Raw genomic sequence first — 140,720 nt, forward strand, 5'->3', positions numbered from 1 at the left:
AGCAGTGTGGGGGGGGGGTTTCTCCAATCCCATCCAGTGGGGTCAGCCCCCTCTCCATGGGAGGTGGGAGGGAGGCGGGGACTTGGGAGGGGAGCGGGAGTGACCAGCGGCTCCTCATGGCCACAGTGAGTTGGAGGAGCCCGTGGACACCCCCCAGCTGTGGGGGGTCTGGCTCCGTGCGCCAGGCCCAGGGTGGGAGTCGAGTCACAGAGTGGGTAAAGCTGTGTGACGGGCGCATTTGCAACAGGACAAGACTGGGGCGGGCTCTTTGTCAGATTCTTGCTTACGGAGTCCAAGTTTTTTCCTTTTTCTTTTGGTCATTTTAAACCGGTTTGCACAGAAGGCCATGGCACTTTCCTGGGTGAGTCTCTTTGTGCACGTGCTTCCGACCATGGGGAGGAGCTGTGGCTCGGGCCCAGACCCACGGCACTGGAAGGGCGGTTCGTTGTCTCCATGACTCTGGCCCCATCGCCCTTCTCCTGAGTGAGGAGCCTGCTCAGGTCATTCTGGATGCTCGTCAGGCCTGCAGCCTTGGAGGCTTCAGCTGTGGAAGTGGGGAGCGTGCTGCAAGGCCACAGCTCTGCCCAAGTGTGACTGGTCACAGTAGATGCACCCTTACGAGTGCGTCCCCCCTCTCCCCTGAGGATGGGTTTGGCAGCCTTCTTGGACATGCCCAGCCAGGACAGCCTGCTGCCCTCACTTACGAGAAGGACGCGTTCAGCAGAAGCGTCTCCAACCGGTCAGCTTCGCCTGCGCCTTGCACGCTCACAGCCCTCTGTGTGTCTGCTTTATGCTGATACTGGCAGCCACTTCTCTAGGACAGCATAGAGGGGACCCACGGATGAGGTGGCACACAGTCTGTGACCAGAACGCTGGGACTCTGTCTGAATGGCACCTTTACATTAGGCTTTTCCCATGTGCTTGTTCCTGTCTTACTGACCACCTGGTAGGCCAGGAAGGAAACGACACTGACGGTTCACGGTGTGTGGACCGCTAGCATGGCTCCCTGGTTTCAGGGCGCACTGCTGACTGGGAAGGGCCCCTTGTAGCCTTGCCGGCCCCTGGCTGCAGGCTGTGCCACGCTCCGGGGACTTCGCTGCAGCTCGCCCTGCCCTGATCCGATGTCGCTCCTCGTGGTGCTGGCTGGAGTCTGTGCCAGACCCAGACTGCCTGACTGTTGCAGACGGCCTGGACCCACGTGTCACGAAGAAAGCAGAAACTAGGGCGTGCCTTTAAGCCTAGGGTCTGCCCAAACCCACACCTGCAGGCCTCCTTTCCTCCTGTCTGGAGGGAGGGCATCTTTCTTCTCATCTCCCTCCCTCCCTCATCAGATATGCCTCTGTGTATCCCCCCACCCCACCCCCGTCACACACACCCTCTCCTTCCACCCATAGACCTCGAACATCTGGTTCGGACGTCTCCACCTGCGGCCTTCCTTCCTACCTTCCCCCCCGAGACACCACGCTTCCTCAAGACCGGAAGCTACTCGCTAAGTCTCTTTCCTTACCTCCACTCACTCTTACTTTAAAAAATTATATTCTGTGTCTTTCCATCCATTAAATCATCGCAGGCTCCCAGCAATTGCTACTGAGTGAGTCCAGTTATTATCCCAATTGTACAGCTGGGGAAAATGACGGCACTCTGGATGGCGTCCTTTGATGAGCAGATCTGAAGTGTCCTCACGATCTGTCCCTTTTTTCTTTTACGGTTCGTGCTTCCACATTGTGTGGAAGCAACGTCTGCCTCCCCCAAGGCCACCACGGTATTCTCTTACACTGCTTTCTTGAAGTTTTCTTTGTTTGACCTTCCACATTCAGATCTGCAGTCCGTGTACGACGTGATGTAGGAGCCAGGTTTCACTTGCTCCCATGTGTGACCAGGGGACCCAGTGCTGTTTACTGAAAATCCTACCTGTCACGTAAGCTCTGCAGCACCACCTCTGCCTTAAATCAGGTGTCCACTTCTGGACTTTCTAGTCCGCTCCGTGGGTCAGTTTACCTGTCATCGTGCCGGGAGCACCTGTCTTCATCTCTGTGACTTCATCATCAAAGTCTTGGTGTCAGGTGGAAGAAGTCCTCCCACCTTGTCCATCGCGGTTGTCCCGGCTCTCCTTGGCCCTCTGCATGCCCAGGCGCCTTCCAGCACTGAGCCGGTAGCGGTTCATCCGTTTCCACCGGGGTTTCGATGGGAACCGCAGAGCACCTGTGAACCAGTTTGTAAAGAGTCAACATCTTTCCATTATTTTGTTTTCTCATATTTCTATTTCTAACCATTTTCTTCAATTTCTCCCTCTGCGCGTACTTGTGTGTACGCACGTAAATACAAAACCACTATGTCGTTTTTTGTCATAGACATCTTTCTTCTGTGTCTTGTTAGGCTTAGTTCTAGGTGTTTGCTCTTTTTTGCTCATGTAAATTGTATAATTGCTTGAAATTTCTATTCTAATTGTTGCTGATATAGGTAAGTCTATGGATTTTTATCTCCTGTGAGTAGCTAAGTTTCCTGATTAACAACTGCCCTGTGGGTTCTTTGGGTTTCTGCAGTGCCCTCCCCAATGGTGGTGTCTGCGGAAACGAGAGTTTCGTTTCTTCCCTTGCTGCCTCGCGTCACATTTCTAGTCGCTTCCTCCTCCCAGCTTCAGAAAACTTACATTTATGGCTTATAGTCTCCATCTCTCGTTTACTAAAGATTATTTTTAAACTTTTAGAAATAATTCACACGGAAAGTTTTAAAACCAGGACTTCTTGTGTAGCCCTTACTCAGACTCATCACTTGGGAGCCTCTGCCACGTTTGATCGCTCACGCTCGCTCTCCTTTTTTGGCACGGAGAGTGAGTTGTTGGCGTCGTGCTGCCCGCCCTCTAACCACTCATTGTGCCTGTTTCCGGGCTCAGGGACGCGCTCCAGCCGCTGGCTCGTCAGCGCGCAATGGCCACAGCGCTGTTGTCTCATGCAGAGGTTCCAATCAGACTTTCCCGGGGACCCTAACAGCCTCCTTTCTATCGGGGTTTGGTCGGTTTTTTAGCTCCAGAGGCTGGTCCGGCATCAGGGACTGCATTTAATTTTTGTGTTTCTTTAGTCTCCTGGAATCTTGTAACGGTTTCTTAGTTTTTCTTTGCTTTTCATGATATAGTGGACATTTTTGAAGAGTATAGGTTATTTTTTTTAAAGAATAAACTTACTAAGGGTTTTAAAAATCCTCAGTGAGGTCTGAATTTTACATAATGCTTCTTTCGCATCTATTGAGGTTATCAGATGGTTTTTCTTCTTCACTCTCTCTTTTCTTTAACTTTTGGTAAAATTTCTGTTGTTGTGACACATACCACCAACAGATAATTGGACAAAACACACAGGGAAAGTGTAGGAATTTTGATGAAGCGAGTTTCTGCTTAGCGATTACAGGAGCCATCCTGGAAGTGTGCCCGCATTCCTGATGACCACTTCCTCCAGCCGGCCGCACCCAACCCTTATCATCACATCCTTAATTCCTCTCACTTTTAGCACCTAAATATCCACCTTCCAATAAGACTGGAATTTTGTGATTTCTGGGCTTGCAATGCGTGGAATCCCATGGCATATGTTACTCTGTGGTTTGGCCTGTAGCTGGAGTCGGTTCTCCCACTGCTCTGATACTCACCCACCTCTGCTGTGAGAGTCTCTCCCGTTTTCTCATGGCTGTGAACAGTTGTGTGCCCGGGTGCACACGGTAGGCATTTCTGTACATCCAGGAGGGAACGACAGCGTGGTGGGCGCACTAACTTTCTGCTTTAGTGACAGTGCCAGTTTCCCAAAGCAGGGGATCCGTGCACAGGCCCGCCTTTGCCCCACACTTTCTCTGCCAATTGGTGGTGTCGGCTTTAACAATTTTAGCCAGTCTGGCAGTGTGGTCATATGTGACACGATGTCGTTTTGTGATTTAAATTCACGTTTTCCTTCCCTAGGAGTTTTAACACCTTTCCCTAGGTTTGTTGGACATCTGTATCTCTTCTTCTTTTTCTTCCTCTTCCTCTTCCTCTTCCTCCTCTTCCTCTTCCTCTTCTTCCTCTTTTGTGAAGTGGCCATTTAAGTCTTTTGTCGGGGGTCTGGGGGAGGGATTGTTTATCTTTTTCCCATTAACCTGTAGAAACTCCTTGTCGAGTGCAGACTCTGAACCCGTGTCAGTTCTGTGGGCCCTTCCCCCCTCGTCCTGTGGCTGCTGCTGTAGCTCTCCCTGTGGTCCTTCAGGGACCCCAGCTGTGTTACATCTGCCCACGTTTCCCTTATCCTCAGTGCATCGTGAAGCCTCTTCAAAATGTCTTCCTCCACTCCGAGATCACAAACATATTCTTCCACATGGTTCTAAAGGCTTTTGTTAGTTTGGTTGGTCTTTCTTTTGCATTTAGACCTATAATCTACCTGATTTTAATTTTGGTTCATTGTGTGAAAGAGAGGTCCAGCTTCATTTTTCTGTCACGGTGCCACTTGTCAAAAACACATTCCTCCTCTAGCACTGGCTGTCATGACCCCATACCTGCTTGTGATGGCCTTTGTCCAGACCGCCCCCTCTTCCAGGGGCCTGTCTCCCCCTGAGCCAGCACCACACCATCTTGATTACTTTAGATTTGTCATAAGTCTCGACGTTTGATCGAGCAAGACTTCCCACCTTGTTTTTCTTCTTTGACATGCCTCGTTATTCTTGATCCTTTGCATTTCGGTATAAATTTCAAAATCAGCACATCAGACTCAGGCCAAAACAAGACAAAACAGATTCAGAACCATAAAACAAGACAAAACAAAACACTGCTCGGATTTCGATTGGGTTTCCATAGAGCACACAGGTCAATTTGGAGAGAATTGCCCTGTTTACAGTATTTAGGCTTCGTAAACATGGTATATATTCCTTTTATTTATGTTTCTTAAGGCCCCAATAAAATGTGATTATTTTCTCTGTGGAAGTTTTGTGCTTTTATGCTGGCGTATTGTAAAGGAATTTGGGGACGTCATATCATTTTATCCAGTTAAAGACTTAAAAAGATAACACCAGTGTCATCATACTCAATCAGAGGAGCAATAGAAGGCTCCAGAAGGGAGGCTGGTCCACCCGCCCCCTGCAGCTTTCCCTGGCTGTCTCAACAATGTCCTTTCACGGTCGGTTGTTCTGAATCACGAACCAAATAAGGTCCGCACATTGCATTACAGTTGATTTATCTCTGAAGTCTTTCTTTGTTTACGGTTTTTTCCTTTTGATCTTAAATCTCCTTAACTCCTTAACTCTTCATGGTTTTGAATTGATTATCCCTCTCATCTCCCCCCTACACCAATTATTTATTGAGGGGGCCGTTAGTCTTGTAGAATTTTCCACAGTCTGGATTCGGTGGTCGTGATTCTCATGGTGTCATTTAACATCTCTTTCTTTTCTGTATTTTTTGTAAACTGAAAATTACACTTGGATGCTTGATTAGCTTCTGTTTCGGATATTGTTTTTAAACAGTGCTTCATATGTTGCTCTGTGTACTTCCTCGAGACAGGTTCTTATTGCGCAGCGGACGCAGGTGCTGGGTGCTTTCATTGCAAAGTTCCTCACCGACCTTCCTTCTATATGAAATTCCTCACCGAGCCTCCTTTGATGGTGTTAGTGGTCACAAACGTTATTGCTGAGATCTGTTATTTCGTCGTGTGTTGGAAAATGGTAATTTTCTTTTTATTGTCCATAAAATCTGTAGCATGGCCCCGTTTTCCACCCTGTTATTGGTTATTGTTGCCGTTACTCTTCCCCCCCAGATCATTCTTACCAGAAGATGATCGACTTCATCAGTTATTCCAAAGCATCAGGTTTTGGCTCTGATGTTCTCTGTTGTGTGTATTTTCTAGTTCAACAATTTCTGCTCTAATCTGCATTTCCTTCCTTGGAGATTTTTTGGGGGGAATATAATTGCTGTTCTTTTTTTCTTTTTGTGAGGGATGCTTAACTCTTTATATTGTTGGCCTTTCTTTGATAACATCTGCATTTTACATTGTAACATTGCTATGAAGTACTCTGAGTACTTTAATATTATATTATCTTCAGCCTTAAGTTCTGATATATTTCATTACCTTTCAGTATAAAATATTATTACTGCCCATAATGATTTTTCCTTTAATCAATGAGTTGTTTAGAAGTGTGTTGTTTAATTTCCAAATGTTTGAGGATTTTCCAGGTCTTGTTGTGTTATTTGATTCTTAGTTTGTCTTTTTTGTCAGAGAACATACTTCGTATTATTTCTCTTTTAAAATTTGTTGAGATTTATTTTACGGCTCCATCTGCTGTTACTTGGTGAATGTTCCATGTGCATCCCAATGTTTTGGGGTAGAGTGTCTTATAAATACCAGTTGGGTCAAGCTGGTTGAAAACACTGTTCCCATCTTCTGTGCTCTTCCTGTGCTCTGTCGCTTTCCGAGAGGGATACTGGAGTCTGCGAGGACGACTGTGGATGCATCTATTTTTCTTTCAGTTCCAACCGTTTGTATTTTGTGTCTTTTGAAGCTCTGTTCTTGGGCACAGACACATGTGGCATGGTTCTGTTCCCTCAACTAAACTGCTGTCTTCATCACTGTGTCGTGTTACCCCCGGTCAGACTCCTTTTTCTGAATGAACCTTACGGTGTCTGATAGGGATATATACACTCCAGCGTGCTTTAATGTTTACGTGGTATATTTCTGCCTGTTTATTTTTAACCTATCTGTGTCTTACATTTAAAGTGTGATTATTGTAGGTAGTCGGGTTGTGGTTTTTTAAAAAATCCAATGTAACACTCTCTGCTTTTTAGTTCGAATGTTTAGACCGTTTGTTTAGACCAGAACGTTTACACTTGACATTGCGGTTAGTGTGGTTTGGTGTACGCCTCCCTTCCTGCTACTTGTTTTCTATTTGTCTCAACTCTTCTTGCTACTTTCCTGCCTTTTTAAGAAAAACGAATTTTTACAAATAATTCCAGTTGATCTTCACCGTTGGCTTTTTAGTTATACCTCTGCTAAAAAACCATTGCTGGTTGTTTAGGGATTCTAATATATTTCTTTAACTTACCACAGCACGCGCTCAGATACAGTCACACTGCTGTGCGTACCACGGGAGACGCTGCGTCAGAACTGTGAGCCCAGCACCCGGCACCCCGCACCCGTGTCCGCGCCCCGTCGTGCCTGCTGTTGCTTTCCTGCCCCTCACAACCAGCAGTACCTCGTTCCCACGTTTGCTGTACGTAGAGAGTCAGCTATCCTTCAAAGCAACTAAAATGGGAAAAATATTTTTGATCTTTGCCATTAATGTTACCATGTTTGTGCTTTTTATTTCTTTTTGCCTCAAGAACTTCCTTTAATAGTCCTCGTTAGTGCAAGGCTGCTGTCAGTGAATTCTCACAGCTTCTGTCTGTCTGAAAAAGTATGTAGTTCACTTTCATTTTTTTCTCTATTTGATAGACTTCGCTTTTGTAAGCATTTTTAGGCTTATAGAAAAACAGAGCAGAAAGTGCTGAGTTCCCGCCTTCCTTAACTGTCTAAGCATGTCCAGCTCTGCCAACGGGCCTGCGGCATGTTAACCACACTTGTTTCAAAGCCCTTGTCTGGTCTGCCGGACTCCTGGGCCCAATGTCCTCGCCCTGTCTTGTCTCTCTGAGGCCTGACTCCTGCATCCTCAGTCTCCTCCTCCTGGCTCGCCGCCTCCTACTTCTCCTCTGTCTTAAGAACCCTGTCACTGTTCATCATCATCACCGGTTTTCTGGCCCACGCGTGGACCTCACCTGGGAGCTCCTGCAGGGCAGGGCCAGGAGCTTTCTTGCCTCTGGACCTCAGGCTTCTTGTCCTGAGTCCAGAGCTAGCTGGGCTCAGCTCAGGCGTGTGACTGTGTGAGTGCGAGGGGGGAGGAGCAGACACAGGAAGAGTTACGTTTCCAGGGATGTCACCACGTAGAGCTGAGCCACCCTCCTTCTTCATATTTTAAAAATCCCATGAAAAGAACACTTCCTTGTTGGAATATTTGGCGATTTTAGGCATTAGACAGTAAGAGCCCCCACTCCTCACTACAGTCTCAGGAAATGCCTATGAACAGTTCAGTGTCTGTCCTTCCAGGTTTTCCCTAAATGAGTGTATGAGTATACGCATGTTTGTGTGTACATGTCCTGTACACATAAAGACAGTTTGTGTCAGGTCATGGGTTCGAACTATCTGTAAAATTCTACACCTTTTTTCATTTAATGAACCATGGGCATCTCAGTCAGCGCGTATCTACAGGCACCCTTAAAAATGGTTGTATAGAATGTCAGGGTATAAATACATCTTCACTTGATTCAGCTTCCTCTTTGGGTAGACATTTTGGTCACAATTCTTTGCTTCTGTAGTGATGCCGATGGCTGACACCTGCAAGGGCTACCACGTGCTGTGTCCGTGCCCTGAGCTTCTCCACGCGACCTCACGGCTTCTTCACCACCCTTTGCTCAGGCGCGTCTGCCGAGGTCTCTGCTGTCCTCGCACTAGCGTCACTGACAATGGGAGCTCTCAAGGCTGATGCTTCTGGCCGGTCGTCCACTCCGACTTCTCGGGTCCCTGGCACATAAAGAAGCCAGGTTTTCTGCAGTGTTGGTGCCAGAGTGCCAACTGGTTTGCATCTTTAGCTCCCTCCCATCAGAATTCACCAAGTGAATTTGTCCCTGCTCCCGGGCCTCTCTCCCTCTTTCCTCGCTCTCCTTAAGAGGGCAGACCCCTGTGACCGCTTGAGGCTGGATGCAGGTCTGTGTCCCCATTCAATGGCCCTAGAAGCAGATTGGGGATCTTAGTTGCTTGATTTCCCAGGGGAGGTGACATGAGTGTGGTCCACTGAAATGTAATCAGGGACTTTATAGTGTCTATTTCGACTTTCCCAAACCTCCCGGCTGCCAGATCTCGACCTTTCATCCCAGGGCTGGTCAGAGCCTCTCTGTGGACAGCTTGAGTTGATGGATTTCTTCCTGTAGCATGCTGGGCCGAAAACCTGCCTCTTTGAATCCCACACTTCTGATCTGCTTTTTCTAAAAACCCAGGTGGTTTTTTGACTTCAGCTAATTCTCTGGATGCATGGCCAGAACTGGGATGTGCTGCTCCCGGTGGCCCTGTAGTCACAGGAGTGGGCAGAGGCAGGCAACCAGGGGTCCCTTTCCAATGGCCAGCCCCTCTTCTCGCTCTCCGAGACCCCCGGGCCACCGTAAGCCTCTGCTGAGTGCCCTGGATGACCCTCATCAGTGTCTCTGTCTGAAACAGCTTTACGGAGGCACGTTTGTCATGCAAACTTACCCACTCACAGTGAGCAGTGAGACAGGCACCGCAGACCCGTCCGAGCATTCCCACCGCCTGTGTTTCCTCGCTTGCCCCCGTGCAGCGGCAGCGAGCGCCTCCCTCCCTCAGCACCAGTGGCCAGGCAACCACTGACCTGTTCTCTTTTTTAATGGTGAGGTTTTCAGAATTTCATATATATGAAGTGATGTGGTATGTACTCTTTTCTGTCTGGCTGCCACTTTTTTTTTTTTTTTACTTAGCAAAATGCATTTGAAATTTGCCTGTGGTTCATTCCTTTCTGTTGCCGAGTCGTATTCCATGGGCCGTATTGCCTGCGTTTTCTGTGTGTGCCCCCTATTGACGACCACCGGCAGTTGCCCACTTCGTGGCTGGTAAGAACAGGCTGATGGGAGCTTGTGTGCGTGAGTCTTTGTGGGGACGCACTGTTGCACTTCCTTCGGGTGAGTACCCAAGGGAGAGTTGTTGGGTTGGATAGTAAATGTATATTCAGCCTTTTGAGAAACTGTCGTATTGTTTTCTGGGCTCACGGACAGTGTCTGTGTGTTCCTATTACTTTATATCTTTTTTTGTCTTTGTGTTTTATGTCTTTAAACTTTATTTTTTAAAAAATTTAGATTTACAGAAGACCTACAGGGTAGAACAGAGGGTTCCCTTATAGCTTTTGCCCAGCGCCTCTAGCGGCAGCGACTTTGCCTCACGGGCACTTTGGCAGTGTCTGCAGGCGCTTTGGGTTGTCTCAACGATGGGGTGGGGGCAGCCGAGGGAGGCTGCTGGCACCCAGTGGTGGAGGTCCTTTTCCTTCCGTACTTAGTGGTCACTTAATTCCCTCCCACTGTCCTAGGGCCTGTCCTCTAGGCCTGAAGAATCAGTCAGAAAAGGAGACAAGGTTTTCCCTTGTACCTGGTGGTCAGTTTCCACCACCAGTGACCTCCAGACTAGAGGACCCAGTCCCGTCCCTGTAGGATGTTGACCCCCACTGGGACGATTGTCTCTGGATACTCCCCGACACGCTGTCCTCCCTCCAGACCGAGGGGCGGGCTTTCTGTCGCTCCCTGGTTCTGTCACTGGCTCGTAGCCCGCGCCCCGGCGATCAGTGTTGCCCACGTAACTGTTGAATTGTTTCTCGTCTCTGCAGTCAGATTATTGCCAGGGGGCTGCTCGAAACCTTCCAGGACTTCAGTATTGTCAGGGAAGACTTCTTCACGGTCCTGGGCATCGTGGTCAGATTGTCAGCAGATGCAGGTTTGTGCAAGGAGTGGGTGCTTTTCCTTTTGACGTTTCCAAGATGTGGCGTATAACCACTGATAGCAAACCTAGAAAACCTGTGTATTAATCACCAAATTGTAAGCAACGTCTAACCGTGAGTGGATTTTGTCATGAAGAATGGGTGTCTTGTTTGCCATCAAATTATCCTCATTTTTAGAAAGTGAGCATGACTGATGGGCATGGATGCTCTTGCCCCGGCAGTTACGCCTCTGTATTTCATGAGTTTTGCCGGACTGTTGGTTGCTAAGAAATACCAAATCTAAAGAAGTCCTTTGAACTAAGAACCAAGATGGTGGCGTAGGTAGACACACTGCGCCTCCTCGTACAACCAGAACTGACAGAAAATCCAACGGCAAGGAAGTCCGACACCAAGGAGATAAAAAAGAAACATACATCCAGTCCAGTAGGAGGGGTGGAGAGGACTCGCGTTGCCGTGGCGGGACCGAGACTGGCGGAGTGTGGGACAAACGGGGCAGGCAGTCTGACCACTAGCAGACCCTGCAGCCCTACATTCGTGCACAGATAAACCTGGACGAACGGCAGGGAGCGAAGCAGACCACGCAACCCAGGGCTCCAGCATGGGGAAATAAAGCCTCAAACCTCTGAGTGAAAACACTCGTGAGGGTTGGGGCGGCAGCAGGAGAAACTCCCAGCCTCACAGGAGAGGTCATTGGGGAGACCCACAGGGGCCTAGGGTGTGCACAAGCCCACCCACTCGGGAACCAGCACCAGAGGGGCCCAGTTTGATTGTGGGTAGTGGAGGGAGTGACTGAAATCCAGCAGAGTGGAGCGGGCGCCATTGCTCCCTCTCGGCCCCTCCCCCACATACAGCTGTCACAGCGCAGCAATCAGCGTTACCCCGCCCCGGGGAACACCTAAAGCTCCGCCCCTTTATGTAACAGGCGTGCCAAGACCAAAAAAAAGGGCCCAAATGACAGAACACTTCAGAGCTCCAGAAATAATTCAACTAAGCATCGAACAGATAGCCAGCCTATCAGATGCACAGTTCAAAACACTAGTAATCAAGAAGCTCACAGAATTGGTTGAATTTGGTCAAAAACTAGATGAAAAAATGAAGGCTATACTAAGAGAGACAAAGGAAAATGTACAGGGAACCAATAGTGAGGTGAAGGAAACTGGGACTCAAATCAACGTGGACCAGAAGGAAGAAAGAAACATCCAACCAGAAAAGAATGAAGAAACAAGAATTCGTAAAAATGAGGAGAGGCTTAGGAACCTCCAGGACATCTTTAAACATTCCAACATCTGAATTATAGGGGTGCCAGAAGGAGAAGAGGAAGAACAAAACATTGAAAACTTACTTGAACAAATAATGAAGGAGAACTTCCCTCATCTGGCAAAGGAAATAGACTTCCAGGAAGTCCAGGAAGCTCAGAGAGTCCCAAAGAAGCTGGACCCAAGGAGGAACACACCAAGGCACATCATAATTACATTACCTAAGATTAAAGAGAAGGAGAGTATCTTAGAAGCAGCAAGAGAAAAGGACACAGTTACCTACAAAGGAGTTCCCATAAGACTGTCAGCTGATTTCTCAAAAGAGACCTTACAGGCAAGAAGGGGCTGGAAAGAAGTATTCCAAGTCATGAAAGGCAAGGACCTACATCCAAGATTACTGTATCCAGCAAAGCTATAATTTAGAATGGAAGGGAAGATAAAGTACTTCTCAGATAAGGTCAAGTTAAAGGAGTTCATCATCACCAAGCCCTTATTATGTGAAATGTTAAAGGGATTTATCTAAGAAAAAGAAGATAAAAAATATGAACAGTAAGAATGACAGCAAACTCACAGTTATTAACAACCACACCTAAAACAACAAAAAAAAGCAAAGTAAGCAAACAACTAGAACAGGAACGGAACCACAGAAATGGAGCTCACATGGAGGGTTATCAACAGGGAAGTGGGAGGGGGAGGGGGGGGAAAGGTACAGAGAATAAGTAGCGTAGATGATAGGTGGAAAATAGACAGGGGGAGGGTAAGAATAGTGTAGGAAATGTAGAAGCCAAAGAACTTGTAAGTATGACCCATGGACATGAACTATAGGGGGGAATGTGGGAGGGAGGGGGTGGGCAGGATGGAGTGGAGTGAGGGGGGGGGAATGGGACAACTGTAATAGCATAATCAATAAATATATTAAAAAAATAAAGAAGTCCTTTGTATGAGAACAATCCAGTCATTAGTGTCCCTCCCCTATGATCTTGTTGTCTAATCTTGATTTTCCTTTCTCTTTCTACCTCTGTGATTGCTGCCCTGGAAGAAAAGCCCACTGCTGTAGAGGGGACACTGGGATGCTAATGCCCCCTCCCCTGCCCCTGCTATCCTCCCCTGGAAAGATGGGGAGATGAGTGGGTAGTGGGTTTGCAGGTACTGACAACACCCCCCTCCCTGTCCCCCGCCCTACATTTATAATGAGCAGCTTCAGAAAGTTTCAGAAATATTAGGCTTGCTTAAAATTTTGATCATTTTAACTGAAAATAGAAAAATAAGCCTTCCATATAGCTCCCATATTAGTTTAAAATATTCATCCAGCTATGACACAACACTTTTAAAAAGGCCCAAGTGGATGTTCTGCGTCCTTAAGTGGATTCTGTTTATAAATGAGTCACCATTTCCAGTGCTGAGGCAATTATATATTTGTGGTAAGCTTAATGCGGTATATTGGCGCTCGGGCCGCTCTTTTGTTTAATGCTTTGCCTTAGAAATAATTGGGATGCGTGGATTGTGGGGGAGTGCATTTATGAAAGAATTATTTATAATGTATACATTCTGGCTGGAGTTTAAATAAGCACAGCCCATAGGTCTGGCATATAAGCCGTTAGTTGTAATGGCTTTTGGACGCTGGCCCAGCGTGCAGGCTCCTTGCACCCCCCTCGATTTATATACGGCTCGTTATAATAGAGTTGTCATTCTCTCTTCTTTTTATGTTGCTATATTGCCTTATAGCTTATTAGCTTTTTAAGCCTGTCTGTAGCATAAATACTTAAAATGAGAAATGATTTTTAAATGGCATTTGTCTAATTTTTTGATGAATTATTTGAGGAAGAAAAGCTAGAAACGATCAGTATGTACTCTATAAGATGCTTGGTTTATTTTTATATAATTCTTTTTTTGTTGTTTCTTTATTGCTGCAGAGCCCACAGTGTGGACTGAGCTGATGGAACAGATTCCTCCTGTTGCTGTTTCTTTTTCCAGGAAAACAGATCAGATTTTCCAGTGCTGCTCTCTGAATACCTCATACCTATTGTAGTGAGGTACTCAGTGGACCCAAACACCCAGGTGTGTAAAGCTGTCGTCTTAGGTCTCCATAGCGGATTCTCTTTAGTCTCATCTAGCCGATCGGCGCGGTTTGGAAAACAGCTGCTTGGGGTTAGGTGACCCGGGCACGGAAGGTCTGGGTGCACCTGTCCCTCGGGTCACAGAGCAGGGAGCAGACAGCGCCCGTTCACAGTTTCCTGGGACGGCTCTTTATTTTTCTCCTCACTTTTTATCGTGGAAATTTCCGAACACGTATAGCAAGCAGCACAGAGAACATTAAAATGAGCGTTCCTGTTCTTTTCACCCAGCTTCAACTGTCATTAGCATTTGACCAGTCTTTTTTCATTTCTCTTACCAAGAAATCCAACTCAGACAAAAGCATTTCCCAGACACTGTCTCATTTCAACTGTGGATGCTCTAGTATTATACTCCAAGAAATGTAGACACTTTAAAAAAACGTAATGACCGTGCCATTTTCACAAGTGTAAAAATTATCAGTAGTTTCTTAATATCCTCTACTATCTAGTCTTTGTTCAAATCTTCCCAGTTTTCTCATAAATCTGGTTTTTGCAGATAGTCTGCTCAAGTCAGAAGACACACAGGATTCACACATTGTACTTGGTTACCATGTCTTTAAATCTCTTTTAATTGATGACGTTCCCCCTCCCTCTTTTCTCCTGCTGTTTATTTGTTGAGGAAGCTAGGTCATTAGTCCTATCGGATTCCCCAATTGGAGATCTGGCGGATCCTGTCTCCCTGGTGGTGTTTGAGATGTCCTTCCATTCTCAGTGCTTCTACAAACTGATGGAAACTGAGAGGCTCTCTCAGACTCAGCGTCTTGTATTGTACAGTGAGAATGTGTTCCGGCGCTGCATCAAACCCAGGAGCAAAGCACTGGGCGGTCACCGGGTGCAGGTTTTGCCGGCTTTCTCTGTTCTTTACGAAGTTGCCCATCAAGCCGGGGCAGTCGTGGGCGATCAATGCCCCGATCTGGGGTTTCATCCGAGGCTGCAAAGTTGTGATGCTCAAATCTGGCCCTTTCCTCTTTTCAGAGCCAGGATTATTCTATAAAGAACTTCCCCCTCGGCTCCTTGGTAACCCTAAAAATCTGTTTGTCCATGGACAACAGGATAAGGGCTTTATTTTTTACCTTTTATGTACCAGTTTCTAGAATAATTAGTTGGTGTCCCAATAATGTACCAAGGTTACCAATTAGGTTTTAACAATTTGTTTATTTTGAGTATTGTTAGGAACCTGTGAATTCCAGCCCATTAGGCATTTTCGCCCATTGGGTCCTTCTTTCTGATGACCAGATGGCCCCAGCTTTGCCCAGCAGGAGGGAACCCTGTAAGTTGGCTCCGGAATCTGCTTGATGGGACCCGGTCGACTTCTGTAGCTCACCTCCACCTGCAGATGGCCCTTTCTCCAAGGAGCCTGGGTGCCGAAAAGGGAAATGGTGATCGGATGCCAGGGTATGGGGACTGGGGGTGCTCATTGCTCCGAGGTTAGTCATTGCTTCTAGTGACAGTGCAGTTGATTTTCTTAAAAAAATGAAAATTCCTCCTGGGGCTATATTGATATGTCCAGCTCAAATGTAGGATTATAGGGCTTGTACTTACTTGATTTTATATATATATATATATATGTATGTATAATATTGTAATATGCATATGTATGTGTAATATATAGTTTTTTTACATAGTGCAAGTCTTGCTTCCTAATGATATTAACGTGTGTGTGTGTGTGTGTGTGTGTGTATCCAAAAGGAAGACGCCAGTGCTGTCGCTCACTGTCACTGTGCGGTGGAATTACCGAGTGCTGTCTAAGACTGTTTTGTTGTCTGTAGGCTCTCTGCTTCCAGAGACGCCTCCTCACGTGGCCATTGCTGCGGTTTCAAGTCCCACGCATTAACCCTTCTCCTTGCAGATAAGCTAACAACTTGATGTGCATTTAGGCTCATTTGTTTTCATTTATTTTTATTTGTAGAAATTGCTTTAGCTTTTACATTTTGATTTAATTTAGACTTATAATTACTTAAAATGTTTTTACATGATTGAACAGGGAAAGCTGTTAAGCAGAGTGAGCACATGCAGAGAAAACTGACTGCAGCCTGCCCTGCCCTCTGCCTCTCCCTCCCCTGTAGATGCTGCAGGCGTGCCTGCTAAGCCATTAGTAGGTCTTGCTGTAGTCTTACCTTCAGCCAGGCACGCACACCCGCAGTTCTAAGCAGACACACACACGTCCTTGCCTTCCACCCCACCTGTTCCTCTCAGATGCAAGGTGGCTACTGTGCCCGCTGTTCTGTCCCTTGCTTTTCCCACTGTCTAGGGTGTCCTAGGAAGGTCTATAGCAGTCACGGCTGCCTAGTGCTCCACAGGCCGTCTGCACCATGGTTCATGGATAGACATTTGGGTTATCTCAATTTGCCACTTTGAAATTGTTGCAACAAATAGCCTGGCATCATTTCTATCTGGATTAGTTTATTTTGGAGGTGGATTTCCCCAAAGGTTAAACGTATTTGTAATTTTTTATTATATGCCAAGTTTTAATCATTGTTATTTTCAAGAAATTCTATAGTTTGGGCTCGTACTTCTCCCTTGGTCCAGGTATTTCTAAGAGAGTGAGCGCTCACCTCTAACTGTTGGGCAGGTGACAGGGTGCAGCACGGTTTTCGAAGGAGGAAGAGTCTTCTTACTTCTGCTCCCCTCACGTCAGCTCTTGGATTAGCTTTGCATTTGCTTCTCTAGGTGCTTATACTTTCTCTGCACAGGTCTAATCATAATCCAGTGGTGTCTTCCACGCATTCCCTTCTTCAGACAGGCCTGAGTGCCTGCTAGGAGCAGGCACAGTGCTCCATGCTGGCGACAGAGATGAGGACAGATCCTCTGCCCCAGAAAGCTCATCTCCGTGCCCTAGACATTGTACTTCATAATCTTTACCTTTTTGATTCTGTCAAAATGCGTAGATTGCTCTCAGCTTTTTTGTGCCGTGGCGGCAGCGAGCATCGTGAGGGGTGCAGCTTCATCCTTCTGTTTCCTTTCCTTTTCCTCTAAATACATTCTCGGAAGTGACATTATACAGGGTCAGGGGATTCGACACTTCCTTGAGCTTCATCACATGCCATTGCAGGCTGCTGGGCTCCAGGAGGGTGGCGAGGACCTGTAGGTTGACCCCAGGCTCTAGCCCGGGGCCTGACTCTCAGCTTGTGTTTGCTGAAGGCTGGTCTCGGGCTGGGAGCAGCCGCCCCACCACCCCACACTCCCAGCACCCCGGGATCCCGGTCGCTCTTTCTCCGTTGTCTCTGCCTTTCCTCTAAGTCCCAGAGATGGACTTCCTCTCTCCCCACAGCTCGCCCTCCTCCCTCCTCACCTGCCATCCACCCTGTGCCTCCCTGCCCCAGAGGCCTCTGGTCCCTGACTCCCCTGTCCCCTGCCTTTACTCCTCTTCGTCCTCAGCTGCTCTCTCTGTCCCCCCAGCCTCCCAGGCCCGAGCCCACTGTCACCCTCCATTGTTTGTCCTTTTCACAGCACTTCTGCCACCTGGCTGCGCCTACCCACCCCTACCCGCCAGCCTCCTCCAGCCCTGGGTGCTGAGCAAGGCGGGGCGTCCCCTCCTGCACTGATTGGTGCCATTGCAGATTTATGGGCCCCCTTCACTGCTGGACTTGCAGCGTTGCCTGGCAGTCCTTGTCCTTGTCCCTCGGCAGCTGCTTTTCACATTATCCTCGGCAGCTCTCTCAGACCTTTGCCACTTTCATCACGCCTCCGCCTCGCCCTGCCTCGCCGCGCACAGATGGCCTTGCCTTTTACCTCCCTGAGAAAACAGAGGCCTTCAGGCTTCATCCCCGACGCAGTGAGTGGGCCACCACTGGACTCCTCTGGGTCTGCAGAGCCCCAGCCCCCCAGTCCTGGGAACCTTTCCTGCTCGCCGTGCCTGCCTCCAGTGAAACCCCCACCCTGTCTCCTTTGTGCCATGATAAGGACGTGAGCCTGTGGGAGCACCCCCTCTTCTCCGTCCCTGTCATCTCTACACACCAAAGTGGGGTGAAGTCACCCAACCTTCTTCAGACTGTTCAGTGCCCTCGGGCACAGCCCACACTCCTCACAAGCTGCCTGCCCGAGGGTCCCTGATGAGTTAGCTTCTTACTTCAGCAGACACCCATTGGTTTGCACTTGGGAGTGGGCACTCCAGGTCCCGCCCAGCTTCTGATCTCAGGCCAGTTTGCCCCTCTATTTACCACCAGGTACTGTTCATGGCCATTGAACATGCAGCCACTCATGAAAGGTATGAAATCAACAAAATTGGGCATGTCATTTATATTATTACTGTGAAGGCTGCTGCTTAACAGCTGCCATTCGGAGCTCTCCCTGGGACACACCACGCATGCCCCCGGGTGAGCCAAGTTGTCTTGTTTACTCTCCCGGACCTCCCCGTGGAGCATGGCCACCCTCGTTAACTCACTGTGGTCTTAGAGGCACAGTGGAGTGTGGTTGTGCGTGCTGGGGAGCAGAGGCTGGAGAAGGGGCCCAGGAGGCCAGGGCGGCCTCAGCAGGCCCGTCTGCTGTGCGCCTTAGGCTTGCCCTGGCTCCGCTGGGCGTAGCACTGGGCACTTCCTCTCTGGCTCCAGACTCTGAGCCCGGACCGAACGGCCGCAGTCTTGCTTGTCTCAGGGACCCAGCACAGGGTCTGGTGCCTAGTCGGTATTTTCGGGAAAGATTCCTGGAACCGAATCAGCTGTCGTGACCTGCTGGCCTTGTGTCTCGGGAACGGACGTCCCGTCCTCATCTTGGGTCTGATGTCTTCATTTCCCTCTTTGCTTCCATCTTGTCTCATAATCTTGCTTATTTTTCCGGTCCCTCTCATTGGTGTTTCCCTTTCGATTATAACCATGCCTAAGTTTCCCCCTCCTTTTCTTCCCCTGGCCTTGACCCTGAACACACTGCCAGTCCTTTCTCTACTGCAAGCTCCTTGAGTGAGGAGCCACCGCAGCGCCAACCCCTGCACGGCCCCAGTGGAGGCTCAGCTTGCTGCACTGCAACCCTGGCCGGGGCTCAGCTCACGGCTCTGCAGGATGCTCCCGGAAGCCGCAGACTCAACGAATCCATTGTAATTCCAATGCTTTTGTTTTTTTCAAAAGTAGTTTCATTTTCTAAAATATCATGAAATATTTGAATCACACAAGAGGATTCTGTAATAAACACCCATATACCCACTGCTCTTTTTTGACAAGTGTTAACATTTTGCTATTTCTCTTCCTCCCTTTCCCTTTATAGGTTACAGACACGGTGAAAACTGCTCTTGCCCCCCATTCCCACTCTTCTCCCTCCAGCCCCTTTTGAGCGGGGTGCGTCCCTTCCCACCCAGGGCTTTCTAGGCACACCGCTTGTGTAAGTGGCCTTGGGTGAGACGGAGCCCTGTCTGGGGTGCTGTAGGCCTCACCTCAGTGCCGTCACGCTCTCCGTCCATCCTGCTGCTTGTTCTTACCCCTCCGTTCCGCAGCTCTGTCCACGGGGGTTCGGGAAGCTCCTGGTCATTTCTTTGAACTGCTTTATGGTATTATTGCATGTTATATTTCCCCACAATTTATCTCTCTCTCCAGGACTTCTTCCTTCCCTTGGCTTGCTCCCTTTGTACGGGTTGTCACTGCTAAGTACTTCTGAGTTTTCGAAGACTCCTTTCTGGGATGCCTGCCAGGCATTTCTCGCAGCCCTACCCCGACAGCAGGGCAGAAGGGCGACCACTTCAGAGGGCAGAGACTGTTCTCTGCTCCTCCTGGACAGGGCTGCCCTGACTCTCCCCTCCTTGGCTTCCAGCACAGTGGCCTCTGTAACGATCCCGGCCAGCACTCGGGGGCAGGAGGGGGTGCGCTGTGCCCAGCCCTGCTCTGAGCCCTCCCATCTGTTAGGTCCCTTGCGCACAGCCAACCCCGCACCGTAGATGCTGCTGCTGGCCACTCCAGCAGAGGCACAGCCCGGCGCTCTGGGGGGAAGCCTCATGCCCTGATGGCCCAGCTCATAATTGTTGAGCGCAGACTGGGGCACAGCATTTGTACCACTGTAGTGTGGGCTCTCGGGTGCCCTCCCTGCTCGACCCTTCCCTGTGCCTGCGTCTTCCCCAGTTTCCATCACTAGCCCTGGTCCTCACCCACCCTCCAGAGTGCTGCCTGGTCTTTTTCTCATAGTGCCAGGATCCCCTCGGTCTCAGCTGCTTCCACAGTCCCAGGGAGACCCACCTGCGGTGACCACCTGACTGCTGTCCCTCACCCACGTCCCTGGGGCGTGAGTCCTGACCTCCAACTCCACAGCCTCTGGACAGCTCTCCCTGGAGACCGCTGCAGCACCCAGAGCTCAGGACTCCAGCCCCCGCACCTTTCTCCTTCCCTCGGTCTTGCTTCTTCCCTCTTCTCCAATTCGGTCACTGGTGGCCTGAGGTGAGGACCTCCCGAGCCATCTTTGGTTTTCTGACATCATCTTCGGTGACGCACCCAGCTCTCTTCAGCCATGTCTCGCCCGCCCGCCCTCTCCTTCCTGGCTCCCACCCCGGAGCTGTGCCCAGGTCAGAGTTGGGTACATCTCTGCCTGGGAGCCCTTCACCTGCTCCCTCAGCTTTCAGAGCCCCTCAAGGTGTCTCAGCTGTTGCCCTCGCTAAGGCCAAGCCTGCTCTCGTCATTCCTCCGCCAGCCGTGGGGTTCCCCTAGGCACTGGAGTAATCACCACTCTGACCTCCACTGGGGCTTTAGCCTGCCCTTTCACCCGGGCGCCTCCTTGCTGTCATGGGGGGTGTCCCCTGATCTCCAGAGCTCCTCTCTGCGCTGCTGAGTGTGCTGCTCTCGCCGCTTTCTTTGCTTGGTGGGTGAGTGTCCCAGGCAGCCAGAATGCAACACCATGGGCTGGATGGCTTAAAACGATAGACATTTCTTTTGTCCGCTCTGGAGACCTGAGTCTAAAATCAAGGGGTCCTGTGGGTCGCGCTCGCTGTGGAGGCTCCGGGGAGGATCCTTCCTGTCTTGTCCATTTTCTGGTGGCTGCGTCACTCCCATCTCCACCTACATCTTCACACGGCCTTCTTCCCTCTTCTTTCTCCTCTGCTTGCCTTTCCCTCTTAGGGACCCCTGTGACTTTAGGGCCCACCCAGCTAATCCTGGAAGATCTCAAGGTCCTGAAGTTAACCACATCTGCAAAGACCCTTTCTCCAAATAAGGTCACATTCAGAGATTCCAAGGATTTGACGTGGACACATGCTTTGGGGGCCACCCTTCACCCCTGGCGGGCTTTGAACTGCCCTTGACATCTGGCTCCATGTCCACTTGGGGCTCCGCCTTGCTGTTGGGGCATCTTCCCAGCTGCCATCTGGCCTTGCCAGCTGTCACTGGGGTCCTGTTGCGCAGTGAAGTGGCCGGCAGGTCTGACACCTCTGCTCTGTGCCCCTGTCATGTCCTCTGCTCCTGGCATGGGCCAGACATGCACTGCGGGCTTGGGGGCTTTCCCCGCCTCTAGCTGGCCATGGTGGCAGCCCCGGGCACCGAGTCCAGGCGACACTGCCTTTTCTCCGCTCGCCTCCCCCGCCAGGATTGCTGCGGTTGCTGCCTCGCCAACCTGTCCGCTTCCTCCCATTGTTGCCTCCCGTTTCCTTGGAAAGCAGTGCCGGGACAGCCTCTGGAATACTGTTTCCATGCTGTCGCCTGTTCAGAAAGTTTCTCAAGAGCTGGCTGTCCTCCAGCCAGCCCTCCCCTGCTCTCCCGACTCTCCACCCCGGCTCCCAGCACCGACCTCCAGCCGCGCTGTTGGCTCTGCGGGGCATGTTTCAGGACTGGCTGTCATTGGTGATCTCCTGTGCTTTCATTTCCCCCAGGTGTCGTCTCTCCAGCATCCCAGGTTCCCTTCCAGCTCTTGCACTCGCTCACCCATGCCGACTGTGGAGAACAGTGTCCCACCTCCCTCTTTCTCCACACCAGGTCCTTGTTTCCTGTGACCCACGTGTAGGGCTGGCCTCTGGGCCCCTGCCCGTGCCTCCCGCTGCAGCTGATCTGATTCACGCCACGTGTGCTGTGCCAGGGTTTTACGACTCGATGGGAGGGTGGTCCCTTTGCCTGCGGGCAGGGCAGTACACTCCCTGTCTTCTACCTGCTGCCAGGTCCTGACGGTGCAGTGGAGGACAGAGGGCAAGCCCAACGTGGCACCCAGCCTCCAGGTCCACCTGCAGTGGGGAAGACAGATGGCAGTGTGCCATCACACAGAAAACTATCTACGTGTGTGTGCCTGTGTGCTTGCGTGTGTGCACATGTGCACGTGTGTGTGCATCTGTGTGAGTAGATACCTGGGACGTGCATAGTGAGAGAAAAGCGCAGGAGGCTGTTAGGGTGCAGGTGGGCCTGCCGATGGGTTCAGGGGGAGGGACCAGGACCGCAGGGAAGGGGAGGCGGGGTGGCTAGGCATTCTGCAGGGGGTGGGGGGTGATCTGGGTGCCGAGAGCATGGCGGCTGCTCCGTGCTTCACTGTTTGCCCTTTCGTCTTCCAGGTGAGGAAATCAAGTCAGGACGCGCTCTTGATTCTCCTGGAGCAGGGCCTGGTTTTCCAGCACAACACTGAACACCAACTGTGCCCCATCCTGCCAGCGCTGTCTGCCCTGGACAGTGATGGCGAATATAAAGCAGAAGCCATGAGCGTAAGTCTGGGGAATGACAGCCCCACGCCTTGGTGGGCTGTCCCCTGACTGGGTGTGGGTGTGACTTGAAACGTAGCGGGTGTCCGCTGCGGTCAGCACTGCTCTCGTAAATAAGGTGGCTGGTGGTCTGGCCTCGCGCAGAGAAAGTTTACAGTTCAGAGCTGAGCTTGTTTGGCAGGGTCTCTCCCGTGTCACCAATCGCTTTAAGAAGGCAAAGCATGGGGCCCAAGTGATTTGGGCTTCGTCTTCTGCTGGGCAAGATGCCGAGATGTGTAGGTGAACCCTTGAACCTGCCTGGGTCATGGACCTCGTTCCCCAAAGTAAGCCACCCAGTGTGACGTGGGGGATGACTTCAGTGGCACTAGGATGACGAAAATCTGTAGACGTGTGCGCGCTGTTGATTATGACAAGACTGAGGTGGGCCCGTCAGCAAGTAAGAAAGCAGCACTCTGAGGGAGGCGGGTGTGGCCACAGCGTTTGCCGCAGTTCGGAAACGCCGTGTTCGGGTGTCTGTGCCGGCGTCAGTTAAAGGTGCACAGTGAGAGGAATGGTCTAAATGCTAAATGTCTTCTGCTGTGAACAGCCGATTTGGTGGTGTCTTTGGGTGTGTAAGACTCTGCACACGGTGACGTCACTGTGTCACCCGGAGCTCTCTGCTTGCTTCTGGGGCCCTGCTCACACACTGGCCGTCACGGTTGCCCCGAGACCAGGACTCCCCAGCCCGTCCTTGGGCCTGCTGCTCTGTGGCCAGAGGGAAGGCCACCCAGGGCCACCTTGTTAGTGGCGCCCCCACTGCTACGCACTGACCCAGGCAGGAAGCGCTGCCCCACATGGGCTTTCCCTCGGCGCTCCAGCAGGAAGAAGCTCCAGCAGGACCCTTCCAGCAGGTGGGCGGCATCCCAGCCGATGGGTGAGTCGTGGCCTCGGCCGTGCGCACGGCGAGTGTAGAAGAGAGCTGCTCTGCTGCGGAAACCAGCGACGTCAGAGAAAGGGGCTCCTCTCTTTCTCAACGTGTAGAAACGCTACATGCCATGCTGCCAAAAAATTGCGTTACAGCATCAGAACATTTGGCACTTATTCTTCATTTGTGTGAAAGTTTTCCTCAGCTATGAGCTAGAGGTCTGGCTTTTTAAACTTAATTTAATATTTTCCATTTCCCATATGTTTATGAGATGAATCAGGCTGAAGAATAATTGATTATTAGAATTCATATTCTCCAGGGTTCTCTTATAAATTTCAAGTTTCTCTCTTAAGAAATTAAATTTATCGTGTGAAACAAACCTGGATAATATCATCTAGTTGGGGTATTTGGCAGCTGAGCAGTGAACTTTGCCAACTTGATCTTTTTTGTTTGAAAGTTGGTTAGGCGAGTTTCCAAGGTTACGACTGACAACCAAATATCTTATCCCTTAAGACTGATAAACCATGAAAAATAATGCTAAAGGCATTTTTGCATGATTTTTATTTTGTTTGGTTTCCAGCCACTCCATTCTTGTCAGCAATATTATTCTTCTTCTGGGTTTTTTTGTATGTGTGTGTGGTAAAAATATTTGGAAAATACAGCAAGCCTTCAAAAAGCTATCTCCACAAATCACTTGCAGAACAAATTAGTTCACATAAATTGTATTTTTCATTCCAACCAAGTTGCTGATACCATCATTTGAATGTGTAAGCTTTCAGGTGTGGCTGCAGAGAACAACAACGGCCTTGAACTCCCTCCTGCCCCCTGCAAGCTGGCACACTTGTGCTCTGGGGTCTGTCTGGAGGGGCCGTGCTTGGCTCTCCGTGCAGACCCGAAGAAAGCAGGCCTGGGCTCTGGCCTGGCCCACACCCGCTTTGGTCACATTCAGAAGCGGTTCTGTCTTCCTTCTCCGGAGCCTCGAGGCCCAGGGTGGGCACCCAGAGTGGTGGAGCACATTTGCACACTGCTTCTTTGTAACAGGAAAAGACTCGATTGAAAACAAAGTGTGTCCAGTCTTCGGGCATTTGGGTGAAGGGTAGACTTCGTTCTTCAAGGAAGAGATGGCCACGTGTGACTCACAGGGCCCCCCGAGGAGGGCGGGGCTCTCGTGTGTGAGGGGGAGCGCCCGGGGCTGCCCTGCCACACTGCACGCTGTGGAGGCTGCTGCACCCGTGTGTGCCTGCACACACTCTCAGGGTGGCGCCGTTCCCACAGGAGTGCTTCTCGCTCCCAGGAAGGTCAGGTCTCCTTTGCATGTGCGTGTGTCCACCCATTGGACTTTTCGAAGTCACAGCCCGCAGGTTCTGATGCCAGCACCCCTCGTGCACACGAGGCCAGGAGAATCAGAGACATCCAGAAAGCAGAGACACGCCCCGCGCATTCCTGAGTTGACTTGTGGGGTGCAAATTGCAGGTGGGTTTCTCCCACGTGCACACCTTCTCTTTGGTGAAGGCTTTCCAGCTATGCTGGCACTCGGCACTGACGCCCTCGTTCATGTGTTCGGAAGGCTGGGTCACCTCTGTCTGCTCTCATCTAGCAACTGGATTGTGCACTTCATTTGTTTCTTTATTTCTCCTTCCAAAGGGTGTGCTACTTAAACACGGTGTCTTTCTGCCATCCGCACCCAGCACAGCGCCTGGCCCAGAGTCAACTAAATAAATGTTACTTGTTGAGTGGATGGATTGGGAGAAGCTGGAAGCGCCGTAGCCTGTGATTACATCTCGACAGCAGAAACAGGCCACTGGAGACCAATTATAATTCCTTGTGCTTGCAAGAAGGCCATTAGCATTCTGAGATTATAACTAATTGTCAGAAGCCTATTTTTCTCTCCCAACACGTTTTCACATTAAGGCTCCCTCACTCTTCGTTGCCGTCCCTATTTTTGAGCTCACTTTTATTTGTGCGTTTGCTCAAGAAGAATGTGGTGGTCCGTGCTGCAGAGAGTAGTTGGCTCCCAGCAACTGAGTGGAGCTCGTCCCTCTGTGCACGTGGTTCTCAGGGCCACAGGCACATTGTTTCTTGTCCCTTGGCATGCTGACTTTTCGTGATTCGGGGTTTGTTGTATACAGGTGGTAATGAGGTCTTGCGGGCGTGGCAGGTGAGCCCGCTACCCTGGCTGCAGCAGCCCGGCGTCCACATTGACTGTGGCTGCCACTCTGTGGCATTCTGCCGCGCGTCAGGTCAGGACCCAGTCTCCACCTCGCTCGTGTCTCGAGGACAGCTTCCCCTGTGCCACTTCCCCTCCTGTCTGCGGTGTGCAGACCCCAAATCCGTTGACCAGTGGGCAGGCTGCCACCCGGGGCCTCTTCTGCTGTAAGAGGGCAGCCAGGAGAGCAGACTTCAGACACAGGAAGCCCTCCCTCCCCCTCTACTCCTTCCTTCCTTCCCCTTCTTTTTCTTTTTCTTGGGGGAGTGGGAGAGTTCTTAAAAATTGGGGGTGGACTTTTCCTTTTGTTTTGATTTCCAATTTGTAGAGAAGTTGCAGTAATGAGCTCCTGCACACTCTTCATTCGGCTTCTCCGTAGTCTCTGTGTTGGGCACCATTTGTTTATTGTGCTCTCTCTCTTTGCACACGTGCACATGTGCACCCACAGCACACACCCACGGGGATGTACACACACACGTGTCACGTTCTTCTGAGCCATTGAGAGTACGGTGGAGACGTTGTGCCCTTTTACTCCTACATACGCACTTTAGTGCACATTCCTTAAACACTGCGGATTCTCTCCTAAGTAGCCACAGTTCGTTGACCAAAACCAGGGCCATCCATGTCCAAATGTTGTCATTTGTCCAGGACCCAGTCCAGGACCCCGCAGGGCACTGAGCTGTCACATTTCTTTGTCCTCCTTTAATGTGGACCAGATCTTGGGTCTGTCTTTGAATTTCGTCACCGTAACAAGTGGGACGAGTGCAGGCCATTCCTTTGGCAGAATGGCTCCCAGGTGAGCTTGGGCAATATGCCCACTAGGCCCTTCAGGCCCGGCGTTTGTGGCAGAATGTCATGGAAGTGTCTGCACATCTCATGTAGGGGGGCCGAGACTTCAGCTGCCCTGGTATTGGTGATGTAAGTGCCCTGCTACCCCGGTCACTTAGCACACAGAGGTGGTATCCGCCACGCTTCTCCACGTGCTGCTTTCCAAACCCGCCAGAGGCAGTGAGGAGAGCGCTTCTGAAGCCACACTCGTCTCCATCAGCTTTCTGAGGATGCTGGTCGGCACTCTCCCGTGAAGGGCGCTCCCTCCCCATCGTTCGCTGGCATTTCATTGGGGGTCCTCACATCTGCATTCAAGAGGACTGTTGCCGGCAATTTTCTGTTCCTCTTCTGTTTTTGTCAGGTTTTAGAGTCAGGGTTATTGTGGCCTCAAAAATTGAGTTGGGAAGTATTCTGTATTCTTCTATTTTCTGAAAGATATTGTTTAAGATTGGTGTTATTTTTCCCCTTAAACATGTGTTAGAATTCATGGGTAAAAACCTGTGGTCCTCGGGTTTTCTTTGTTTTTGAGATGGTTTTGATAACAGACTCAGTTCGCTGATAACAGATGGGGCTCTGGAGACTCCTTATTCCCTCTGCGCTGTGGGTGAGCTGTGTGTCTTGGGGAGCGTATCGATGTTATCTGAGTTGTTAAGTGTGCTGGGATAAGTTGTTTACAATATTCCCTCACCTCTCTAATGCCTGTAAGATCTGTGGTATTATGTCTTTCATTTATGTATCGATAATTTTTTTTCTCTCTTGATCAGTCTTGCTGTCAGTTTTATTAATATCTTCAAAGAACCACTTCTTGGCTTTGTCAGTTTCTTTATTGCTCATTTACTTTTCAGTTGACTTCTACTGTTTAGTATTGCCTTCCTTCTAATTCCTTGAGTTCAGTTGAGTTACCTGCATTTTTCTAGCTTCTTGAGAAGGAAACAGTATTTTAGAGCCTACCTTTTCCACTTTAAGCACATAAGGCTACACACTTAATGTTTATATCTCTGTGCTGTACTGACCCTTTAACTGAGACGCGACTTTCTGAAGCTCTCAGATAGCGACGTGTGTGCGGTAGCTGGCTGTGATGTCGCTGTCACCGCTGGGCGCCCTCGTGTGTGTGTGTGTGTGTGTGTGTGTGTGTACTCTTTTGCTCACCACCCTGAATGATGTACATTTAAAGTGTTCCTGCTCATGTTAGCATTGGCTGGGTCTTGCTTTTATGTCCAGTCTGACAGTTTCTGCCTTTTAAATGGAGTGTGTAGTCCATTTATGTGTAATGTAACTATTGATTGTTTTGGATTTAATTCGGCCATTTTGTTATTTGTTTCCACTTGTCTTGTGTGTTTTTGTTCCTCTGTTAATTCTTTCCTGCCTTCTTTTTTTTTTTAAATATATTTATTGATTATGCTATTACAGTTGTCCCATTCCCCCCCACTCCACTCCATCCTGCCCACCCCCTCCCTCCCACATTCCCCCCTATAATTCATGTCCATGGGTCATACTTATAAGTTCTTTGGCTTCTACATTTCCTACACTATTCTTACCCTCCCCCTGTCTATTTTCTGCCTATCATCTATGCTACTTATTCTCTGTACCTTTCCCCCCACACTCCCCCTCCTGCTCCCCTATTGACAACACTCCATGTGATCTCCATCTCTATGGTTCTGTTCCTGTTCTAGTTGTTTGCCTAGTTTGCTCTTGTTTTTGTTTTAGGTATGGTCGTTAATAACTGTGAGTTTGCTGTCATTTTTACTGTTCCTATTTTTGATCTTCTTTTTCTTAGGTAACTCCCTTTAACATTTCATATAATAAGGGCTTGGTGATGATGAACTCCTTTAACTTGACCTTATCTGAGAAGCACTTTATCTTCCCTTCCATTCTAAATGATAGCTTTGCTGGATAGAGCAATCTTGGATGTAGGTCCTTGCATTTAATCTTGGGTAATGTAATTATGATGTGCCTTGGTGTGTTCCTCCTTGGGTCCAGCTTCTTTGGGACTCTCTGAGCTTCCTGGACTTCCTGGAAGTCTATTTCCTTTGCCAGATGAGGGAAGTTCTCCTTCATTATTTGTTCAAATAAGTTTTCAATGTTTTGTTCTTCCTCTTCTCCTTCTGGCACCCCTATAATTCGGATGTTGGAACGTTTCAAGATGTCCTGGAGGTTCCTAAGCCTCTCCTCATTTTTCCGAGTTCTTGTTTCTTCATTCTTTTCTGGTTGGATGTTTCTTTCTTCCTTCTGGTCCACACCATTGATTTGAGTCCCAGTTTCCTTTGCATCACTATTGGTTCCCTGTACGTTTTCCTTTGTTTCTCTTAGCATAGGCTTCATTTTTTCATCTGGTTTTCGAACAGATTCTACCAATTCTGTGAGCATCTTGATAACCAGTGTTTTGAACTGTGCATCTGATAGGTTGGCTATCTCTTCCTCGCTTAGTTGTATTTTTTCTGGAGCTTTGAAGTGTTCTGTCATTTGGGCCATTTTTTTTTTTTTTTTTGTCTCAGCGCGTCTGTTAGCCGACATTCAACACACTGCCAAAATGCACAGGAAGCAAAAGCAAGGAACCCTCCTTTTGAGTTTTGCCAGCCACAGGATCAATAAAAGGCCAGATATTTCTCAGGTTTTCCTCAGATAAGGGTTTGTCTGAAGCCCGAGGGTTGCTGATGGCCAGGCACTCGCTTGATGTAGCATCCCCAAACCCTGTAACGAGGGAATTACCGATCCCCGTTTCTCCAGAGGAGCACTCGGAGAGGTTAAGGGATGTGGCCAAACTCGAACAGCGGGGAGGTGGGGCGCACAGTGGGGGCTGGGCCCAGCATGAAACGTGACCGGTAGGTACTGGGGAGTGGAACCTCGAGGAGAACAGACGCCTGCCGGAGGGAACTACACTGGGTAAAGCATTCATTGCTGTGGCTCTTTTGCCTGGGACACCCCCACTCTGTGTGCCTATGCAGAGTACCTGGACTGCAAGCAAGAGCTACAGCATCACTGGTTTAAGAAGTCAAGAGAACAGGGACTGAGGTTGCCAAAGCAGCTGGCAAGGGAGGGTAGAAGCCTGGGGAGAGAGGAAGGAGGGAGCTGAGATAGGGAGAGCCCCCAGTCCGTGATTAAACCTGACCCTTTCCTGTGTGTGCACAGGGGAGATGGCGAGGTTCACGGAGAAAAGCAGCAGCCTGAAGGCCAAGGGGCTGCCTGGCGGCAGCTGCAGAGCAGGCAGAGTCCAAGCTGTGTGCTAGGACCCCGGCAATATGCTCCAGAGGAAAGTGACAGAATCCAGAGTGTCCACAACGTTTCATCAAGAAGATACTACAGACAACAACGGGAAAATGGGATCCACATTCAGGGTCAGTATCAGTCAGTAGAAACAAACCCAAGGAAGACCCAGCTGTGAGAATCGGCCAACTGGACAAGGACTTTGAAACAGCTACTGTAAATATGCACAAGCTCTGGAGTGAGAATAGGGCCACAACAAGTGGACAGACAGAAGTATCATCAAAGAAATGAAAACTACGAAAAAGAATCAAAACTTCTGGTAATAACACAGTAGCTGAGTCAGACTTACCCCTCCTGCAGATGACGACTATGGAATCCTGAAAAAATATTTTAAAAAAACCCAGTCCCCGGAGAGCAACCAAAGGACAGAAGGAGGAGGGGAGGCCATCTTTTAGAAGGCGAACTGCAGCAGGACAGACCTGCGAGGAAGCTGCAAGGAGGGCTGACCGCTCCCTGCACACGCATGGCAGCTCCCAGAGGACCCGGCGGGGCAGCAGCCCCGAGAACCCCGGTGGCGGAGAGGTGGCACGCCAGCTGTGGCGCCTCCAGTGCCCCCACTTCCTTCCTCTTTACAGGCCACCTGCAAAGTGGCTCCCGCACTGAGCAAGAGCGCCTCCAAACGCCTGCTGCCCCCGATTCTGGAAACCGTGTGGTGACAGGAAGCTCTGTCAAGTCCGCAAGGTGGGCACATATAGTTTCAAAACCCCACAAATTCAAAACATTAACAAATTCGAACTCGATGCCTGCAGAGTTTCTGGGTTCCCTGGGGAGCCGCAGTCCGCAGGAGGCACGGGCCAGTGCGGATGGCAGGGGGAGAGAACGTGAACTGTGCTGCCGGTGAACGTGTTCCCGACCACTGGGGGCCACAGAGCGCCCTGCTGCTGTGCTTGTGTGGGGGGCGAGCCTGCTGTCCCGGGCACAGGGGCCTCGCAGTCGTGATGGGGTGCTGGTGCCCCTGCGAGCAAAGCCTTTCATTTTCTGGGGTGACTGGTGTCCCTTCCAACTGCCACCCCGACCTCTTCCCTGTCAGTCACTTGTCCCTTGTCTGTCAAGCCCCCCCCTTGGAAGGCCGCTGCTGCCCCTCCCCGAAGAGCCTCCTCTCCCCTCTGGCCTCTCCTCGTGATGCATCAGCGAGAAGATGGATCTCGCTCACCTTGTGGAGACTGTTAAGGGTCTCTTCTGCTCCATCACTAACCAGATGCATTATGTATTGAGATCAGTTAGGAGGCAGAAAGTCCCAGAATCTGGTACTCCATTGTAAATTTTCCACTTCCAGGGCTCTGCAGGCCCTGGGGCGGTGCTGTGTGGGCGCTGGGCTTAGCAAGTGCTTGTTAGCTGCCTGCTGGGAGGAGCGATTGCTCTCCAGGCTCCTGCTTGTTAGTCTCCGTGATTTGTTAAAACCAAAAGAAAAATGAGAACAATAGCTATACCTTTTGCCTTTTTTAGGTATGTGCAACAAATTTTGGTGATATTTGTCATGCTGTTGGTCAAGAAGCCACTGAGAAATGTTTGGTGTGTGAAGTTTTGCCTATTGTAATTGCTGATGTACTAGTTAGGGCACTTTTAAAATCAGCTGTACGGTTTTGTGTCTGTGAGTCTGCTCCTTTGAAACAGCAGCTCCATTTTGCATTCATCTCTTTCAAGTTGCTTGACTTCTGAAGTGAATGTTTTTTCATGAGTGTGAGGCAGCTGGGATGTGCAGCAGAGCAGGAGCAACCCAGGCCTTCCTGGGGCCTCGCAGGTCGCCTCCCTGCTGGCCACTGTCCCACCCCGCCCCTTCTGTTCCTCCTCCCCTGTGCTTTGCAGAACACTGCTCTCCCACCCCACTCGTGGGCTTCAAAACCTGGGCATCAGGGCTTGGTTTCCAGGGTAACAACCAGACCTTTCTATGCCTTTCAGGTCCCCGCACCGGGAGCTCTCCTGCCTCACCTCCAGGCAGCTGCTTAGGCCTCACACCGCCCGGGCCTGGGGGCAGCTCCCCTTGGGCCACACATCTGAGTCCTGGGGAGGGCGGAAGGTGGTCAGGCCCAGGGTCTGCATTTTTGATACATTCCCTGACAATTCTGAGACAGAGCAGGGTAGAGTGCCACTTTGTGAGCCAGCCACTGACCCTTCTGCTTGTTGCTGCCCCCCTTCCAGTGTTGTCCCTGCCTGGTGGGACCCTCCTCCCACTTCAGACCCAGCTCGGGAGTGCACGCGTCTCATTGGGCCCTTTCTGGTTTAGGACCCCCCTCCTCCGCCAGTGTGTCAGAGAAGACTCATCTCTGCCTACTCGGCTCCCCCACGACAGTGACAGCGTGGTCAGAGGACTCAGTGCCTCTCACCACACCCACTCGAGCTGGGCTGATGTAGGCCCTGCACCCCATCCCGTTCCCCTTTTCCCAGGGCCCACTGGGCCCTGGAGCCTGGAGAGCGAGGCTCAGTATGGGCTGGCTGCTTCGCGGGGCAGGTTCTGCTACCTGAGTGGTTGGAGCCCAACCTCCGAAAGTGTCATCTTTGAAGTGATTTTTAAATTTACGTTCGGAAGCTCATTTTACTTTATTTGAAGTATGAGCCATGTCCACATAGTCCTATCCCCAAGATAATTTTCCGCGGGCTGCTGCTCCGGTGGGTGTGAGTGTGGCCTTGTGCTGCGAGTGCCCGCATGAAGGCCAGCAGTGACCAGCTCACTCTCCTTTCCTGGCGCTGGCGCACCTGTGCTCGCCCATTCCCGTTTGCAGGGCTTCTCGGCTGGTTATGCCACGTTAGAATATGTAAAACACTACAATAGTATGTAAAACTACATAGTACTTACATAATATGTAAAACACCACAGAATATGTAAAACACTACGAAATTCCACGCTCGAATTTTTAAAGGACACGTTTTGAAAGACCTTCACACAGATGTAAAATGAGGACGTATCGGCAGTTTCATTTAAGTCATTTATTGGTGGGCGGCCCAGTAAGATACAAGACCTGGTTTAACGGAGGCACCAAAGTCCTGCTTGGGGTCAGGCCAGCGAGTCCGGCGGTGACTCTGCCGGCGGTTCAGAGCTAGTCACCTGCGGGGTGGTGATGTTTGCATTCCTGTGCACAGGAATTACCTGTGTTCCTGGCAGTTTTTAACAGTTCACCTCCTATCGCTGAAATCCCCTAAAGACCGTGGTCCCTGAGTGGACGAGCTCGGTGGGGTAGCCGCTCGATTTTGAAGTTGTTCCCAGTACTTCTCTGTGATCACATAACGAGTACCAGTCGTTCTGCCTTTTGGGGGTTATTTTCCCTGCTGCCTTATTAAATGTAACTGGGTCGTTTACTGGAATTATGAAGTGAAGGAAAAATTACTTTATTACACGTGTCACAATGTCTATTGGCTTCAAATGATTCCTCTTAGGCTATTATATGCTTCCCTTTTTTGCCATTAATTGATGGCTGTGCCTTCACTGCATCACTAAGACAGGTTCTGCCCTTCCCCAGGGTGCCCAGGTCTGAGCAGCAGTCCTTTTTGCTCTTCTAGAGCCCCAAGTTTTCTGAGCTTTGCTCGGATGAGGTGCGGGGGTGTGGAAGGCCTGTGCGGGGTGCTTCCTGGCAGTGTCCCACAACACGCCCCCGAGGTCCGCAGAGCCCAGCTGTCCCCTCTCATTGTCTGGCTGGTCAGCGACTCCTGCTGATGGGCGAGCACGGGCCTCGTCTTGGTGTCTGCACTTGTGACCGTGTTTTGTCTTTTTCGTCACTGATGGCCACCTTCAGCTCTTGTGAGGGTTAGGGCACTAAACCCCCAGCATCTCCGAAGCTCTGGCGATTCTAAGTGGCGCCCACCGTGACGTTATTGGGAGCGAATCTCGTGGGAATGAGAAGGAAGAGCCCGGAACGGGGGCTTGTCACCTTTTCTGCTCTGACCTTCAGTATGCTGCAGTGATGAAGACGGTCTGTTCAGACGCTTCATAAAGTCTGGGGTTGTTTGGTGTGGAATTAATATTCTGGAAGACTAAGAACCGCAGGATAGTGCTAAATTTCTCCTTATTTTCTGTTAAAAAATAGTTTACTTGGGATTTAGGGAATGCCTTAGAAGGCAGTAAATCTGCTTAGACATACTTTGGGGGGTTAGTGAACTGCCTGGTGATCCGCCCCGTTCAGCGTGGGGTCAGCCCTGGCCAAGGCCACGTTTAAGTGCTGTTCTCGCTGGTCTCAGGTGCGCCGGGCTGCCATCTAGTCCCTGGGCCCCTTCATTTCTACCTTTGCCCCCAAGGCTGGCCCCCGTGTTCGCGAGGACAGCGACCTGAGCAGCGCCCGGCCGCCAGCTCTGAGTGCAGAGCCCGGTGCCTCCTGCGGGTCGGCTGGTGCAGGCAGCTGGGCCACGTGGCCTCTGCCTGGTGAGCTGCGCCCGGATGATCACCGGGGTCCTGCCTCACCTCCAGCGTCCACCCAAAATTCTAGCAATTATCTTGTCTGGAACTTCAGTGACAGTGACCTTCTGGGCAAGATGGAATATTAGAGCTTTAATTATGTAAAGAAGCAAAAAGTAATTGCAATAATGATTTTGAAACATGACTACTGGGTTATAAATAATGAAGCTACTGTGTCTCCTAAATTTAGATAAAATATTCATTAAGAGTAGTGATTAAATAGCCTATAAAGAAAAATTTCTCTTACTTTTTGATTAATGAAGGTCTTTGGATAATGTACATAGGGAAAATGTGAAGTCTCCCAGAAGTACTTTAGTGCCCTAGGGTATCACGAGCGCCTAATGGTGACATTCCCGGGCCACCATCAGTAGACCATACACTGTTATTCTAGTAAATTCTATGATTGACCTTGGATTTTTTAAATATCTTGTCTCTGAGGATGTTGGGTGCATAGCAACCAGACCATTTGAGGTAGTTCACAGGTGTCTCTCCAGGGGTAATAATTATACTGGAGCATGAGGGTAGGTAGTTCACACCCCAGCATCCATCCTCCAGGAGATTGGTGCGTCCCTCCGTCCTTCCACCCGCCCCACCCAGGCTCACGGAGCCCTCAAGGCAGGGCACCGCATGCCTCGGCCACACCTTCCCCAGTGGTTCACAGCCAGCCAGCACTTGCCCGATTCAGCCCTTTTGTTTTCTCAGGCCTGCCCCCTGGTGGAGGCCCTAAGGGCAGGAAGCACAGGAAGTCTTGCTACTTGTGCCAGGAGCCGGCCGTTCACCACCTGCGTGCAGTGGGGGGCTTGGCTGAACTCCCATGTGGCACTTTCAGCGTACATGGTACGCCCCATGGGGCAGAGAGGGCTAGGTGGACCGCTCATCTTCTTGCAAGAGTCTGTGATCTTCTGGGAGACACAGTACGTCAGGTGGTCAGTTCAGGAGGAGGATGGAGCTCGCGGGCAGGTGGGTCCCGTGCTTTCGCAATGTACTTCCAGTCCACTACACGGTACTAATGTTTGCCTCCCTTGATGGAACCCAGCTGCACACAGCCGGGGCAGGCAGAGCCAGACCCACCCGTGGGAGGCAGTTTCCTGCGTGTCCGGTGCTCCTGTGATGGCCGAATGGAAAGCCCAGCGGAGGACCTGGGCTTGGCGGGAGCCGAGGTGACCAGGCTTCCCCCAGAGGCCAGTGCCTCCCCATCCACAGCCACCCTGGACCCGACTCCCGGCCCGCCCAGGGAGTCCTGAGGATACATCGTCCAGTAATTTCCTTTATTGGTGAAGTCCTCTCCCTGACATAAGCCAGGACCTGGAGCTGCTTCTGAGTGAGGCTGGGCCCCAGGGAGAGGGCCACCTCACACTCGAGACGGCGCACGGCAGCTGGAGGGCCAGGAGCAGGATCCAGGGAGCCCTTGATGGTTTGCAGGAGCACGTACGGTGAACGATCTGGGTGTTCACGGTAAGTGTTGCTGGCTGATGAAAGGGCAGACGGTGTTTCTGGGGCTGGTGGCGTGGGCCCGTGTCTTGCTGCATCTGTGCGTGGACTTACCATTGGTGACTCTATACACATGTTTCCCTACAGATGGCTGCAGGGGACCGGCCTCCTTGCCCGCAGCCATACAGGTCTATTCTAACTCAGAAGCAGAGGTTCCTGGGCGTGGCCGCAGCAGTGGCAATTTCAGGAGCTCCGTGGCCGCTGCTCCACCCTTGGCCGCACGCCTTTCTTGTTGTGAACAGCTAAGGAGGCTGCTCCCTTTGGAGCCTGCTAACCCAGCCCTTAGCTAAACTTCTGGGTGTTGTCCTTGCGCAGCAAGGAAAAGCGCCCCTTCTCCTTTGGGCTACTTTTCATCTTGTGACCAGTGCTCCCCTGAGCGTTGGGCCAGGTGCCACCTGCGGATGTGCAGCCGTCGCCGCGCCTCTGCCCTCTGGAAACAGTGCTGCGTTTGTGTTCTTCAGGGGTGGGGAGCCTGGGAACGGCAACACCGTGCTGTTGCCGGGCAAGGATCTGTGGTGCTTTCAGGAAAGGAAATGTGAAAATCCAGTTAGCCCTGTGATTATTGTCTTTAAATTGATACAGGAAATTAAGTCAGGGTTTGCCGAAGGAATGAGCACCTGTTACATATCACTTCTAATAGCCGTGGACAAAGGCCTGCTTTTGGAAATGTATTTCTAGAGCTGCGTTAATCTCCATGCCGGGACCTGGGCTGGGGGCTGGGGCAGCGGTGACCTACGTGCGAGGCCCTCGTGGTCAGGTGGAGGAGAGGGGACTGTGTAAGCAAGCCCCCGGCACGGGTGAGACAGGCTGGGACAGGCGTGGGCATGGCGCGCTGTGGAAGCTCAGGGCAGGTAGCCAGTCGTTCTGGGGACTGGGGACATGCCTGGGACAAGACCTTGCCGAGCAGGGGACATTTTACATGGGCTTTGAAGGACGGCTGGGCATCTACCACGTGGAGAAGCTGAGGGTTGCGTCTCAGAGGTTCTTTCAGGTCCCTGATGTCGTGTAGAGTCCGGTGTGTACATGTACGCTTAAATTTTTTGCAAGGGAGGACCCACAGCTTTCACTAGTATTCAGAGGGGCCTGTGCCCCCCAAGATTCAGAAATAGGTGATACCTTAGGCACTTGTGAACGAAGATGTCACTCAGGCCACTGGGAAGGGCCCTGTGGGCTGTGCTGAGGAGGTGGGTCCTCGCTCTGGGCCCAGTGGGGAGCCAGCTGCAAGCTCTGAGCATTCTAATGAGTCTTGGGGTCTGCTGGATTGAAGCAACAGAAAACGATGCAGGCAGTGCGGTGTGTGCATTTGGGGGTTTGGGACATGGAAACAGCTGTCTGTTGTCACAGAAGGGTCTGTGGGATGTGTCATCTTGGCTGTCAGGAGGGGCTCCAGCAGTCACGCTCTGGGCAGGAAGCATGAGCAGTCCTGGGCAGGACTGTCACTCGTCTGCGTGTGTGGCGGAGAAGGCAGCGCCCTGCGTGGTCGGCGGGGGAGCAGTACCCCCGCCCCCGCCCCATGTCGGCTCTGTCCTGGACACCAGCATTCAGTGGCACTGTGCTGTCTTCCTGTGGACGATGGAGGCGTTGAGCTCTGGTTGCCCAGCTGAGGCATTTGGGGTTCAGGGTGATGCTGTGGGCGTGGCTGGCGTTTGGTTGGAATCAAGTTCGTGACCGTAAACCTCACAGCTTCCTGAGCGCCCGTGCTGGGACCCAGAGTATGACTGTAGGGACGGACATGGGGAAGGCGGGCCAGTGTCTGGTTGTGAGGGTTCCTCAGAAGTGAATCCCTACAAACCATATAAAGCCATTCAAAATCTCGAAACTTCTCTCCCTGCAGCTCAAGTTCAGGTGTTAACAGTTGCAGTGAGCACTGCCACGCCTCGGGACTGTGTGAGTGAGCCAGAGCTCCAGCCGGCAGCCGTCTGCATGGAGGGCCCCGTGCAGGCCCTGGCCTTGCGTCCACCCATCCACCAGCTCGGCAGCCTCGCCCCCACCTAGTGAGCTCTCCAGGGCCAGGGGTCCCACGGCACAGTGAGTCCCTCCCTCTCCCTCAGCCACCACGGATGGGACCGAAATCACAAAGCCGCTTCTCTCTTACTAATATATCCTGGCAGAGATGATAAATGGCGAATTTGATTTTATTCTTAAGGTCATGTTTTGGATAACTAGACAACCAATCAATTAGGTGATTGATAACCCTGACTCTCCTCCACAAAAACAAGGTGGGGAGACCAAAAAGGACCTTTCCTCTTCTCCAAAGATGACGTGAGCTGCTTCTGGGCGGGGCGGGGAGTGGAGCTAAGCAGATAAATGCTCTGTTTCCCTGCTAACCGATGCTTAGATCTTTGGGCCACAGTGGGAGGTGAGTTCGTGCAGCCCCTCCAGTTGGAAGCTGACAGAGGCCTTCGACAGAGTTTGCTCAAGGCCTGCAGCCTCAGCCTCGAGGTGCTCTTCCAGCCCAGGGTGGCTGGGGCCTCTCTGGAAGGGCCAAGAGAACAGGGTTCGCATCCTGGGCGAGTGGGACCCTGTGGCTTGTTGCTTAGTTCGACTCTTTCCAGAAGCTTTCTAGGTGGCTTGTGGTGGCAGGCTCCGATGCTGCCCTAGTTTCTACTAAACTCACACTTGGACCACCTTGAGCTGGGGTCCTTCCCAGGTTGGAATGAGACTAAAGAACAAAAATTAGGGAGGAGTCCGTGATCAAAGCCACGGGCATGGCGGCACCTTCTCTTTCTCACGTGCCTTGGTGGGCACTCTCTTCCCGCCCGTGGTCTCCAGGGGCCAGAATGCCAGAGTTTTTCCGTTCTCACTGTTTATAACTGGATTTTAGCAGCTCAACTAACTTGTCACCTCTCCTCCCCCCTAGGCCCTCTCCAATGAAGCAAAACAAGAGACAAATTTAAATAGCCTGAATATAAATGTTTAAGAGTTTGTTAGAGTTACCTTTCAGACGAGATTGGGTGCATTCAGGGTGGTATGGCCGTAGACTTACCTTTCATTAGTAAGAAATGAAGTGATACTCGATTTTGCTGGTTTGTTTCAAAAAATAGGCAAGAAAACTCATGTTGTTCTCCTTGTTAAAATCTGGTGTGTCAGGGAGAAGGGTGTGGCTGCATTCCCCCAGGGGGACTTCCCTACCTTCATTGGAGTGGAAAAAAAGAACTGATTCGTCCCAGTTGGCCCTTTTGAGGGGTGGGTCTGAAGGGCTCGTGCCCTCCAGCCCTGGTCTGTGGTGTGGGAAGTCTGGGTCTTGAATTTGCAGCTTGATTCTTAGGTTCCAGTGGGACCTTCCCGTTGCAAAAGAAGGAAAAGGCAGCACAAAACTCAAAAAGCTTCAACAGTGAGGGCAGTAGTTCTCTCCACTGGAGAGGAGCCGAGGGGGGGGCTGGCCCCTTCAACTCCTCCATGTCGCCCCCATTCCTCACGTCCACCGTGCCACCTTGGCTCACCAGCTGAGTCCTAGGTGCCCAGCGGGAGGAGGGGCCTCTCACCCCTGGCGTGTCTCTGACTGCCAGGCGGTTTTCTGGGGCGGAGGCTGCCCGACCAGGGACCAGTTACCGACACCTGCGCTGCTGGGCTCCTGTGGTGGGCACTCTCCACAGTTCCTGACAGAGCCTTGGGAGCAACGTGAGTTCCTGAAATGAGAAAAATGACTTATTATTTATTAACCTGTGTGAGTTTACTAAGTTGGAGAAATTGAGGCCTTAGGTTATCACACCAAGATGTTTGTTTTATCACGCCCTCTATCCAAGTAAGCAGTGTGTCCTGGTGGGGCCCCGGGGACCAAGGGTTCTGGGGGCAGGCCTCCGGGCCAGCGAAGCCGCTATTGGCGTGTTAGTCCACTCTCTCGGACCACGTACTGAGCTGCTTTGTCAGAGCGCATGAAGCTGGCAGATTGGGTGACGTCTCACGTGCAGGGGGCGGGGACCTGAGTCCTGCTGGAGGCAGGAGGTCCGGGCCACCTCGGTCAGTTTACTCAGTGGTCAGAGAGCAGCGTGTCACCATTGGACGTTCTTGCACGTTCTGACGGTTAACCTGGTGCACGGGCCCACTGGCTGGCATCACAAGTGTCTGCACCGCTGAGAATCCAGAGCGGGTGTCCGGGCCCACGCCCCCCTGCCAGGCATGCCTTCCCACTCTGGGGAAGTGGGGCATCCGGGCCTCTCCGCCTCCTCTCAGGCCCAGCACGGTCGCAGTCCCCAGACCCCAGGCCGAGCTGGATACGTTTGCTCTCCCGTTTCTCGCAAACTTCTTCTGCCTTCGGAGTGGCTCACGCCTAAATGTGTGGCTGCTCCTTAAGGGCTGAGGCTGACCACACTGGGCACTCGGGGGCTGGAAGAGTGGTCAGCACAGGCTCGGCTTGTTGGGGCTTGCCAGCGCTAGCCCGCCTTTGGTGAGGGCCTCGAGCAGTTCTGAAACAAAGCGGATGAGGTCTGTTTGCCTCGGCACTTACAGGGCCTGTCTGTACAACGTCGTATGTGACTGTGCACATGTGTGTTCTAGTACCTGGAGGGAAGCCCTGGTCTTGGTTCGCAGGAGTCGCTTCTGGCATTGAAAGAGGGTCTCCAAAGGGGGAGCAGTAGGCCAGCTTCCTCTGGGGTGACTGGTTGGTAACACGCCCTGCCCCCCCAGAGTGTAGCCTGAGCCCCAGGCGGAAGCAGTGGCTGTCTGGGCACCGAGCAGAGGCCTGACCCCATCCCCCTTGAGGAGAATAAATCTAAGGTCCAGGTTCGTTCCTTGAAAAGAAAAGCAAGTCAAAACTTCACATTTCTCCGGGAGTTAAATTTAAGAATGGCCAGTGGAAGCAAATATTTTTCTTCCATCAATATTCATGACATATCGTAGCTCACAATCTATGGTGCTAATATTTCCTCTGACTTAAACAAGTAGTAAACTCTGCAGTAGTGTTTAAAGCCTTTTGAATAATCTAGAATAGAGTTTTAATTAAAGCAAATCAAATCTAAGAAAAATTTGACAGCTACACAGTGATACTTAGGGCCTATTTATACTAGTCATTCAGCTTTTTTTTTTTCTTCTTTCATCTGAAGAGTTTTTGAGGGCTTCTTTTGGGAGCTGGGTTTGGCTTTGTTCTGTCTTGTGGACTGGCTTCTCGTGCCGTGTAAGTCCTCTTAGGTGCAGGAACCTGTGTACCCCGGCCCGCACGGAGGCACGGGCAAGCAGGCCGTCTCAGGACGGCCGCATCCCGTCAGGTGGGAAAGTCAGTGTCAGCCAGAGGCAGGCGCTCAGGCACTACGTGCTGGGGGAGCTCACGAGAAAAGATTGTTTTGGTTCTCAAGAGCCGTGTGCCCCGGATGAACCAGACGTGGACCTCTAGACTCTGCTCTGAGATGCCGGATAGTGGGTGCAGTCGGAGAAGACGAGTGTGGGCTTGCTCTGCCTTCAGTCCAAGCAGGAGACTCACGGAGCGGGAAGCTGGCCGGTCCGAAGCTTGCGGAAGGCCCCTTGGCCCTCTCACATTTCTGCCTTTCTGTTTTCACCTCCTGGTTCCAAACCCCTTGTTTTCCCTGTCTGCCCAGCAAGTGGGCCGGTGTCCCTTTCTCTCCTGTCTGCCAGGATATGGTACCTTGGCCCCTGCTGGATGAGTGCATGTCGGCGACTGACCTGGCTGGTGCCCAGGCGGTCGACACCCACAGAGCCGTGCACTGCACCCACAGCCTCCCAGGGGTGGCGCTCGCACTGGGCAGGCAGAATTGGCCCTGCCTGAAGGAGACGTATGCCACATGAGCTTCCCACGTGCAAGTGAGAGTCTCCTTCCGGAGGTGTATGCGAGCACAGGCCGTGTCTGATGAGCTAGAGGCGGGGAGCCGGAGCGGGGCTCTCGGCCAGCATTCACGTGGCTGCAATTGACGTGTTTACTGGTCTCTGAGAAAATGAAGTTTGGAGTAGCTAACACCTGGCAGCATCAGTTTTGCTCCAGAAACACCACTCACGCCCTTGATGACATCAACTGTGCTTGCTTTCTGTGGCTCGTGTGTCTGCTGGGCGCCCCAGTGGAAGGTACATCGGACCCTGGCCTTCTTCATCCACAAGCTGGCTATGATGCTCAGGGACCAGTTAGCAGCTGCTGACCTGGTCCACATCTTCCGTGGGTTTTTAAAAGACCTGGACGAAGTACGAATGGGAGTTCTTAAACACCTCTCTGATTTCCAGAAGGTAGAAAGAAGGGTTAAAACAAAAACAAACCTTCCCTCTTCAAAACAGTTTTTCAAAACCCTGGCTATATAGAGTGTCAGTGAAAACAAAAAATGCAGGTGTCTGGTTTTTTTCATTTGAAACATACCATCCAGAATCTCAAAGTGGGTGTTGTTTTGATGGTGGGTGAATGTTTTTATACCTTTCCTCCTAATCCCCTGCCCCTTAGAGGTCTAATTCTGTGGGGGGTGGTGGGCAGGTAGCCCAGCACGCTCCCTGAGTCAGGAGAAGCCAGGCCTGGGGGTGGTGGGGCGGGGGTGTGCAGCCTGCCCAGCTTTGAGCCTGGCAGAGAACAGCCTCCCTGCCGCATACAGGGCTCTTTCTGTAAGATGCTGCCGCTTCCCTGGTTGCCTGTTTTTTTTCCTCTCCTCCTAAAGGAGTGATGAGTGCAAGAATAATAGTTTACAAATGACCCAGAGAAACTAATCACTTGCTTCCACCAGCTGAACTGCCCTGGAAGGATTCTGCCCGGCTTTGTGCAGGCCGACTCCCAGGAAGCAGCTGGGGCCCTGGCCTATGGACACACAGACTAGAGTCCACCAGGCAGGGGGAGAGCTAGGGGCCCTGAGGCCACACAGCACAGGCAGGAGCCCAGGAGGAGACTGGAAGCACAGCCACTCTGGGTCAGAAAGGTGGTGGGGGGCTGCCCAGCAACAAATGTACAGTTTGAAGTATAATAAAACAGTGCATGTGGGGTCACGTGAAGGGCTTACAGATTTTTATTTATGTGTACATTAAAAAAAATAGTTGCTTCATGAAGACAAAAGGGGAGAGTATCTTTATCAGCTTCAAGAATTTGTAGTAACCCATAACAGCAGGAATTGGAGGTTTCTATATGAACTAGCAGAGTAAGTAAAACGTGTGGGGCTCTGAGAAGGCAAATTAGATGGTATAATTCTTCATTTTGCTACCTTTTAATTGATTTCTAACCAGCAGTAATAGTGCTCCTTTGGATAAAGAGATTATGTTTTTATTAAGGGGCGAACCAGGCTCCAAAGCTCTGAGTCACAGATACCTCTGTCTCCGGGCAGACATTCATTTTCCGATGGAGACAGGGCCCGAGTCACTTTGGAATTAGAGTGTTCTGCTCTTCTATAAAGCAATTTATTCGAACCAAATAAGAGATGAATCACCCACTCTTCAATATTTTCCTATTAATCGGAGCAGTGTTCTGCCCGAGCTTTCCTGAACATTCTGAGCGTAGCCCTCTCTGCAGGGCGCGGCGTGGTTCAGGCACTTCAGCCTCTAAAGGAAATTATGCTACAGTGAGAGATGTTATGAAAAGGTCTAACCCAGATGAGACGATTATTAAATAAAACTGTCCCCCAAGGTGGTTCAGACCTGTATATCACTGTGTGTGGGGGGGTTATTTAATTCCATCTGTGCCGGCAGAAGGAACTGGTAAAGGTTTGAGTGACTCTAATGGAGCGAAAGCACCGCTTTACATAATTCCCCTTCCCGAGCTGCACAATGTGATTTCCGCAGTATCGACTGGATCTGTTTGTGGTGGCTGCTGTTTGGGTTTTAGTTTTCACCTTGTCAAGATTTATTTCGGTATCTTTAGTTTTCATTTTTCTTCCTCAACTAGAAATCTCTCAAATAACTGTCTCCCCTGTAGAAATCCATCAAGCTTTTGCAGCTATTCAGGATGTGATTTGGCCTATGCCGGGGGCAAACGGAAAGATTTTCTCTTTGCTGTGATCTTTGATCATTATGCTTAATTTGAGCGATTGAGGTTTTAGTCATTATGCCTTGTTCCCAGGGAATGCTGAGGACAGAGAAAAAACAGGCCCGTTTTTTTTTATGAAAGCATTGCGCCCTCTGGCGGCAGTGTGCGGGAGCTCGACCAGGTCCACGCATGGCTGGGCTGACCTGCTTCCCAGGGATGGGGATAGGGATGGGTATGGGGACCGGGACAGGGGTGGGGATGGGTGTGGGGGTCCTAGATGGGGACGAAGCCTGGGGTGGGAACGCGGGTAGGGATGAGGATTGGGACTAGCTCATGTGCTTCCTGGAGATGGGGAAGGAGTCAGGGAACCCGGGTCCGGCTGACCCGCTTCCCCTGGGCTGGGGACCTGGATCAGGGACCGGATTGGTTTGGGGACCGAGCTGAGGTCTGGCGCTCAACTTGGCAAGCATCGCCCGACAGCGTTATCTACGAGTTCTGGCTATCTCCCATCTCTGCCTTAGTTATTGAAGCCAAAACCACTGATATGAATTCCCGTGCCCATGGTATTGGTATCATTTTTCTGAAAACAGTGCTTTTTTCTATGAAAGTATTCACCGTCACTCCTGGCTTCTGGTTCTAACTGCCTTCCCATCTCTCATTTCCTTTTGGTGCCAGTGTAGACATTATGCCATTGATTTTCATCCTCTTCTCCCCATGCCCGTGTGGAGCACAGTGAGCGCTCGGGTGTCAGGTTTTCCCCACCAGCCGCGGATGAATTCCCTCGGTAGAGGAACTGGCCGCAGCGGCCGGTTCTCCGCAAGCGGACCGGTTCTCCGCAAGCGGACCGGCCGCGTTTGACAAGCACCGCTCCAGCCGGGAGCCGGTAGCAGCCACAGAAAATTTAATTTGCAGCTTCGGGAACACTGTGGAGGCAGTGAAATCTCATTTGAGTGTTCCCTTGATCTGCTGAGCTTTGGGAACTTCAGCGTTCTGGTTATTTTTATGTTATCTGATTCTGAAAGTTTTATGTGCTTTCGAACTGATAACCTAAAATTGAAATAGTAAATCCCTATTCATAAATTTCTCAGCCTCTGTTTTACCATGTTTAATTTATTTCCTTTTTATTTGATTTGGTTGTGTGTGTGAGATGAAAAGATTTTTTTTTTTTTTTTTGCTTTTCTTTGCGTGGTCATTTCACTCAACTCTGCTTTTGGCCTTTCCCTGACCGGAAGCCTCCCTGGGTCCTCCTTGCCCTGTTCTGCAGTTTGGTTATTTTTATCTATAAGAGGAAGGGAGAATAAAGAGAAGGTAATAAGGTACTTTTTGCCCCCACAATTTTTTTCCTTTTTTTTTTTTTTTAAATTTCAGGCAGCTGATACTGGTTTTGGAACTCTATAACCCCAACGATGTTTACAGTGTTTCATGCATATGCCTTAAAGCTGTGTGCAGATAAAGTTGGGTGGATCTCCTTCAGACTTGTAAGGAATCGTGGCTTTCTGTGCTTGTGATTTTTGGAAATAGGAGTATTTATGCTTCTTCCATTTTTAACCCCCCCCTTTTTTTTTTCTGGGCTTCATATTTTTCACTTTACCTGTGAAACCAGCTTTTGCATTTTGGAATTAGGAACTGTATGATAGTTTTATCAGTATGTAAGATTACCTTTTTGTTAAGCCATGTGCTTCAGGGATGGAAATTGTGGGTAAATCATTGTATAAATGAAACCATTTAAATAGTGGCTTCGTGTTTCTTTTAAACACAGGCCAGGTTTACTCTACCACATGATTTTGTAGCAAAGCAGTTAGAAAAGCCGATCCTGTCTTATGTGGGCTTATACCAGCTGAAGAGTGAGGCAGGGTGGGGGTCTCATTTGAAAATAGTGATTTACTAGGGTACTCTGATGGTATTAAAATTATATTAAAATGACATGTTCTGAAAGGTAATGATTTTTTCAATATGCAGGGGGACATTTTCTCAAATTTAGAATCTTAAGATCAATAATGTGTTTTTCAGTGCCAGTCCCTTGTTAAATTTTACTTTAATGAGAGGTTTGATGAAATGAGAGGTGTGTTGCCATGTATTTAAACATCTTGTTTTCTCTGTGTTCTAATGATTACTGTGACATAGTTACTTTTACTCACGCTCATAAATTCATTTTCAAGGTGGAAGGGCGCATGAAGATGTCTCGTTTCCATGTAGAGTAGTATCCATAATTCAAACAGGTGGCAGCCTGTTCAATCCGTTCTGATTTTTTCCCGCAGGCTGTGGCAATCCCGCGGAAGTTCTGTTCCAACAGTGAAAGTGCTTTGGGGTTGAGTTGCGTCAATGAGCTCATCATAAGGTTCCAGCACTGTTCGAAGTGGGTTGGGAGGCAAGCATTCACTTTCATTTGCCAGGTGAGTGTGGCCTGGGGGGAACCTACTGTGTGTTGGTATCAGGTGCCCCAATGAAGAACCCAGGCAGGAACTTGGGGATCATGGGCCGAACTCCTTTGTCTCATGGGAGATTGGGTCCAGCCCAGTTAGGCGAAGCGACTTGAACAGGGTTTCCCAACCTGTACACGCATTTGCCCTTAGCTGTCAATTGAGCACCTACTGTGTGCCAGGCACACTAGATGCTGGAGGCAGAGGGTAAACAAGCCCGTCCACCCAGCACCTTCCGTCCGTGAGGGGAGGGCCAGGCCCAGAGCCCTCCCCTGTCACACCCAGTTCAGGGCTGTGTGCCTCACTCCCCGCCCCGCAGCCAGCTGCCTGGTGTGGGGGTGGTGAAGGACAGAGCGACAGGTTGGGCCAGAGACTTTTGCATCTCTTTCCAGTGGAGTTCACGCCAGCCTGTCCAGTGCCTCAGGTCACCCGTCCGTGTAGCACCTTGGAAGTGAGGGTGCGACTCACGTTTGGCTGGGGAGGCGGCCGTGACTTGACCGCCTCTGTGCACCTGGCATCTCGTTGCACGTCTCACCCTCGGTGACAAGGTCTACTGTGCACTGAGCATGTTCACCCCTTCACTCTTATACCTGTCTGTAGATGGGCAGTTGAAGCCCAGAGAGGTTAAGTAACTTCCTCAAGATCACACAGGAAGTGTAAAGCCATACTTTTTTCCCTGCTGAAGTGTTACTTTATGCACATTTTGAGCATATACAAAGGTAGAGGGAATAGCATTCTGAATCTCCGGAACCATCACCCAGCTTTGTCAGTAGTACAGGTAAGCCATGATCGGACTCCGCCTGACCCCAGGCCCCAAAGCCCCCTTTCTCTCCCTCCAAGCCAACCCCCACTGGAAGACTCACCAGGGCCCCCTGTTGGGCTGGAGGGGCATCACAGGAGTACTTTGAGAAGTGCCCAATTCACAACCCACAGGCCAATACCTCAGACTTCGGTGAAACAGTTGGTGCCCCAGATAATTTTGTGGACAAAGGGTAAATGAGATATTTTTACTTTTATTTTTAAATTCTTAATCTCAGATTTAGCAAATATATGATGAAACAAAAGGAAAAGATGCCAACCAGTTTCATTTAAGAACAATTAATTTTTCATGTGCTTTCACTAGAGAATCATTGAAGATTTAGAAAACGCACAGTAACCAACACAAGGAAAGCATTCTCAGCCTAGACCGCCTCCTATAGGTCCTGCCAACAATCGCTCAGTGCAGCTCTAGGGAGAGGTCAGTGCCTGGAGGTCACGAGGGCCAACTCCAAGCCACAGCCCCCAGTTTTGAGGCGTGGCGAGTGGCCAGGGCCAAGCAGCCTCCCAGCCCGGCCTCTCCCTCTGTAAAACAGGGGGGCAGGTGTGCGTGCCTGCCCCAGCTCGGCCACGAGGCTTCAGTGAGCTGATGGCTCTCAGTTACCAGGTACAGCACCGGGCGCCGGGGACATGGTGAGCACGTGTTAGGTTCAGCGGTCCCCCGGCAGGGGCGGCTGCAGGAGTGAGGCCTGTCGGTGCCCTGTGTCCGCCTCAGAGTCTCCCGCTGCTCCTGCTGGATGGTCATGAGACCCTGGTGTCGCCACCACTCTGGAGCAGGATCTGCTCACCTACAAGACTGGGCTGATTCTGGTCCCTGCGGCTGGCTGCAAGGGCTCCACACGAGGGTGCCTGTCAGGCTGTCCGTGTGCAGAGACACAGTGTGCGGGGGCGGGCTCCTCGCGGGAGCAGTGTGTGTGTGCCGTCCTGAGGCCGGGCATGGGTTGGGGCCAGGGGTTTGGCTGTCGGCTGGCAGGCGTGGCCTCTGCCCTCAGAGCCTGGGTCTGGTGAGGGACGGAGGGGAGGGCTCTTCACTCACCTGCGTGCACTCTGCTGCACCTGCACCTCCCCGTCGCACAGGTGAGAAAGCGGAGGCTCAGGACCAGAAAGCCAGGCTGCAGAGGCAATGAGTGGCAGCGTCGGGCTTTGACCCTGGACCCATCTGACCCGAAGCCTTTGCTTTCTCCCCCAGACACCACACCCCTTGTGAGCCGGTGCTGGGTAAGCACCTACAAGACGCTAGCTCTGGTTCCGACCAGATTTGAGGTTGAGAGTGTGCACCTCCGAGGCACAGGCCATCAGGGCAGCAGGCCCCAACTGACTTCCCCTGAGCCACAGAAGTCGGTGTGTCTTGCAGAACCGCGCTGATGGCTGCTGGAACATGCGGGTTCTTTGGCTCTGCCTCTCTTCCTGTCACAGGCAGTGGTGAGTGAGGACGGGATCCGCATGGACCAGTTTGCGGGGCGCCCCCCCACCAGCCTTCTTAGCCTGGCGTCAGGCCCCATGCTCACTGTGAGGCTGGTGCTGGCCCCGGCCCCGGCCCCGGCCCCGAGGCAGGCGCTGTCGGGGGAGGGGGTGTGGCCCCGTTTTCCGGACTAACACATTTCAACTTGCTCAGGCAACCAGGGGGCCCCCGCTGCAGGGATGTGGCAGAGTCTGTGACAGCGTACGTTTGATGCGTGATGCAAACTAACATGTCCGCTTTCATGGTATTTCATGCTATTCGGAAAAGGGCTGAGGAGATGGATGTGGTTTAACTTTTACAGTTATTAAACATGCTCAAATGTAGAATATTACACAATCTCCTAGAAATGAAGGGAACTTTGCAAATTTTGAGTTATGATGTACAGATTATAAAAGGTATCTAATTTCATCCTTAACAACTGCAAATGGTCTGGTTTTGTCATCAGTAAGAAGAAAGTCCGTAGTCCGGCCTGGCCAGTTATTTTCGACCTGAACAGAACTTAATGGAAGCTAGGGCCCTTTGGGCAGTTCACTCTGCTGGACGAAGAAAAGATGATATTAGAAGTTTCTAGTTATAATTTTTAAAATATGCCTGCCTGTTCTCAGGAGGACATTTTTGAAATTTTGGAGATACTCTTTGATTAAAGCAGTTTTATCCTTTGAAGGACTTGTGTGCGTGACGAGTCTTTGAAAAAGTGACTGGCTGTCCTATGGTGTGGGCGAAGCAGCCCTGGGGCCGGAGGCTATTCCTGGGCACCGTCCATGGCCCGCACAGCTCACACCCCATTTCCTCTTCCTGATATACTTTAGAAATGCCAGTCACCCTCATCTTGGAGTCGTTGAAGAGACCGTTTTAGTTTGGCAGTCAGACCGGGACCAAGATGTCTCCTCCTTTGCCACCCTGGAACCAAAGCGGCGGAATCTACTGTGCTGGAGAAACAGAACTGAGTGCTCGGTGATTGCTCACGGCCGGATCCTTCCATTCTCGGTGCACACGTCTTACCAGAATCAGACCTGCCAAGGGAGGAAAGGTTCTGACACTCCGACCCTATACTGGCAACGACCCCTTTCCCACCTGCACTCACAGGACTGCCCCTGGGATGGGCGCAGGTCTCAGGTGGCCAGGCCGCCTGCCCAGTCCAGAGCCTGGAAGGTCAGAGCCAGGTGGCTAACTGGGTGTGGGGTCCTCCAGAGCCTCAGGTTGCCCATGGGGAGCTCGCTTCTCCTGTTATAGACTCTGTTATTGAAAGCATCCCCCCCAAATAAAGTAGTTTATCAGAAGTCTTTCAGTCTTTAATAGGCCTGCACATTTGTCTCCCTTCTGCTTTCCTATAAAACACGGCTTATGGTATTGTATTTTATTTGTAACTGAAATACTGTACATAGTAAATAACTCTTGACAGGAAGAAATTAATGTAATGTTAGCCTCCTATCAGTGAACAGAACAAATACATCATTTGAATTTATGCTCCATCTTGAGTTGCTGCAAATATAGCCCAACTTGTTTACTTTTGAAAAGCACAGTAGTTAAAGAAATCTACTGAAGAACGATTTATGGTGGTCTTTCCAGGGTTGTGCGTTCGCTATAAACTCCGTGTGGAACTTTCCCTCATCCCTTCCCTTCCCACAGGCCTGTAGCAGTAAAGACACGGATCGGCCTTGGATAGAGGCATGAAGCAGAAAGACTTCATTCTCTTGTGATCGGAATGCTTGAAAACTCAGGAGGAAAACTGGCCGTTGGAACGCACAGATGTCGCCTTCCTACCTAATGCGTTAGAGTGGGAACCAAACAGGGCACCCCGGTTCTGCGGAGCCCGCAGACCTGTCCACAAACACCGGCGCTCTGGGCCATTGAGTAATGGTGCTCTGCAAAGTCACTCCACAGAACTTAGATTTCATGCTTTTATAAGTTAAACTAAGAAAGATGCTCTAGAATTTAAATAGGTTTTTCATTAGTAATTCAAGGTTCTATAAACGTTGGAGTAAATTCTGCACACATGTGTGCCTGTGTTCCTCCTGTTAATGCGTGTGTCTCCTCAAAGGTGGGAGTGAGGGAAGGAACGGGCCACCCCGTGGCACCAAGGGCCACCGCCAAGGGCATGTCAGCTGTATCCGTTCTTCCCTTGGACCTTTTTTTTTCTTTTTGCTTTAAATAAAATCCCTGGCGCTATCTATTGAATACCCTGCTGTCCAGGATGTTCTCCCCTCGCCCAGTCCTGAGGAGCTGCTGCTTTGAACAGAAGGGGAGGAGGCGAGCGTGCCAGAGAAAGCGAGGTGCACCAGGGTCACATCTGGACGACTTCGGCAAAGGGTGGGGTAGTAGGTGGGGGCTACATGTTAATAAAAAACACCTTAACACATTTTGTGCTTGGTTCTTGCCCACAGTGAGTGGGTGGAGGTGGTGCTTTGCTTCAGTAACAGGCGATTAAAATTACTGCCTAGCAGCTCACATTGCCGTGTTAAAGTCTGTTGGTCTCGCAGCAAGTAGAATCATTCAACTGGAATCTTGTATTCTGTGCAGAGCTTAATTTTCCGTCAAAGAAAAAAAGATTAGCTTCTGTTTGTGCTGTGATGTGTGTAGCTCGCGCACCAAGTCGGCCGTGCTTGGCGGCGGCCCAGACACTCTGGTGACTCATCCAGCCTTTAAAGTGTCAGTTTGCGCTTTAAAAGTTTTCTCTGGTAGGGATGCCTTTCCAGTGCAGAGGGTGTGTGTGTGAGAGAATGATGGTAATTTCTCTGCAAAAAAAAAAAGGCATTTAAAGCTCCCATTTTAATCTTTTTTTTTATCATTTTTTTTTTTGGTGACCCCTGAGCTTTCACTAAGATTGCTCTGGTTCTCCCTGCATCCTCTCCTGCTGTTCCCCCATCACTGAGCTCCATGCGTGCCAACCGTACGGACCCACGGGCTGAGTGTGTGGGATCCGGACAGCACACCGGGACTTCCTGTGTCCTTGACCTCGGGGCCTCCCCTCAGATGAATTAGTGGGAAAGCAAAGGTGGGCCTCTCCCAGGTTGAGCCCCCGTGCCAGGCACCTCAACGACGGACCTGTCCTTGCCATCCCCCCCATGGCCAGCACCCCTTCTTACGGGTACTTCTCCTCTGCGCCTTCCTCGCTGCCAGAATTCCCAAGCAGTTTCAAAACTGATGGGTTTTGCAAACTTCCATGAAGGTCTGTCTCCCACTTCTGGGGAGGCCAAGTGCCGGATTTGGTTTGGTTTGGTTTTTCTTACCAAAGCGGGCCCACATCTGCTGAAAGCAGTCATATCTGCGCTGTTGGTTTTCTCATTCATGCTGGAAAAACGATTTTTAAGCACTTTACAACCCTCTATATGCAGTGTGTGCAGTGGTGAACGAGTCAGAGCCTTGTTCACCCGTAATTCCTCCAGGTAGTTGGCGCTGAGTTATGCAAAGGTGGTGTTTTAGACAGACGTGGAGAAAAGGTCCCAGTTTCCTAACAGTGGCCGGAAGCTGCCTCGTGTTCCAGACTAAAGGAACATTAAGAGCAGCTTGGAAACTTGGAGCTGGAGTTGGGGGGTGGTGGGAGCTGGGGGTACGCGGCCTCTGGGCGATGCCTTTGTACTGATCTCAATAAAGCTTCTGACGGTTTCAGGGAGTACCCGTGTCCTTCGAGGTTATGTAAGGCCCGTCACCGCGTCTACGTGGAGCAGCGCCTCTGTTCATTGTGGGCGCTGTCCCATAGGTGGTGGGGTCCGCGGTGATGCGTGGCCGCCGCAGGCAGTAGGGATGACGCGGGGCAAAACCGGGCAGAGGGCCATGCAGCGTGCGGCGGCGGGCTCTGCGGGCGTGGCGCACGTTGCCGGCGGAGCGGGGGCGGGGCCACAGGGGTGCTCCTTTTGCCCCAACCCCACTGCAAGCGGGCGAGGGTCGGGCTCCGGGGGCCCGCGAAGCCTCCCCGCAAGGTCCAGGGCCCGTCCCCGCACCCTGAGTCGCGGCGGGGACCCGCAAGCCGAGAACCTGGAACTCGATGTGACCCCAGAGGTGTTTGTCATGCGGGTGTTGCTGGAGGAGACCGGGGAGATGTTCGAGGTGACAAACTGCCGCAGCGACATGACTGTGCGTGAACTCAAAGAGGAGCTGGACCTGATAGCTGGCGTCCCCTTGAACCTGCTGCAGCTCCAGTACCTGGACCAAGGTGGCCCCCGCTCAGCCCCATCCCTGCCCTTTAGTGCTCCCTCCACCCCCGGGGCGCCTAGTCCCCTTCTGAACCTGCGACCCTGAAGGGACTCCTGCCCAGTGAGCGTCCCCAGATGGCCAAACAAACCCCAGCCCACCGGAACCTCAGATGAAGGTCTGGGATTGGGAAGACCCCAAAGAGCCAGGTTCACATTAGACCCCCTGTCTTAAGGCAAACCCTGCCCACAGGAGGACCCCATTCCACAGACAGCCCTGTCTGTGTTAGGGCCCCACCCCCACAGCAAGTCCTGCCCCTGGATCCCAAAATACCCTGCCACAGCAGAACCCCCAGCTCCCCAAGACTTCCTCAGGGACCAAAGTCCCAAAGCCAACAGTGCTCGCCTAAGACTACAAGCCCCACCCCCACTAAAATGCCTGTTCTCAGTGGGACCCTGTGGCCCCAGCAGACCTGCTCACAGCAGGACCCCAAACTCAAAGCAAACTTCAAGCCCCTGTGCTGGACATGTGGATATAAGGACCCCCAATCTTCAGCCTGCTGTGTCCACACGAGGGAACCAAAGCCTGAAACAAGCCTGCCCCCTTTAGGACCCCAAAACCCAGAACAAACCTTCCCAAGACTGAACCCCAAATCTCAAGGCTAACCACACATCCTTTGGCGACTATGTTCACACAAAGATGCTAAAGCATGAACCAACCCCTGCCCACCTCAGGACCCCAAAAGGAGGAACAAACTTGCCCAAGACTGAGACCCGGATCTCCAGGGTGACCGTGACTACCTCAGAACCCCGAATCCTCTGGCAACTGTGTCCATACAAGGATGCTAACGCTCAGAACAACCCCGCCCCCTTTGGGACCCCAAATCCAAGAACAAATTTGGTCAAGACTGAACCCTAGGCCTCTAGGCTATCCACATGACCATCAGAACCCCAAATCCCCCAGCAACCTCACTCATGGAGGAACGCTGGAGCCTGAGACAGACTGCCCGCCCGGGCCCCCGCATCTGCATGCAAAGCATGCTGGCATTTGAACCTCAGATAAAATCCCTACGCTCCCCCTGCCTGCAGCAGAACCCTGAAGCCCAGAGCAGACCACACACAGATGAGGACCCTAACCCCCCTGCAGACACGCCCGGTTCTGAGCCCCCAGTCCTGAGCTAACCACGTGTGCATCTGCACCCCCACCCATCAGCCATCTCGCTGTAAGTAAGGGTGCCAGCGCCCAAAGTGGACTCTTCCCACATCTCGACACCGAAATTTAAAGCCACCTCTGACCACGTCGGCAAGCCTGACCCCAAGTTCACCATGAGCAATTACACCAGAACCCTAGCCCCGAGCAAAGTGTCCTCATAGATGGGGCTCCAAAGCATGAGACAAACTCTGCCTACAATGGATCCCCCCAATCAAGTCAAACCCACCCATGTCTGCACCCTAAATCTCCATGGAAAGCATGCCTGCGTCAGCCCCCACACCTTGAGCCAACCATACCCATGTGAGGAGGACAAAGTTCACAACAAGCCTCGCTTACTACGGGAAGGCGCCCAAACTTAGAGCAAGCTCTGCTTGTGTTTGAAACCCAAACCCCTCAGCCAACCTTTTCCACATCAGACCCCCAAGTTCTAAACCAATCCTTGTCTGTGTCAGGACCCCAAATCTCAGAGCAGACCCTGTTGCCATGAAGACCCCCAAGTCCCAGGGCAGACCTGTCTGGTTCCTCACCCCCACACCCCCCTACCCAGGGCTAATACCAGAACCCTCAAGTCTCAAAACAAGCCCTGCCCACGTGAGGAGTCCACATTCCAGAACACACCCCCTTACCAGGACCCCGAAACAGACAGTGCACCATGCCCTCGTCGGAACACCAAATGCAGAGCAGACTCTGTTCTTGTCAGCACCCTGTCCACCTTTGAGCCCCAGACACTGGCCCTGGCCCAGTTCCTATCCGAACCCTGGATCTCAAGCTGTGTCCTTGTCCGCCTCAGGAGCTCAAAGCCAGCCCAACCGGATTCAGAACCCAGCCCCCAAAGATCCCGAGGGCTAAATGGGGACCCCTGGGCCCCCTCTCCAGGCTCCTCCCACATGGGAGGCACCCAGTGGAGGGCAAACACCCTGGAGCCCACCCTGTCCTCCTCCCTCCTCCTTCCGTCAGCTTGGGGACCTGGCTGTCCCTGTCCTGCCCCTTACAAGAGTTAGGATACAGAACAGGATCAAAGGCCCCACCTCCATCATCTCCCTTCCTGGTGGAAATCAACTCAAAACCAGGTGAAGAAAAGAGGGGCAGAGCCCTGGAGCTGCAGCCCCCAGAGTGTGCTGCGGGCCGGACGTGGGGCCGGGGCGGACAGGTCCCAGCAGCCCAGCCCGCAGCCCCGCACCTACACACTGCCCCTCCGGGGCTCGGTTTCCCCATCTGCACGCTGAGCCCTCTTAGCCAGAGAAGTGCCCGTGCCAGTCCCTTCCCCAGACTGAAACAACTCAGGAAAGTCGTACGTGAAATGCCGAGGTCCCTTCCTACGTACTGGTTGTAGCAGAGGAGTATTTGGAAGATGCTTAGGGGGCACTGCTGAGGCTTTATTCGGAGGGAAATGGATCTCGAACCCAGTCAGTAGTTAGCATGTTAAAAATGAGGTGAACTCTTGCAGGACTTTGAGTTCCAAAAGCAGTAATTAGAAAATTACGAATCCCGAACCACAAATGCCGGGCACCCCTCCTGTGAATTTATTCCTGCCTAGGAGCTATGCTGAGGCAGTACATTCAAGAAAGCTAAGTCACAGGATTGTGACTTAGCTCTGATGTCATGATCCTGTTCCTCAACAAGCACTTAGCGACTGTGGTAAGAAGTCTGACCCCTCTGGTGACCCCTCTGGTGGACCCCTCTGGAGGGTCCACTGGAAGGAGAGAAGGTGGCGCTGTGCCGATGGATGAAATTTGGGCTTCTGCCTGTACGCCAGGAGCTGGTGGCTTGCCCTGGACCTCAAAGGTCACCGGGGGGGATCAAGCGAGATAATCACAGAAACCTTGAGAGACACAAATCTGAAAGAGGTGAGCAAACTCACGGACGATTCTGTAGATGAAGGACTTCTAACATCCCCGATCCAAATTACGGTGAATGTCAGCATTACAATTCTTGTTGCCATTGGTTCTCAACTGGGGCAGTTTTGTCCCCCAGGGGCCATTTGGCAATGCCTGGAGACTTTTGCTTTTTAACTGTGTATTTTTATTGAATTTATTGGGGTGACATTTGTTAATAAAGTTATATAGGCTTCCAGTGTACGATTCCATAATACATCATCGGTATATCATATTGGGTGTTCACCACCCAAGTCCCGTGTCCGGCGACATTTTTCACGGTCATAGCTGGGTTATGGCGTTCCTGGAATTCCATGGGTAGAGGCCAGGGGTGTGGCTGAACAGCCTGCAATGCACAGGACAGCCCCCCAGCAGAGGGGGACCCAGTCCGGAATCCCAAGAGCGCCCAGGCTGAGAAACGCTGTCATAGACTATAATTTGAACGATCCAACACACTTTTGTCACGGCTATTTCCGTAGCCAAGAACGTCAGCACTAACCAGAGTGTTTCAGCCTGACGTCTATAAGTCGTGTAACCACGTCGTGCTGTGCCTGGGGCATCTTGTTTAGTTCTATTTGTAGAGTTTACCTCATAAAATGACTCAGGCTTTTTTCACAATGGGATGAGTTATAATATAGAATTTTAGAAATCGTTGCCTTTTTTTTTTTTTTTTTGGTGTGGTTTGGCTTCTCTTGGTGCTGAGCCAAATTAATTTTCTAAAAGCATTAACCACCCCAAACAGACCGGTGCGGGGCCGTCCACTGAGGTCAGCGATGAAGGCCCCTGCAATTATCTCTGTGATACCCCAGGTCAGGTGATCTCTTCACTAAACCAACACAACAGTCTATCTCGAATGCCCAATTTTTTTTTCTAAAGAAAACCTGATTCTCCGTAGGAGTTTTGATGGATGACAGCACACTGAACTTCCACAATGTTATCCCCGGAGGGATTATTTCATTATCTGTCTGGCACTATGATGGATGGACGGACCTGGTTTTGGCAGCTGCGGAAGGGGATACCAGCAAGGTGTTTTCATAATTCTTTAAATGGATATTACACTTCATGAAGCAACTATAAATTGTGTGCATGTGTGTGGGCGGGGGGAACATCACCTATGCTTTCATGCGAATATTGAGTAGAAGTTTCAGAATAGGGAAAGAGGATGACAAGGGCTTCCGCACGAATTGATCAAATGCAGGATTGAGCGTCTCCGTTCACCCGTTGGGTTTGTGATCGCCTTGCGTGCGCCCACTGGTGATTTGCAACCCACTTGTGCCTCCCAAGGGAGTCAGAGCACACCGCCGCGGCTTGCGGGTGGGTTTTGTAAAGCTGGAGACCTAATCTGACCACCAGCGAGACACTCGGGATGATCCGGGGGTCCACGGCCCCGAGCATTGGAGGGAGTGGCATCCCATCCTCGGGGATCCTGCCCCCTGCCTGACACACAGCAGGCGCCTACTCTTTAGCAGGCCTTGTGCTTGGCTCTCAGCTGGGCTCTCAGGTGGGCAGTGAGGGGAAGGAGGCGAAAACCAGCTTGTCCACCCAACAGTGAAGATGAATCACTCAGACACAGGGGACAAGTGTATGTTCTTTCCAGAAAGTAAATTTGGCTGAAAAGTGATGAGCTCATGGTTCGGGGGAGACCGGTTCAGTTCCGGCTGGAAGAGGGTCCAGGGAAGGCTGGGTACAGGGGGTGTTGGGATTAGTTCAGGGCTCAGGGGAGGCCGGGCCAGGACTTCAGCACCCCCCCTGTGGGTGTGTGGCCCCAGAGGAAGGGTGGGGCCCTGCCCAGGTGTCTGTACAGCCCCTTCCACACCCCTCCCTGCTTTTCTCCTTCTCCTAGGCCTCCCCAGCAAATCAGTCCATGCCCGGGCATTCTGGCTTTTGCCCTGGAAAGGGGGTTGTTCCCTTCTGTGATGAGTCGGAATTGCCATCCCCTCGCCTTGCGTGTGGTCACATTCTCCCCCCTGCTGCCCCACACTAGGCACAGGCATCAGGGACAGTGCCCCCCCCCCCGCCCCTGTGCTCAGAGCCTTAACCCACCCTGAGATGATGATGATATGGGGCTATTATTCACCAGGAGCCAAGTGCAGAGTGTTCCAAAAGTTAACGGAGACAATGGGCCCGAAAATAGATCGGAAGGTCAGAATCTGTCAAGTGCAGTCCGTTCCCCTCTGGGGAGCTGCTTCATGCTGGCTGGGGTCTTCCTTACTGACCACAGCCACCTTCCTCTGGACATTCAGAAAAATCTATTTTTCTCTCTTCAAAACACCGACAGGAAGACTTTCCTGACTCCTAAGCCCGCCTGATGGTGAATGCGTACTTCCTGTGGCATTTACATGTGTCCAACAACTTCCCCTGCGCCGGCTGTTTTCCCACATCTCCACGAGGGTTTGCTCCTCTCTGTTACCATCGGGAACCTGCCTGTGGCATTTGAGCAAACTCCCCCCGGGGGAGGGCTGAGTGCTGTGTCCCCCACCCAGCCTGGGCTCACGTCCCCCCGTGTCTCTTGCACAGCTCTCTTGCCTCGGCGTGGCCGAAGATTCTCCGTACCAAACCGCAAACTCGCAGTATTTGGGAGAGAAGCACTGGAAGACATGGACGGCCCAGAGGGCATTCGTGGCCTTGTACATCACCTCACACAGGGGCCGCGTGGAGGCCGTTCAGTACCTTCTAGAACACGGTAATTTGGGTAGACTGCTGAGGACGTTCAAGAGTTGGAGCCTTCTGGGAGGGGGGAGAGCAGAGCGCCTTGTCTTCCTGGCCCCTTCGGCAATGGTTTCCTGGGCCCAAGGCTTGCCAAGCGCCCGTAGTGGTCTGCAGCTGAGGTTTCTTAGGACGGGCTCACCAGGGGCTGCGTCCCCTCTCTTCCTTGGCCTGGTCTCATGGGAGTTCTTTCTGTGGAGGGGACATGGAACTTTCAGGAGAGCAGCCGAAAGGGCTTCCTGGCTCCTGTGTCTGACCAGACGCACTGGGGATGTCCCTCCCTGCCCCCTGCTGATGTGGGGTGTCTGCCATGGTCCAAGGGGTGAGCCCCGAGCCGTCACCCTTCTCTTGGTGTCTGGCAGGTCAGCCAGTCTCCTTCCTCCAAGCCTATGAGACAGCCACCCCAAACCCTTTGACCTGCTTTTCATCTCTCTCTCTCCCCCCCCACTCCTGCCTGCCCTTAGCCTGCATCGTCCCCCAATCAAAGGGCTTTGCATCAGCCCTGCAGGAGGACATGTGTCTTTCCTGGTAGGATGTTTTTGGGAAACGAGGCCCACAGATTGAGGTGTAGTCCATTCAAGAACATGGACACTAGTTGTGGACAGCCCAGGCCGCCACTTCCTCTGGGAAAGGAACAGGAGACAGACAGAGCCCTTGGTCCATGATTGGCAGCTCAGAAGGGGCCTCATCCAAGGGTCTCCCCTGTCAACTTGCTTTCAAATGACACCCCTTTCTTTCCTGCCTGTGGCCTTGACCTTGCCTCTCTGCGCTCTGTCTTTGCTTTTCTCCCACTTCCACCAAGTAAGGTGGGGGGAAGCACCTCGACACTCGGCTGGGATGACTGGGCCGTGCGTCCGTGATGGACAGAGTGTTTCGGCCTTCTGCACTCCGCCTGTTGTACGATGAAATATGGGCTTTTCACAGCCCACTAGTCCTTTCAGCTCATAGAAAGTCATTTTCACTCTGATGGAACTGTGATGTATTTGAAAGCACCAGTTAAAAATTACAGCCATCTTCACAAAGTTTTCTGTCCTTTGCAAGACAGCCGCCGTGAAGAGGCGTCTCGGCCAAGGCGGGCGTCGTGCGAACCTATTTAATTAACCCTTCACCACACCGACCAGCCATGGCTCCTAGACACAGGCTATCCCGGGGTCAGCAGCATGAAATTGAATGGCCTTGTTTCCTGTGTCATGGCGTCGGTTCCCCAGGGTTTGATGCCATTCAACAAGCCCACATTGGACACCTGTCATCAGCCCACCCACTGGGTGGGAGGCAGTGATGGGCGCGACAGAAGCTCCCGCCTGTCCATGAGCTGGGAGGCCTGTCGCCTGTCACCTCCCGGGCGCCTGTCTTCCCCACGCATTGCGCTATGTGCTGGGGAAGAGAACGGCAGTGATCAGGACAGCTGCGTGTCCTGCTCTCGTAGAGTTTATGAAGGGAAGTCAGGACATGATTACAGATAATTAAGTCCATGGTCGGTGGTGCACAGCGTGTTCTGAAGATGCAGCCCGTGCACTCCGCATCTACAGAGCTCGTGGGGCGGAGGGGGAGGGGTGAAGGAAGGGTTTTCTGAAGAAGCAAATGAGACCTAAGGAACGGTAGAGTTAGCCCAGGGGGAGAAAAAGGGACGAGAGTGTTTAGCAAAGGGCAGAGCGTGTGCAAAGGGCCAGGGGCAGGATGAGGGAGCAGGGTGTGTTTGTGGGACAAGGGTAGGAGGCTGGGAGGGTGGACCCGTGGAGAGAGGCCAGGAAGAACATTGTGGGGTCTTGCCATAGTGATAAGGGGGGAGGTGGGGTGAGAGAAAGCAGGAAAGACCTGCAACGTTACCCCAAGGGCAGTGGATGTCAGCATCAGAGTTGGAGGGGGGCCTGTAGAACGATCACTGGAGGCCATAGATGGGCAGCTGGAGGCAAGGCCATGCTGGCTGCTGGGGTAAGTGTTGCCCCTTCCCTTGCACCCAGTTTGGGGCATGGGGAGATGCTCTCAACTCTCCCAAGTGTTCTCTTCACGGCCTCGGCCCCTCCCTGTCTTCTCTCCCTGAATGGGCCAGGAGGGTGGCCCCCTCCGCCAACGTTCTTGTTTTACAGGTGCCAACTGTCTCAGCCGGTCCCCCATGGGCAGGACGCCCCTGCACGTGGCCGCAGCCATGGGCCAGTCGGACTGTATAAGCCTCCTGCTCAAGTACGGGGCCTCCATCCACGCCAAGGATGCCAAGGGCATGACGCCCCAGGCCATCGCCCGCCAGCTGAACCACAGAAAAGATGAGCGGCAAATGTTCCTGTCCTACTGGATGACAAAGTCAGACAGAAAGGACCCAAAGGACTTGACCTCGACCAAGGCTTTCCAGAATGGGAAGCCTGGCTCTGGCTCCACGAAGTAGGATACAACTCAGCCCCCACTGGGGCTGTTTGCTGATCACAGCTGATGTGGGCAACTTTTGAAGAGTTTGGATGACCCTTGGTGGGTGGGAAGGCAGGGAAACGTAGCAATCCATCTGAATCAGAGAGTAAATTATCTGTCCTGCTTGCAAATGACCTGGGCAGGAGTTGATAGGAACAGGTGAGTTGTGTTCATTTTGTAATCCATTACGGCCCTAATAGGCTTGGTGGCAGCCTTTAATTTTAAGCTATTTGTACATGATGCCCAATAACGCCACTTGGGGTGAGGAGAGCCAATTACCTTCTCCCCCGTCTGGAGGCCGTCTAATGCATCTGGATAACAGGCGGCACCAGCAATAATGAGAACAGCTCTGTTGTTATTGTACAAAACGGGTGTTGGCAAATGTCAGGAGGTCATGTGCAGCGTGGGCTGTGAGGTTCAGTTTGTAAAACTCACAGAACTAAAGGCTTCCATGCTAGAGATGTTCCAGAAGTTCTCCTGAGCCACTCTGGAGGGGTCTGCTGCTTGAGCTGGGGGTGGGGTAGGCCTGGGGAGAGCTTAATTCTCCAAACCTGATCTCCACAGGGTGTCTGATTTGTTGAAAGGTGACACGTTGGCATGGAACTTGGAGGAGGCAGTGTGAGAGATGATGATGAGCTCATAGAAGGGGCTGGCACCTTCTTTCCCTGTGTCCCACCACCTGCTGCCAGCTTTCTCCTTTGCTGCAGCAACACCAATGCTGAATTCTAGGCTCTGTAGCTCACAAGAGATGCAGACCTGTGGGTCTGCTGTGTGGGTGAGTGAGCCAGGTGGGGGGAGACAATAAGGAAGGGTGAGGACTGGGGCAAGCAGACATGCCAATCTGAAGAGGGCGCTGTGGCTGAGTTCCAGCAGAAATGTGGCTCACAGGCTGCTACTAGATCTTTCCAAGCTGTCTAGAGCTGGAAGCCCGGCCTTTTGGCTGGTGGTTAAGTGTTGGCTTGCTTTTTTAAGGGTTGTGATGCAGTACAAAAGGAGACGGAAATTGGAGGCACACCCATAGGACTGCCCTCCACTGTCAGACTAACTCATTTCGCAGAGGAAAGTGGTGGAAATGACTTTAGAGTTGCGGGAACAGTTCTTGGCTCTGAAGCCACAGGACGAGAACGGCTGTGGGCCTGCCACGTGCATTTCTCTCCAGCCTGACGCAACTCCACCATCGGTCCTCACCGGGCAGCCTGGAAGCTGGTTTTTAAAGTGATGGAGATGGCCCTGAATCCCAGTGCCCTTCTTTCCGATGTATATCCCAACAGCTGGCTTCGGCTTTAATATAATTGGCCGCAGTTCCCGCTGTCATAGCGAGCAAGATCTGTGCTGATGACGTGGCTTTACACTCAGTGGACGTGGCTGTGCCCAGCTCAGCGATCTGTTTGACAACAGAGAAGAAAAATATAGTTTAGCACCAACTATGTCAAAGCGGAGATCTTGTTTTGGCAGGATTTTTCCAAAGTCAATAGGCAGATATTAAATAACCTCATCGAGTGGGTCAATTCATTTAGCTAATGAGGTGTGTGGGCGGGAGGTGGGGGACTAAAGCACCCTTTTAACTTAACAAGTGACATTACTCAGCCTCGTGTTTTGCCTGGAGCTCTGTTGTCTCCATTGTTGGGAGGGCCAACCGCCTGGCACTTGTCCCTAGAACTTTGGGGGCGAACACTCTATCTTTGGGTGGCCTCAATTCAATTAAACCCTTGGCCCGAAATTGGGCAACTTGCAAACTCTCTGCGGCAGGATCGCTGAATACGCTTGTAGGTCCTGGGGGTTCATTTTCTATGACCTCGACATCCGCCCTCTCCCATCCGAATGAGCCTGCATCACCGGTTCAACAAAACTTGTCTGTAGCCGTAGAAGACTTGATCTGCAGTCGGTGGCAATCACGTGACATTCTGTTGATAACTCATTAAATATTTCTTTTGAAGGTTTTTTTTTGGTCACTTTGGAGCCAATAGAAAAAAAAACGGGTGTGGGGAGGAGCGGGGCTGGGGAAGCCATTGCAAACATTGTTGTAGGACTTCGAAATCCGTGTGGGCCCAAGGCATCGGGGGTGGTCGTTAGTGAGGAGCATCGGTGGTCTGCAGGCCCACGGGTGGGCCTCATCTTTCTGTCGGGGGAGAGGGCTTCCCCTGGGGAGGGAGCTGGGGCCAGTTTGCTGAGTATAATCCCCAGCCTCCCCGAAACCTTGCATTTGTCCTGAGGCTGGGCTTGCAGTGACTAGAATAGGGAACTGCGGGGTAGCGTGAAGATGCAGAGTGTGAGGTCGGTGTGGTCCCTGGGACATGTCCTATGGTCACAGGATGGAGGGGGGCGTGGGCCAGTCCCTAAGGGTGTTGGGAGGGCCTGGGGCAAGGGAAGGGCTCCGTAGATGCTAGTAGTGGTCATCCGAGAACTCGGTGAGGAAGTCTTGCTGAGGTCACGAGCTAAATGATTGATGTTTGAAAGAAAGGGAAGATGGGAGAACCCTTTGGTACCTTTCTTGGACACTCTCAAGTTCCCATCACCAAAAAAACCAATGAGCTGATCCTTTGAGATGAGCACCCCATGGAAATGCCATCGAATGTCCTTGGGGTTCTTGGCGGCCCCACGGAGGAGCCTTTCTCAGCACCTCTTTGCCATCAGGGACGTCACTCACCAGTGTGCTTGTGTTAGCCTGGAAAAGAGTCCTTGGGACCAGGGAGCCCCTCTGTGGTGGCTGAGGTGACAGCTGTGTCGGCTGCCAGGATGCTCAGGGCCAAGGTGCCCCCCCCGCCCTCTCCCCGCCAAGCACACACCCCTCCTCTTCCCCGGAGTGAGTTGTGGTGAGTCTCCCTGTCTTCTACGTCAGTTATAAGTTGCCCCAAACCCTTATGGAGGTCAGTGCAGTATGAAACAGAAAGGGGATACCAACAGCTTCCCAGGGCTGGTCTGGCTGGCCCAGCCTCCTGGCTGTCCAGCCTCTGGCCCCCGCACCCCTCATTGTCTCGGGGACGGCTAAACTAAGATGCGTCCGGTCTATCGGCCTGGTGTCCAGCACCCTCCTGGCCCTGGATGTGGGCGTCTCGGCTGTCGCTCCAGGCCTCCGGCCCCTGCCTGGGTCTCTCTGCTCTAAACGACCTTCAGTACTTGGTCACGTGCTTGGGCTCTGACCACCGATTCTGCCTTCTGTCCCTGACCTGGGTGCTCCCTGAGCTGAAGGCACCGGCCAGTGTTCACCAGGGGGTCGGGAGGGCTTCTTACTGGTGGTGCCTCAGGGGACTTTAGGTGGCCCCTGACGTGGCATCAAGTGACACCAAAACCTAGGGTGGGCAAGTTGTCTCCTTTTTAAATCGCTCTCATGTCTTTAAAAATGTATATATTTATTTTTAGAGACAGGGGTAAGGGAGGGAGAAAGAGAGGGACAGAAACATCAACTGGTTGCCTCCTGTATGTGTCCTGATTGGGGACCGAACCCACAACCCAGGCATGTGCCCTGACTGGGAATCAAACCAGTGACCTTTTGCTTTGTGAGGTGGCGCCCAACCCACTGAACCACACTGGTCGGGACCACTCTCAGTTCCCTTAATTCCAGCAAGGAGAAAGTCCCCGTTTGTTGCTGATATGTCTTAGACTCCTCCCCAACCCTGAGCAGTCTTCCTTTTAAAAATACGTGAACAGAGCTGGCCTCTGCTGGCAGTAGGAGTTAATAGCATTGCCTCGTTTTTGGTCTTTTTGTGGGCCAGGATCCTATGCTGTTTTTCACTCCTAACCAGTACGTGACTTTGGGGCAAACAGTCCCCTCCAAGGGCCTCAGCTTCTTGGTCTGTCGTGGGGCCCCACCACCTCCATCCCACCCCAGCCGTGCTGGAGAAAGGAGACACTCAGTGAGAACAGCGCCCTCGGACCCGAAGCCTGGGCGGGGTGGCCCCCGGGTGCTGTGCAAAGGGCCGGGCCCGAGGTCTGGCAGATCTGGTTTAGAATTTCCCTCTGCTGCCAGCCGTGTGGCTTTGGGGCTGGCAGCTGTGGGTCTCGGAGCCTCAGCTTCTCCATCGGTAACATCTGGGTAATGACACCTGCCCCTGTCATCACTGGAGGGAGTTGACGCCTGGCGCAGAGCAGACACTTGACACGTGGTAGCCATTATTATTATTATTACTACTACTGCCGCTTAATTTGCTTAAAGCACCGACTCACCGGGAATCAATAGTGTCCCGGTTTCCAGAGAGAGCCTCATAAATTTTCAGCAAACCCCATACAATAAGAGTCTCCATCCAGAACGCATCATTCCCGAGGTGGGAGATAAATAATTTCCCTGAAACTTGCTGATTTTGATAAGGAAGTACAGGGCTCTTCCTCAGCAACTTCTAGAAAGTCGTGCTGGACTTCAAACTCCAGGGCCAGTTCTGCAGGAGAGGAAAAAAAAAAGAAACAAAACAAAAACAAACCTCTAAGGCGAGAGGAAAATTCCAGTGGCTGGGCTCTGCCTCCGCATTGCGCACGGACTACGCAAGCATCCAGCAGAGGGCACAGAAACGCATTAACATTTAGAAAAACGCCAGTGTTTGTGTTCATCAGAAATGTCAGAGATGCTGCAGTCTGCGCCACATTCCAAACTCGAGAGCAGGGCTGGGTGACGGGGGCTCTCAGGTGGGCGCCTCTGCCCAGACCCCTGAGGTTGCCTGCAAAACGTGGGTGTTGCATACACATCTCTTCTGGGAGAGCACTCACAGCTCTCATCACATCCTGAAAGGGTCTGTGGCCCCCCTACCTGCAGGCTCCCAAACGGGGAGACCAACCCCACCGGTTGTCACATGAAATCAACACATCCATACCTTGTCACCTCCGCAGGGGGCGGCTGTGCCTTGTCAGCGTGCAATTGGGAAAATGATAAACGCTCACAACCCCTGGGGCTGAGAGGTGCGTGTGTGCACACAGGTGTCTGGGAAATGGCTCACTTTCATCCCCATGGGGATGGCGGTCCTGCATAAGGATCAAGAACGCCATGTCTCGGCCCAGCCGCTCTTTCGTAAACCCATCCTGCGGAGACAAAACACAGACACAACGAGGCGAGTGCACGAATGTTCCCAGCAGCTGTTCAGGGTGGCAAGTGCCTGGAAATGCTCCAAATGCCCACCGGTGGGAGTGACGGTGGGACATTTTGCAGCTATTAAAATATGGCTGGATTTGTGTGTATCAGCCAAGGGACAGCCACGAGGGGCATCTGCGACGGGGCGGTGAGATAAAACCAGCAAGATGCCCAGGGAATGTGTATGAGCTCATTGAGTTATGGGTTAAAAGGCAGGCAGACCCAACAGAGGGTGGCCTGAACGGTCCCCACCAGCATGCCTTCCTTCCTTTTCATTGTCTGAAGCGTGGTGAAACACATACAGAACACGACTAGCCATTAAGGACGTTCGGCACATTCACGCTGTTGTGCAAACATCGCCACTGCCAGCGTGCGGAACATTCTCCTCACCCTAACAAGAACCCCTGGACCCTCTGTTCCCCCTGAGCTGACCCTAGATGGCCCCTCACCCACCTTTTGTCTCTATGGATCTGGCCAGTGGGGGTATTTCATATAAGCCAAGTCATGTGATAGGTTGCCTTTAAAAAAAATCCTCACCTGAGGATATCTTTTTATTATTGATTTTAAAAAGAGAGGAAGGGGCAGAGAGAGAAAGAGAGAAACATCACACTCCAACTGGGGAGGGGTCAAACCCACAGCCCAGGCATGTGCCCTGGCTGGAATCGAATCAGCAACCTCTTGGTGTGGGGGATGGCGTTCCAACCAAGTGAGCCATCTGGCCAGAACACACATAGCCTTTTGAATCTGGCTTCTTAGCATGATGTTTTTGGGTTCATCCATGTTGTCCTGTATATCATTGTTTCATTCCTGTTTACGGCTAACGTTCCATTGTGTCTCCGCTGATCAGCTGGGGACACTTGGGTTGCTTCCACCTTTGGGTTACTGTGACAGGTGCTGCTATGAATGTGGCCATGTCAGGGTTTGTCTGAGACCCTGTTGTCAATATTTCGGGCACGCACCTAGCAGGGGAACTGCTGCGTCACAGGTAATTCCACATTTAACATCACGTCCTACGTTTGGAATTAAAATGTATAAAAAGGGAAAAGAAGGAAAGATAACCCCTGACCCTTCAGATCTTGAGCTCCCCACAGTTGGAGAGTGTAACAGCCATTTACTGAGAATGATAAGAGTATCCCAGGCTGGACCCTTTGCACGCATTAGCTCGTTTAGTCGTTGCCATGGCACCGAACGTCAGAGGTTTGCCACCTGCAGCGCGCAGGGAGGGCTGGTTAACACTCTCGAGGCTGAACTGCACCTCCCACAGGTCCCCGATTCAATAGGCTCCAGGCTTACGGAGCGCGAGGATTCTGAGTACCTGTCAGGGACGCGGGGCTGAGGGGCACAGGTTCCAGTCTACGCCCATCTTTCACCGGGGAAACTGAGGCCCAGAGAAGCCAGCAACGTGCCCGAGTCACACAGCACGGAAATGGCAGAGTCACGATGTCTGACCCCAGACCTGGGTTTGAACAAGCACCTGACAGTATTGAATTTGCCCGATTCCAGACCAGGAGGGAACCAGTTGCCTGGGGGGGACTTCCTGGCGGCTGCGACCTGGGTTAGCTCTCTAAGGACCCCTTTCCCCGCTCATAAAATGCAGGAAATACTGGCGCTCAGTCTCAAAGCCCAGCCAGGCCAGAGCCCGGGGCTAGGTACCAGCGAACAGCGCAGACACAGGATGGAGGCGCGGGCAAATGAACCCCATCGACGCCCCCGCTCCGCTCCTTTCAGAGTCCCAGCGACCTTCAGGGGAGGCCTCAGGGGTCATGAACAATTTTTTCCCCTCTCATTAGATTCACAAAGAAAAGCCCCAAACCCTCCGCAGGCCCCCAGGGGCAGCTCGGAGGCTCCCGCTAGGTGGCGCTGCCGCGCGCGGCTGATTCAGGTGCTCGAGCGAGGCGGCCACCAGGTGTCGCAGCGAGACCGCAGATCAACTCTCGTCGCCGGAAACTTCCCGGATTCAGACCTGGGTACATCCTGTTCGCCAGGTACGAATCGCAGACCTATTGCATTCGTTATTTTCCTCCTCCCCTTTAGACCATTTTGCCTCCGAGGACTTACCACCCTTGCTATTGGTCCTTTTATGCTATTTTGCTCTTTCTATACTATAGAATATGGTTTTAAACAACTTTATGTGCGTAGTATTTTCACATGTAGTTAATAGGATAGAATTCAGAAATGAACACGGTCCTCCAAAGACTTCTTCTTCAGGGGCTCTCGAATTATAATCTTGGGGTCAGGGATGAGAGCCAACCGGCTTGAGATAAATTCCACTTTTTTTAATCCCCCAAAAGGAGAAAAAGCCTACGACCTTCCATGCACTTCTAAATGAACATTTAAATTAATGTCTTTATCACCCAGGAGGGGCTGCCACAAGAAAAGCAAGAAGGAATTTTGCTAATTTGGGTATTTTGAAACTCGAGGTCCTCCACATTATTTTCCTTAAGCGAAATATCAGCCATAGCACTCAGAGAAGGGCTGAGATTTAAAATGATTACTGCTTTTTTAAAGCCAAATTACATCTTTAAAGGACGTCAGGGTTTAGCTCCACCTTTCAGCAAACTGCAGTATATTTCACACCTGGTCCATCTGCCACACGGTTTAGGAATTATACTTAAATAATGAAAAAAATGTGTTAGGTCTGGTTTTGCCCGTGCTATAACGTGACTCGTTTGCTTGTTGTAAGGACCCAGTGAGGTGCTGCTATTCCCATCCTGCAGAGACAGAGGCTCGGGGAGCCAACATCACTTCCTCTGAAAAGAAGCGAAGCTGGAGCTTTGCGCTGTGGTCAGACACAGGTGCATCTGCCGAACACCATGACTGAGCACCACGTGCTAGAAAGCTCTGCCAGGCTCTGGGCTCCGACTGGGGCCATCAGGAGCCATTTCACGCTGCTGAGAGATTAAGCCAGGTGAGTGCAGAGACACCGTTGGACTTGGCCACATGACTGTCCTTGCCAAGGCCAATTTCAGTGGCACGTTGGGGACAGGTGTCCTGGGTGTGTGTGTTGAAGAGCCAGTGGAAACTGGAAGGAGTGGAGACTGCAGGTGTGGACAGCTTCTCGGGGAAGTTTGGCCCCAAGGTGCCCAGGGAGCCTGTTGTTTCTAAGATGGGAGCATTCCGGATGTTGACATAAAGAGCCAGCAGAGAGGGCGGGACGATTATGCAACAGGGGCGGGGCCAGAGGTGGGCGGGCCCAGAAGTGGGCAGGGCCTTCTGGGAGTCCACAGGTGGGGGGCTGCCTTTGGTGGCTTTCGTGCTGTCTGGCCTGCCTTTTCCATAGACAAAGGTTCCTGGGTCCCACCCCCTCCCACTTCCCAGGCCCCAATCCACACATCTAATGAAATCTTTTCTACTTTGAGAGTTTTAAAAGCTTGTTATTATAGAGAAGTTGAAGCATGTAGAAAAACAGAACAAGGAGACCTGGTAGTTGCTAACTTTTCCCATACAGAGCTCTTCGGTCAGAGCTGTGGGCACATCGCCCCTCACACCCTTTAGGCTCTGCCTCTTCGCAGAATCCGGACGTTACTCTACAAAAGGCTGCACCATCATCACCCCTCACAAAGGAGCAGCAGGGACTTCCAGGGAGCATCTGTGTTCGTCCTCCACGGCTGCTTTAAAAAGTCACCGTAGATTTAGTAGCTTCAAATAACACAGATTTGTCTTCTTGCAGTTCTGGAGGTCGGGAGGCCTGAACGGGCCTTACAGGCTAAAATCGAGGTGTCAGCAAGGCCAGCTCCCCCTGGAGCCTCTAGGGAAGCATCCTTTTTCTTGCCTCTTCCGGCTTCTAGAGGCACCCACATTTCTTGGTTGGCAGCCCCTTTCCACGGTGTCAGAACCAGCATCTCTCTCTGGCCTCGTTTCTGTGGTCCCGCCCTGGCCTCTCTCAGACCCTCCTGCCTCCCTCTCACAAAGATGCTTGTGATTGGACTGGACAGGATGATCTCCCCTCTCAGGACCCGGAATCCACCTGCATAATCACTTTTGCACGTAAGGAAGCACCCTCACAGGTGCCGGGTGAGGATGTGGACACATTTGCGGGCCACGTTCCACCCGACCACAGCATCTAACAGCCAGCCCGAGTTCAAATCTCCGCCATCGTCATCCCACACGTCTGTTACAGCGAGCTGTGTCCCGCTGGGTTCCCTTCACTTAGTCGTGGCGTTCGGTTGTAATGTCCGGAGAGTCTCTTTCCACTCAGAGCAGTGACCGCTCCCACTGTCTAGAAGAGGCCAGCCCAGGAGTCCTGTGGAAGGTCCTGTTGACATCCTAGGACCTGGCTGTGGGACCCCCACAGATGGGATCAGATTCAGGTTGACCATTTCTGCCAGACCACTTCACAGATGGGTGGCCTCATTTATGTCACAGGGCCAGACAGGCGGCCCCCCTGTCAGGGTGTGAAGTTGGAGCCTGGAGTTAGGGTACCAACAGCTGCCTCTCTCCAGGGGGAAATTATAGTTTCCTCTTTTGGACCAGCAAGTCATTTGGGGATGCCCCTCCCACACCTGCGAATACACTGTTCCCCATCTCCCTCTTTATTATTATGGTAAGACAAGCATAGCGTAAGACTGACTGTTTTACATTCACGCTGTTGTGCAGCCGTCCCCAGCATCCGTTCCCAGAATGCTTTCATCTTCCCAGACCGAAACTCTGTCCCCATGAAACACCAGCTCCCAGTCCCCGTCCCAGCCCCTGGCACCGACCACTCTCCTTTCTGTCTTTAGGAATTTGACTCCTGTAGGAGCCTCATGTAGGCGGAATCATTCAATCTTTGTCCCCCCATCTGCTTTTTAAAAAATGACTGTAACTCACATACCATGCCATTCACCATTTAAAGTGTACCATCCAGCAGTTTTAGGGACATTCACAGACTCGTGCAACCCTCCCCTCTGCCTAATTCCAAAATATTCTCATGACTTGAAGAAAGTCCGATACATATTAAACAGTCACTCCTCACCCCTGGGCCCTGCTCCCGCTCCCGGTCCAGGACCCCACTCATCTTTCTGTCTCTCTGGATTTACCTTCTCTGGACATTTTCATACCAATACAACCATACAGTCTGAGCCTCCTGCATCTGTGGGGGACACATGTTGTCGGTACTCTCGGGCGTGTACCCAGGAGCGGAATTGCTGGGTCACATGGAACGCTGAAGGTCTGCCAGAGGTTTCCCATGGGGCTGCCCCACCCCACAGCCCTACCAGCAGTGTGAGAGCATTCTCTTTTCTCCACCATCTCTTTAGTAGACAGAGGGGAAGGGAGGGAGAAAGAGAGGGAGAGAAACATCAGTGTGTGGTTGCCTCTCATGTACCCCCTACAGGGGACCTGGCCCACAACCCAGGCATGTGCCCTGACTGGGAATCGAACCGGTGACCCTTCAGTTTGCAGGCTGGTGCAAATCCACTGAGCCACACCAGCCGGGGCTGCCTCTTTGATTAAAGCCAAGCTGGTGGGCGTGAAGTCATGTCTCCTGTGGTTTTGCCTCCACTCACCTTCTATTACACCCATTCTCCCTGACAGAGCCCATTGTTTCCTGGGGGCTGCAAAGGAGAGATTTTCTAATTCCGTCATTCCTCCTACAGTTCATTAGCTGGCGTTCTCCTGCTTAAAAAAAAAAAAGGCTTTACTCTTTCTTCTGGACATTTGGTTTTCTGAAAGGTTGTTCCAACGGAAGGGCAGGGAAAACGTTTGGTTCTCGATCATTTTGGATGCTGGGATATTTGTGTAGTCGATGTGTTTCCCCCGCCTTCAGCTTGTTATTTTCATTCTCGGTGCCCCGGTGATCTCGGATTTGGCCACGGGGCTGTGATCCGTGAATAAGCTGGTGTGTGGAGACATGACCTACATTAGCACTGTTGGGAGTGTATGAGTTAATGACTTTAGTACCTTCACAAACGTGGGCAGTCTTCACCACAACGCCACGTGAGCACATGGCCTTGCATAATATGGCGATTTTTGTGCTTTCCCAGTGAACTTTAACTCCAAGGCGGAGAGTGTATTGGAGGCCTCCACTGGGGTGGTGACTTTGCCTTTTGTTCCCCTTCTGGGCCACCTGTGGTGTGCCTGGCGCTGGGGCTGGGTAGCGGGCCCCTGTGGAGACATGTGGCCCAGCCTGACCCTCAGACTCCGGGCCACGTGGCCGGCCGCCAAATCCCTGTGCTGTGAGCAGGGCCCTGTCTGGTGCTGCACTCTCTCGGCCACTTTCTTTCTGTTCTCTGGGACAGTGGGCTCACCAAGCTGCTCCTGAGCCTCAGGGGGCCAGAGAAGGCCCCCTGCTACTCCCTGAAATCATGGGGCTGCCCCCAGCTGGGCTCCAGCGCCCTCTGATGTCCCTCCTCCTTGCCCCGGCAGCTCCAGGAGACGGACGCAGGCCCCCTCTGCCTAGACACTCTTGGCATCCATATCCTCATGCGGTCTTATCCCCTGCAAGGGGGCTCTTCGTGGAAAAAGGGGTCCCTCCCCTGCCTCCACCCTTGTGGACACACAGTGCCCATCTCGGGGGTGTGGGGTGGGGGCACATTTTCTGGGAAGCTTTCCCCACTACCTGACCTGCTTCCAGCTCTGTGCCCCCGAGTTCTCTCCCCTCCTTGAAGGATGAGATTTCTGAAACCCCAAAGCTGAGAACCGTCTCAGCTTTTCCTCCACTTCCTGGAGCATCCTTCCTCCTCAGAGGTGGAGGCACCCAAAGCTTGGTTCCACATTAGGAGAAGATTAGAGAGGGGAAAAAAAGAAGGAGCAAGATTACTTTGATACAAATTTAATTTTGACTCAAAGGGTCATCCCTTTGGGCTGGTGGCAAAGGGAGCTTTGGTCTGTCTTATGGGCTCTGCCCCTCTGGGGTGTGTGGCAGTTGTCACTGATCAGACCCCCTGTTCTCAGGATACTTGGTCCTCATACAACCTGATGGCATGGGGTACACGTGCCCATTTAGGGGCTCACAAGAGTCTTTGGCAAGGCCAAGGGTCCCTGGCATCTGCAGTAGCCCTTCTCAGGCAAAGATGGACTAGGGTAGAGTAGCAGCTGCCCCTTCCTAAGTTTGCTGCAGGCCCTACCACTCCTTATCGCCTCTCCCACCCAGCCCTGCCACCCATTGCCAGGACTCGCTGGGTCCCTGAAGGCATTTAGTGCCAGATGAATGGTTTAGGCCTTTTCCCTCTTTTCCGCAAGGCATTTCAGAGTTGGCTTGAAGAGAGGAGGAAGTGAGAAACATGGAGATGTCTAATAATGTAATATTTTAATAACTACAGCTGCCACAGCCTGCTGTGATTTATTTTGAGAAAGGCTATAGATTGAGCCAGGCCTCCTGCTGGGCCTCCTCCAGGAAGTTTAGAATTAGAACCAGAGGATGTGATTCTATTGAACTTTTGCCAGAGCAAGTTCAAGAGGGAAGACCTTGACCTCTTATATTCGGCTTCAGGCCCCATGACCCTCCTTTTGGAAGGTAAAAAAAAAAATCTATCTGGCATCTTTTTCTTTTTTTTTTTTTTAGCAAAAGTTTTGCTAAAGCCGTGGGAACGAGGAACCCTAACATCCTGTTTTCATATGTCCACAGTGAAAGATAAGGATCTGGCTCCGACCCCGATCCTAGTGCACAGGACACAACCCACCCAGGTCACACATGTCTGCCCCCTTCCCAGAGCCGGTTCCTGATGCTTGTGGTTGGTGAGCCTTTCCTGCCCCAGGGAGCCCCGGGGTCATGGCCAGCCCAGGGCAGCGTGGGACCAAGGGCTGCAGGCCCCAGGTGGGGGAGAGGTGCCTATGGCATCCAGAGAGTCTGTCCATCTAGACTCGGGCATTTGGGTGCTGCCGCCGGTTTGCCCTGCGGTGAGGCAGGCCTGTCAATTTGGGGGGCAGGGGCACTGCGGTGCAGAGGAGGAATCTCCAGTCCCCCCAGGGGCATCTGTGTGCTGAAGTCAGAGAGGCCCCTGCAGGCTGAATCCCGGCCAGTATCGATTGAATCGAGCCCTGGTAATAAGTTGGGTGGACACATCAGTTGGGAGTTAAAGCAGACACAGGGAGCGCTGGTTAGGAAACATTTAAGTTTAATGCATCGACCGGGAGCAAAGCAGAATTTCACTAGGGCACCAGTTTGCTGGGGACAGAAGCTAGCAAGGTGGCAGCTGCCCGGAGGAGCCAGCCAGATGTGTTCTAAATGAGCAGGCAAGGTGGATGGGCTGTGCAAGTTCATGGCCAGGCTGTTAGGTAATGAGGTTGGGGCCTGAAAGTCACCAGCTGCTCTGGCCCAAAATACTGATCAGACTGGGCCTGGCTGCAATGTGTCCTGGCTGCCACAGTGCCGGCTGCCCTGTCTCAGCCTGTCCTCTGGGTCTTAGGCACAATGCCACCTTTCACTTCCTTCCTGCCTCAGGCCCTTCGCACATGCTGTTCCTTCTGTGGGGGCCGGGGGGTGCTCTTCCTGCTTTTCCTCGCCTGGCACACCACAGACTTCTTATCCAAATCGTCACAAGTCTTTGGTGGCATCACCCCTGTTCCACGGCTGCCTCGTTTGCCGAGGGCAGCAGCAGGAGGGGAGGGACAGCCTCGCCTCGTTTGTCACCGGGTCTCCAAGGGCGGCAGCTGAAAGGCATGCCCTGGGAAACATGATGCAGAGGGACAGGAGCCAGTCACAGAGGCCGCTGCGCTGAGGTGGACGCATCCCAAGCTCAGGGCTGGGGGATGGGCTTGGAGTCTGGGGTGATGATGGTGGCAAAGGCTGTGCCGTCTCTAAAGTTACTAAAAACCACTGAATTGTATGCTTTACACGGGCCGCCTGTATGGCCCGTGCGTTCTCTCTCGATAAAGCTGTGTTTTTTAAGGCATCCAGCAATATTTAACCAGTGAAAAGTTGTGGGGTTCAAGAGAAAAGGGAGTCCTCCCGTAAAGATAAGCAGTTGAATTAGCCCAAGAATACGAGTTAAGACAATGTGCCCACGGGCGAGAAGAAGCAGTGCAGACAGGTGCAGGGCCGGCTGTGTCCCCAGAGACCAGCTGGCCCAGCGGGGAGAAGAGAGGAGGCGGTGGGTCCAGGCTGGGTGATGGGGTGAGCAGGGTGGACGGCGGACGGGCAGGTGGGGAGCGCGAAGGTGATGAGTTCAGTGTGGACATGCTGAGAGTCAGGCCAGTGGGACACTTGAGGGGCAGCTCCCCAGATTTGGGCTGGATGCCTGGGCCTGGGCTTCTGAGGCACACGGGTGTCAGGAGATCCCACGTGGGACCCTGGAGGATCAGGGAGAGAGTCAGAGGAAGTGCATTAGAGAGCGAGGCAGACAGAGGTGCCTGGGGTCTGGGTCCTCGGAGGAGCAGGTGGCCTGATGTCCCCTCTGTGTTGCTGGACCCTCGGGGTCAGAGCTGGGTGGGGCGAGAAGGAACAGGGCCAAGGCCTCTCTCCGTGACCTTGGTGCCGCACGCGAGGTGTCAGCCCTTCCTTCTTTGGCTGTGGATGCTGTCTGTCCCTCCTACGAGCATCGAGTGCTGCCCTGGCCTGGGGCATGTTCGTGGCGTGTCTGGAGGCTTCTCTGCCTGCCTGATGCCGCCCTGGGCCCCATGCTTTCCTCTGCAAATAGGAATAATGAATGCCACTGGCGGGACCGGCCCTTTCCTTCCCTAACCAGCCTGTGGGTGCAAGTGGGGGTGCTGCATTAGTCCACACAGAGCCAAGACTTGCCCTTGAAACCCGGGGCTCCAGGAAAGCCCCAGGCCCCCCTGCACTCCAGGCACTTCTGGAGAAGTCTAGTCTGTCCTACGTGGGCTCCTGAGTGGGTCTATCGTTGGGTGTCACTGCCCTCTGCTGGTGTCCCTGGGCTCTGCCACAGAGGCCACCATCTCCAGGCTGCTGGCCTGGGGAGAGCAGACCCTGACCCCCCCACGACACTGCTGGGGTGGGGGTGGTCCCCCAGGAGTGCTGGCTGGTCCCTGCATCTTACAGAGCTTTGAGGGAGGTCACCACGCACGCGCCTGCTCCCTCTGGGACTCAGACTTGCTGTTTCTCGTTACTAATCACCGGGGCTTCTGGCTGTCGCATGCCGCTCCTTGCCTTGTGCCAGGGCTGTGCTGAGCCCTCACATTTCACCGCGTGTCCACGACACCTTGCCAGGGGGTGCCATCACCTCTGCTTTTACAGGAAGACCTTCTGGGCCCCAGCAGCTCAGGGTGGGGCTGGGACGTGGACCCACTGGTCCAGTTCTTCCAGAGGAGCTGCACCCTGGCCTAGTCTAAGCTGGGGCCCCAACCCCTCACCCCGCCGTGGGGAGGAGTGGTGACCCCTGAATGTCAGCGGCCATCGAGTCCCTTCACCTTGAATCTGTGCCTCATCACCTCTCTTCTCTTGTACTCAGCACCTCCTCGACCTCTGTGCCCCCTTTTGCTGTGTGTGTGCTTGTATGTGTGTGTTTGTGCAGGTATGTGTGCACACCTGGGTGTCTGTGTGCATGTGTGCCTATGATCACACACGTGTCCATGTGTGCGCGCATGCAGGTGTCTGCACATTGAATGCCATGTCTGTGTGTGTGCCTGGGTGTGGGTGTGCATGCATGTCTTACCCATGTTTTTGTGTGTATGTCTGTGTCTGCGAGCACAGGTGGCTGGGATGGGGGCAGGAGTGTGGCCTGAGGGTGGCCTCAGGGGCGGGGCCCTCTGTGGAAGGGGCCTTCCCACCTGGGAGCCAGGGAGCTTTCTTGGTGCACTTGGCTGAGTCACGGGAGGTTTTCCACATGTGACCCCAGGTGCTGTTGGGGGGACTTTTGAAGCCACAATAGGGAGTGGCCTGCAGGTCGGCATGCCTCCTGTGTGTCTTCCAGGGAGACCCACAGTGGACCGTTCCGGGGGAGGGGCAGGGGCTCAGAGCTCACGACCCCTCCAGACTGGCTGCGGGTGCTTGGGCGGGCAGCGAGGGCAGCGTTTGCCTCTGTGCAGGAGGAGACGGAGCTCTCCCTCCGGAGAGAATGGCAGCATTTCCTCCCAAGTAGCATCCGTGGTGACCCTGGAACTCGAAAAGGGGACTGAAGCAGGGGCGTCAGGAGTGGTGGTCTAACCTCTTTTGTCCCATCTGGGGACAGATGCCCCCAAGGTTCCCCGGGGGGGGTGAGCCCCTGAAGACCCTGGTTTCTCCTCGGTGGCACTAGTCACCCCTGCTTGTGACCAACTCTCTGGGCCACTGTTTGTCTAATGGCTGGTGCCTCTGCTCAGCTTGCCGCTCCAAGGACCAAGGAGTATACCTTTCTCAGGGGACTGGGTGGGGAATGGATGACAGAAATTCCTGGCATTACTCAGGGTGCTTTTTGGTGTGACTGACAGAAAGTCAACCCATGCTGTCTCTGGCCCAGACTGGACATTGCTGGCTTGCAAAGGGGCAAAGTTCAGGAGCACCGTTGGGTTTAGAGGCTCCCGGAAGTCAGAAGGCATCACTAGAGTATCCCCTTTCCATTCCATCTGCACTACTCCCTGTGTTCTCTCACCTGCTGGTCACTCTGTTTCAAAGCAGCTGGGCCCCTGCACGTCTCAGGGGACAGTGGTGGCAGGAAGCTCCAGCTTATGTGGTCTTCGTAGGTCAGGAAGGAGAATCTCTCTCTCCTAGCATCAAGTCTCAGGGAAGTCCTCAGTTGGCTGTCTAGGTCATGTGCCCAATAGAATGGAGTGTTCTAATTGGCTGGCCTGGTTCATGGCCCACCCCAGTATGCGTGTTACAGGTGGGCTACCATGATTGACATGTATTATAGATACGGGGACCACTGGGGTGTGGGAGGTGGTTTCCTGAAGGAAAGAGTGTTGAGCAGAAAGAATATATTTTTCTATTTATTACCTTCTTTTATAATTTAAAAAAGGCAACCCCTCAGGCTTCCTAGACTGACCTAGTTTGAAAATCAAACTGGACGTGTGGCTTTTTGTCTAATTTTGTGAACTTTCACAACTTCTGTGGCATATGGAACTTAAAACAAAACAAAATTAAGGTAAAAAAAGTAGAATTTGACAGCAATTTTCTAGCCACTGCCTTTTAGCTTTTAGCCGCCTGCACACAAAATGAGTATATATCATTTACTCAAAATGTGGCCCCCAAATGGATTCCCTCCGCATTATGGCCCAGGAATGAGGTCCCTGGAGACACATTACCCCAAATATCAATGGGGACAGTAAATGGACATGACCCGTTCCCCCGGGACTGGGGAATGAGAAATGTGTGGCTGGTCATTAGAACCCTCTTTAGGGTATTTTTTCTCCATTAACACTACTGAAACGGCGCTGAAAGCTGGGCTGTGATCTCCAGGAGGCAGAGAGCCTCAGGTATGAGTGGGGAAGAGGTGCAAGGGTTAGCAACTGAAGTGGCAAGTTAGTGGGAGTCTGAGGCAGGGCCCGGACACCCGCAGTCCCAGTGGAGGGTCTTGGGCGACTCCTCTGGCCACCGCAATGCCCAGGGCTACCTGGATGTCCCTGTCACCTGTGTATTCCCGGAGTCCGGGGAAATTTCTTCTCTCCCCCAGTTTGTCTAGGGCGGATTTTGGGTGGAATGTGGTTGTTTGTATCCCGGCTCCTCTATTTTGAGCTCTGTGGTTCTCCCCCTGTCTGGGGAACAGACACCTAGGAACTCATCGGCCACGATGACCACAGATGCCTGAACATACGGGGTCTCGAAACAGAAGGGGTTTCTCTCCACTTTCCCAATAAGGCCTAAAGCCAGAGAGCGTTGGCCAAGATGTGGATGGAATTTTCAAGTGCTTCTGTAGCGAGCAATCCGCGTGTACTTAAAGTCACGTAACTCACGCGGCTCATCCCCTCTTTCATGTTCCATGGATCAGCTTTCTGCCCACCTTTGCTCGGGGCTGCTCCGGGGGCCTGTGCACCCCCAGGCCTCCTGAGGGCCCCTCAGCGCCCACACCCCCACACAAGCTGCGTGAGTGCCGCACTTCGCAAGTTCCCGCCACGAGGCCGTCTCCCCCACATGACTGGCGGGCACATTTGCATGATGTTACTACAGTTGTCCCCATTTGTGCAGTGGGGTAAGCGGTCATCTTCACAGGGCCACCACTTACTCCTCTGCATTTAAAGGGATCTTAACAGGCTCACTAGGTTAGTTTCCGAATGCCGTGTAACAAATGAGCACAAAGGTAGTGGCCTAAAACAGGAGCCATTTATTACCTTACAGGTCTTAGGTCAAAGGTCTGGGCACAGCTTAGCTGAGTTCCTCAGGCTCACCAGGCAGAGAGAGAGAGAGAGAGAAAGAGAGAGAGAGAGAGAGAGAGAGAGAGAGAGAGAGAGAGAGAGAGAGATGAAGGGAGGGAGGGAGGGAGAGACTCTTAAACATTAAATGATAATCTGCCTGTGAGTAAAGTCAACTGATTGGGGCCCGTAATCACAGCTGCAAAACCCCTTCACCGACACCACGTAACTATTGTAACAGAACGATGACAGGAGCGACAGCCTCTCACCCTCTCACCTTCGCCTCGCCCTGTAGGTTAGAAGCAAGTCACAGGTCCTGCCTGCATTCCAGGGAAGGGACCACACCGAGGTGTGGCCCCCCAGGGGGGCAGGACCACGGGTGGTCTTAGAATCCTGCCCACCCACTTATTTACCATGAGAACCAATAATCACTGCCCCCCAAGACGCTTTCTGAATAATGACGCGGTCAAGGGTGGGTCTCTCTCCTCTCTTACCGATAACGTCAAGGTGAGGCTCCCATTATTAAGACCCCGTTTGAAGATGTCTTTCCCAAACCCAGCTTTGTGGTTAAAACTAAAATGTTTTTGAGGGCAGCTGATGGCATGAGAACCCCGTAAAGCACCTGGCAGTCCCCCATTTCTGAGCAGGTTTTTATCCGCAGAGCACAGAGGGCCGAGCAGGAGAAGCACAGAGGGCCAGCTTGTCTGAAAAGTGGGAGACCAACTTCCCTTCCGCAGCTGGGTGTTTATGCAGCCTGGTCTGTGTTGAGGTGAGCGGTCTGGGGGGACATGTGTTGGTGTGATGGTACCCCACCCCTCCAACCTCATGCTCCCCAGAGCAGTGGGGGATGGAGCCCCCTCCCTTGCTCTGCACGCCACCCCTCCCCTCCCAGCTGGGCCACACACGGAGAGTGAACAAATCTAGGGATTTCACCTGCAACATAGGGTGGGTGCGGGGAGAGGCCTAATGCTTCAGAGCAGCGGGGGAGGCTCCGGCCTTCCTGGGTGGTCTCAAAGGGTCCCCACCCTCTCTGAGCCTCAGTTTCTACTCTGAGAAGGTGAATGAAAGCATCTTGAAGATGCTGGTGGAAGAGTCAAAGTCTCTTCTCCTGAGGGTCCCAGTGGGTGGAGGTGGAGGGAGTGGCGGGCATGTCTGCAGGACTCCACCCCCTTCACCAGGTGAAGGGGATTCAGAGGGGCTGGACGGGAAGGGCCCCCTGCCCTGCTGTGCTGAGTCCCTGAGCAGGACCACAGGGCAGCAGGGAAGTGCTGGGGGAAGGCCACAGCAGGGCCGGAACTCTCCTCCCACACGAAACGTAAGGGGATGCCAGAAACGCTCAATAATCAAGATAAATGATATTTTAATGCAATTTTCAAACATCAAAATTAATGCGGAAAATCCATGATGAAAAAAATATCAAAGCTTTAGATAAAGACAGATGGCCATATTAAAGCCCCTGGGAAGGGAAAGAAAGCGGTAATACGGATGCTGTCTTCATTTAAAATCTGGATGTTTGGCTCATCGTGGATACGTTTGCACTGGTTCTGTGTTTTATAAATGTTATTTATCTTGAATACTGTTTTCTTTGGCTCCCCGTGAAATTCTGCACCCCAATTCAACCCACTCCTGGCCTTGAGAGGAGCGGCTCTCGGGGGCCAGTTACCCTGATAGGAACAGATTTTGGCATTTCTAGGGGCCACTGGAGCTGGGTCGGGCTTGAAGCAGGTGCCTCCCCGCCTCTCTGGGCCTTGTCCTTTCTGGTTTGGGGCGGTCCTTAGCCCTGCCCTCCCTTCTTTAAGGCGTGAGGTAGCCCTTGTGAGACCTTGGTGCTGATGCAGGAGCAGGGGAGCCCTGCAAACCCTGCGCCTGTGCGGCTCTGAAGTCCCCGTGGGCCGCGCCTCTGCCCCTGCAACTCCGCGGCCTCCCTGCAGGGGGCGGCATGGGCACGTGCATCCGCCGACTGCGACCTGGTGGCCCATTTCTTCCAATTTTTGCTGCTTTTCCTTGTTTTTGTGAAAAGCCCTGAAAAAACGGACAGCCGGCAAGGCTGCTCTGTAACCCCTTGATGACAGTCCCTTCTCCCGAGGAGGGAGGAGCCTCTGAGTTCTGTTTTGGTGAGCTGCATTTTTTTCTTGAGCTGAAAAAAGTTCACACGTTCACATATATAAAATATGGAGGTTTCCTATGGTGCCAGGGTCTTCACAGAGCAGCCCCCCCAGCCAGTGACAGTGGGAGTGCGGACAGGAGGTGGCACAGACAGCTCAGGGGTGTTTCACAAATGCCAGCCCTCTGGCCTGCCTGTGAGCCGGCCCAAAGCTGCTGGCACCTGTCCCCGCCCCCTCCCAGCCAGGTGGGTGGAGCCTCAGGGGCCCAGTTTGCCAGCGTGGCCTCTGATAACACCTCCCTTCCCACTATCACCCTCTCCAGCAATAGTGTTTACTGGTGCTGTTAATTGGGCACCGACTGTATGCCAGGTGATTGCGTCCTTCAGAGAGCCCCCTTCTTCCCACTATCTTCTGGGAAAGGGAGAAAGAAAAAAAAAAAACTCCAGCAAAAAAAGTCACCAATTAATGTCCCAACACAGCAGGAGGTCATATGTGTGTTTCCTCAGGGCTCGGGCCTGTCCAAGCTCAGACGGCCCGAGTCCTGGTGGGTGCGCCCTGAGCTTCCCAGTGACAGCGGGGGGCCTGACATTTAAGGCGGAGGATGTCTCTGAACTGGGCCTCGACAAATAGCAGCCACTTCTGAATCCGCTCCTCTGAAAGGTCACCAGCCAGACTCCCGCAGAAAACACAGCCGTCACAGCCACCTGCTCAGCGCCCCTGCCATTCCTCATCTCTCCCCCTCACATCTGTCTGGCTCATAGAGTCTGTCACAGGCGGGGGGGGGGGGGGGGGGGGCACCATCCAGGGCCCCCACCTACAGGGACGGTCACCCTTCCTACGCCTGGAACCCCTTCTTTCCCCCTCATCTGGGGGCAGTGGGAGGCTCAGGCCTCTGCCCTCACCCCTGGGGGGACTCTCCCCTGCTAGTGGGGTCAGACAGGGTGGGCTTGCCTTCCAGGCTGTCTTCCTGCACCTGGAGGGGCTGAATGAAGCCCCAAACCCTGGGGGAGGAAACCTACCCCCCCTCCCTCAACCAGCTCTTCTCCGCCCACCAGTTACTCCCCGTTTGCAACAGAAATCCCAGGGCAGCTCCTGCGTCCCTCCTTCTCCAGACAGTCCCCCTGGTGGGCTGAGCAGCAGGGTTCTCCACCTGATGCAGAGGTGGGGGGGCCCACCTGCCTGAGGGAGCGAAGGTCTCTCAGGCACAGGTCCCCCAGTCAAAGTACAAGAGATCAGCTGCTCTCTCTAGGAGGCCCCTGCCGCTGCCAGCAGGGCTGCTCCCAAGGGCTCGTGGCAGGCTCTGCTTCTGGGGGGCGCTGCGTTAGGCAGTTCCCAGAGGCATGGAGTCAGGGACAGGCCCGTGACACTCAGGGCAGGTATGCACATCCTCAGTGGCAGCACTGGGCAGGCTCCCGAGCCAACAGGTGGACTACTGCAGGCTGTCACTGCCACTTCAGGCCAGGGGCCACGGGCCCTCTGGCCACACATGGGGGATGTCCACGTCCCACCAGTAGGTGGTGGAGGTAGGACTTGAACCCAGGCCAGCACCAGCTGGTGACAGGGGGCCAGAGCAAGTGACTAAACTGGGCCGTGACTGTCTGGGACAACTAAACTGGACCGTGAGTGTCAGCTGAGTCTGTGGTCCCGTCCCGTCTTGGTGAGGGGTGGCTGGTATTGGAGTGCTGGTAATGTGGGCACTTTGTGTGTGCCTGCTGTGTGTACAAAGGCAGGGATGGGGGTCCCAGGGCACCTTGGCAGCTCCGTTTGGAGTGCTGTTCCTTTCCCAGGAATGCAAAGAAAGAAAAGAAAGAAAGAAGACAACCCAGATCCCTCTGCACGCCCTCCTTCCCGGCCTCCTTCTTTCCCTCCCTCTGTCCCTCCCTCGTTTTCCTGTCTGTCTGTCTGCTGTTGCTTGCATGTATCTCTCCCTCCCCCATCTCTTTCTGTCTCTGTCTCCCCTCCCTCTCCCCCCTTCCTCCCACTCTGGGATGGGTGCTGGAGGTGCGGGCCTCACGTGGGCTCTGTACCCAGCATGGGGCCTTGACCTCTTCTGCATTAAGGGGAAGGGACAAGGGTCATTGCTTATGTCATCCCCAGCCTGCTGTTTGCTGCAGATACTGACAAACTGAAAACAGGACTTCTACATGCGGGCTGGGGAGGCTGGGCCTGAGGGGCCTGGCTTGGGGGGCAGGGCAGGCCTGGACTGCTACTCTGGGCGAGGTCTGGGCCTTTCACGGCCTTTCCTGGGCTTCCTTCTAGGAGTCTGTGAGCCCGTGGAGGGGAGGTGGGGGTGCGGCCTCTCCAAGGACTCAATAAACCAGCACATTTGGGTTCTGTTCCCCCAAACCAGACAAGTATTTGCCCTCTGCAACTCCATGTCTGTTTGCCTGATCCTAAGCCTGAGGTCCTTGGTCTGGGCTGCTAACAGCCCATGCTGGACGAGGCTGGAGTGACACCCACACCTGCTTGGGATCCTGGTCTCAGTGGGCTCCTAAGCCGGGACAGGCAATTTCTGTTTGCACAAGGAACACACTGTGACAAGCATTTGCGAGTCACCTCCCATGTGTTCGGTTTATGTAAATAGCGTCTGCACGTCCCAGGGGCTGGAGCCTTGGGCCCACACACTCACCCATCCCGTGTCTTGCAACCTGAAGCCAAGGCCTGCAACTGTGTCTCAAAGGTTTGGCAGGAAATTAAATGTCCTCCTGGGTTCTGGCATTTATTATTTATCTTTAAACTTTTCTGAAAGTGAAATGGAGCGTGACACAGGGAAGTGCACACATCCGAGGTGTCCAGCTAGACACGATTTCACATCCAGGACATCCCCTTGTCACCAGCAGCCAGATTAAGATGGAATGAGACCAGCTACCCCACCCAGGCCCCCTTGTGCCACCCAGTCTCCCTGCCCCCCGCGAAGATCCCACCAGCCCCACTCCCCCCAGTGCGGACGGGTTTCCTCTGTGTTTGCACCTTCTTAAAGGGAAGGAATCATACAGCACACACTCTTTTCTGTCTGGCTTCTCTGGCCCAGCATTCTGTGGATTTATTTTTATATCTGATCCCACCCCAGCAGCATTCCCGGGGCTGCAAAAGGTTCTGCTAAGCAGGTCCACGTGGTGGTGATGGCGGTGGAAGCCGTGACCACGGATGATGGTGATCCACCGTGGCAGAGGGCAACTCAAGGACAAATGTGGCTCTCCGTCGTGTTTAATCGGACCTCTGCAGTGGGGAGTGCCTAGTAAAATATATATGTCAGAAGTTTAAAAAATGCGTGAAAGAATAATTTCACATATAGAACCCAGAAAGGCCGACTTAAAAACTTCCATTCATTTTTTCAAATTGAGGTGAAATTCATGTTACATACAAACAACCTTTCTAAAGCATCCAGTTCAGTGGCATTTAGTACATTCACAATGTTATTCGACACTCACCTGTATTCTAGTTCCAAAACATTTTCATCACCCCAAAAGGAAAGCCGGGCCCACAAGCGGTCGCTCCCCACCCCTCCTCCCTCCAGCCCCTGGTAACTCCTAATCTACTAATTTCTGTCTCCATGGGTTGATCTGTCCTGGCATTTCATATACCTGGGACTTTACAATAGGTGACCTTTTGTGCCCAGCCTGTGTCGCTTTGCATCACGGTTTGGAAGCTCATCGGTGTTGTAGCAGATAGCTGTACTTCATTCCTTTTTCTAGCTTCCAGTCGTGTTTGCTCCAAGTCATTTTTCAAAGGAAAACATTACTGATGACGTGAAAGAGTTATTTCTTCTCTACCAGCACTGCTGTCCCCTGTTCCGCAATCTCTGCCCTTCGCTGTGGTTTTCAAAACTGCGGAATGATGGACAGCATGAGGTCTGTAGTATTGGCTTCTTTTGGCCAATCAGAAGGCCTGGCGGCACTGGGCCCCGCCCATGGCTGCCTGGCTCCGCCCCCAGGTGGGGCAGACTCCGCCTTCCGCCCAGGCACCCTCCCACCCTCTTCACTCTAGTACATCTGAGCTGGTAACTCCTGAAGGTCCCAGCAGTCCAGGGGCCCCATGTGTCCCCCACGGCAGGTCTCAGATGAGGTTTCCTCTCTGCAGATGAAGGAAGAAAATGAAGAAGATATCATGGCTTCATCAAACCCTGATTTAAGGATGGGCCTCGCAGCGGAGAGACTACCTTCTCTACTTTCTCAGCGTTAAATTGTCCTTTTTACGAGATCGTTGTGCTGGCGAATGCAGTGGTCCGAGGCTGGGCGATGCACTTCTGTAAAGGCTGGACAGTAAATATTTTCAGCTTCCTGGACACGCGGGCTGTGTCACAACGACCGCGCTCATCTGTGTAGCAGGAAAGCAGCCGCGTCACTACGCAGAGGGATGAGCGCGTCTGTGGGACCCGAAGAGGGGGCAGGCCGGACGTGGCCAGCCCTGATTCAATAGATGGAGGTGGTGGTGACATATTTTCAATGTTCCTTACCTGCAAAAATAAAACTTTAGCAAGGGTAGAAGTTGCATGTCCCTGTGGTAGACATTGCTAATGAAGATTTCTTGCCCCCTTGAAGATAGGCATGGTGAGTGACTTCCTTTGAGCAATGAGATGTGATCAGAAGTGACACAGGATTGTTTGGGGCCGTGGAGGGGGGGTGCAGGGAGAGGAAGCCAGGACCCCTAATTGCTGGGTGGTGACTCACATCAGCTTGCTGGGGAGGGGCAGAGGTTTCTCTGGCCATTGGGGGAGGTGACTGCTGGAATGGAGAATTTCATTGTTGAATGTCAAGTTGAGGTGCCTTTTAGACATCCAAATGGGGATGTCAGAAAAGCAGTCACCCATTTATTTCCTAAACACCCATTTATTTTAGGAATTGTAAACTGGAGATGGCCTGAGAAAGGGCGTGACCACAGAGCACTCGGCCTCTCGTGTGGGGGAGCCCCTGGGGTGTTAGCATTTTACCGCTGGATTCATGGGGTTTGAAGCAGCACCCGCTTGCCATCCCAAAGCTCTGTGGGCCGGAAATCCAGATGGGCGGTGCTGTCCTCTGCTCAGGGTCTCACAAGGCCAAAGTCATGGTGTCCGCTGGCCTGAGTGCTCTTCTGGAGCCTCTGGGGGAGAATCGTCTTGTGGGCTAGTTCCAGTTTGGGCAGAATACTGTCCTCTGTGACTTGAAGACTGGGCTCGCTGTTTCCCAGAGTCGCTTTGAACTTCCTGAGGCTGCCATCTGGCCATCACCCGGCCTCCTCCATCCAAAGCATCCATGACACGGGATTAGTTTCTTCATGTTTCAAATCCTTCTGCCTGTAGCCGGAGGACAGCCTCCACGTTTCAGGGCTCATGTGATGATGCTGCCCCCCCTTCCCCCCAACCCCCAGATAACCCAGCTCATCTTCCTTGCTCAGGGTCACTGGCACCATGACACATCACATCACCGTGGAGTGATTGCTCCTCTGAGTCACAGGCTCTGGCAGAAGGGTGTGGAATCCTGGGGTGGGGCCAAGGGGGGCTAGGATCCTAGCCCAGGTGCCCTCTGAGGGGCTTCTCCTGGCCCAAGGCCCCCAGAGCAGCGTTCTGTGGGTCCCCAGGGGGACTGTCATGGTCAGATGTCAGGAAGTAAGATTTATTTCCCAGTTAAAAGAGAGCTTCCTGCACGGTAAATCAATCATACCCACACACTCTCACACGCGGGCCTGCTTTCTCGGGGGGACACCCCACTCTCTCCGGGTGCCCGGGATGCCATGGCTGCTGCTCACCCACAGTCATCATTTGCACCTCGCCTCACAGAATCACCATCACCCATGCAGAACGCTGGTTATTAGCGACACGATCATCTTCTGGAACCAAAGCCCAGTCGGGTCGGTCGCCTGCTAGGAATGCATTCCCACTCAGCAAGTGTGACCCTCAGAACTACCTGGGGCTCTGTTTTTTAAGTTTTAGCTAATGCCCCCATTAAGATCTTAAAGTTTACTTTTTACCTGGGACATGGAGGAAGTTAATGTATTTGTGCCTGTTTGAAGGAGCAGCCAGCTTCCTCTCGAGTAATAGCGGCTTTCACTTAGCCATGGTGGGTGCCGAAGAAATGTCGTACCTCTCATCGAAAAACCCGAGGACAGACTGACGTTCTGGAGGTGGGATGGTTGTCATTGACAACAACAAGAACGGCAATAAAAGTAGAAGTAGCACCAGCCACCCTTGGCGGGATCCCTTGGCCCGGCCAGACCGCCTACCGGGCACTTTATCACCAGTGGCTCATTTTATCTGCATCCTGTGTGTGACGAGCCTGTCCCCTTGCTACACAGGACGGGACGGAAGGCCCTGTTCCTCCTAATACCCATTCACCCACGCACTACCCCATGAGACTGAGTCTGTGTCCCCATCTGATGCTGAGGAAGCAGGCAGGGGTCAGAGAGGTCCAGCCACCTTCCCAAGGCCACACTGCCTGAAAGGGGAGTGTCTGGATTTGAACCCCGGGCTCATCTGGCTTGCTCTGCCCTGATGCCTCACCTCTCCGCTGACTCAAGGGAAGGTACTCCAGCCTTTGGGGGACCTCTAAGGATAGTTTTTAAAGGGGAATGTGGGGTTAGAGGGACTGTGAGTCATTTTTCCAGCTTTGTCCCCCAAACTTAACATGACAAGTGTTTACCTACATTAAAAAACAAACAAAAAACAAACAAAAAAACCCCCTGGAGCCACCTTAACATGGAGCAGTAACGGCTGTCCCAGAGAACTGCCTAGCAGGTCGCAGGCCTGGAGCCTCTGCAATGCTCAGCTACGGAGTCTTTGCACTGGGCTGGAAGCAGCATTGTGTCCTAAAGAAGTGTTTGCAAGGATAACCAGAAAGCAGATACTACGACTCCTGGGCTGACAATTAAAAGCGGTGTTTAGAGTTAGGTCACTATGTTATCTCGCCTGCCCCAGTAGTGGTGCCGCTCTGCTATGAATGGAACTGTCCCCTCCTCAGTCTCCTCTGTCTCCTCATCAGAGCCATTTGGGTTTCTGCCTGAGTCAGTGTGTCCGAACGGCTGTTCTTACTGATCTCAAATAAGCGCTGTTGCCTCTGACTTTGAAAAGCCCGTTTGCTTTTAGGTTACTACCTGGAATTCTGGGCCAGCCTCTGTGAAGTGAAGGCAGAGCTTCCTGAAGGTGTTTCAGGGTGTTTCCCCAGGACGGGGCTCAGCTCCTTACAAAGAAGCCCGTGTGGCTCTGGGGAATATTCTAGAACCCTAGAACTCCTCGGGGTGAGGGGGCGGCTCAGTTTAGAAATAACCTGGATTCGTTCATTATCTGTCACGGAGTGACAAGTTCTTCCCAAACTTAGTGGCCCAAAGGCACTGTGATCTCACAGCTCCCATGGGTCAGGAATCCAGGCACAGAGCTGAGTCCCCTGGCCCAGGGTTTCCCACAGGCTGGGGCCCCCTCCAGGCTTCACTGGGAAGAATCAGCTTCCAGCTCTGACACGAGACTGCTGGCAGATTCAGAGCCTGGTGGGCTGTTGGGTGAAGGCCTCACTTAGGTCCTCATGAGCTATTGGAGATGGTTTCCCTTCGTGCCTCTCACGTGGGCATCTCTGTGGAGTGTCTCCTGATGCAGCAGCTGGCTTCGTCAGAGAGGGGGGAGTGGGAGGAGGGAAGGGCGAGGGGAGGGGAGGAGAGGAGGTGGGAAGGGGGGCAGAAAGCTGCCAGGTGGAAGTCAGTCTTTTGCAACCTCCTGTAACTTTTGCCACGTTCTATTCGTGGCAGTCACTAGGTCCACCCTCAAGGGGACGGGACTACACACTCACGTATCTGGTGGAAAACCTGAGCCAAACCGGGTAAGTGGCTCCTTAAGAGTCTCAGTTCCATTTAGGGTGAAGGGTCATAGGTTTAGCCACAGATACATTAGTGGACTTCATTTTGTGGGGCTGGCGGCCCCGGACCTTGCCAGAAGGGTCATAAAATATCGAGTAGACATGCTTTTAAAAGTCTACAAAATTCGAAACTCTCAGGCATGTCCGGTCTCAGGCTGGCACGGGTGCTGGAAGTTCACTGGCCCCTGGGTCAGCTGTCCTTGGGTGTGCGTGAGTGTGTAAGGCTTGTGTTTTCCAATAGTTCTATTTGAATATGCCATTTTCTTGGAACTCAGCCTAGAGGTTTCTAGTTTGTCTCGGGCTGAGATGTACCCATGACAGAACCCATCCACGTCCCCAGCCAAAGGATGTTTTGCACCTGGAGGTTCACAGTCATGGTGTATTCGGCCACTGCAGACGCAGGGTTGCCGGCCTGATCTTGACCTTGGGAATGCGGTGGCATTTCACAGGGTGCAGTGACTCTGGAGAGCCCATTTCAACACCCACACAGAGGCCGATTTCCACAGTTTAAATGTCGAGCTTGAAACTACCCTGGGTAACTGTGTCTTCGAGTGTTGTCCACTTCGATTCTCCACTGAGGCTGTTGCCTGGACACTTCCACTCTGTTATGAGCCCCTGAACGTGGCCCAAATTACTGAGGTCAGATTAAGTCCAGGGGGACCGTGAGGGTGGGGAGGATCTCCCCACCCTGCCCACTCGGGGTGTGATGAAGGCTCCACCCTCTGCTGCTCAGAAATGAACACCAGAGCTCCGCAGGCTGCCGCACACCCTGCGCGCTCCCGCTCTCCGCGGACCTGCTGGAGGGGCCGGGAGCACGTTTTTCCTTCCATTGCTCTTTGACCAGCTGGACACCCCACTCCCCACCTGCCCCCATTTGTGGGACCTGGAGCAAAGCCTCAGGGCCAGGCAGAGACCAAGGGGTCAAGGTCAAATGTCCATGAGGGGAAGGGAAATGGCCTGGTTGGCCACTTAGCTTCTGGGCTGCGTGCGATGGGGTGGCCTGGGTGGGTAAGGAGGGAGGTTTCCTGCAGAGCCTGTGGGGAACCCATCCCATCCTGGAAGCCTCCACTCATTGGCCAATCTCGGGCTATTCCCCCCTTTAAAGCTATTGACATTGCAAGTGTCCTGGGGAAGGTGGGTCAGGAAATCCTCAAAGTGCTTCATGCCTCCTGAAGAGCTGGCCCAGGGGTGTTTGGGCACAGAAGCACCTGGTCCACAATTTCGTTATACACAGCGGTGCTGAGAAGTGGGGCAAGGACCTAGCCAAATATTTTAAAAATTAAATCACATTTTTTTAAGCAGCTATACCTAGAAATTCCCAAAGTATCCCACCCACCCCCCAAATTCAGAGAATCAGCTTTGCCTTACTTATTATATTAGCCAAAAATGAGTGTTACGAGAATGTTCCAGAAGGGAGGTATTGATAAATTGAAAAGGTCCTAGGGCTATTTTGTGTTCTTTTCGACATCCCATGAGCAAATGTGGAGGGGAACCATGTCCTCAGACGGGCCCCTGGGGAGAGCACTTTCTTTCCAGGGCATGGGCGCCAGAGGCCCGGCGGTCCGCCCAGCACTGCCGTGGGGACTCAGTGGATGCCTTGCTCTGGCCAGCCTAGCTCTCTGGCATACGCCCCCTTGCAGCTCCTGAGCTCGTCATACTGCTGCAGACACTTGTTCAGGCCTGGCACCCCGGACCTCCAGCCGATGAAGCCCTGCGTCGTCTTCGGGACCGGGGGTGATGGAAGGACCTGCAATGGAGACGCAGGGGGGGTTAGTCACCGTGGGCCACAGAGGAACCCCAGGATTAGCAGGTGAGTCCTGGTGTGGAGCAGACAGAGAGCAAAGCCAGGGTTCCTACAGATGGAGCCTGTGTCAACCTACTGGACCCCGAGACCCATGTCGTCCCCGAAAGGAATGCTCGCCAAACATTTCTTCGTCGTGTCTGATTCATGACCTCCAGGAAAATTAGTTTTACTTGGTACAAGAGCGAAAAGCGGTGGCGGGGGGGGAAGTAAGGTGCGGAAATATCAAACACTGCCCTTCATAAAATATTTGACAGTACAGTCAGATGGTATTCCGATAGTTCTCACCCTCTGGCTTTGATGAGAAGACTCTGTGATATGTGTATACACACCTGTGTGTGAACAAGTGTGCACACACTTACACGCACACCCCACTCCCAAACTGTTGAGAAATGAAAAGCCATTGAGCTTCATTAAAATCCAAAAGGAAAACGGGATCTCTCTGAAATTAAAAAAAATAAAAAAACAACACAATTTCATGTGTCAGTTCCTTGGACAGACTTGAAATTTTTGGAAAATGAGGGTAAATGTTTAGGCAGCTTCCCCCTCTCCGTGTGGAGGGATCGTCTGTTCTGCTCTTAGTGAGGAAGGGTTGTTCTCACACAAGAGCCAGGATAAAGAGGGTTAATATGCTTGGGGTGACGAGTTCACGCTCGGCTGCAGGCATCCTGGTACGGGTGGCGGTGGGGGGGGGTGGGGGCCTGGCGGGCCGGCTGCCACTGGTGGAGGAAGTTCCTTAACACATGTTCTTGATGAAGTATTAAAATTAGTCTCCTGAGAGGCCACGTGTGGGGAGGGTCGTCAGTAAACAGCAGAGGGGACAGAGTCTCTGGAGCCAGCTGCGGGTGGGATGGTCCCAGCCCGGCCTGTGGGCACACACAGACTGGCTTTCCAGTCTCTCTCCAACCTGTCCGAGAAATGCAATCGAAAACCACCTGGGGAGGCCACTCGCCACCCACAAGATCGGCAAAGAAATGAAAACCGCACCCTTACCGAGCGCATTCTGGGAGAGCAGGTTGGTTCATGCTCTGTAGAGGGCAATATCGCCATTTCCTACAAAGGGTGGGGGTCACCGTTCCCCACTCTTGGCCACCTGCATCCTGAGTTCTCATCCTGCCTCCTCATCGGGACACAGAACTGCTTTCACCCCGGCGGAGCAGAGGGCAGACCGGTGAGAAAAGGTTCAGGGACCTACAGAGCTCAGCCATTTCCAGCCTGGAACCCATCTCCACAGCTGACTGGTCTCAGGCGGGAGGGCCATCTGAGTCTTCTCCCCTGTGGGACTGTCCTGTCACTCACGCAGTGAGCGATGTCGGCATGCCACCGCCCTGCTTCCCACTGCAAGGGGGCTCAAACCCCAACCACTTCCCTGGGCCCCCGAGGTCCAGTGGGGTCTGGCCCTGCCCACTTCTCCATCCACATCCCTTCCCTTCCCATGCCTAGCCGACCCCAGCTCACCAAGCTCCAGCCACATCCCCATCTCTTGCTGCCCCAGAAACATATCAGCCTTTGTTATGCCTCAGGGCTTCTGCACATGCTGTTCCCTCTGCCAGGAATGCTTTTCCCTGGGCTGGCTCCTTGTCATTCCTCAATCCTCAGCTCCACAGGGGGCCTTTCCTGACCACCCCTTCCCGTGTATCCTCCAACATCACCTGCCTATTTCCTCCACGGCATCTAGCCCAGCGTGGAACAAATTTGTTGATCTTCTTGCTTCACGTTGGTGCCCGCCACCCACACGTGTAGGCTGGAGTCTTACCCAACCAAGCACCTGGCACCTACAAACAGCTAACAGTTATGGGTACTCTCTGAAAGCGCCGGGCACTGTTCTAAGTCCTTCAGAGGCATCCTCCCGCTGGGCCTGATGCCGCTCCCTCAAGCAGGCGTTTTCATGGACCTGCATTGTAGGAGGTGGAAATAGAGACCCAGACAGGCCAAGCCACTTGCCCAAGACCACAAGGAGGTCAGTGGCTGAGCCATCTTACTCCAGAGCCTGGGCCAGCCCCTCCCTGCTTTCCTGCCTACTCCCTGTGTTTGCTGAAGAATGGCTGGAGCCCCTCATTTTATTGGGCCCCCTCTGCTTCTGCAGAGCAGGACACAGAGGCACTGGAAAGTGTCCAGACAGTCACCTGACACATGGGTGTGGGCAGGGAGTGGAAACCGACCTCCCACCTGCCAGGTGCTGCTGAGTCCTTACCTTGGGCGGTCAGCTCTGCACACCTGTGGAGAATGCCCTTCCCAGTGGGGCCCGCGTCTCACTTAGGAAAACAAGTAATGAAAAACGACTTTGCCAACCTTGATGTACTTCTCCACCGGGGTCACCGGCCGGATGCGGAAGCTCTGGGGAAGCTCGATTCTGGGCTTTGGGGTGGGGGGCTTGTCTTCACCCTTGATCAGCTGAAACACAATCCCCCCCAGAGACAGGAGAGCCCAGACTGAGACAGGGGATGTGCCCTCTCCGTGGGCCCCAGAATGCCACGTTTTACAGTGAAAAATCTCGCTCCCATCGCAGTTAGGATGAGCAGTGGGGGACTTGCAGCCAGCTAGCTGTGCCTGCCTGCTGCTCCTTTGCCTGCTAATTTATATTCCCGAGTAGAATTTGAGAAGACTTTACAGGATGCACTGCGATGTAAAAATGCCAACCAGGTCCCAGGTCCTGTCTTTAAAACATCACAGAAGAGCTCCTCTCCCCCTTTTAAGTTTTAAAGCAATTTTGAATTCTTCGAAAATCCAATTTAATTACATATAAAGACTATTAATATAGACTCTTTTATGCATATTATATTAATAAGGACTCATTTTATGCCTAAAATTTCAAATTGTACAATTCTCTAAGTATGGGGGAAAAACCCCTATTAAGAATGGCATAATTTTAAAGCTAGTGGGATGGGCCCAGTTACAAATGGGGTCACCGCTGCCTTGAATCAGGACCGTTTTGAATCAGGCGGCTTTTACTTGCAACCTTCCAAAGAAATGTGGCTTCCCCGTGTTTGTCCTGGAGAGAGCTTGAGAGGATGCAGGCTGGAGGCCACCATCCCACGAAGCCCACGCGAGCATTTTGTGGACCTGAGTGGTGTTTCATGGGCCTGAGCCACTATTCCAGACCCAGAGGATTTTATGTAAACATCTGGATTTCTGGGCTTGAACAGTGGGTCCATACGGGTGGCCTCTCTGCGTGGTGGCTGTCCTCTGGGCTCCTGGTGGCTGCGTTGGACAGGGACTGTGTTTTCTTTGCTGCAGTCCCCACCAGTTCCTGTTCATTATGAAGCCTGACCCCTTTTCTGTTTCTTGTCTTGTTTAGAAGATACCAGGTTATTTCCCTAATAATCCCTCATATTTTAACTCGGCCTCGCTGTCTCACTGGGATCTCAGTCCTTCGGTAAGGCGGGTGAGGACGAGCGTGCTGTTTTACAGGTGGCTTGTCTGAGGCCAGGTGGCCCTGGAATCAGACGGACCGGCTCTGCTCTCCATGCTTCTCTTCATTAGCTGCATGGCCTGGCGCTTCTGGAAGCTCAGTCTCCTAATTCGTAAAATGGGCATAAAAGGACGCCTGACTCTGCACAGGAGTTGCTGTGCAGGTTAAATAAACCGCTTCAGATGTAGCCCCCCGGGCATTCCTGGCACCCACGCAGTAAGTGCTCGATAGATTCAGGAGAGGAAGGAAGCTTCAGGCTTCGAGGCGGCAGGCCTTGCCTACCACACGCTCTTTAGTTTTCTTCTAGCAAATCACACACACTTGGGAATGATCGATGCTGTAACCTCTGGACTCGTAAAATTTGTATTTACCTCCTCAAGAGGGGTTGCTAAGAACCCCCAGTTCTGGGCCCAGTTTTGCCGTGCTTCGGTCTCAGCCTTCAGGCGGCATCTCCTAAAAAAAGAAAGTTCCTGAAACATTCGAGGAGGTCAAAGTAGCGCACCCCGGCAAGTGCACTGGGGACCTGTGCGTTCGGCAGGGCACAGTCACTGAACAGTGGTTCTGTGCCCAGAGGGAGTGAGGTGCTGATGGGAGACCCTGTGGCTGAGAGCCTGGCACTGCTGCGAGGGGCACAGAGAACCAGGGAGCATCTGGCTGGTGCACGGGGGGCTGACTGTGCCCGAGGGGCTGTCGAGGCCCTGTGACCCCCTAGTGACGGGTGTGTGTCAAATCCAGCACTATGGGAGCACATAGTAGGTACCTTCCTGTTCAGGTCAAGGACTGGGGGTGGGGGCAGGCGAGTGAGGCACCTGGTGTGCAGAATTTAAGGAGGCACCCACTCCCAGATTCCTGCAAGGGCAGAGCCAGCATTTACATGACCTTGTGCTCGAGCCCTCCTTAAATATCACACTCCAGCTGCCTCACTTGCCCCGCGCTGCTTTTGCTTCACGTTAATAAGCTGAATTGAGTTGATGTCGAAGCAGGTGTGTCAGATTTTAAATCATTTATTCATTTTGATTTTCAAGTTTTTTTTCCCTATTTTGGAATCAATACCACCCCTCTCCCCTTCACCCCCTAGGCTGTCTTGGCATCTCTGAGAGGTCCTGGCCAAGCTCCTTGCCCTGGGTACTGACCATAATCCACAGCAGAGTCTATTTCCAATGGAGGTGTGACATGCGCCAAAGAGGTGAGCCATCCACACCATTTTAAATTTTCTAGTAGCCACAAAATAAGTGAAAGTAAACAGGTGAACGTATGTTAACATCACTTCTTTTTTTGGTGTGACATCTTCACAATCTGGTATTTTACAGTCACAGCTCATCCCAGTGTGGAACAGTCCCATTTCAAGGGGACACTTGAAGAACAGTCTAAGGGCTTTGCTGGCCCGGTTCACATAAGAAGGGTCATCCACTGCGGGTCTTGTAGGATGAGTAGGAGTTTATCTGGTGGAGAAGGGAGGAAAGGGCCTTCTAGGCAGTGGGAACAGACCCTTTTCTGGTAGTATCTCCTATTAGGGGGTACTTGCATAAAGATAAAGATTTAAAGACAATTAATAGTTGTGTGTTTTATGCCAAATCATGCTGGCTTCCCATTTTCAAGAGTGATATAAAGTTTCCAATGAAAATAAATTTATTAAGTGAAACAAAGCCAATTTAAAGAAAAACATTAAATGACTAGTACAGATTAGAAAGTGGTAAAAGTAATAGATAACTGAAGTTTAAGAAGCGAACAGTTATGGCTTGTTGTTAGTAAAATTTACTTGGTATCTAAACTAGTAACTGCCCCTCTTGGTAAAACTTCAGAGAGATGGGATAATGTTTAGCAGTGGGAGAGAATGCCAAATAAAAACAACCAGGACCCGTGGCTGCTGAACATAAATCTTACAGAAAAATGGATCTCTTCTTGAAATTAAAATGTCTTATTACTTCAAAAGCCAGGAAAAGCAAGAGAGAATATAAAGTGTACAGGTACCTCTCATGCAAAATGGACAAATACTAACAATTTTGTTTAGTTTATTTTTTAAGGAAATTCAGTAAATCTTAAACATAAGAACACATCTGTGGTTCTCAAGCAAAGCTTTGCGGACGGTTGCAGAGCCCGATGTAAAATCTTTCGGCCTTTGTGGTGGGCCTACGAGAAAACAGAGAAAGAAGTCCCCGAGATCTTATCCCTATCCTGGCCCTTTCTACCCTTGACCACCTCCGGCCTAGGTGGTGGGAAACTGGGCCTAGGGGGAAACTGGGGTCCCCGATGTGCACACTTCAGGTGGGAACGGCCCAGGTCACCGGGGTTACCAGATCTGGTCCTGGGCCACGAGGTTCATGCGCTCGGCCTCCGCGGTGCTCATCGGTTTCTTCGCCATGGCCCCTGGGGGTCTCGGTTTCCCCGCACGCTGCCGCTGCCCGGGCTCAGCGTCAAGCGTCGCCCAGGAGACCTGTTGCCAAGCAACGCGGGACGCGGAGGCGGCGCCGCACCTGGCGCGGGTGGGGCCACTGGGCTCCCACTGCATCCGCGCGCAGGCGCACCGCCTGCCTCCGCGGCCTCTGAACCCTTCCCGCACCTCGCTGCCCACTCCCTGCCCACCTCCCTGGCTCCGGCTGCAGCAGCCCCACCGCCTTCACTGTGGAAAACGTTGGGGAAACGTTTTCACAAGTCCTAACACCCCGCCTCCTTTAAAATTTAGACCTGTTACGCAAGCATACACACGGACAAGTGTGCGAAGCCCGTGCACTTGCTGAGTGCCTTCTGCCACCGAGAGCGCAGCCCCGTGACCACGCCTGGGTCGCGGAACGGGGCATTCCAGCCCACACCCCTGGTCGAGTTCTCTCCGCAGACCTTAATGTCGCCACTTTGCGACCTTTGTCCCGGCTTCCCGGGCCCAATGTCACGTGTGAGGGCTCATCCACATTGCTGTGCACAGCCGTCCAGTGTTCATTTCCCGAGAAGTGTCCCCCGCCTTGCAGCTGAAGTTTTGGTCACTCCAAAGTGCTGCTAGAACTGTCCCTGCGCGCGGCTTCTGGAGAGAGCCTACGCGGGCATTTCTGCTGGCGTCTGCTCTGTGTAACGATCCCCAGACGAAACTCACAGGTGGTATCTCCTCCAGGCCCCGGCTCCCTCACTCTCTCCCACGCCCAGCCACAACCATTCCTTATCACTGAGGTGCTTAACCAGTGTTTGTTGACTGACTTGCTGACCCTTCCACCGTTGTCATAGGCCAGGAACTGGAAAAGGGGTCTAAGATTCAACAGTAAGTGGATCAGCGGCATGGGGTGGGAGGACACGGGACACGCGGGTGCCCAGAGCCTCGTGGGACTCAGAGAACAGAGGCTGTATGTTCCCGCTAATGGGCAGGTCACCTCCCAGTAATTCCTCGGACCACTCTGGGGACATAGATGTTTTCATCTTCTACTTGGGTGTTGGCGGTCCTCCCTGGCGGGTCTCCCCCTCTCCCTCCCTCTCTCTGACTCCTCCCTTACCCACAGATGTGTGACTTTATGGGGTGTTGGGGGATGTATTTTCCTCTTGTAATAATGTTCTCCACACACAATGTGCGTGATGGTCGTGTGTGATGCTTTTCTCGGCTGTTCAAAGTGCTGGGTGGAGGCCCAAGACTGGGGTGGTCCCAATTGCCCACTCAGCCAAAATAGTAAGGGGCTGGAACTGAGCAGGTTACTCAGTGAGTGTGTAGTGTAGTATGCCAGGCCTGGGGCTGGGCCGGTCTGGGGCTGGGCCGGGTTGCCACGGGGTGGACAGGTGTGCAGGGTGGCCCGTGCTTTCCTTCCCGGCCTTTTCCTGGAGGTGGCCATCCCTGCAACGGAGGGAAGACGTCCCAGATGACTTGTGAGTGGCGGACAGCTTGGAAGAGAGTAAGATCCATCAAGTGGGAAGGCAGCGCCTGCTTCTCCCTCGGGAAGCTCCGGAGATGATTCTGTTAAAATGATTAATTAAGAATAAACTCATTTACTGAATGTCTCTATAAGCCAGACACCGAGGGTTCATTCATTCTACAAATGTTTGCTGAGTGCCTCCTACATGCCTGGGGATCCAGGAGGGAGCAAACCGACAGACTTGCTGTCCTCCTGGGGCTGACATGTCTGCAGGGAAGAGAGACAAGGACTCAAGAGGCAGATGCACCGATCAGGCCAGGGAGAGCCGCATGCCGAGGAGCAAGTTACCCTGGGGAAGGAGGCTGGTGGGCCGGGCAGGTGAAGGGGCGTGGAAAGGACGGTTTTAGGAAAGGCCTCTCTCAGGAAGGAACATTTGAGCACAGAGCTGGAGAAGGGGGGACCCATGCAAAGCTATCCGAAGGGGTTTCCATGGAGGAAGGAAGGGCAGAGCAAAGGGTCCTGAAGCGGAGCCAGCCTGGGGCATTTGAAGAACACTAAAGAGGCCAGTGCAGCTTCGACCCTGCAATGTGGAGCCAGCACAGACAGGGAGGAGCCAGCGCCCTGCCTCCCAGCAGTCCAGCCGAGGAGGGACAGGAACTTGGATGCGAAGATGGTGATGCCCGATACAGGCAATTACGGTGTGATGAACGTGATTCAGAGCAAGCCCTAGGTGAGGCAGGAACATGCCCAGGTGGTCACCAGTGAGTTGGGTTTCGAAGGATGAATAAGAGTTCACTAGTTCTACACCTTTGCCTCAGATATATCTGCACGGGGCACTCTGGGCTATGGGTCCAGGGAGCTGTGGGCTCAAGTCCAGCCCTGCTGAGTGCCTGCCCAGTGAGCTCGAGGAGGAGCTGAGCCTGTCAGAGCCCAGAGTCCCCTCCTGTAAAGTGAGCTTGTGGGCATCCTAGGAGGCCGAGAAGAGCGAGTGTAAAGGGATCCTCAAGGTGCCACAAACTGGTGCTTAGGAACATGGGACAGCACCGCCTAAGGAGCAGCAGGCTGGCTGTCCTGGGTCAGGGGCCTCTGTCTGGGGCAGTGCCGGGCAAGTGGGGCGGAGGGATGGAAATGAGGCTTTGAGGGGAGCTGCGGTTGGCTTCTGGACGATGTCTGTTTTGAAGACGAGGCCGTGGATAGCTGGTGCACTGGCCTGGAAGGCGGAGTCCTTCTTTCTGGAGAAGTGACTGAGGACCCACAGCTACACTGGCGGGCTGCTCTGCAGGGCCCACCCTGAGCAACCACCAGCCCTGTCTGGGCACGTCCCTACATTCTCATGCCTTGGAGGAAGGATTCATTTGTGAGCGTTGTACAGAAGGGAAGACGGGCCCAAACAACAGGAGGAAGAGAGAGGATCTGAACCAAACTGCAAAGCCCCCATTTCACCATAAACCGTGGGCACAGAGGGCGCTCTTTCTAGGAGCAGCCCCCTCCCAGGAGGATGGGGTCTGTGTATCCTGGTCTCCCTTTCTCTCGTGACTCGTGGGGGTGTCCTGTCCCTCTGGAGCTCCAGGTAGCTGGAGCTTGGCTGTGGGGATCGCACCTCAGCTGCAAATGATAATTGGGGAGGGAGCTCAGGTCCGGCTTTCCCAAGGTGAGGTCTGCACAAGGGGAAGTTTCTGCTTCTAGTGATGCTTGTGAGTGACATCAGGACCGGCTGCGGTTTCAGGTGGCTGAGGGTGACAGAGGACCCACATCATGTAGAGACCCCCAGACTCCAGCTCCCAGACTTCCCTGGAGACGCCTTCCTGACTGACCCAGGGCCTTGCTTCACCCAACTGTGTGCAGAGTCCGACTCACCGTCCCGCTGGGTATGCACCATCAGCCTGAAATCAGCACGACCACCAGCCCCTTCCACCAGTGGTGTCGCCGGAGCCAGCAAATGGAAACACAGAGTCCAGTGAAGTTGGAATTCTCCAGCGCACACTTACCCTGCACTTACACTGCAAACCCGCTCATTGTTTACCTGTTAAATTTCGCTGGGCACCCGCCTCTTGTCCCACCACCGCACCCTCAGGGAGGTTGTCCATCGGCACACGTCCCACACGCAGCAGATGAACACACCTGTGTAAATACAAGTCTATTCGTGTTTATTTCTAGCGGTCTGTTTTCTTTTTTCTTTGCTGGTATGCATCCTTCACCGTGTCTCCTGGTTCTAGGGCCTGAAACCCCCTCCCTGTGGTATGCAGAATCCAGAAATTCATGACCCTCCGACAGACGCAACTTCTTCACCTAATAACTTTTATTCACTTTTTTATTTGGGAAAAGTGCTGTTCGGCCTGCATTTCCAACAGGAAGAGCGGAGCAAATGAGAGCAGCGCCGCACTTGCCGCTTGGATGTGGGAGCGAAGACCCTATTCACGGCTTGCGGAGGGTTCGCCGTGTTCCTGTGTATTAATATATTTGGCCGTCTCTCAGCGTTCTGGGACCGTTTTTCATTTTTTCATTTTTTTTCTCGTTGCTGTTCCTTTATAAAACATTTCGACGGCTGGAGCCAACTGCTTCTTTTTAGCTTTGAAGCTTAAACAGTTTCTTTTTATTCTATGACTTTTTTTATTTTTTTAAACCACAGCACGCTTTGTGCCCGAGCGCGCCGCCAGCCAGCGTGCCTTTTGCGCAGCGCGGGCGATTGTTACCGCGACCGCACGGCGGAGGCGCGTTTCCAGCGGAGGCGGCGGATGGCTTCGCGCAGCTTCAGCTTCTAGAACTCAGAATTCTAGTCTTGCCACATTCATTTTGATGACTTTAGTCACAGCGAAAGAACTTTTTTTTTTAAACCTTCACAAATAGTCTGCACTGCGATACCTAAGGGACAATTAGCTTCATTCTCTGGATCTTACTGTGAAGGAAAGAGCCAAGCCCCTTCCCCAGCACCCCAGAAGCCTCCCTCGGGAGTCTGCTCTCCATTTGGCCTCCTGATCAATTGTTACTCCAATTAGAGCGCCCCCATTAGGTTGGGCGTGGGGGCAGCTTGTCCGGCTCTCCGTCTGTCCCCACCCCTTCCTTTCCAGCTTCTCTCGTGCCAGCTCTTAGGATGTCAGAAAAGCCCAACGTGTGTGTGAGAAGAGAAGAAAGTTTGAATGTCAACAACCGAGACTTCAGGTGTGAGTAGCCCTCGCCGGCCTTGGGCGTTTGAGGAGGTGAGCATCGGAAGCAGAGGGCGTCCTGGGCTTTCACGATTTGCATCCGCACCCGAGTACAGTGCCGGAGAAGGAGCCGAGTCAGAAACACCGGGGGCCTGAGGCCGCATGTGTCGCCGAGGAAGTGTTCAGAGGTAGCCTTAAGTCACGGACACGGAGCTGAGTGGGAATTTGAGCGCGGTAATCATCTATTATTCCAGAGATACTTTATTTACACTGGCTGCGCAGGGCTCGATGGGGAAGCTGGAGCACGGGGCAGGAGGTGAGGAGGGGTGGTTTCCATGTTCTGTTCCAACACAGGGTGTTGTCCGTTCATTTACTCCCCCCGCAACCCCCATCTCTAGGCTAGCTGGTCCCATCCTCCACTAGCTGAGGCCTCAGGCAGACAGCTTTGAATGGCCATTCATTCATTCATTCATTCAACCAACAAATATTCACGGAGCCTCCTCTTCTGTGTGCTGGGCCTTGTGCTGGGCCAGCGGGGACAAGGCAGGCCTAGTTCTAACCTTAGGAAGCTTCCAGTCCAGTAGACGAACAAACCAGAAGGCTGTCGGTGGGGACAAGTGTTATAAAACATAGAAAGGGTGCTGTGGGGTCAGGGAGCTCTCTTGGCAGGGTGGTCATGGAAGGTGGCTTTTGAGCAGGGACCCAAGAGAGACAAGGAGGCCATCGTCCCTGCAGAGGGCGTCCTCAGGGATGGGGTCCCACAGGCCTGGCAGACAGGGTGGCGAGTTTGGACTTTACTCCAAGTTCAGTGGGAAGTCCTTAGCCCATTTGGGTGGCTATGTCCACTCCAAACACAGGGTCTCTGGCCTTGGGCATGGCATAGCCCCCCACCTCCCATCCTCCCATTTCTGCCCTGAATCCCCACTGCCCCTCTGAGAACATTCTCTGATATTCTGATTGCTAATTTCCAGGTTTGGGCGAGGCATCACAGAATTTAGGGCTGAGACCTCATGAGACAGAAGAGAAACATCGTACTCCTGAAATCCTTTTTGGACCATCCCCTTCCATGCTTGAGGTGGTTCTCAGTAGCAGCTAATTTTACTGCCTCCACCCCAACCAGCTCCAGGCCTGGCCAATCACCAGACTTCATCCTCCTGGCTGCAATGATTGGTTCGACAGGAGGACATGTGACTTAAGCCAATCAGAGTGCTTCCCTGGGATTTTACAAGGAGACACCAGGCTGGAATAACAAGGTCTCTCTTTCTGTCAATCTGATGATGACGATTATGAGAGAGGGCTGAAATTTAGTAAGCACTTACTACATGATAAGCCTTCCCCAGCATCATCGCGTTTCCCGAGCACAGCAGCTCCAGGATGTAGGGGTGATGATCACAGTGATTTTGCAGAGGCAGACATAGACTCAGAGAGGTTAAGCCACTTGTCCATGGTCACACAGCTATAAAGACAGAAAGCCAAGACCCAGGTGCACTTAGCCATCCATGTGGCAAGTCACAAGAATGTGTTAGGCCTCTTATGTGGATGATAATCAGGACTAGGTCCTTTCCCATGTGACCCTTTGAACAACCTTACTTGGGAGGACGCTCTTTTCCGTCCTTCCAAGACTCGAGCGAAAGATACTTCAGATGAGTACCTGTTGGGTATGAAGAACCTACGAAGTGCCGAGCTCCTGAGGGTGGCCTAGGGTCTCAGTCTCATTCCTCCCTCCAGACCCAGCCACTGGCCAGCACCTGGCACATAGTAGGCCCTCAGCAGGTACTTGTTCATTTGAGTGAAGGCTGTGAGCCGCTCGGTGGCTCTAGGCCCCACCTGGGGCAGGAATGGCAAACTGAGCAGCTGGGAGATGGGCCCCCGTCTCTGAGTCAGGGAGGGGCCTTCTCCTGTCGTGGCCATGGGGACAAGACCCAGTGGGACTCTGCACATTTGATGGAAAAGGCAAATCGACTGTGTGGATTGATCTCTTCGGGTGCCCTTCATGCTGGTGCCTGGGGAAATGTGTCTTTGAGGTGCCAATCGTTCATTTTCAGAACACCTCATCTGAAAAGGGTTTTAAACGAAAACCTGGGGGCTCCGTGAAATCCAGAGGCTGAGGTGGGCTGTCTCCTTTTCCAGGCATTGGCTGGCACCGAGATTACCAAGAAGCTGCACGTGCACCGGGTGTTTTAACACTGGATAAGAGAAACACAGCACCTGCCCTGGCTCCCAGCTCCCGACCCCGTGTAATCACCGAAGAGGCTGAAGCAGCTGCTTTCAGGTAGGGATCTGGGAGCCTGTCCACCCATAGCCCAGGGGCCGCTCTCTGCGGTCAGCTTCTATCCTTGATTTTATTTTCTATGACTGTGGGAGGGGCGAGCAGCGGGAGCAGGGGAGAGCAGCGATGGAGCTCCCGAAATGTTTCCGACCCCCTGATGCCGCTCCTGGTGGAGGTGGGGTCCTGGCCTCCAGGAGACCCCCGGAGTTTCTCAGACTCAGGAGGAGGCTGCAGATCGCCCTGGATGAGAGGCTGCTTGGAGCCTCCCTGAGAAAAGAGAAACCCGAGGCTGGAGCCCCCAAAGCCCTGCTGACAAATAGGAGACCCCCGATTGTCCTGTGATCAGCTTCAATTTTGTCATAGGTGGGGAGCCTTTGAAAGCTCAGGAGCTGAGAGTAACCAGGGGTGTCCTGAGCACAAAAGTGCCTAACAGAGCAGGTGACAATGGGAAGTCACATGCTAAGGCCTGTAGGATAGATGCCCTGTCTTTGTGTGACTAGGGTACCATACTCAACGTGTCGGAATATCTCTTCTCCACACTGTTCGTGCCCGGCATCAGTTCAAGATGGCCCCGACCGTCCTCACCAGTGTCTTTTCCCTGCACCCTTCCCCATGCCGTGTATTCAGCGTTAACTATCCTGTGCCCAGTGCTGCTAAACAAATACGCATCTCTCTCTTTTGCTTTGTATCCAATCCTAGAGACTTCCCCACTTTGCTCTGCCCCACCCCCTTAATCTACCACCAATGCATTTCATGCACCTTTTTTATGGCTTCTCAGATTCTAATGTATAAAAATAAACTACAAAATTGCCATTTCTTGGTGCATTTTATCAGTCCTTTGAGATTTTGCTGCCAGGTCTGGCCCTCGGCTCTGGCTCAGATAAACTCTTTCACCCTTTCTTTAGGTCTGTGGGTCCTTCCATGAACAAAAGGTTTTGCTCCTGGGAAGGGCGTGACATGGCCTGCTATGTTTAGGGTACTCGCCCAGAGAAGGGACTGTGAGGCAGACTGGAGGCCAGAGGACCAGCCAGGAGGTTGTCAGCGATGCCTAGGGAGGGGCCGATGAGGCTCGGGCCCAGGGGATCAGCATTTGGGATGGGGAGGAAGAGTTAGAAGTGGTGGGAGAAATTAGGAGGTCCCATTAGTCAGGGCTTTACTTGAAAGGGTTAGACATTTAGCTCAGATTAGCTCGAATGAAAAAAGGAATTGTTTAGTTCCTGTGTATGTCAAGTTCGGAGGCTTTAGGTAAGGCTGTATCCAGGAGTTTGAATGATGTCATCAGGACCCGGTCCCTCCACCCCTTGGCTCTGTGCACCTTCCTGCTGGCCCATCTTGGGTGGGCTCTCTCTGGCAGTGGCCACCAGCAGCTCCAGGCTGCAGGTTGGGTGGGGGTCCTGCTTTCCCCTTGGTCCTGCCCGAGTCTCAGGGCCCTCTCTCTGAGTGGAATGTCAGGTCGTGTGTCTATCTCTGGCAGGATCACCAGGAACAGTGGGCAGAGAGAGCTGATTGACAGGCGGGGGGCAGTGCGTCCCCTCTGACACCAGGTTGGTTCCTGGACACACATTCAAGGTGTGACAAGCAAACCTGGCAAGTGTCCCCTGCTCAGTGCATGGGGCCCAGTGACATGGGGGAAGAAACAGACACCACAGGTGACTCAGCATCATGCTGAGGTGTGGCCAGGGGATGGGGATGAGGGCCACGAACTGAGCCAGCCACCGGGGGTAGCAGAGCAGCTCAGACAACAATGACATTTGGACCAAATTAAACCAAATATTCCTTTGGCTCTGCCTGGCTTAGGTGTTCCTGATTTATAGATTTGCCTGTAACTCAGCTGTCACTTCTACTTTGTCTCTTACCTAACCTCGTCACCCCGCTATGTGTTCATTGCTCCCCAATCAGGGAAAAGGATGAAGCAGTGCAATTTTGCCATTTCTCCCCTGGACAACCTGCTTGTCACGCCGACGGTAACCAGGACAGGCGGTACAGGAAACCCTTTCTTTTGGTTCAGTACAGAAAACGCGTTGCAGGTGTGTCCACTCTGGGGTTTCTGTGAGGGTTTGAGGGCACCCTCAGGTGTGTCGGGGCAGCTCTAACAGGTGGTTAAATTGTGCCCCATCTCCCCCCCACCAGCGTGGGGGCTCCAGTCCACTGCTGGCCCTTGGCTGGGCCTTCTGCCAAAAGTGGATCTTCTCATGCACATGCTCCTCGCCCTTCAAGACTGACCTTGAGTCCTTTGGGATCCCGGGGTCTCCCATTTGTCTTGGAGGCCACTCTGCTTGTGGTGGGTCCCTATCTGCCAGTGATCATGTGCCCGGGGTCCCCTCTCTTGGCTGTGGTTCCAAACCAGGGAAGGGCATGGGCCCAGAGGACACCTAGGTGCCACCATGTCTGGACTCTGGTCTCTAATAATTATCACTAAGCACAGGAACCCCAGGCAGGAGACCTTCCCCGGGCCAGGTAGGGGTTACACATTTCCACATGGGGTCTGGTGGAAGGGTGGGGACGTGCTGACATGGATGCCACTCGCACAGGGTAGAGGCTACAGCCACCCACCCACCACCCATGACATCGCCATTGGTGACAGGATTTTGTGAAACAACGTTCGATTTTATCTGGATGCATTAGCAGTTTTGTTCTGACACGGGCGTTAAAGGAGAGTGTGCAGGGCCTCAGTAGGGACCCACCCTATACCTCTGGGCCAGGGGGCACTCTGCGGCCACTGAGTCCCAAAGGATGAGTAGCAGCAAGTGGGTGGGGACCAGATGAATGTGTCAGGCAGAGAGGACCACCGACCCAAGCACTGGGGTGCGGGCTCCCCTCTGATCTCGCCCCCTCAGCCCCCACCAGGCCCCTCCACCTCCTCCTGCCCCTTCCACGGCTCCTCACTCAGCCCAGAGTGGGCTCAACAGTCACAAACCAGGTTGGGTCACCCTCCTGGCATTAAGCTCTCCATAGGGCTTGTTCCTAGGAGTGACATGGTATGGTGAGAACTGGGCCTCTGAGCAAGGGTCCGGGGTTCGAATCCTCTTCTACTCGGCAGCTGTGTGAAGTTGAGAGGGCATTTCCCTCACCTGCAAAATGGGATCATAATATATCCACCTCGCCAGTTATGGTGAAGGAACGGGTCACCACTGTATAGAAAGGGCGTTTGCATGGTGCCCGGTACGTGCTGAGCATAGTGATGGTGTTGCTCTTAGGGTCAGGTCAAAGCTTCTCCGAATCGACACAGGCCCTGCCTGGGCTGGCCAGTTTACCTGGAGCCTCACCTCCCTCATCCCCTCCTCCCAACTGTGCTCTTCCCACACTGGCCCGCTTCCCATCTAGGAAACACTGCAGGCAAATCCCTGCCTCAGGGCCTTTGCACCTGCCGGTCCTTTTGCCTAGAGTGGACTTTCCCTTTTTTCCTCTTTCTTTAGAACATAACTCTGCTGTCCCTTCCTCCAGGAAGCCTTCCCAGACCAGGCCAGGTGCCTTCCTCACCCTTTCGTAGCATCAGGCCCCTTCTTGTATAGTGTGTTTTCATTGGGAGTTTTCACAGTTGAGTTTTGCTCACTACCAAACTCTGAGTCCTGGACAGTGGACAGTGTGGCTCCAGGTTGGCCCTCAATAAATATTTGTTAAATGGACTGATGAGGCCACGGTGAGAGAATGCCAGTCTGCTGGCTTTAGCACACACTCATGCCAAAAGGCTCCAATGGCCAACTGGCTGATGGGTGTTTGCCGAACAGAGACCAGGCAGGAGCAGATTCGTAGAGCTGTCTCCCTCCCTCCTTTAAGGTTTCAAGCACCCAGGGTCAGCGCTGCAGCGGAGGGAAGATGCCCACCTTCGTGGGGCCTTCCCATGTCCCCGCTGAGTTCTGTTCAGCTCAGCTGCACCCTAAGACCCAACTTGAGTCTCTTGGCTCCTGTGGGTTTCAGTCAAGCTCTTAGTGTAATTTCAAAGTTTTATTTTTTTTTTGTGGGTATATTTTATACAGAGCAGATTTCAAATCAAAGAGAGAGAACATTTTTTCCCCTTCTTTTTCCCCTGAAAGGCAGGGGGTCTAAGACATTTTAATAGCTTTCATATCCCTCGCTCCAAATATATTATTTCAGCACAATAGTTTCTTTGCGGGAGAATTGCTTAAATGATTCAAAATGGATTTAAAAATATATTTCAAGTTTTAATTTTATGCACAGAACATTAATGAGTGGAGTGCCTCAGAGACTGCCTGTCAGTTTAACATATTCACAATATTCTCCACACAGATGTTATTTCATCCAAATCCTTTTAGAGGGAAGAAACCAGTGCATGTATTTTCCTCAGGGGATGTAAAAAACGTATTATTTTTGAAATTGTATTTTGATCCCAGAATTCTGCACAAAATACCATAGCGAGGGGTCTGGGTGTGCCTGGCGCCTCGGACGGGAAACATTCAAAAGTTGAGAAAGGGGAAGCAGCCACACCTTTGGATTCGTTGTGTGTGTTCTGTGCCTCTCTCCCCCAACAAACGAAAGGCAGAAAGATGACGACTTCCCCGAGCTGGGCATTTGGAGGGTTCAGCATCTTTTCATCAACGGCCAGGGGTTGAGCAGATACTGGGTTTGAGGCAACAACGTTTAGAAACAGCAGCTCTCCTTTTCCTGCCTCACCTGCGGGAAGGCTCGGCCCTCGCCATCTGCGTGGCTGCCTCGCCCTCGCTTCCCGCTTCCTGGGCGCAGACCCTGCGTGTGCACGTGAGCCAGCTCGGAGTTCACGTGCTCCTGACTACACAGACAAAAGATGTTTTCCTCCAGATGAGGCCAACAGGTGGCTCTCCTCGTTCTCAGTGCCACGTGCCCCGTGCTGCCTGACGCAGGTGAAGGACGGCCGCTCGAGGCGGCACTGGCCCGTGAACCGGGCTCGGACACAGCCTGGGGCCTGGCACACAGGCAGCCCAGTCAGCCTGACCCCTGGTTTGTACGAGTTGTCAGCGACGGTTTCCTCCCTCTCCCGCTGTTTTCCCTAAGGGCACTGCCCAATGGCAATCTTGTACACAGTAGGAGGAGAGAGAGAGAGAGAGAGACAGAGAGAGAGAGACAGAGACAGGGAGTGTGGAGGGGGGGAACGCTCCGTCTCAGGTTCTCTGCAGCCAGAGCTGCTGCTGTTGCAAGCCAGCACCTTCTCCACAGGATCTGTCAGGAGAGTCGGCTCAGCCAGGAACGTGTGTGAAGGGCTCACTTCCCAGTCCCCTCCCGGCAGGGCGCCCGTTATCTGAAGGGGCCTTGGGGCCAGACATGGGGCTCCTGGAGTTTTGGGCCCCATCCTGGTGCCTGCCTGCCCTGCCTGTGCAGGAAGGTTAAGGAGCTTCCCGGGGGCCAAAAGCCTGATGTCCGATGTACCCTCAGCCACTTTCTGTCTAGGGTACACTTTCTGCTACACCTTAGTTCTTGGAATATAAGAAAGATGTTAAAAAGGCTCCTGTTCAGTAATAAAAAACTTTATTTTGAAAATTATTCCTGTGATATGCACTCACATAAAAATATGGCCTTAGAGTTCACAGGAGAATGAATGACCCCAGGACAGCGTGAACAACGGGGGCAGGGGTGGGCTGTGTGTGCCCTAAAGGCGGTGTGAACGAGTGGACAGGTGCCTCGGTGAGGGATGCCAAAAGTGCCTTCTGACTCGGGGTGTCTACGGAGAGAGCCACGGTGTAGTGTAGCAGGGAAAGAGCGGGCTCTTGACAAATGGGGGGGATGGCAAATGAAAACGGAACCCCTTGTCCACCGTATACAGAAGTCGGTTCTAGGAGGATGGAAGACTTACAAGCAATAAAGTAACATTCATAGTATCTCTGCTACTGCACGCACAATCTAGGGGCCAGGAGAGCTTCCGAAGCTATAAAGAAAAAGATGGAATTGTTTTTTGGACTCTACGGCATTAAAAAGTTTTGCGTGCCGAAGATAATCTGCACATGACCAATTTGGAGAAAAAAAATATTTGTAACCCAGGCGTCAGACAAAGGGTTAATGCCTAAGCAACACAAAAATTCAAATAATTCAGATGAGTTTAAAGCAAAAAGCAAATGTTGTTCTCCCCACTCCCAAGGCTTCTCAGGGGGGCGGGGTGTGGATCACTTTTAAGGGTTTGGCACATGTCCTCCTGAGCTCGCTGTATCCCCGTGAGCCGCAGAAAGGGGGAGTTTTCGGTTTCTGTGGAGCTATAGCAATGGGGAAGCCAGCGAGCCAAGCTGGATCTTATTTAATTGATTGCACTCTTTCCCAAACTGGTCATTTGCATCCCACCTACCCTGTCTCTGCTAGTATTGACGGAATCTTTTCTTTTACATTTACACACTTTAAACATACGCATTTATGGAAAAAGGAAACTTTAAATCGTTCCCATAAATGGAAAACCCAGCAGTATTTGCCACGTGTAAAAGGCCGTGGTAGATGTTTTTACATTCCAGTCGGACATGGCAGGTGCTCCCTCTCCTCATTAAAAAGGGCGTGGCAGCATCGTGGGCAGCCAGTTAAAACTGGCTGGCCCCTCATACAGCCTCTCCTGGTCAGAAGCATTGATTACCAAGGTGTGTTTGGGTGCTTGTGACCTCCAAAATCACCTTGTGACCCCTCCAAGGACTGCTGGTTTGATGGCAGTGGCTGGAGGGAGAAGGCAGCGCTCCTTGAAGTCAGCACAGCTTGCAATTCAGCCTTCCAAATGCCATATTTATCTCTACAATGACCATGTCCTCAGAGGACTCCCAGGGAAGGGAACCGTGCCTCACCCTCCCACTGTGTTCTCCCAAACTCCCAACGCAGTTTCTTATGACTTGAACTTGTCAGCACAATGTTTTGAGAAGGCCTGAAATACTTGGAGAAACTGGGTTGTGGCCAAGGACAAGCAAACACACTGCCCCGCTCCGTTATTTTTTTAATTCAGGAAGGAGTAAGAATTTGGTGTAGTTTTCAGACTGGTTGCCACTCACAGCTGGGAAAGATACTGTTTGTTTCTGGCAAGTCAGAAGAGCGGAGAATCTCATCTTGACATTCCTTTCCTTCCTTCTTTTTTCCCCTCTCAGTACTTTTCTTCCAAACACTGAAAAGTTTGTCTTTTTGACAAGTTGGTGTAGAAAGCAGCACCTCTGTGACCCAAGAAGAGACTGGAAAATACGTCTAACCGCAGGACGTTTATATACTGTGGTTTAGCGTGCATTTTTAGGGCCGATCTGGCTCAGAGCCGCATCTTCGGGGTGCCTCCAGGGAGCTCCGGGCTGACCTTGGGGAACCCAGGAGGCCAGCCGGCCATCTGGGAACAAACGGCGTATGAGCCCACCCTTGACTGGCAGGGAAGAACGGATTCTGTTTCAAACAGGATACTTCAAAACGAAGCGCTTACTCTTGGTCTCGAATGTGTGCGCTCAAAGAATTTCAGAGAGAAGGCAATGTTTCCAAGTCCCCTTTCTCTGTGGCTTCCGCACCCCATAATGACACACGTCTGCCTGTGTGCCACTCTGTCAACAGCTGGGTTCCCAGCTGCTCTCGGTAGAGGCGGGCTCATCTCTGCCCGAGGATCTAGCCCACTGCCTGGCGCGAGGGGCAGAACGGAGGAAAATGGAAAGGACGGTTTGTACCCCAGGATGTGAATACACAGAAGGGCATGTGTTGGGATTGCAGACAGCGTGTAACTTTCCCCTGGGCTTGCAGGAGGTCGCGGTGTCTGGAACTCCCCCAGCGTTGCCAAAGCCAGAGTCCTAATTAAGTTAAATCAGCTAAGGCAAAGAAAGGGAGGGAACAAAACAATAATAAGACCGCTGTGTTTGCTGGGAAGGAATGAAAATTAGAGAAGAATTCGCTGGAGGGGCAAAACTGGAAACCCATCTGAAGGAGTTCTCGGTTTTCTCACACGCACTCCCCCCCTGAGAGGCCAAGTTCAAAGCCATCAGCAAAATGATTACTGAATCAATTGGTGGGGGCTGGGCGGGCGAGTGAATTTAGTGCCAACTCACCCTCTTACTCACTAGATTTGACACACCCAGAAGGGTTTGATTTCTTGGTATGAAACTGTAGAAGAAGAAAGTTTGAAAAAGCCTTCAGACGTGTTTAGAAATTTCCCTAAGCCTGAATTTTTAAGTTATGTTTTTATTTTAGTAAAATAGAAAGTGGTGTGGTTTGGATCATTCATTCCTACCTCCTGGGTTGGGGGCGGGGCCTCCCAAGCCCCCAGCTTGAAAGCCCCCATCTGTACTCAGCAGCTGAGCTGAGGTGCACGTTCTCCTCGCTCTGGGCCTCGCAGCGCTCAGCTGTGAAATATGGGGCTCCTGCGGGTCCCAGGGGTGCTGTCCGCAGGGCCCTCGCTCAGAGCCTGGGCAGCCGCGCCTTAGCTGGGATGCTGCTGCCCGGAACTTGGAACTTTGGCAACAAAAGTGGCCCCTGGGAAGTTAGTTGTTGGAAGGGAGGGAATCCGGAGAAGACAGCCACGGATCCAGAAACGTGAAAATACTCCCTGGTTCTCTGTTGCAATGAATACCACTAACTGGTCTCAGCTGCACTAGCCTTGGATAATGAAGCTGTAACCGTTCACCTGGGTACGCCCGTGTGTGCACGCCACACACCCACCTTATCTGCCCCCGTTTGGAGAGGCTAAGCGGCTTGCCCCAGATCCCACAGCCAGGGACTGAGGGCCTTGTACCCTGACCTGGCTTTCTGCCCTCGCCCCTGCCAACCCCAGGCCACCCAGGGACAATGGGATGGTCCAATTGCCCCAAGCTGGGAGCTCAAAGGCAGATTTGGTTTGCTTTAAAGAAAAATTTTAAAAGGCACTGATTCTTTGGGGGCCCAGAGTTTGTAGCTGGAGATTTGTATGTGCTGCACAAGCCTTTAGACAATTGGCTTAAAAATCCAGGGACTGGATTACAAAATGAAGAGGAAAAAAATCTCCTCCCTGCCCAGGTGGGGGGGCAGGGGTGTGGTCAGCAGGTGAGGGGCCAGGTGATAAATATTAGTGGGAACCCCAGGAAGGCAGCCCCCCTGCAGCGGTGGCAGGGTCTGAAAGCCACAACGTGAGGCCCAGGGAGGGCGGTGGGTGTGGGGGGCAGAGGTGGGGCGTCTCTGTAATTTGCCCTCGAAGTCCTATCCCCTGAGAGTGCAGCAGAAAAATTTGAGGAAATTTTGGTGCCCTGAGATCCTCATTAACAGCTCAAAAGTCCAAAGCCGAGTTTTGAGAGGGCCTGAAAGAAAGAGCCCTGAGTGCAGGACAGTGATGTGATTCCCACCTGGTATGGGGTGTGGGGGAGGGACAAGCCTGCCTGTCAATCAAACACGCGGACAACGGGGAGGCCTGAGCTCAGGAGGGGAGTGATTTTGACAACGGGGTTGATGGCTTGGAGTGTCTTTTGGTTGGAATCCATGACTCCCTCCCGTCCCCACACACACCTATTAAACGGGAAACAGAAATGTTGAGCAGGTTCCAATCCTCAGCTCCCTAAATGTGTGGGGACATTCAGCATTGGAGCCCCTGGGCTGTGACACAGGTCTGGGTGGGTCTAACCTCTGACCACACCTGGAGCGACGGGCACCTGCCAAGGGGTGCCCACGAGGAGGAAGGGGCTTGCTGAGGGAGGGAGTGCCGCGTGCGAGGGCTGAAGGCGTGCATGCACAGCCCGGGGCGGGGGGGGGGGGGGCGACGCTGACATGGGGCAACTGTGATGATACCCTGGGCGGAGGTGTCCCCCTGCTGTGAAAGCGATACAGCAGAGGGAGCACTCCGGAGCAGGGGACACTGGGAAGGATCCAGGGCTGGCTGCATCTGGGTTAAACCAGCTGATGCCAGTTACCACTGCAGGGGCCCAAATGGTCCCGTGGGCATCCCCAGTGAGGACACGCTTGGCCGATCATTTCTGTGGGGATGGAGGAAGGGCACGGCTCCTCCTACTGGGCTTCAGGTGGTCTAACATCTTCAAGTGCTCTGCCTAAAATACCCCAGCTGGATCCCTTCTTCCTCTCTCCCTGCCTCCCTTCTACCCTCCTAGGCCTTGTGTGACCAGAGTATAGGGTGGCACAAGCAAACTCTTACTAAAGGGTAGACTTCTTTGAGACGGCAACTTATCAGCCTGCACCCCTGCATGGGGGACCTGTTCAACTCATCCATCCACCCACCTGTCCACCCATCCACTCACCCTTTGATCGACCCTTCTACCCAGCGTGTCTGTCCATCCATCCATCCACCCATCATCCATCACCCACCCCTCCACCTATCACCCATCCATCCAACAAATGCAATTCAAGCACCTACCATGTGCCAGGCAGTGGGCATGGCATTGAAAGGAAAACAACATAAATGGTTTCTGGTGGCCCCCCAGTGCCTGGTGCATAGGAGAGGCTTAGTAAGGTTGGTTGAATAAATGTACAATAAAATAAATGGTACGATGCTCAGAAAGCATCTCCACATCCTCATGCTGTGGCTCATGAAGAATGGGTTAAAAAAAAAAAAGCTTTCAGAATTTGGGGGAAGTCACATCCCTGAGACACAGTGGGGTGGAGGGGGCTGCACCATGGACACTGATCAAGTTCTGGGGACCCACAGAGCCAGCAGCGAGGCCCTGCAAGCCCCGCCCGCCCAGCTGCCAGTGCACGGCTGCCACCCCGGGGTGTAGAATAAGGAGTTCCATCCCGGCTGTGCTGGTGATGGCACAGAGGCAGAGATTTCAGGAAAGCACACATGAGGGCTGAGATCGCCAGGGCTGGGTGAGAGAAAGGGCATTGCCAGAGGTCTGTGAGGGTGTGTCCTTTGCAGGGAATGAGTAACTTCCTTGGTGGTGATCCGCCAACCACAACAAGAAGGAGGGAAGGCGCAGAGGAGGAGGTCGCCTCCCTGTGGGCAGGGCAGCCCGAGTTTTCCTCCTGTGGTGAGCCAGCAACATTGTTTCTGAACCAGGAGAAAGTGGGAATGTTGCCCTAATGAATATATTTTGCCACATGCATATAGAGTGTGTGCACGCACATGTCTGTGTGTTTGTTCACATGTGCAAATGTGGGGCAGTGTGGCAATACACGTGCAGTTAAACGTCGCTGTGGGAGGACTCTGTGTCTTTGGATGCATGTGTGGAGGTCTGAGTATATGATATATGTCTGTCAAAATTACCGAGTGAAATGCACCTCAAGAAGGAATGTGGGGTAGTGTCTGGAAGCTTAAATGCCAGCGAGACCTGGGTTCAAGCCCCCCTCTAACGCTTACCAGCTGTAGCATCTTGGCATATGACTGGACCACTCTTTGCCTTGGTGTCCACTTGTGTAAAGCAGGGCTAGCGGTAGTACCAACTTCAGTGAGTTGTTATTTGGATGACCTGAGATACTCTATGCCAGGTGCTTGGTACATAGAACCGCAGATGTGTTCGAGGGGCTGACTGATAACATATCTTGTTCCTCTATCTTGTCAGCTATGTCTGCTGTGGGTTCCATGGAGGCTTAGGCTCACCTCACCACTGTAGCCTCTGGCTGCAAGGTGTGCTGTGAAACTATGTAATTCATCCCCCTGCCCTAGAGATGCTTTGGTGCTGCAACCACTGGTGGGAGCCTGCTTATCAAGCACACATTTGACCTGAAAGTACAGGGGGGTTAACAGCCCAGTGGAAACCCTCAAACCAAGGGGGATGGCTGTCAATGATGAGATAAGTCTTCAGGTAGATCCCTGGGAAGATAATTCTGAGAGGTGTTCTTTCCGTGCTTTAAGGATGCCATTCCATTGTCCTCTAGCTGCCATTGTTTCCAAATGAGATGTCAGGAGTAATTCTTATCCTTAATCTCTGCATAAAGCATCTGTTTCCTCTGGCTGCTTTCAAAACTTTCCCTTTGTCTTTGGTTTTCAGCGATGATGTGCCACCGTGAATTATTTTTCATGTGAGTTTTGTTTGGGATTTTCAGAGCTTCTTGGATCTGGAAGTCTGTTTTCATTCAAATTTGGGAAGTTTTTAGTCATGGATTATTCAAATATGTCTTGTCTCACTTTCTTTGCCTTCAGGGCCACCCAAGACACATGTTAGACTGTGTGATCTGTTCCATAAGCCTGAGGTACTGTTCATTTTCTTCAGTCTGCTTTCTGTTGTCCAGATTAGATCATTTCTATTGACCCGTCTTCAAGTTTATTAACTCCTCTGCCTCATTCAATATAGTGCTAAGTACCCTAAGGAAGTTGAAATGCCAGTTATTACAATTTTCAGTTCCAGGATTTCCATTTTGCCCTTTTTTACAATTTTCATTTTGCTGTTGAGATTTCCTGTTTGGTCACTCAGAGTATATTTTCCTTTATTTAAGCATACTTATTAAAACAGCCTTAAAGTCTCTGTTTTCTGTACCATCAAACATCTGTGCCCTCTTGTACAGGTCGCAAGGGTGGGCCCCGATCCTACAGGATTAGTGTTGTTATAAGAAGAGACATAAGAAAGCTCGTTCTTTCTCCCTCTCCATGGAAATGTACAAGGGAAGGGCCATGTGAGGACAAACCGTCTGCAAGCCAGGAAGAAGGCCCTCATCTGGAACCAAATTGGTTGGAAACTTGATCTGGAAATTCCAGCTTTCAGAACTGTGAGAAAAATAGATGTTTGTTGTCCAAGCCCCCTCCTCCCCCTGCCCTGGTCTGTGGTATTTTGTTATGGCAGCCTGAACAGACTAACAAACTATTGTAACTTTAAATAGTTATCTTTTATATTAATTGTGCAGAAGAAAAACAAAAGATACTATCGTTTGTCTTCTCTGACGCTTTTGCTTTTTCTTTAAAAAAGGATATAGTCCAAGTTTACTGACCTGTATCATTTTCCTTCTGCTTGAAGAAAATCTTTCAACATTTCTTGCAGACCATGTTTCCTGGTAATAGATTCTCTTAGTTTTTATTCGTCAGAGAAAGCCTTTATTTCTCTCAGTCTTGAGAACTAATTTATCTGGATATAGAATTCTACATTGGTCCTTTCCTTTTAACTCAACATTTTAAATATTTTACTCTACTCTTCGTCCTTCCATGGTTTCTGATGAGAAGTTGGCTGTACTTCTTAACCTTGTTCCTTGAGAGGAAAGGTTCTTCCAACCCTCTGGCTCCATTCAAAATTTTCTCTGTATCTTTGGTTTTGTGCAGTGTGTTTATGACATGCCCTGGGGTAGCTTTTTGGTATTTTTTTTGAGCTGCCTGGGTCTGCAATTTGATATCTGTGAGTAATTTTGGAAAGTCCTCAGCCATTATTTTTTCAAATGTTGTTCTCCATTCTTTTCCTTCTTACTCTGGCAGTTTAATTACATGTATGTTGTATCCTTTGGAAATTTCCCACGCTCCTTCAGTGTTCTGTGTTTAGCATTCTTATTTTTCTCTTTCCACTTCAGTCAGGGAAGTTTCTATTGCTATGTCGCCAATAGCATTAATTTTTTCCTTAGCTGTGTCCAGTCTGCTGATGAGAATGTGAAAGGCATTCTTTATTTCTGTTGAAGTATTTTTTGCTCTCCAGCATTTCCTTTTGATTACTTCTTAGAATTTTTATTCCTCTGGTTACATTACCCATCTGTGTTGCATATTGTTTACTTTTTCCCATTAGAGTTCCTGATGTATTAATCATAGTTCTTTTAAATTCCCTGTCTGTCTGGCGATCTCAACATCTGTGTCATATCTGAGTCTGGTTCTGATGCTTGTTTTGTCCCTCCAGACTGTGCTTTTGTTTTCACCCCTTGGTGTACCTTGTAACTTTTTGTTGCAAGCCAGATATGTTGTATCAAGTAATGGATATTGAAGTAAACAGGCCTATAGTGTGAGGATTTGTTAATCTGGTTCAGAGCTTGGCTGTGGCTCCTGTTTTCTGTGCTGGTAGGTGCCAGAGGCTTCAAATTCCTCCAGTGTCCTTGTTTTTTAATTCCTTCTTGATGTCGAACTTTTCCAAATCCTCCTCCTTAGAGAGATCCTGTGTCTTAGAGCTTTCAGCTATAATCCAGCTATTATACATACTGGAGCCCCGCTGGAGTGCTCGTAAGGAGTGGAGTGGGGGACAAGGAATGTTCTATAATCTTAAGGTTTAGTCTGTCTTCTAGTGGGCCATGTGCCTGGCCTGTGACCTTCACACGGGTTTCTCACCCATGACCTCATTCTTAGTTGAGACAGGCAGGCTGGAGGGGGTTGGAATGAGAGAGTGCCCTTCCCCCAGCTTTCCTCCATAGAGTTGGCCTTTGCTGAGGAGAGGCTCTGAATGTATTTCACAAGAATCACTGTTTCCTGCCTCCTGCCAGAGCCTGGAGGGGGTCTCTCTCGTATCTTCACAATAAGAACCAGGTGGAGTTCCTGGTGCTAAAGCCCACGAAGCTGTGGCTGCCCCGTCCTCCAAGACGGCAACCCCCCTGGGTTTCCTACTCAGCCTTTAGCCATTCATAAAAGTTAGCATGTCACTGTCCCTCCTAGTTCTGGCTCCCGGACCTCCTGCTCCAGGGGAGTGCAGCTCAGCCACGACCCTGGATTCCCCGTCTCCCCCGAGCCTAGAGCTGCCATTTGTCCTGAAAACTCAGCTCCCTGATGGGCCCATAGATTTTCAGTTTGCTGAGCTTTGTTGTTGTTTTTGCTGGGTAGGAGCAACACCCTGCAAACGCTTGGCCTGTTGGAGCTGAAACCGGAAGTCATGGCACTTTTCACATCACAGTGTGATTTTCCCCTCTTGCTTAAATCGCAGGCTCCAGCAGAGCCACCCAATCCTCCATAGCGGGGACGCCATTCATTTCACTCATCCCGACAACCCAGCTCCAAAGGGGTCAGCGCCCCCAGGTGCAGCAGGGGCCTCAGTGAGCCAGGCACCAGTCCAGAGTCGCACAGTCTGTAGGTGGCAAGGCTGGATTCAGACGCGGCTGCCATGCCGGGGCCCCTCCCAGAAATACACGTCATTCATCCCTCTTGGTGTTGTCTTTCTTGAGATGTCACTGAACTAATGAACTAATAAAATCCCTATGTTTCTAGTTGCTTCTCATGTCCATCCTCATAGGTCAGGCCTTGGGCTTTTTTAACATCAGCTGGGAGACTGGGCCAAGACTTCCAAAGACAATGGTTTCTGCCCCTCAAATGAGGGTCCCCAAACTTTCTGTAAGGGATACACGGGAAATATTTTCAGCTTTTTGAGTCACGTGTCCCTGTTGCAGTTTACTCAGCTCTACTGTTCTAGCACAAAGCCTACAGAACCCATGCGAAGTGGGTATTTCAGTAAAACTTTGTGGACACTGAAATTTGCATTTCATTTAATTTCCACCCATCACAAAAGAATACGCTTCTTTTGATTTTTCTCTGTTAAAAAATATAAACATTTGTTAAGTAGTTCAACCACGGTACAAGGATGGGGGCAGGCAGGATTTGGCACGCGGGCCAGGGTCTCACCCAGGTCACACAGACAGACCTCAGTATGGGCTTCGGATGAGGGCTGTGGGCTGCATTTGAAAGGACCTAGTGCACTAGCCACAGAGAAATGAAAATGAGGATGATCGTAGGTATTTGTGAGACAGGCAGCGTGCTTCCTCGGTTTTCCCCACAGCCCCGAGAAGGAGCTTTTATCGTCATGCCCGTTGAGCAGGTGAGGGACTTGAAGCTCAGAGAGTCCCTTACTTACAGAGGGACAGGGTGGGGTTCCCATCGGTTCCACTGTGGGGGGTAAGTGGGGTTGGGCTGGGGTATCATCTCAATGTGGAATCTGAGGTCTGGGCCAGAGTCTCTCTCACACATGGACATGGTGGAAATAAAGGCTTTTCTCTGCATCCAGAAGCTGGGATACCCCTCTTTTCAGATTCCATAGACTCAGCCCCTCTTTTCCCGGCGACTCCGGGGCTGTGTGCATCACGCCTCTCCTATCACCCCCAGGACCCAGGACCCTCTGTTTTCTCTGACTGCCCTGGAGCCCCCCATGTTGGATGTGACCCCTAGACGTGTGTTAGCGGGAGAGGCAAACTGCCGAAACTTCGAGGCTCACGTATATGTCTTGTGACTGAAACGGTGGTTATGCCACCAGAGCCAGCGAACTAAATATAATTTAACTGGTGCTAGCATTTAATGTGATCGTGAATCTCAGCCCCTGAGCCTGTGTAACAGTTTCCTGCCTTTGTGCAGAGCACGGTGCACATTAAAAAGATTGCAAAGTCTTACGAGGAAGACAGGAAAGTTTACTCCTCCTCTTTAGGGAGAGAACAAATGTGTTTTTCTGCAGACTCTGCCAAAGCCTCAGTTTTAGTGCCGTAGCAGATGGAGCCAGCATGGGAGCCTGCCGGCCACAGCTGTCTGCTTTTTCCAGTCTGAGGGTTTGCAGCTGCCCCCCACCCCCTAGCACAGACGTCGGCAAAATAGTGTCCCTCCCAGAAGCTCCGCTCTGCTAACCCACAGTGTCACTTAAGGGGGGATTGGGGGAACCTGCTGGGAGATGAGGCTTAGGACTGAGGTCCCTTTGGTGGGTCCTGCTCCTGCAGGAGTGGATGCCCCTGGACAGTCCGAGAGCTGGGTGGGAAGGCCAAGGACAGGCCACTGCTTTTTCCTAACATCCCTAATGCTCTGCTCACTGTGTGCTCCATCAAATAAACCATTTGAGTGCAGGGGACAGCAAGACAAAGAACGGGGAATTCACTTCTGAAGGTTCAAATGGCGGTGAGCCTTTCATTCTTCCCATTAATTGCTTTTGGTTTCGAATTCACCCAGAATTCTGCACTTGGGCACATTCTCTGGCCCATCTTCAGTATGAAGAGTTAAGGGGGAAAGGAGACAAAAATTAAACAAGTTCAGGGCCAGGACTTATGAAGGACATATGATTCAACATTGTCTTAATTTCTTGCTACTGTGCTAACAAATCAATCGAAACTAAGTGGCTTAAAACGACACATGTATTACAGTTGAAGGTCGAAATCAAGGTGTGGGTAGAGCGGTCTTTGGGGGAGGCTCTGGGGGAGAATCCGTTTCCTTGCCTTGCCGGCGGCTTCGAGAGGCACCTGCAGTCCTTGGCTTGTGGCCCCTTCCTCCGTCTTCAAAGCCAATGGCTCATAATTCAGGCTAATCTCCCCATGTCAAGACCTTTACCTTAATCACACCGCAAAGTCCCTTGTGCCGTGTGAGATAGCGTATTCACAGGTTTCTGGACTGGGAGGTGAACATCTTTGGGAGGCCATTATCTGTCTATCACAACAGTGTTTTGCATTACATTTCTCTTTTCTGGTGGGCTAAGGATGTTCATAGAATACAGCCTCTAGTAATGGTTGGAATCGCGAAACCAAAGTATGGGGTTCTAGCTTTGTTTGGTTGCACGGAACAGAAACTCACGTGACTAGTTTAAGCAGAAGAGGGGAATGGGTTATTCCCGAGATCTGAACAATGGAAAGTGGAGTCAGATCCTAGGACGGTTCAGAACCAGGGACCAGAAAGTGACCATGAGTCAGGCAAGCTGCTCTGTCTCTCTGGACACGTGACTCCCATCCCTGCCACCTTCCTGCTCCTCCTCCCTGCTGACCAGGTACAACAGTCAGCACGGGCCACCAAAGCAAAGGACCACAGACTTGGAGGCTTAAGCCAGACATATCAATTTTCTCTCATTTCTGGAGGCTAGAAGGTCTGGACGGGGAGGGGTCAGCGGGGCTGGCTCCTCCTGAGGCCTCTCCCCTCGGCATGTAGGTGGCCATCTTCTCCTGGCGTCCGAACGTGGTCTTGTCTCTGTGCCCGAATCTCCTCCTCTTACAAGCACATCTGTCATATTGGGTCAGGGCTCACTGTGGTGAATTCGTTTTAACTTAATTACGTCTGTAAAGACCTCATCTCCAATGTAGTCATCTTCCTAAGATACTAGGAGGTAGGATTTCAACATACAAATTCAGGGGCAGTGGGATACGACCTGTCCCCTAACACCGGCTCCTCATCTCCTCTGAGCCCCTGGCCAGCCCGTGGCTCCTGCTCACACACACCTTCAAGCACCAAATCCCAATGCCTCAGGGAGGAGATGGGAGGGTCTGGCTTGGGTAGGGGGCTCACGCTACGTAGGTGCTACTGGCCACAGAGGGTGGGGTTCTGTGGCGTGTCAGTCGAGGGAGGCCGAATGCTGTGACAGACACCTCCGAAATCTCGGTGGCTTCACATAATCTACATTTGTCCTCACTGTGGTGCAGCCTGGTGTGGGTGGCAAGGAGGCTGCTTCCACTGCCACCTGTCACAGGAATCTCTGTAGACGCCCGGGAGGCCGGGCAGGCCCTGTGTGAAGGCACAGCTCAGCTCAAGGTGAGAGGAAGCTGTGTGTGACCTGAGTCTCAGCGGCACAGTCCCCACGACTGGCCACATTTACTCCCCAAAGGGCCTGGTTCCTCTTCCAGCGAATGCGCTCCCGAGTGGCACAGCCACGGGACTCACCCATGTGACTGATTGTTCTGGTTTTCCTGGGACTGAGGCGGTCCATGGGGTGCAGGACTTTCTGTCTGAAAACGGGGACAGCCCCAGGCAAACGAGGATGAACTGGTCACTCTACCTGTTGGTCAGATACATATTTTCAATGACCGGGGTAACTGGCTCACCACCCTGGAATGAAGGCGACGCAGAGGGAACCGTGCACCCTGGTTCGACCAGCCAGCCTACTGACAGATGCCCGCTGTCCCAATCTCATCGATCAAGCTCCCATAACAGCTGGCCTGGGGGCAGAATTAGGTCAGGTGCCTGCACACTGCTTTCTAAAAAATGTGGCCAGGTCTCCTGGTTGGCAGACTGGAATTTAAAACACAGGTATCCAACCTCTATTGAAAAACCACGAGGTCTGGCAGTGCTGGGCTGTCGCTCCACGTGGCCACAGCTGTGTGGAGCTGTGTGGAGGGCCCCACGTGACACGGGGCCTGGTCTCCCCGCTTTACCGTAATTGTCTCCATTCCCTCTTTTCTGTCGCATCCAGCCTGCTGACTGTGTCATCTCCGGCCTGCCTGCTGAGAAGGTTGAGTTTGCAATAGATGGGGTTTTGTGTCTTTGCTTTGACTTTATCCACCTTCGATGAAGAAATTTCAGTCTGGATTTTTTTCCTCATGAGACACTAATCTCGTCAGGGACGTGGTAAACGCCAACCCCCATCTCGGATCTAGCATCTATTTTACTTTCGCGGGGAGAAGGAGGTGAGGAAAAGGCAGCTGGCTGGGTAAGAGTTTAGAAACTATGCTTCCCCAAGCGATTTTGAGCCCACCAAACCCGCCACCCGCTTCTGCTCCAGTCCCCCCCACTCCCTTCTAACACTCTGATGCGCAGGCAGTCCTGGGCGTGTTGGCATTGGGGGCACTCAGAGCAGATTCACTCACCTGTCATTTTTCTCAGCAACGGGGACCCCACCGCCTTTTGGGATTGTCTTAGAACGCCAGACGCTTCTATTTACCAGCCAAAAAAAGGCAGCGGAAGGATTCAATGCTTGCTTTGAAATCGTACCTGCGGTTTGGATTGTGCTCTGAGGCTTCTCACGTGTCTGCTTTTCTCTCCGATCCAAAGCAAGACGGAAAAAGGAGAGATGGTGGTGAAAACATTGGCGAAATTCTGAGAAAATGCCGTCTGAGTTCATCCGAAGGACGTAGGCCCAGCTCTTCTGGTAAGGCAGAAAGCTGACGGCAAAGGACCCTTCAAAGTGCGGGGGTGGCGATAGTAAAGGGAACCTTGTGAGTGTGGGGTGTGTGTGGCCAGGTCTCATTCAGTGCGGTTGGAAGTGGTTTTTGGAAATATTTATTCACTGACCAAATGTTTACTGGGTGTCCTTGTGCCCGGCACCGTGTAGGGCCTAGGGCGGCGTTGTAGTGTGTGATGTAAAGAGATTTACGATGAGGTGCTGGCTCTTGCATCTATGGGGGTTGAGAAGTCCCAGGAGCTGCTGGGTGCAGGCTGGAGACCTGGGGAGCCAGGGGCTGATTTGAAGGCCTGGGAGCCAGGGAGCTGAGGGTGTAGATTCCAGTCCAAGTCTGAAGGTTTGAGAACCAGGAATGCCAAGGGCAGAGGAAGATCTACTTCCCAGCCCACGCAGTCAAGCTGAGAACAAAACTCAACCTCCCTCCCTCTTCCTGTTCTATTGGAGCCCTGGACAGACTGGACGGTCCCCTTCCCCCCCACCCCTGCCCCACAACTCACACAGACACCCTGGGGGGGTGCGGTAGGGATCTGCTTCACTTTGCGTGTGGATTCAAACGCTGATCTCCTCCAGAAATACCCTCACAGACATGCCCAGAATCCTGCGTGACCAACCTCTGGGCACCCCGTGGTCCACCGGAGTTAACACATAAAATTAAGCATCCCTGGGGGGAGGGTAAGCTACCATCCCAGCCCAAGACCAGGAATCTTTCACCAGAAGGAGAGCGGGTATGGGGCAGGTAGAAACCAAAGACGTCCTTTCCGTCATGAGAGGCTTGTAAGGAGGGAGGAAACCACTGAAGTGGCATTTGGGACAGCTGAGTCTGTGGGACAGTCCTTCAATTGGCGGAGCCCCTTGGGGGCAGGTGCGCTTGCTCACTCCATTTTTTTTGTTTGTTTGTTTTCTTTGTTTTTGGTGATTCAGAATGAATGGATTGGTCTTTACACCTTCACCTGTGACTGTGAGGAGACCACCAGTGACATGCTGGCTCAGGGACAGGACATGGAGGCTCATGAAGTTTGGTAACTAACTCACCCCAGGTCACTGGGTCCCCAGAGGGTAGAGCTGAGGTTGGAGGCCAGACTCTGGCTCAGGGGCCTTTGTCTCCATGTACTGCTAGGACAGGCGTTCTTAGGGAGAAGCCATTTCTGCACCAGGCTGTCCTCAGAAAGCGAAGAGAAATTATGGTCCCCGTCCAGCCACAGAAGGGCTGAGTGGGACCCTCCAGAAGTGACCTAGGCAGGGCGTGGATGCGGACCACGTTTCTGCTGGGAAAGAGAGCAGGCATCTGTAGGTACCCTCCTCTATCCCTTCCTTTCTCCTCCTTCCCTCCGTCCCTCCCTCGCTTCCTCCCCCTTCCTTCTTTCCACAAGCAATGGTTGAGCAGATGCTCTGTGTTGGTCACTAGAGTAATTCCATGAGGAACAGGACGGGGCTCATTTGTTTGTGGGGGTCACAAACTGGCAGGGAGACAGACTTGCCCCCCAATACGGGCCAAGCAGCACGCCCTAAGAGAGGCACGTGGGAGGTCCCCAGAATGCAGAGCAGCGCCGGCCTCTCGTTATGTGCTGGCTGCCTGGCAGGTTCTGTTCCCAGCACACCGTGTGTGTACCCCTCTCCCTTGAACATTTCATTTGTTCCAACAAAATCCTATTCGTCTGAACGCCAGCTGATGAAAACTCGCCAATTAAGCGCATTCATACGGAGGGGCCCTGCGCAGCCAACATTTTGGCCACAGGTTGAGGCGTCCTCTGCCACCTTCTGGGGCGACAATGTGTTCCATACTTCTCCCGCTGTGCTGGGGGCCCTGCTCTGAAAAAACGGTGGGAGGAGAAGCCTTCACTGCCTGTGCCACGATGGGCGGTGCTGCTCTTGGGCGTCCTTACAGTCTCAGGGGTGTCCGTGAACCTTCGTGGTGGACCTGGTGGGGAGGGCGGCTGCTGCCATCCTGGGCTCTCCCGGGTAGGCTCTTGTGCCTGCTCGTGTGGGCTGCGCATCAGGCAGGGGCTGTGGGGTGGGGGGCTACCTCCAGGGAAGGACCCCTGTCCTGGCTGTGGACCCCTGTTCTGTCCCAGTTTTGAGCAGCACCGCCCCAGCTGCTCCGAGTTTTGTTCTTTTCAACGGATCCCAGCGGAAAGATGAGCAGCGTGTGTTTCTCTACTGGGGGAGGGGATGGGCATTTTCTCCTGTCATTCACATCTGTCTTGTGTGCCTACACCAAACTCGCCCGATTCTGAGGTCCCTGTGGTCAGCGTGGGGTGGACGCCTCCCATCATCCTGGGCATCAGAAGACCCTGGTCTGAGCTCATCAGTCAGTCTGGTCCCCCACCTGCCCGACTGGCTCAGGGATGCACGTGCCGCCAAGTACTGGCCAGCGAGCTCAGAACCTGGACTTCCGCAGGGACTGATGGGGAAGGATTACCTCTTTTCTCTGCAGCTGGGCATCCCCAGCACCCTGGAATTCCTAGTTGGCACCTTCTGATGTGCCACTCAGGTGTGGATTAAAGAGCCTCCCGTGAATTTCCTGTTGTCGGTAACTGCGATCGGTCCTTCGATGTTGTTCCCTCCGGACTGTGCAGACTCCCATTCTCTCAACTGTTTCTCACTGTGTCAGAAACTGTGTTCTCCGACGTTCCTGGCTGGCACGCTGTACGCACTGTACCAGCCTCTTCGTTTGGGTTGATGCCGATGTCCTGAGCCACAGGCTGGTATTTATCTGTTTGCTCCTGAAGTCACCTGATTTTGCAAGGGTCATGCCATCTTTTACTACTCTGCGTCTGCCCCGACTTAGTTTAATCGTTGTCTTTCTTCCCTTCGGCCCGCAGCAACAGTTACAGCATCGAGCTGTGAGTTAAGCCTCAGACATCTGCTCCACATTTAAAGTCTTTGGCCTAATTCCAAGTGAGGTGGGGGCCAGGAAGAGAGGCTGGCCTCCTCTGGTGGTGGGCTGTGGGTGGCCAGAGCATTCTGTGGGACTCCTGGCTGGTGCTGGTCCGGCCAGGGAGGCTGTGAGGATGAGTGAGGGACCAAGTGCAAGGTGCCCAGGACCCAGAGCCCCATCCACTCCCTCACGCCTCCATCCCCACTCCCGTCCGACTGACGTAGAGGCCCTTCACCCATTTCTTCCAGCTTCCCTCATTATTCTATTTTTCAAAACTGGTCTTGCTTATTTAGAAAAATTTTATGCCCACTAGTCAAAACCTGCCTCTCTGACTCCTAAACCCCCTTGTGATTAGAAATACATTAAACTCACTTATTAATTCAGGAAGGGCTGGTAGGCTTGCAAATGTAGTGTCTTCTCATCCAGGAGCACTGTGGTTGTCTCTGTGTAGTCAGGTCTTCTAGAACGTTCTTTAGTAAGATGCTGTGGTTTACTTCTATAGATTTTGCAGAGCTATTCCTTAGTTTACTCCTAAAGATTTTATTATTATTTTTTAAAGAACAAGTGTGAAGAGGCTATATTTGCATGTCTATATATGTTACATTCTCCATATACAGGTTTCCTCTATTTGCCTTTCAGAGAATGCAGTCTTAAATATGCTTAGAAATTCTGTTTTGTTCTGTTTTTCTAATTTCTTACTTTTTCTGTTATCCTTATTAATTCCCTCCCTCTGCTCCCCTTGGGTTTATTTTGCCTTTTTTCAGTTCCTTGCTTTGCTTTCTTCACGCCATTTAGTCATGTCTTGTTCAAATACGAAAGCATTTCAATCTCTCATTTTTTCCTTCGAGTGCAGGCTTGGCCAGACCCCACACATTGTTACGTGGATTGTTGTTCTTTATATTTTATAAACAAATTCAGATTTCACTTTGGATTTCTTCTTTGCTTGGACTCACTTTACAAAGGGAATTTTAGTTCCTGGCAGGTTGGAGCTTTTCGTTTCTGTATTGTTGTTTATTCTTTAGCTATAAGGTCAGAGAAGGTTCTCTGCACAGTGTCTTCATTTTGAAATTTATTCAAGTGTCTTTTGGCCAGCTCTAGATGATGGACTCTTATAGGCATCCATGAACATTTGAAAACAATGTTCTTCTGCCTTGAGGATACAGAACTGAATATGTATCTATTTGTCACGCTTTTAACCAATATTTATCGAATGCTCGGTAGCTGGTGAACGTTATTAGGCTGGGCCTTGAAGCCTGGAGAATGAGTGAGACAGATGTTGTCTGAGAATCCTCACCCCCAGGGCTTATTGTCTAGTGAGAGTGGGGGAGGGGTGGTTACATAGATAATTACAAACACTGACGACAGATGTGATGAGAGAGGCAGGGGGCCCTGCAGGGGCCCTGAGGATCCCAGGAAGGTTCTCTGTAGGAAGAAACATGGAAGCTTAATGGTATCTCAAGTCTGTTTGCTTTATACATTCGAGGGCTGTGTTATTTGGTGCATAAAGCTTCGTGACTTACCTCGTCATCGTGGATGCTAGCTTTCTCTACAGAGATACAAAGTAAACCTTTGTCCTGCTTTCTCCCTGGCATTCCAATAGTCCTGCGCGTGGTCGCTGCTTTGGTCTGCTGTATGTATGTATACACGCACAGCAAGTATACGTAAGTTCCATCGGTGTGTTGCATCTTTGTGTACGTCCTTATATTTGGGGGCCTGATTTTAGGTGTGTGTCTGGTAAGCAGTGTGATAGCAGATGTTCGTTTTGAACCCAACTGGTTAAATTGACTTAAGATGTCCTTTATTTTCCTTATAGGCAAAATGACAGCTCTGGCCATATGGGTGACTAGTTAAATAAAGATTTAATTGTATCATAGGCAACGCGTCACTTGCCGCGTGCCAGTCACTATTTCCAGTGCTTCACATGGATTAAGTCAGTTGATTCCAGGAGCAATCCTCTGCGGTTGGAACTAAGCTCACACCCATTTTGCGGGTGAGAAACTGAGGCACGTAGACACCAGGTGGCTTGTCCTGGGTCTCACAGCTCGGGTCTGGGCAGCCAGGATCTGATCCCAGGCAGCCTGGCCCCCGAGCATATGTGGAGAAGCCCTGCTCAGCACGCCCTCTCTGTTGTCACTTACTGGCCATGCACTGAGACCAGTCACTTGGGAAGAGGGGGCCACGAGGCAGGGTGGCCACAGCCTCTGTTCTCCCAGGACAGAGGGGGTTCTAGGTGATGGGGAGGCCCACTGATGTCGGACCTTGAGCCCCTACTGTGGTCCCACAGAATCCTCAGAGGCATCAGAATGTGGGGGAGGAGGTAATCTGTGGGGTACCGTCTGGGATTTAGGGGACGTGCTATCATTTCACAGCAAAGGGAGGCAGCAGTCAGTTCACAGCTGCTTTTCTGATTTCCTCTGAGTCTTCCTCCACACAAAGAAGCCCTGTGAGCACCAGAGGACAATAAGGCCCTTCAGGGTGGGAGAAAGGGTCCTTTCATGTCTGCCCCGGACCTCTGTCCTTTAAAGGACCCTCCTTGTCCTGAGGGTCGGACTCTGTGGGAGGATCAAAGCTGTGACAAGGACAGGGTTGGAGTGGCCGTCAGGACAACCCACGGACCAAACCGGGGGTGTGGCGTCTGTGCAGGGAACAAAGGTGGGGAGCCCACGTGGGCCTGGGGGCTGTTTGGGGGAGGCCTGGTCCCCAGTGGGAGCTGGCCAGGCAGTGTCTACCTGAAGGCTGGTTATGGGGGGCCGGTGGGGGAGCAACTTGTTGGGAATAGCCCTCCTTTCTCACACAGAGGCTCCTTCTTCCCCCTGGGCCTCCTCTGACTTCCTCCCCGAGAAAACCACCCTGACTTCCTGTAGCCCTTACACAGCCTGGCGTGGTCTGCTGCCCCACCCAAGGGAGAGCTAGGTGCCCAACTGAGTTTGTCTCCCAGAACAGACAAAAAACGTCCTTCCTCCTCTTTATCCACCCCCCTTCTTCGTTGACAGATGAAACACTGGAACCATCAGGACGAGCAAACTGCAGGTCTCTCTGTTACCTGGGGGAGGGCGAGCAGAGGAGGGAAGGGGACTACTCAGTTGTTTCTCTTGGGGTTGTTCCCTGAGGCCCCCCACTGCCTCAGCCTGGAAGGGAGGTGTCTAATGTTGGGATAGAGAGGGTGGGGGCTACTCCCCAGCACCTGGTAGACCCACTCCTGGTGCCTGGTGAATTAGGGACTCAGTTCTTGGTGTGGCCCCTCCTCTAGTCTCTGCCCCTGTCCCTTGACCCCTTTCTACCCACCACCTGGAGTTAGGACTAACTGTGTTGGGCCAGGCCAGGTGGGAGTGGCTGAGCTGCCGTTTCTTTGCCCAGAGAAGCGAGGACAAGGGGAGTTTTTCCCAAAGGTCAGAGTTTCCCAGGGCAGGCAGTGGGTTCCCTGCTGCTCAGAGCTAGGGTGAGACACCCAGCACCATGCCCCCCAAACCTGACCAACGTGCAGAATCACAGAGCAGCTGGGCCCGAACCCAGAGGCTGAATCAATCTGTCTGGGGCACAGCCCCGGGGTCGATATTTCTAGGAAGCTTCCCAGCCAGGTTTGGAAACTACTGCCTTAGCATAAAATGATGGTTTATTAGGTTAGGGCTGCCAGAAAAAAGTATAGGATGCCCAGTTAGGTTTGCACTTCAGATGAACAATGGACTCTTTGAAAGATAAATATGACCCAAATATGGCGTAGGGCAAGTTTAACATATAGTACTCCCTCCTTTTTTTTTTTTTCTGAAGTTTGCAATCCTATACTAGATTTTTTTTTTTTTAATTTCTTTCAACTTGAAGAGTCACGGAAGCATCAAGCATTTACTGAGCACTTACTGTATTCCAAGCAGGAGTGAAGAACTCTTGCCCTTGAAGACCCGACATTCTAACGGGGGGTAGGGACAGGGGACAAAGCTGACAAAATCAGGTTATTATACACAACACCGCAGCTGGCCCAGGTGGCCAGGAAGATAATGAAGCAGTACTGCAGGGCAGCGATGGGGGTGGGCAGGGCTATGAGAGCAGGTGCGGGAGGCACTGGGGGGCGGGGCTCTGGCTGAGATGAGTGGGGGTGGGGAGGAGGGAGGGAGGTGGAGCTGCCAGGCCAAAGAGATAGTCCAGGCAGGGGGAACAGCAAGCGGGAAGGCGGGGTGGAGAAAGTGTCTTTGTGGGCCCCGGGAAGACAGAGGAGGCCAGTGAGGCTGAAGTGGAAGAAGGGGCGGGCAGCCAGTAACATGGGCTCTCAGGTCTTGGGGAGCTCAGACGGGCACCTGAATTATAAGAGAATATTTAAAAATCTAGGGAAATGCTAAATGCCTTTCTTGAATAATAGAAATATGTAAAGTCGGCTCAAGAAGCCTTAAAAAAATCCCCACGTAGAATGACTATAGAAGACATTTAAGGCAATCCGGAGAAATCTTAAAATTTGTCAAAGATCTATGATAATACATAGTTTAAGTGATCGTGACTTTACATGGGTTCAAGCCCGGAAGAGGTAATTCCATTTAGACTCTATCAGACCATCGAAAAAGAGCGGAGCCTTTCCGATTAATTTAATGAAGTTGGTCAACTCTGGACACCAACTGCGATACTTGTCTCGCAAACAGAGTGTGCCACAGGTTCGACTCCGGGTACCACCACTTGGACATGAGGACGCAGACTGGCCAGGTCTGGTTTTTCAGAGGGCCAACAGTCGAATGCTGGGGTGTAACTTTGATTTTGCTGTGCTGTCAACTAAATTTTTTTTGTTTTTTAACACCCGACAGCAACCAAATTGAATTTGCTGACTGGATTTAGCCCCATTCTGCAGCCTTCATGAAAATGGACTTGGACCCCTGATTTGAAACAAGGAGCGGATGGAGGAGAGGGTGTCTCCTTTCTATAAGCTTTGGTTTCTCTGGAAGGGAAGTTCAGCTGCCTTGTTTGGTAGGGATATAATGAGAGCCACATGTGTGATCTCAAATTTTCTGGTAAAAAAAAAAATCAGAAACAGATGCAATTAATTTTAAAAATATATTTCGTCTACCCGCAAATTATCATTTCAACACGTGATAAATATGAAAATGATTGATGGGATGCTTTACATTCCTTTTGTGTTGCTTTAAAATCCAGCGTGCGTGTTCTATACTTATAGCATACGAGTTTCAATTTAGCTGCTCAGTTTTCGTCAGAAATAGTTGGTCGGTATTTAGATTTTGCAACGTTCACTGTTGAAAAAGTGAATTCCCACATCTAAGTTGCTCCAAACATGCTGAGAAGTTTTCCAGTAACTGAACAGTACACACAAGTCATTTTCCTTTGGTATCCCGTCCCATTGACAAAACCGGTCCGGCTCTTTTCCAGGCGATTTCACTTTGCAGGAAAAGAGCATCGGTTTTCAAACGGTCCACGTGCTGCGAGCCCCCTAGTTCGGGGTTGCGAGCACCGAGCGCCAGGGCCGCAGCACGGAAACTGGATGGAAAGCAACTTCAGGCTGACCCTTCTCAACAAAGTACTCTTCAGTTTTTATGGGTTTTTTTTTTTTTGACAATTTATGTAAATTGTTACGTGGTGCTGCCAGTCACAATGAAAACCTTCTGCGTATTGATTCACGTCGGGAAAACGTGAAGTCGTTATTATTGACTCTCATTATTATTGAATAGTGAAGGTTTTCAGTGTCAACACCGCCTGTTCTCGCACCTGTCCAGCGAGGTTGCTGACCAGCTAGTTGCTCCACCCCGTGGAGCTGCAGATGTAGCCTGAAACCAAACTCCCGGTTTTTGTCTTCAGTTGTTGAACATTGAGCAAGCGTACCTTCGGATTCAAAGAAATTTTGAGTTGGAGTTAATACTGCAGCCAGTCTCTGTAAAACTCGTGACTCAACCAAGCAGCCAGGGACCCGCGATCAGGAGACTGCCTTCCTCCCGCCGTCCTGTAAACCGGTGAGATCCGCCGCATTCGTCCGTAAATGCGAAATGATTTCAGCTGCCGTAGCCGCGGCTGTTTTCGGAGTCTGCTGCGGAAAGCCGAACGGCAATAGTGTGCTTGCGTCACACCGTGGAACTAAACAGTAAGGAGAACTTCGTCTCTTGTTTTACAGTTCGGTAAATCTGAACTTTGGACCTGCTAGAGCTGTGACGTGGTCGTCATCGCATCCCATAGTCTCATTTCTAGCTGCAATTCCCCTTTGACAGACGTAGAGATTCAAAATTACCTGGGTCATCGATTCACCTTTTAAAAATTAAGACAATCGTTTTAGAGGAGTTTTAGGCTCACAGGAGACTTGAGGGGAAGGTGCAGAGACGTCCCATCTCCCTCTGCCCACATGCGCACCCCCCATTATCAACGCCCCCACCGATGAAACTTCGCCGACACGCCATCATCGCCCCAGGCCCATAGCACACCTTAGCGCTCACTCCTGGCGGTGCGCGTGCTGCGGGTTTGGACAGATGGATAATGACATCCCCCCTTGCAGTGTCAGATACAGTCCTTTCGCTTTCCTGAAAACCTTCTGTGCTCCGCCCGTTCATCCCTCCCCGCACTCTAGCCCCGGCAACCCTGGATCTTTTTATTGTCTCCATAGTTTTGCCTTTTCTAGAATGTCACAGGGTTGGAATTAAATGGTGTTGCTTTTCGGAGTGGCTTCTTTCCCTTGGCAATGTGCACTTATAAGTTCCCCCCATGTCTTTTCATAATTTGATAGCTCGTTGCTTGTTAGCACTGAGTAATATTCCATTGTCTGAATGCACCACCGATTGCTTATGTATTCATCGACTGAAGAGCGTGTTGGCTGTTCCCAAATTTGACAATTATGGCTAAAGCTGCTATAAACAGCCATGTACAGGTTTTGTGTGGACGTGAGTTTTTAACTCATCTGAGTAAATGCCAAGGAGAGTGACTGCTAGATCATATAGTAAGAGTATGAAGAGTTCTGTAAGAAGCCTCCAATAATGGCTCTGGCTGGTGTAGCTCAATAGATTGATCATGGGCCTGTGAACCAAAGGGTTGCCGGTTCGATTCCCAGTCAGGGCACATGCCTGGGTTGCAGGCCAGGTCTCCAGTAGGGGGCATGTGAGAGGCAACCACACATTGATATTTCTCTCCTCCATTCTCCTTCCCCTCTCTCTAAAAATAAATAAAATCTTGAAAAAAGACAACTCCAATCACGAATACCTCACCAAAGATACAGATGGCAAATAAAGATGTGAAAAGATGTCCCACATTCTACATCATCAGGGAAATGCAAATTAAAACAATGACAAACCACTGTACCTACTGCACCCGTATCAGAGTGGCCAAAACATTGGACCATGAGGACAAGAGTCCCCCTTTAAGGACGGTGGAGCAGAAGGCAGGAAGAGGCCGGACCCAGCAGCTTCACAGGGCCAGGCTGCAGCCTCAGCCCCGGGGCCTCACCTCCAAACACTTTTTACAAGAAAGAAAATTCAACCTCTGTCCTGTTTCAGGCAGTGTTATGTTGGGGTTTCTGGTTTTGCAGTGAAACCAGAGCCCCCCCACCCTTTGATGGCATCCTGGGCAGCCCCATCACTCTCTGCTCACGCGTCCAGTTTAGAAATCCAACCTCATCTTCAGCTGAAATCTTATTTCCTTCCTCCCACCAGGCCTGGTCAAGTCTGAGGCCCCTGGGACTACTGGGTGGGGGGGAAGGAAGATGAGACCCGCTGTGACTGTCAGAAAAAGGAGACCAATGACACTTGCGAGAGGAAGGGGATTCATTCTGAGCAAGGACCCCAGGAGGCTTCTGGGGGCCTTGGAACCTGAGAAACTGGAGTGTGATTCTCATGGGTGGACCCTGGGTGGTGCGGGGCTCTGGCCCCACGAGGGGCACGTAGTCATGAGCGAACATGCAGGCACAGGAGCGGGGTTGGAGACACAGGGCTGATCAGTCCGTCCAGGCCGTGTCCAGGCAGGGAGCAGGCTGCTGGCGCCCACCCTTCTGCCACGGAGTGTGACCCCCCACTCCTCTGGCTTCCAGGAGGGTCAGTTTCCAGCTAAGTGTGGCTTCTTGCCTTCTATGCTTCTCAGAGAACGTAAGTCCCCGTATCTTTCCTGGTGGGCTTCCTGACTCCGCTTCTGACAGCCCAGGCTATTTGCTCCCACCCCAGCTCATCCGCAAGTCTGAACCAACTTTGTACCCCGCCTCAAGGGAAACAGCTTCCTTGTCTGGGCTTTGCTTTGGGGTATCGAACTGGTGTGGTCCCTGTTCTCAGAGGACTACCCCTGCCCCTCCCCAGCTACCCTGGTGGCTGGTTTTACTTCATGAGTCCCTGCACCCCTTGGTTACAGCCTGTGGGGACAGCACTCTACCTGGCCCGTGCTGGCCCGGTCCGACTCTCCATTCCCGTGTGTGGAATTGGGACTCAGTTCAGTATAGAGCTTTGCCCAGAGCGGGAGCTCCGATCCTCACAGTGCATCCCCCTCTGGTGGTCAGCCTCTGCTCCTTACAAACATGAGGACCATTTGGGTGCTCTGGAACCTGGATCCACGAGTGACTTCCTAAGCCTCTTAGTGCCTTGGTCTCTCCATCAGGAAAATGGGGAAGGCAGGGACCAGGGGCTGGCCCCTTGGCCCGCGGGGGTCCCCGGAGCACCCTGACAGAGCCGGCTGAGAGTGAGGGAGGTGAGGCTGCGAGCGTGCACAGCTTCAACATCACAGCTCGCAGTGGCTTCTCCTGAGAGCCATTGAGTCTGTGCACGCACGGACTCTTGGAGTCAGTTTCATTACACAAAGAGCCAACTTAATTCCAGCCCAGTGAGGCAGCTCGGGACCAAACGGCCACCTTTCCCCTCCAGAGCATCTTCCGCCTGACCCCCGGTGCCTCCTGTCAGGGGGAAGACGGCCGCCAGGCGGTTATCGACAGCGATGGCAGACGGGCATTGATTGGGAGTACGGACGAGTCTCTTTCGTTTCCAAGCTCCAGCTGTGAGCAGGTGATGGATGGGTCTCCATGAGATTTCCTGTCTCCTGGAGCCAGGGGACGCTGGGATGTGGGTGACCAGGGTCTGCCTCTCTGCACTGTTCGGTGACGCCGTCAGCCGAGACAAGTCGCTGACCTTTGGAAGGAGAAAAATGGCCCTGCTCCCCAGCAGCAGCCCCGGACTGATGGGCGCGCAATGGTGAAAATGTAAAGGTTCAGATGACTTCAAGGTCTGCTTTCCCTGCAATACCAATGGCCTATCCCACGCCGTGTCCTCCTTCCTGGCCCTCTGTCCACCCCAGAGGCGCTTCTGCTGCAAGGTCACCAAACTGGTCTCCTTGCCTCCTGATTCTCTGCACTCTGGTCCAGCGAAGAGCAGGTCCCTGGAATGGAATTGGGGTGCTCAAGCCAAAAAGGCCAGGGGCCAGGGGCCAGGCAGGCCCACCTCGGCAGGCCAGGGCACCGCTGCCTCTGGACTCAGCTGGCTTTCGAGGTCCTCCCAGATGTAGCTGCCACTGTGATGCTGCTCTGATGTCGCTGTGACACTGCTGTCACCATGCTGTGACATGCCTGCCTCACCCTGGCCTGCTCAGCACCACCTCCAGGACCCTCCTGCAGTGGGTGTCCGGTGAGCTGTCCAGAACCAGGGGGTGGCTTCAGCAGTCTCCCAAGACTCAGTTTCCCTCTCCTGGGCACAGCCCTCTGAGGACCACTCTCTCTGACTCGTTCAAAGTCACGATCCTGCCCTTGGGGGCTCAGGTGTCCTGTCCAGCACAGAGACCCTGCCTCTCCCGCTAAGGTGATCGGTGCTCCCTTGCTTCCCGAGCAAGAGGGGGTTTGGGAGCTGGTCAGAGGCAGTCTGCCTCTCACTCTGCCTCCCTGTCTCCTGGGACCAGGAGGCGAGGGGCAGATGTGGCCAGGTTCGTGGATCAGTGAGGTGCCTCTGATTTGTCTGTGTGGCTTTTCGGGTGTTATCATTCCTTTGCCTTTTACTGTGAGGCCTCAGGCTCCTTCTGGGACTAGGCAGGGGCATAAATATCACATCAATAAACAAAAATACAGATGTGTCACTGGGACCTGAGGGCCGAGGGGGGTGGCCCCAACACCCTCGTCCTTCCCTGCCCAGGAAGGTGTGAGGGACCAATTGTTTTACAGGGACCTTGCCGCTCTGATAGTGGACCCAGCTGAAGTCTGTAGGCTGCCCTGGGTGGTGAACACCCATGGGCACGCCGGTTCTGCTTCTGCTCACCACTGTCCCTCGCAGGAGCTCAGTAAAGAATGAATGAATGATGAATGAGTAGATGAAGTGCTTCCTTCTTCATAGAGTTCTCTGTTAGCATGGGGTCTCCCAGAGGCTGGGAAGCTGACACCCACGGCGCCGAAGCCTGCTACAGCAGGCTGTCTGCCCGCACCTCACCTGGTCTCCTGGCTTCTCCCCTCCCACTCTCCTGTCTGGTCTCCTGACCGGCGCCAGAGCAGATGGGGGTCTGAGCCTGTCCTCAGCCAGCCCCCAAACCTTCCAGGGCTCCTCGTCCCACACCAAACACGATGCAGAACCCCTCCTCTCCTGGGCCTGCAAGCCCCTGTGATCTGCCCCGAGCCCAGTGGGTCTCATGGCTCACTCCCTTCCCATCACCCACTCAGCTTCGCCAGCAAGGACCCTCCTCAGAACCCTGCCTTGAGGTGCCTTTTGTATGGGTTGCTCTTCCCCAAATAGTCCCAAGGTTCTCTTTCTGGCTTCCTCCTATTCCTGCTCAAATGCCACCTCTTCCAAGCAGTCTTCTCTGATTGCTCAGTTAAAAAAAGACTGCATGACCTTCAGGCTCTTGACTCACTTACGTTGCCTTCCCTTCCCTTATGGTACCTCTGTCCACTGGATGCCACATCACACTGAGTGTAGACTCACTTGTTTGTTGTCCGAAGAGAGCTTGGTGAGGACAGGTCAGCACTCGACCCCGTGTTGGCACACAGTGGCGGTCAGTTCTTATTTGTGGACTAAATTAACTCCATTTGAGAGGTGAAGTTACTGCGACTTGGGGGGGTGAAGACACACCACCAGAGGACGACGCTCAGAGACCCTGGTCCCACCCTCCCTACCTGCTGGGTTTCGATGCTCTCCAAGGGAAGATGAGGGTGGCTGCCAGGGACAGGTGCCCAGGGGACAGAGGACTCTTGCAACAATGCTGAGAATGACTTTTTTAGGTCTGTTGTACTTTGTAAAAAATAATGAACTATGTCCTTTGGATCAACAGCCCCGGAGAAGGAGGGGCTTCCGTTTCTGCGAGCGCCGAGGCAGTTTGGCGAACCAGATTATTACGAAACATAAATATTTAATGAGGCCTGCCCTCCAGGCCCCCCTCCCTTGTCCACAGCCATTAAATACACTCTTGCAGCCGAAATGCAAACTCGGCTAAGTCCCATGTGAGTGCAGGGACATTTCAAATCCACTCAAGATCCCAATTAACTTTTTTTTTTTTTAACTCAATAGCAGATGAAGGAATAAAGCAGATACATAGGGAGGAGAGGCCAGTGTTACTAAAAAGCTCCCTGGGGCGTGGTAGTGGGTTAAATGGAGGCCTCTCCAGACTTCACACCCTCCCAGAACCTCAGGAGGTGACCTTCTTTGGAAATAGGGCCTTTGCAGGTGCGCTCTGTTGGGGAAGGTGCTACTGGATTGGAATGGGCCCTGAACCCACTAACTGATGTCCTTGAAGAGGACAGGACACAGGCAGGGAGGCACAGGGGAAATGGCCACGTGGGGCAGAGGCACAGACTGGGGCGATGCAGCCACAAGCCAAGGAGGGCCAGGACCACCAGAGGAAGAGGGGAGGAAGGGGGTCTTCTCTGGAGCCTCGTGAGGGAGGGCAGCCTTGCTCACACCTTGATTTGGGACATCTGGCCCCCCAAACTGCGGGACAGTGGATTTCTGTTGTTGTAAACGCCCGTTTGTGGTCGTTTGTTGAAGGAGCCCCAAGAAACAAGTCCAGGCCTTTGGGATTTTCCCAGGGCCACCTGCGCTCACTTGTGTCACAGAGCTAAGTGGGGCCAGGAGTGATGGCCGTCTGGCATCTGGGGCTCCGCCCTGGGCTGCCCTCAGCTGCCATCCTTCGCTCATGGGGCTCCAGGCACCCACTGACCCTCGCATGCGCTCCTGGAGCCCTGCACAGGTGGTCACCTCTTTGCTTCCCTTGCCTCTTGAGGCCCTGCTTACACGCTCCCCAGAGCAGACACACCACTGTGTTGCCCGGACATCAGTACTGTGGCCCCACTGGGTCAAGAATACACGCAGGGCACCCCAATAGAGTAAAACAGGGCTATCTGGGGCAAAGAAGGGCCATCTTTGTTCTCTAATTGTCATTTGGAACCCCCTGTTCCTCCGCCTCAACCCCCCACATGGCCAGAAGGCACCAGGGTGAGCCTCAGATGCCCCCCTCCCCCCATCAGGGGAGTTCAGCCGAGAGACACTGCCTGCTGGCTCACCTGCTGGCTCACCTGCTGAAGGGGCGGGACAGGTGTCAGCCCCAACAAGCTCCCTTCCTCCTGAAGAGACCAGGTGTTTCAAGGACCATCGTGAATAAACACACCCCAGAAGGTGTCCCAGAGAGACAATGTCTGTAGCTGCGCTACGAGCTGTCATCGGTGACCTGTTTCATGACGAAGAGTGCTCACGGGTCGCGTGCTCCTGTCTCCATTTCACAGACGGTGAGGGACTTCTCCAAGGTCACACAGCCCGCACGTGTGAGATCAGGGGCCCAGGCTCCTTCCACGGGGCTACATGTTTTGAGAGTTAAGCCACTTCCAGGGATTATTTGCCTGGAATGATCCAGAGAGAAGAGAGGAAGGAGGCAAGACTGGGGGGACTTGCCAAAAAAAGCCAAACTGTGAAAATTACCGAGTGAAGCTCTTCAGTCCCGTCTCGGTGAGGCAGAGGCCAAGACAAAGGGAAGAATGAAGACTGGAAGGGAGGGGCCCATCCAGCAGGAGGAGTCAGAGCGGGTAGGGTTTCCAGGAACCCCCACGCCTTCCTTCCTGGGTCTGTTGGGGGAGGAACGGACACACCGCTCTCCTTTGTCAAATTCATCAAGGCTGAGGCCCAGCTGGGGTCACACGTGGGCAGTGGAGACCACAGAGCCCCTCAGTGAGCTGGCTTGGGCGTGGGGATAATGCCACAACTGTGGCCCAGTCTCTCTTCCTTCTCGGGACAGCAAGGCTCCGGTGCTGAGCACACCCTGGACTCTGGACTGGGCCAGTCCGGGTCTCTCTGGGGCTGCCACCTCCTCCCCAGTGGCCTTGGGCATCCACCTCAGCCCTCCATGCCTGTCTCTCCCCGCTGAGCCTGGAAAGGGAGGACTCACCCATCTCCGCTAAAACGTTGTCACCAGACTCCACCTACTGCAGTGAATGAAAGTGGACAAGCCAGCAGTGGCCCTGAGGGAGCCTTCCCCACGGAGATGGGGACTTCTGCCTTGTCTCACTCCACCCCCGCCTGCCAGTGACCCCCAGCTCAGAGGTTCCTGGTGCCTCCTTACGAAGAGCCTCTCTCTAGGAGCCTCGGTATGGGAGGAATGAAGAGCTCAAATGTGAACGCTAGAGTTCTGCTCGGGAAGTCCCAGGAGGTCTTACGAAGCAGGTGATATGCTTTCCAAGAGTACTGTTCCCACAGTCCCCAGCCCTGGCTGTGACTGATGGCTGTGGGAGGAGTGCAGACTAGGGGGGCCAGGAGCGTGGTCGACAAGGGCAAAGCCTCCTCCTGAACCCCCTCCCTCTACTGGAGGGTTTATCTCTTCTCACAGAATGAACGGCCGTCTCCGGCAATCGGCGCGGAGCTCGCCTCCGAGGAACGCACAGAGCAGCTTAGAGAGCTGATCAAACGCTCTGTTAACGTGGCACTTTAATAACAATATCACTCAGATCTCAAGCTGCTTAATTAGATTTTACTCATTGCCATCACTCGCCTCATTTGAACGGCTTGTTTATAATTTATGGTCTTTATGCATTTTGTTGTTCATTTGGAAAATGGGGAAAAAAATCACCAGGCATAGGAAAACTGGAGAAGAAATGGATTTGACTTTTCCCAAGGCCCCACGGGCCTCAAGGGTGGAACCTGAGGCCAGCGAAGAGTCTGCTCAGCATCTTCCGCCCCTTCCTCCAGTATGAGCTCCTGGCTTCCCTTGAACAAGCGCTCCCACCCTGAGTCTTTGGGTCAGCCCGGTCTTCCAGCTTCAGAAGGAATCCTATGCTATAACCCCGCCCATTATCCCCTCAGCCTGTCTGATTCCAGTGAGCCCAGGGATGAGTTCAGGAATGGGCATGTGACCCAACCTCACCCAATGAGAGTGAGCCCTGGGATATTTACAGCAACTACCTGGGCTGCTGGAGCTTCAGCTCCCTCCCGAGGTGGGTGGAGGTGAGGGGTAGAGAGCCGTGCAGGCAGAAGGAAGCCCGACAGAGAGGTGGGGAGGACAGAGTCCTGGAGACATTTCTGAGCACCTGGGTTCAGCCATGCCTAGACCACCCCCAGGATATCTTAATTTTGTGAGTCATAATGGTTTTGTTTTCTTAAGCCTGTTTGAATTGAATGTCTTTCACCAGCAACAGGAGGAAGCTCCGTTCATATCATATCCCAGACAATCCTCACAAGAAGAGCCTGGTGGCCGATTTTCCTACAAACCCCATTCATTAGCCACGAATTGCTAAGCATTGAAACACGTGAAAAGTGCATCATGATATAAAAGGTGCCATTTGAAATTCTCTGGGAAGAAAATAGTTATATTAGCAAGGCTTCCCCTGAGTTACTCAGAATTTTAACATCACCCCAAGCCCCCAAATGTAACACATCCCCTTGCCCTACTTTATTTTTAATCCTTAGTATATTATCTAACATACTCCACATTTCACCTGTTTACCTTTCTAAACCCACCTGTCTCTCCCCACCAAAATGTCAGCTCCATGAAGACAGGAAGTTTCCTGCTTTGTTCACCGGTACGTCTTCATATTCATTGTAACTGGTACCCAGCAGTCATTCTATAAATTACCATTGTATCTGAATGTAACATGAATTAATCTGTTGTAGGAATCCCAGGCAGCTACTAGTAAGAAATGGAAAGCAAACAATATGGGAGTTTATTTCCCCTCCCCTGAGGTAGATGATTCAGGTGTGGTGATCACGTGTTGTTCTCTGGGACCCAGGTAACTTCTATCCTGTCTCCCTGTCTTCAGTGCACAGCTTCCTTTCCCAAGGTTTCTGTGGTCCAAGATGGCTGCTGGTGCTCCAGCCACATCATCTGCATTCCATGCAAGATAAAAGAAAA

General features: G+C 52.3%; 2 protein-coding genes, 1 long non-coding RNA gene and 1 pseudogene across 4 annotated transcripts; 3 read left to right on the forward strand and 1 right to left on the reverse strand.

Moving 5' to 3' along the window:
• Positions 1-645: 645 nt before the first annotated feature.
• On the forward strand, positions 646-51,734 carry LOC112303878 (serine/threonine-protein phosphatase 4 regulatory subunit 1-like; annotated as a pseudogene).
• Positions 51,735-51,873: 139 nt separating this feature from the next.
• On the forward strand, positions 51,874-62,379 carry ANKRD60 (ankyrin repeat domain 60). Its single transcript, XM_053927202.2, has 4 exons — positions 51,874-52,282; positions 56,242-56,372; positions 57,864-58,029; positions 60,140-62,379. Exons 1-4 carry the CDS (start codon positions 51,874-51,876, stop codon positions 60,430-60,432), a joined length of 999 nt encoding a protein of 332 aa, XP_053783177.1. The 3' UTR covers positions 60,433-62,379.
• A 27,558-nt stretch (positions 62,380-89,937) lies between these two features.
• Positions 89,938-96,353, reverse strand: CIMIP1 (ciliary microtubule inner protein 1). 2 transcript variants are annotated; one of them, XM_024559350.3, is made up of 4 exons: positions 96,081-96,342; positions 94,158-94,239; positions 92,667-92,768; positions 89,938-90,320 (listed from the first exon to the last, which is right to left on the reverse strand). In XM_024559350.3, the coding sequence occupies exons 1-4, from the start codon at positions 96,293-96,295 to the stop codon at positions 90,159-90,161; spliced, it is 561 nt and encodes a 186-aa protein (XP_024415118.2). In that variant the 5' UTR covers positions 96,296-96,342; the 3' UTR covers positions 89,938-90,158. The 2 variants fall into 2 exon arrangements, with proteins under 2 accessions (XP_024415118.2, XP_053782718.1); XM_053926743.1 differs by lacking the exon at positions 92,667-92,768 and having other exon boundaries at positions 96,081-96,353.
• A 368-nt stretch (positions 96,354-96,721) lies between these two features.
• LOC128781248 (uncharacterized) lies at positions 96,722-103,782 on the forward strand. The gene is made up of 3 exons (XR_008427188.1): positions 96,722-97,033; positions 102,887-103,028; positions 103,526-103,782. It is a non-coding gene; the product is annotated as an uncharacterized lncRNA (long non-coding RNA).
• Positions 103,783-140,720: the final 36,938 nt, after the last annotated feature.

The sequence above is a fragment of the Desmodus rotundus genome, chromosome 6 (assembly GCF_022682495.2).
Source record: "Desmodus rotundus isolate HL8 chromosome 6, HLdesRot8A.1, whole genome shotgun sequence".
NCBI lineage: Eukaryota > Metazoa > Chordata > Mammalia > Chiroptera > Phyllostomidae > Desmodus > Desmodus rotundus.

Excerpts from the sequence above, each read along its gene's own strand:
- CIMIP1 (XM_024559350.3), bottom strand. The coding sequence starts at position 96,295 with ATGCAGTGGGAGCCCAGTGGCCCCACCCGCGCCAGGTGCGGCGCCGCC. Across the intron at positions 94,240-96,080 it reads GTGGCCCAGGACCAGATCTG|GAGATGCCGCCTGAAGGCTG; the intron begins GTAACCCCGGTG and ends TTCTTTTTTTAG. Across the intron at positions 92,769-94,157 it reads TAGCAACCCCTCTTGAGGAG|CTGATCAAGGGTGAAGACAA; the intron begins GTAAATACAAAT and ends ATTGTGTTTCAG.
- ANKRD60 (XM_053927202.2), top strand. The coding sequence starts at position 51,874 with ATGACGCGGGGCAAAACCGGGCAGAGGGCCATGCAGCGTGCGGCGGCG. Across the intron at positions 56,373-57,863 it reads CGGAAGGGGATACCAGCAAG|CTCTCTTGCCTCGGCGTGGC; the intron begins GTGTTTTCATAA and ends TCTCTTGCACAG. Across the intron at positions 58,030-60,139 it reads TCAGTACCTTCTAGAACACG|GTGCCAACTGTCTCAGCCGG; the intron begins GTAATTTGGGTA and ends CTTGTTTTACAG.